We start from the raw sequence: 110,662 nt of genomic DNA, 5'->3' as shown, positions 1-110,662 counted from the left end.
TAAAATATGGCAACCTCGGCCCGCTCGTCGATAGACGACGCGACGGGACGAGTCGGCAGAAAACCCTGTAAGTGCATGAGTTCTCAATAGGTTTGAGGAGTTGCCATTCTGGTCCCCTATAAGTAACTGTCCAGTTAACAATATCAACACAAAATACTAATACATTATTAAATATTAAACAATATTTTACGTCAGAAAAGGTAAAAATAAAATTATACAGACAATTTTGATTAATTTATTTTAAGATCACATATATGTATTTTTATAGGTCATTTTCATTCAACATTATTATCATATAACAAAATAATAAAGAGACATAAATGTTAAGATAATATTTACATATACAAGAAAAACTCAACTGTCAAAATCAAACCTAGTTTGATTATAAAACATTTTAATGATATGGGGTAGAAGAATGAATTTTAGAATGAGTGGGAGGGGGGTTAATCACTTCGACCTTACAGATCCATTGTGTCCCCCTTTCTTGAATCATAACTCATCATACAGTCCCAGGGCTTTGACAAAAGCCAGTATCTGGGACGGTTTTATAGAGGGTAGTTCTCCATCTCCAATATCAGTCGTACCAAAATTCATGGCACGAATGGTTGTCGTCTCGGCGCACTCAGTGATGAGGTGTACTGGTGTTTCCCCATCTTCCCCACAGAATCTGCATTCGCCGTTTCCTCTTAGTTTCAATCTACTGAGGTGTCCATTGAGGAGACAGTGTCCTGTTAAAAACCCCGTGACAATCCGAAGATTGTTCTTACTCAGACCCAGGAAGGTCTGTGATTTTTCTTGATCATAAGCCCTCAGAAACTTCTTCGAGTGTCTTAGACCATTACAAGATTTCCATTCCAGGTTGCGGATGGAATCTTCCAAGTTCTTGAGTTCCGCCTTGAGTTGGTTCCCACTTGGAAAGCAGAACGGTTCTGGTCCAGTTAGTGGAGTGTTCGCTCCTTTCCTAGCTAGATTATTTGCTTTTTCATTGCCTTCTATCCCTTGGTGAGCAGGCACCCAGTGTAGGAGGACTTTGTTTTCTTTGGCTAATTTATTCAGCTTCTCTATGCATTCTTTGACCAATTTCGAATTGATTGATACTGAGTTGATCGCCTTTAATGCTGCTTGACTATCAGATAAGATGGCTATTTCTTGTTTCCGATAGTTCCTATCTAAGATAAGTTGTACGCATCTCTCGATAGCGTAGATTTCTGCCTGTAGGATACTAGGGTAAGTGCCCATTGGTTCGGAGTAATTAGCTCTCGGCCCAAACACTCCGATCCCTGTTCCCGTATTGGTTTTGGAAGCATCAGTATACCAAGTTATGGTATGGTCTTTTAACTGCTGGGCAAGCGTTTCGCTCTTCCAATCCTTCTTATTGCTCAATACTACATTGACATGTTTGTCAAAGTTGTACGTTCTTGGCATATCGTCCATTGGGAGTTGCAGAAGTGGTATTTCCTTTTTGAGGGTGTTCCAAGCCCCTGATCTGACAATTCTCCCAGTACTAATTCCGTTAGTGACCATTCTAATCATTGTCGCATTGGCATATCTACCAATGACAATGTGCAGTGGTGTTAGATCTAGAATGACCTCCATTGCTGCTGTTGGACAGGTTCTCATGGCTCCTGTGATGCACACACATGCTAGTCTCTGGACTTTGCATAGGTTTAGCCTTGCCGTCCGTTGCTCAGTTTTGTGTACCAGGCAACTGCTCCATAAGTAATCATGGGTCTTACTATCATGGTATACATCCAGCGCAAAATGTTAGGGGAGCAGCCCCATCTATTTCCGGCCAGTCTTCTGCATATCATGAGAGCCTTTATGGCTTTGCTGGTAGTGTTCTTAATATGCCTGTTCCACAGGAGTTTACTGTCCAGGGTTATTCCCAGGTATTTAACTTCCTGTGTTGGCAGTATTTCCTTTCCATCTAGTTGGATTCTTTTCAAGTTTTTCAGACTTCGCCTTCTGGTGAATGGCACTATCGCGGTTTTGTCTGAGTTGATACTCAGCCCGACAGTCCTACACCATCTCTCAGTGATACGGAGTCCTCTTTGGATAATATCACACAAGGTGCCTTCATGTTTCCCCCGAGCGATCATGACTATGTCATCTGCATACCCAATGCAGTGTATTCCCGCTAGAGTTAATTCATCTAGTAGTTCATCCACCACCAAGCTCCACAGCAAAGGGGAGGTTACTCCACCTTGTGGAGTTCCTTGCGTTGTTTTAACAGCTACAGTTTTGGTGCCCATCTGAGCCTCTGCTGTTCGTGTTGACAGCATTTCCCAAAACCAGCGAATAATAGTTCTGTTCACCCCTCTTGTTTCTAGAGATCGCCTGACCACCTTATGTGGTATATTGTCAAACGCCCCCGCAATATCCAAGAAGGCACAAATTGCTGTTTCTTTGCTATCCAGACTTGTCTGTATTAGCTCCGTTAATTGGTACAGAGCAGTTTCTGTGGATCTGCCCGTTCTATATGCATGCTGACTATCATGCAGTGGTTTAACCTTTAGATGATTTTCTCCAATATGGTTGTCAACTACTTTCTCCAGCGTTTTTAGTATGAACGATGTGAGACAAATAGGCCTAAATGACTTGGGATTTGTCCAGTCAGTTTTGCCTATTTTGGGTATGAAGATTACTTTTGCTCTTCTCCATGTGGTTGGTATGGGGTAAAAAATATTACATATTTATTACAAATATGTCTGCTATTTAAATTCTATAACTGGCTAGACTAATCCTAACTGAAAGACATTTTACATTTGCAACTTGTCAAGATTTCCTCGTATGTCACAGATATCATGGAGGCATTAAAAAAATGAAACTAGGGAAAGCTGCTGACTTAAATGGAATATGTACAGCATCTTTAAAATACCTAGGACTCCAAACTATGCAATGACTTGAAAAGTTTTACAATACCCAGCAGACGGAAAAACTGCCGAGCTTGTTCAAGGCAAACGAAGATTGTTGCCATCCTGAAGCCCGGAAAGGACTGCGACTGCCCTGCGGACTTCAAACCGACAGCTCTTTTAAGTGTGTGCGATTATCTACCGTGTGTTGCACTGTCGACCCGAACATAGGAAATCCCATGTAAATTTTAAAAATGATTAAGAAGTTTTCCCTATTTTACTTTACAGAAAAATGTATTTGAAGCTTATTAAAGAACTCTTTGAAATGAAGGAAATTGTTCATTTTCAATCATTTATATACATTCGTTCTTGAGTTATGATTTAAAATAATCCGGTCTTGGTCCAGTGCCTTCTATTAAAAGATCAGCCCACGGGCGGACTTTTGTTTACTTCATCAGCTGTACATACTTAGATATTGGGTTAGATTCCGTTTCATATTTTGTCGGTTGATTTTTGGTTTTAACTCTTTGATTTTTGGTATTATTTATTATTGTAGTGCAAAAAACTAATTATTTTGGTGTTGAAGTGACATAAACTACTACCAGATATATGGTCACTCTCGGTTTCGCATAAAAAAATAGAAATTTTAAAAATTACACGTTGTGCAAGTGATTTAACCTAAAAGTGCCCATACATTTTTTACTTATCGTGATTTTTGTGTGTGTTTTTTAAGACTCTAACAATTCATCAATAAAGCTTAAGTGGAGTGTGTTATTGGTGCTATGCCTCATCTTTGTTGTGTTCCTGGTGGAAAGGATAGTTACTAAGGATAGTTATTATACTAGGCAGCCTAAAGTGTCCGGAAGAGCAAGAAAAGTGGGTACGAGTTATAAATCAAGAGAATTTTATTGAAAATATCTTTAATAAATTTAAAAATAATATTCTCCCATGATGGTATTAATGAAAACTGGACAATTATGTTTATTTTATTCATATTGTGGAATCTCCACTCCAAGTGTTGCTGGTTCAGCTTCGATAGATTCAAACACGTAAGTAGGTATTATGAACTAGGGAAAAATAAAGAATATGTGTATTAGAGATCATGAAAAAGATTATTATTATTTTGAGTTCAAATTTTAAAAAAGATTTTTGTAAAGACAAGACTGATACAGTTTAAAAGAAGAATGTGTTTTTGTTTGATAATATATAATGTATGTTAAGCATAACATATATTTGTTCGGTAATTTTTAATGAATAGTATTGATTATTTATAATACCAAATTAATATCAAATATTTAAGTGATGGCTGAATACAATATGAATAAAATAACAATAAAATTGGTATATTTGCATAATACAAAATTAAGTTTTAAGAATAAAGGTATTACTAAAAATACTAAGAAATTCATATTTCTTTGTTTTAATTGGTCTAATGTTATTTACATTTTACGTAAGAATTATACCGTATCATCGAAAAAAATCGGCGTCTAGTTGGCTTGGAAATGAACATCGATGACATTCCCTAAATAAATGTACACATAAAATAATTAACTAGAATTTTACAATCTTGGAAAATTTGATATTCTTGAACCTTGATTCTAAATATTCTAAATTTTTTGATTTTCTTGGAATTTAGGTTCGGGAAAAACGCTGATTGATTTTTCATTTGGTTTTTCATTATTTTTTATTTGGTTTAAAAAAAAAACAGGTTCGGCTAACATTATAGCCTCCATCAGTGTTGTGTCATATGAAAAAAATAGTGTCGAATATAATCCAAAAATTGCATATAAAATATTCACACCACGCACATAATGTTTACTGCGTACTCCATAGTCAATGTAGATAATTTTAGTGTTAAGAATAATAATTTTAAAAAATATGTGGTCATCTTTTGATAAGTTTATATTAGTTTATTAATTGCAGTAAACATTATGAGGTGTGAATTATATTGTATATGTAATTTTTTGGATTATATTCGACACTATTTTTCTCATATGACACAACACTGTGAAGGCTATAGTTAGCCGAAACGTTTTTTTTAAACCAAATAAAAATAATGAAAACCCAAATGAAAACTTAATCAGCGTTTTTCCCGAATCTAAAATCCCAAGAAAATCAAAAATCTTAGAATAATTTAACATATAAAATGCCAGCGATCTTCATTTCATAGCCATCGCTGACGCCTTTTTTTAGATAATATTGTATTATTTGTAAATATAATTTTTCGAACATTGATACTTGCAAAATATACATATAAATTTTGTGAATGCAAATAATAATACATCACTATTAGTAGATATTAAATGTTTTTGTTAAATTAGATCGATTTTCAAACCCCAAAATTTAAAATATATTTACATTTTACCCATTATCTTATGTACCTATACATTATTTGTACATTGTAAAACATTTGCTGCATTTGTATGGTTCATAGTTTATTTGCCAAAGTATTTATTACTATAAATAGGTATATATGTTGTAGTTATTAACTGTATATTATGTATATTTCATTTAAACTATATCATTTTTAAAATACAAACCAAAAATCTGAGGAATAATTATGTTTTCCATGTATTCTACATCATATTTATTAATCCGTTATATCTAACTAGCGTGACGTCATAAATCTCGCCCGTAGGCTGATCTTTTAATAGAAGGCACTGCTTGGTCAAACATAACAATCACAAGTTATGTCAAAATATGTCAAATCTATTATGATTTTCTTCTACAGGTCTGTCAACATTAATTAAACACTCTGCTTCAAAAGAAAATTTATTTATTAAATACTAAACAGTTCACAAAATTAAGTACTTGTTAATTATAAAAACGAGAAAATATGCCCTATGTTCTTCGCCCTCTTAAATAAAAAATAAAGGCGCATTCCCACGACTTGTCTACTTGGCAAGTATTTTTTATTGGCAATACAGGGTCTGGCGAGAATACGGCCTATAATAATTTAGAAAGTCTGTATAGATGCCCGAAGCACCATGTATATCCTGTATACTAATTACAAATGTTTGTCAAGTACACGAGTCGTGAGAATGCGCCGTAAGATGTATGCTCAGCTTGTCCGAGATAAAGATTGTCGTTTAGCGCAGCGGATAAAGAATACTGTACCGTAGTTCTGCGGGTGGTTCTGCTTTTAGTCGACAAAATGAGTGGTTGCCGGAGGCAGTGTTGCCATAACTACTGATTAATCCATAAATTTACTGATTTAGGGTACAGTACGTTAATAATACGGATTTTCTATCATTAAACAATTTAGTATATATATAAGAACGGCGTTAGAGTTGGCTTGGAAGTCAAGATTGCTGTTATTTCATATGTAAAATATTATGTAAATGCCAATAATCATCACTCCCAAGCCATCTAAACGACTTTTTCGACCCTACGAAATATTCAGTACCTATAAAAAAATATTTTTGTTGTTTATTCTATGTTTAACACACATAAATTTTCAATAGAGATGGGAAAAACCGATTAATTTCAATAATCGAGTACTCGAGTTTCAAGCGATTGCAATAATCGAGCGAAATATCGCTCATGTTTAAAAATATGGGGTTTCGACCGTCGCTTGTTATAAGTACTCTAACGCCAAGCAGTAAGCTGCGTGCGCAGGGCACATATTCTTCCGGTGATGAATGGCAAGTAGCAAGCGATTCGCTTGATTTAGTTTATTTCAAAGCATTGTCGATGTAGGTCGTAAAATGTTGTCCCTCAGATACGCAACGGATAACGTCGTATAAATTTGCTACCTGCAATGTATGTAGAAAATTCGCTCGGCTTTTTATCGAGTATGTCACATTAAAATCGGATTTCAATTTATTACATTCTAGGATCGCTTGTCGGTTATTTCAATAATCGACTACTATAGCGAATTTTCCCTTGAGTTATCCCATCACTAATTTTGAATACATAAATACGATTTTTCATCCAAAGATATTTTCGTCAAACGTATTACAGATATTACACATTTTAATATGGCGACACATAACTTTCGGTTCCACACCGCCTTCTATAAGCCTTCGCTGGCCGAATTAGAGAAAATAAGTGTTTTATGCGATGCTGGCAGAACGATTGGTGGCTCCACTGTACAGCACTTGAGATGTAAGGGGAAATCAAATCAGCCTTGTCACGAATTCGCCCATTAGGTTGCGTATCTTCTCAATTCTTTCAATCAATGGTTCAGGGTTCTCTCTCATCCTAAAGCAGTATATGTAATGGGAATATTCGCCATTTTACTCAGTCATAGAAACGTAGCTACGAAATATAATTTAAAACATTCCATCATTTATACCAATAGGCACTAGAATAGCCAAAAATAAAATAAAATTTCTTAATACAAATTTCCAATCGTCAGGAACTGCATAAGGTAATAAGACTTTTATAATATGATGCATTTCATGAGATGCGCAGACAAATATGTAAGTTGTTATTATTAAATTTAGTACTGGAAAGCCGGGGATTAACACTAGTACTCCATGAGTATTAGCGGCCAACCAGATGTGATACTGACTAAGAAATAGCTCCAGATGAATTTCTCCAAACCAAGCAAAAAAAGTGGAATACCTTGTTCTTAAAATTCCTGAAACATTTCTGAGAAATATAAAACTAACAAAAGGTATAAATGCAACATATAAATGGATTTCGTCGCATTCTAAATCACTGTCACATAGAAACGTAATAGTTGTATAAATTCCTAATCCTAAAAATGCTAATAACGTAAAACTAAGAGCCATTCGTTTCGAAAATAAATTTGAATGATTATTATCATCGATTATGTTGTATTTTTGACCTATTATTAGTAGAGCACTAAAAGCCATCCCATACATTGTTGAATATCGATCTAGTTTCCATCGGAACCACCATTCCCGTATATCATCGTTGGTTGTAACAAATAAAGCTTTCCAAGGTCGCATCACGAATATTTTTTCAAAAAAGACTTCGGACAAAAAGAATCGTAAGTATACTAAACAAGCAAATGAATTTCATCAGTAGATAAAAATAGTATTTTATGTTATTCTCACAATGGTGTGCTGTTATATAAGGTGGGAACGCCAAAAAACAGTATGTTATAAGATACCAAAAAGATAACAAAGGGCCGAAATAATAAAACTGATACGGCCGATTCATACAAAGGCATAAAGTAACTGTCATAAAATTTAATTTAAATAATGTTTTAAACAAACTTACAATACTAATGTCATTTCTATGCCATACATATGAAAAATATCCGTATCCTAATAAGAACAAGTAAGCAGATATTAATACTTTTATGCGTATTTTAATTACCAAAATCTGACTTGCTCCAATAACGTGATATACCAAAATTACTATTTGCATCCATCCTTTACATTCATTCAACTGATCTTTATGTAAAATTTTTGTCCGTTTACTATCCTCTGTGAAAAACAAACCCAAAACGGTAACATAACCAATAGGTAACCAAAAACTGAATTCTGAATAATATTTATTTTCTTTCATAAAAAAATTGGTTCTATCGCAGATAAAGAAATACGCCATTATTAATGAAAGTTTTGTTAAAGCATTAAAAACTGTGCTGTAATTGTTTATATTGGATGGTGGAGGATAAGAATCTGTATCAGGAAGCGGTTGATATTTCTGTGCTGTTTTATTTTTAATCCTTTGGAAAATGGCTTGAAGACCCATAAATACCGCTATGAGCACACTAAAATTACAAAGATATTATTTCCGTTCAAATATACACTCAGATGCCAAAAAAACGCAATGGATTTTGCTAAAAAAATCATGAAAATAGAGTTAAAAATACAATTTAAATTTGACGAAAAAAATGTTGTTTTTTTTGCATCTGAGTGTATTTAAAATACCTATACCATATAGATAAAATCGCAAACGTCACAATCTGTAATGTTGTACAAGTCTCCATTGAACTACAACATGTTCCATCATTAAAATTCATATAATCGTTACAATACATGTTTAGCAAAATTTGGGTAGTGTGCTTTAATGACTTCTCTGCTAAATATATACCATCAGGGCTTTCAAGTACCAATCCTTGACTAATTAAGCGTGCACTCCACCACAGATCAGCTTTTGAATAGGAAAGCACCTATAAATAGCAGTAATATGTAAAAGACATTTTACAATTAAATACCTTTAAAAGAGTAGACCGCTGCCTCCCCATATAAGCAACGAGGGGATATATGTCCCAGTATTGAAGAACAGAAAATCGAGAGACAATTAGTATTTAGTGTTTTTTCCATGTTTTTTCCTTAGATAAAGGTTTTAATATAAGCTTGTGTTTTAATCTTTGTGACTTTTAAAGATTACTATTTTAGATATTTATAATCTTTTTTATAATGCAACAATGCAAATTGTATTTTTTGTATGTAGTTTGATTTTGTATAAACTTTAAATATGTACATACTTTTATTTATATTTGTTTAATAAAAAATATGTGTTAAAATAAATAAATTACTTTTGTTTTCTTTTAAACCAGGACTGATGGTGAGTAATGATCATAAATACATGAGCAATTATTCTATAAATGTACAGTAAAAAATGAGTTTCTAATAGATATAGAAAAAATAAACATTGGAAAATAAATAAATCGAAGATATATGCCAATATTTGGTCAAAAAAGCTTTGCATAGACCGTGACATAATATTACATTCTTAAACTTAACTTATTTCAGAATATTTAACCAAAAGCTTCCACTTTTTGTTCAATATTTGAACGTCTTTAACCTCAATTTTCAATAAAATAAAACGTATGATTTGAAACTGACCAATCAAAGTGCTCTGTCATTCTGTCAAAAAGACAGTTCGAGTAAGCGCAGAAAGCTTCCTAAAACCAAAGGGGAGACTTTTGTGGGAAATGCATTGAAATTCAATATTGGGAGAAAAATTGTATACTCTTTTTATACGCATACGAAAATAATAAAGAAACCCATACTTCTATAGCTGCCTTGTTATACAAGTCTATTAAATTATTTGCAGCTGATGATTTGTCAGTAACTGATTTTTCTGTATTAATTGGACCTTGAAGCGCCCACAGGACCTTTGAATTCTTTTCAGTTAATTGACTTATGGGCTGAACTAATCTTGTGATGTTGCATTTGTACTGATCCAACATTGATATAGAATCATTTGATTTTAAAATAGACCACAATGCCGAACCAGCAACAATGACAGATGGTGGATTTTCTGACTCCTCCCAATTCCTAAAAACTGTCCCTTAACATTGATTTATAAGTGTCCAAAAATTTACCAACAGAAAAATATCCATCATATCCTTAGAAACAACGGGCGACCAGTAAAAATCTAATTTAAAATTTAAATTATTATCAACGTGTGATAAATTTTGATCGATAGGGTATTTGGTTGATTCTTCATGTTGGGCTAAATGTTTAGCTAATCCCAGATACAGCTGTCTGATTCTTTCATCACCAATAAAAACAAAGTGCGTTTGTAAGCCATAATAAGCAATGTACCTCAAGCATCTTCTAGTATCACTGAAAGTAAAACAAGTTATTGAGAGAATGAAGTTCATGAATAATAAGAACTTTAGGCCCACTGTCCACGAAAGCGTAGCTTCGTAGACGCTTCAAAATGCGCCGTGCAGCTTGTGTAGCCGGTGTAGCCTAGCGTACTAAACTCTCTCCACGAAGCATATGACAAGCTTACGTTTTCATCAATTTGTGACAATGTCGTTCAACGATGAAGACGTTAGTTTGATATAATACAGAACGACGATAGGCAACACCAGGGTACTAATCTGTACATTTTATTTCATTCGCCACCTCATTCCAAGCCCTTTCAGGTATACGTATCTTTTCTCTTCTGGCATATTCACCAAGATAATTATTATACAAATATGGATATTTTTCCACAATCTGCACAAATCTTGCAACCGTACTTGCCATTTTGATAAAAATAAACAAGTTACGGCAGTACGGCAGGCGTCATAGTAGTCTAAGAGGCAGCGCCGAAAAAACTCTCTGAATTTACCAAAGCCAGTTTTTAGAAAGTTGATTACAGTAGTTATGTACATTAAAAAAATTAGAACAGGAACCTCGAGGACGTGGTCCAAAGTTGTGAAGATAACTTAGATAATGCAACGAATTGACTAAGGCTAAAAATCGTTATACATATATACAGGGTGAGTTTCTTACGACGTTCTCTATGGGTATCTCGGAAACTACTGGAGATAGAGAGTCGGTTAAATGGGGAAAGAATTGCAGATTTTTGGGGTCATAAATATGCGCCTTTCAGATTTTTGAAAAAGTTCATGGCTTACTAGATATTTCGAAAAAAACAAATTTCGGATATTTTAAAAATTGTCCCTAATTCCATTATGATCTATTTTAGACAAAAAGTTTTCAGATAAAAGTTGTAGATAATCACATCCCTAATGAGCTTGTGTTCTCCGATTTTTTCCCAAGCCTGTCATTTTTGACATATGACACAAACATATGTTTCTTTAAATGGAAACCATAGTTGGCCATGACTTCACAAAAAGCGCCATTTTTTAAGCTTTTCTGCGATATAAGCTTTATCTGCATATATATAGCTAAAAAGAAGGCATATATATATATATATATATATATATATATATATATATATATATATATATATTTTTTTTTTTTTTTTTTTTTTTCGTGGGGAAAAATCTGCAAACCGAGACCGTAAGTGGTACTGTCGGGGTGGTTGAGGTACCTTACCGACTAAAAAACCTCCACAAACCGCTTTGAGTATCTCCCCAAGGAACTACCTTTCGGCATTACTTCTGGGGGAGGCAGTTTTATTGTGATGTTACAGGTAATTGAGCACTTCAGTCAAAGTTGGACACTAGCGAGTGTGGTAAGTACAAAGCAGTACTAGAGCAGTATGGTAAGTACACTCAAATTATTCTTCTTTTTTTTTACTTTCCAAACCTTTTGGCTTCGTTTTCCTTTGCAGATATCAGCGCCTCCATATATTCCCGGACTGCTTTCCAGTTCTCATTTGACTTAAGCATCGTTGGAACCAAGTTAGTGTAAGTTAGTTTCTCTGTATTTAGACTCTCCATTAATTTATTTCTTTCATAGGTCCACCTTTTGCATTCCAGGATTGTGTGCTCTGCTGTGTCGTTATCGTGGTCACCGTAGATGCATTTTGGACTATCGGTAAGTTTCATTTTATATAAGTAATTCTTGAAGCATCCGTGTCCTGATAAACATTGTGTCATAGCGTAGGTAACTTCTCCTGGCTCCGGTCTATCCAGTTTCTTATATGTGGTATAAGTTGTCTTGTCCACTGCGCTTTCCCGTCTACATTGTATTTCCATCTGTCGCTCCATGTGTTCAGTATTTTTTCCCGGTTATACTCTCGCTATCTATTCGGACACGCCTTTCTCTGCATCCTCTCTTGTATTAGAAGATCTATCGGTATCATGCAACTAATTACTTCTGCCGCATCTGCTGATATAGTGCGGTACCCTCGACATATTTGCAGCGCCAATCGCCTTTGAACTGCCCTCAACCATTCCCTATTCTTCTTCACTTCAACGGCCCTTCCCCAGACCTCGGAAGCATACAGAATGGTAGACGTCTGAACGGCGGCCAACGTTCTGCGCTTGGTTTCCCCCATAATGGACCAGTTCGGCATAAGTTTTGTTAGCAGTATACATTGCCTCTCTGCCTTCGCTGCAACCGTGCGTATGTGCTGAGTAAAGTTACCTCCAGCCTGAAACGTTACTCCAAGGTATTTTACTGTGCTTTTAAGCACAATGACTTTGTCCTTTACTAAAATGCCTCGGCCTGACAATTTGCGGCCTCCTACGAGTGCAACACATTCTGTTTTTTGAGGGGCAATTTCCAATCCTACCTCCTCCATCCAGGAACATACCTGGGACGTTGCCTGTTCTGCTATCGCAGTTATTTCCTCCGCGCTTCTAGTCCTAATAATTAAAGCAATGTCATCAGCGTAGGCCAGTACTTCAGTTCCATAGGGGAATTGAAGCCTGAGAAGTCCGTCATAGAGAATATTCCAGAGAAGCGGACCTAGTATGGATCCCTGGGGCACGCCTTTTGTCATTTCCATAGCGCAGTCTGCCACCAGAATCGATCGATCACTTAAATAACTCTTGATGCCTTCAATTAAATACTGGCTAACATTCCAATATGACGTGAGTTCATTTATTATTACTTTCTAGGATGCTGTGTTGAAAGCATTTTTAACATCTAATGTTATAAGCAGCATCACGTCCCTGTTTGTCAAGCTAATGTCCTTCAGATTTTTAATCATTTTTGTAACCTTACTAAGTGGATCTACTGTACTCATTCCTTTTCTAAAACCAAACTGTCTCTTATTCAAACCTCCTTTTTGTTCTATTTCTTCTTCCAATTTTGTCTTTAGGGTCATTTCCAGAAGTTTACCCATAGAATCCAATAAGCATATAGGTCGGTATGAAGATTTATCAGCTTCCTTTTTTGGCTTTTCCACAAGTACTAATTGTGCACATTTCCATATTTGTGGGAAGTTAGCAGCCTTGATGAGGTCATTAAAGAGGTTGGAGATAATTTTGGGTTGTTCCTCGGCCAAGATTTGGACAACCTCGACCGGTATGCCATCCGGTCCCGGTGCCTTGCCTCGTTTAAGATTTCGTGCTGAATTTTGTATGTCTTCATCAGTAATTAGGGGGAAGTGATCATAATGTACCTTGGTCCATTTAATACTCTCGCTTTTGGGAAACAACCTCTGCGCTTCTTGCAGCTGCGTCTTTTTATGAATCGCACGTCTGACCTTTATTTTCTTGGTTACGATCTTGTATGCCTGTCCCCAGATGTCCTCTTCCAAATTGTCTAACATGTCTCTCCATAACTGCTCTTTTGATTTTAGAATCTTCTTCTTAAGGGTACTGCGCGCTATACGGTACTCTGTTTCGGCTTCATTTGAATTCGTCTGGGATAATTCATTTCTGTGCGATCTGGTAAGAGTTCTTCTAGCTCTCAGACATTGTTTTCGGGCGTCCGCTATATCGCTATTCCACCAGTATGCTGGTTTTCTATTATATTTTGAAGATTGATTTTCTAAAGTTTCTCGACATACTTTTTGCAAACATTTAATGAGTTCCTCTCCTCCAACATTTTTATAGGTTGGTATGTTGTTTCTTATTGAAAGCTTTACCTTCTCCTCTTTGTCTAGCTTAAAATTCCAGCGCGTCTTCAGAATATCTCCTCTCTCCTTCCCATCATTAATCCCAAATTCGAACTTTATTGTTCGATGGTCGGAAAGATTTTCCTCAGTCAAAACGCGCCAATTTCTCATCAGTACCATTGCTCTTGTCGTACCAAAGGTAACATCAAGATGTGATCTGCTGTTTCTTCGCACAAAAGTTGGTTCATCTCCATTATTTGCGACTAACAGGTCATTTTGAGCCAGCCAATCTGCAACGAGCCGTCCTCTGGCGTCTTCTTTTGTAGATCCCCATAGAGGAGATTTAGAATTAAGATCGCCGACAACTATTGTTGGTTTACTTCTACACACGTATTTTTCTACATCTAATAAAACCTTATCTAAGTAACTTAATTCTACATTTGGTGACACGTAACACACAATAACAATACAGGTCTGAAACTCAACACACACAAAGTCATTCTCCGTTTGTATATTTATCACAGCAGTCCTATCACATATATTTCGGATTATCACAGCAGTGTTTAAGTTACGATCACAGATATACTCTTTTTCTCTGACTAGCGATTTATTTGGCTCAGTAATCAGGAGAACATCGCCGTCTATAGTGTCGCCCTACTTACCTATGTACCTACTACCGTCATGTGCCGCCCTACTTCGATTTACATTTAACTGGGCAAATTTTAGCAGAATTTTTAAGGTTGTTTTTGCTCTTTTCTAATATCCTCTACCATATATATCCTATACTATATATATATCGCCATATATACCTGCTGTATATATATCCTCTACTATATATATATATATATATATATATATATATATATATATATATATATATATATATATATATATTTATATATATATATATATATATATATATATATATATATATATATATATATATATATATATATATATATATATATATATATATATATATATATATATATATATATATATATATATATATATATATAACGGATCTAGAAAGACTGGACCGGAAAATTAGATCTCTACTTACAAAGCATGGCATACTACACCCAAACTCGGCCATAGAAAGGTTGTACTTACCTAGGGATGAAGGGGTCGAGGACTAATCAGTTTAGAGTCTGCTAGCCAGGAAGAAAGACAGAAATTAAGAAAAATATTTACTCACCAACAATGCACCTGTGTATAAAAGCATACGAGTCTTAGATAAAACTATACATCACTCAACCTGGCTAGCGACCAAGAACCGGAAGCTGTAAATCTTGCTGGACAGATGAAACAGCGCTGGCAGAGTAAAAAGAACTGCATGGCAGATTTTACGCCTCCTTACACCAAGAAGATGTGGATTTCAAGGCCTCAAATACCTACCTAACAGCTGGATACCTCTTCCCAGGAACCGAAGGCGCAATACTATCCATTCAAGACCAAGTAGTAAAACCCGAAGATATGCACGGTATATATTAAAACAACAAGTTGAAAACACAAATGTCGTTTGTGTAATATTAGTGAGGAGTCTGTACAGCACTTGTCTTCTGGATGCAGTAAAATAGCTGGGACCAGATACCTAGAAAGACATAATAACATGGGAAAAGTAGTGCACCAGTTGGTATGCCTGAATAAGGGCCTCCTTGACACATTTACCCCCACCACATGTACGTTCCAAAGCTGTATTAGAGAATAACACCACCAAGATATACTGGGACTTTACAGTAGAAACAGATATAGGAGTAGACATAATAAACCCGATATGGTAATATGGAATAAACCTGAAAAACCGCCATCATAATCGACTTCTCAGTACCGCAGGATTATAACGTGGCTAAAGCCTATGCAGATAAGATAAACAAGTACGCTGCACTTTCTCAGGAAATAAAAGCAATCTGGGAACTGCGGAAGGTGATTATAGTACCGTTAATAATAAGTGCCAATGGACTTGTGCACAAAATGACAAACCAACATATCAAAGAACTAAACCTCCTGAACAACACCATAATGTGGATGCAAAAGCAGTTGTGCTTGGTACCGTCGGAATTATTCGAAGAATTGTCTCACCTTTATTGACAATATTCGTCGTGCCCTTGGCTGGTTACAGCCCGGACATGGACTAGAACTACCACTAACAGTGTGAAAAAAAAAAAAAAAAATATATATATATATATATATATATATATATATATATATATATATATATTTAAGGAAAGATAAGAATTGGCTATAACTCAGTAATTTTTCGAAAACATATATAATATATATATATATATATATATATATATATATATATATATATATATATATATATATATATATATATATATATATATATATGTTTTAAATATATATATATATGGGGGAAAAGTTTATTAAGTTTGGATTATTGTGAGAACAGTTTAATAGGAAGTATTCTGTCTTTTTTTAGGTTATTAAATAACAGTTTAGTATACTGTAAATTATAAGTGGGAATTAGTTAACGAATTAGTCACAGCAATTGGCTATAACTCAGTGCAATTTTCGAAAAAACATATATAATATATATATATATATATATATATATATATATATATATATATATATATATATATATATATATATGTATATATATATATTTATATATATATATATATATATATATGTATATATATATATATATATATATATATATATACATATATATATGTATAGGTATTTATACTATATTATGGTATATATATATATATATATGTATATGTATATATATATATATATATATATATATATATATATAGTATATATATATATATATATATATGTATATATATATATATATATATATATATATATTTTATATGTTTTTTCGAAAAATTACTGAGTTATAGCCAATTCTTATCTTTCCTTGACTAATTTCACTTCGTTGGTATGGTATTCTTATTCTGTTATGATTTATAACTTATAAAAAGACAGAATATTTTATTAAACGGTTCTTTACAATAACTAAAACTTAATAAACTTTTCCCGTACCGCCTCTTCGAGTGCCTCTTTTAATTCATAAGTTCTTTTGTAAACCTTGTGGTTAACCATACCGCATAAAAAAATCTAAAATGGATAGGTCAGGTGATCGAGGAGGCCCATGCAATTGGTCCGCCTCTTCCTATCCCTGAGTTTGCATAATTACGATTACGAAAAGCTTAAAAAATTGCGCTTTTTATGAAGCCATGGTTTCCATTCAAAAAAAACATATGTTAGTTGCATATGTCAAAAATGACAGGCTTTAGAAAAAAACGGAGGATGTAATCTCATTATGGATGTGATTATCTATAACTTTTATCTGAAAACTTTATGTCTAAAATAGATTATAATGGAATTAGGGACAATTTTTGAAATAGCCAAAATTTGTTTTTTTCGGTTGTGAACTGCAATTCTTTCCCCATTTAACTGACTCTCTATCTCCAGTAGTTTTCGAGATACCCATAGAGAACATCGTAAGAAACTCACCCTGTATATTATACATAACTAATGGCAATGTTAGTCAGTCAGATGAATAGCGGAACAGTGCTAGTGAGTCGTCCCCAATATACGTAAAAAATATATACAGGTTGTTAACTGGACAGTTACCTATAGAGGAACAGAATGGCAACACTGCCTATTGAGAACGCATGCGCTTATAGGGTTTTCCGCCAACTCGTCCCGTCGCGTCGTCTATCGACCAGCGGGCCGATGTTGCCATATTTCAACCATAAAGCTCTTGCCGCGCGTAATAAACAAATTAACAACCTGGATTAATATTTATTAATATTTGATTTGGGGACATCATTTTATTGACGGACATCGATCAATGTCAAAATTAAAATTATTTTTATTATATAAATTAAATATAATTAATTTTTTTACGTATATTGGGGACGACTGACCAGCACTGTTCCGCTATTCAGCTGACTGACTAACATTGCCGTTATTTATGTATAATATATAATAATGTATAACGGTTTTCAGCCTTAGTAAATCCGTTGTATTACCTAAGTTATCTTCACAACTTTGACCACGTCCCAGAGGTCCCTGTTCTAATTTTCGCTTGACTGACCGCGGTATATGTATGTACATAACTACTGTAATCAACTGTCTAAAAACTGGCTTTGGTAAATTCAGAGCCTTTTTTCTTTGCTGGCTCTCTGTCTATAAGCTTGCATGCGAGCGTGACGCAGCATCTCCGTCGACAGAGGTTCGCAGTTTTGCATGGAAGCAGCATCTAAGCGCAGTCCAAACGTATAATGACGAAGACGTGTCTATAAAGCTACACCTCCGTGGACAGTGGGCCTTATGGTGCGTTCATGCTTCCGATCTTAACCCTAACACTAACATTAGTTCTAAGATCTAATCCCAAGAATATAAATGAACGTTAACGAACGCGAGCTTTCATGCTTCCAACGTATCGATCTTAACATTACCCTTAGTCCTAATGGGTCCTAAGAAATATGGGATATTTTATATTCTTAGTGCTAATGCTAATTCAAAATTCATTGGCTCACGCTCTACAAACTAGAGGTTTTAAGAATTTTCAGAGGAATTCTCGAAATATTTGACGAATGTCGAATTTAGCGGTTTAATAAATGTTAATAAATCATTTATTTTTTGGTTTAGGAAATCCATTTTATTTTTAAAATTCTAGTGTTACAGTTTTAGTTACCATACTCCTCCAAAACGGCTTAACCGACTTTGATGAAATTTTATATGTATATTCAGTAGGTCTGAGAATAGGTTGTTATCAATTTTTTATACCCCTAAGTGATAAAGGTGGTCCACCACAATTTTTTTTTAATTTTTTGGATATTTTTTTTATGATGTGGCATTAAAAAATACATACAACCCTAAATTTTCACCTTTCTACCATCAACCCCTATTTTTTAATAGCGATACTAATTCAATAATTTTCAACCTGTAAATAAAAATTACTGTTGTCCCATAAAAATATTGTCAAGAAAAATGGCGCATCCGCCAGAAATTAAAAATGTATTACTGGTTGCCTGCACAACCGCAACGTATCCGCCAGAAATTAAAAGACTTTTTCGGGCGCCATCTTTTAGTCAAGTCGAGAAGTAAGGGAATCAGACAATAGAATTGTCTGGTATGGGCAAGTGCTTACTAGAATATTCTTATAAGTAGGGCTGCACCGAGTAAAGAGTAGTTCGGTGCTCGGCTAGAATTTTAACCGAGTAATATGTACTCGGTGCTCGGCCTTACTCGGCCGAGTAAAGTATAGTAATAGAAACAATCCATTTATGCATGTCCAAAACAGATAGAAATGAGACTCAGAGTGGCAAATAATAAAATAAAAAGTTATTCATTCATAACTTTAATTAATGTATTTTAGCAAAGTAATAATAATAAGTATAAGTAATGACACAAACAGTGAAATAATAATTTAATACTTATAATCTAAAAGAAGTCAGCACTGTCACTCATTTTAATATAACTTTAAAGGGTATTATTAATTGTTTAAATTATTTTTGACTTTTAAATTAGTTACACATATAAGTTTTGCTTAAAACAAAATCAACGTCGCCACCGCACCTTAAAAGAATCAATTCAGCATCCAGCACATTAGAAATATCACTTTGCATGGGGAACCACAGAATAAAACAATATCTCCATAAGAAAAACAAACCAGGTCATTGGGTTGTAGTCGGGGAATCCCAGCCGCTAGGCAAAACAAACAAGATCATTGGTTTAAGGCCGGGGAATTCAGTGAATTTTAACTAGCTTTCTTTAATGTTAAATTATATATTTATATTATGTATAAAATATAATATTATGTTATGGTGTATAGTATAATTAGTATATATTGATAAAGGTCGTAAAACTGTTAAGACTACTCGGCAGCCGAGTACTAGGTACTCGGCCATTACCTTTAGCCGAGTACTCGGTACTCGGTCAAGTTAAAAAACAGGGCTCGTTACAACCCTACTTATAAGTATGAACGGCATTTCCATAAGCGTGTTCTTAAGGTTAAATTCTTAGGATTAATAATAAAGGTAAGGTTAGGACTAAAGCTACACGCACACTGGTGCGATCACAGCCGCGATCACGATCAGGGCAGCGGTAACATGAGCGATCATTCTAGCACACACCAACTTCACTGCCGTACCTATATGTAGTGCGCCGGCCTGTAGGTATACATAGGTACAAATTAAAAATGTGAGTTATGTATACCGAAAAAAAAACATTCTTAAATGTTCACCTACAAAATTTAAACTTAAACAATAAAAATGTACTATGCAATCCAATTTTGTCTCAAATTTTCTATTTTTAATTCTATTATTTTTGTAACTTGGATCGGAAAAATCATATAGAATTTTGTGTAGTTTTACAGCCTTAATTAGCTGCTCTGTTAACTCCATTTCTAAATTGCAACAAGAAAAAACACACAAAATAACGGAAAATTCCTATCAATTGGGTCGCGATCGCGCGATCAAACTCGACAAGTTGAATCTGATCGCCACCGCAGAATAGAACGCCGCCAGGCCGCTTCGTCTCCAAAACTAGATCGCGCCAATATGAAACGGCTCATATGGATTCTTTAGCAACTTTTGACCGCGGCCGCGTGGAGATCGTGATCGCGGCCGTGATCGCACCAGTGTGCGTGTAGCTTTACTCAAAGTATGAACCCACCATTAGAGTAAAATAATAGTTGTCAAATTATTATTTAACTCTAAAACGAGATTTATTATTTTAATATTTATTCAATAACTGTATACCTACATTGCTGTATACAAATGTAGCATGCAACCGTAAGGTTGCCATTGCTTATCTCCTTTATATCTCCCATCAGATAACAACCAGTGACATGAATTACTTCCTAGATTATAAAAATAAAACTAATTATTTTTAGTTCTAATCTCTACACCTAGAATAAAGGACACAGCTACAAATAACATTATAAAATATACAAATGTCTAAAAAATATACAAATGTCCAAACCAAACCAAACCGTAACCTCCAATCGTTACCATTTTTCCTCTCGGGTCTCGTGTGTCACGGCCTTCAATTTTTACTCTTATCGCGCGTAAAGAAGTTTCACTTCAAAAAAAACTTTATCAGCATTCATGAGACGCAGAGCAGATTTTAACAACGCAAAAATATGATGAAAGAACCAATTGCCCCTAAACAAAAATAAAAGAGGCTTTTTTAATACAATCTAATATAAATAAATGTATTGCTCAGACATCTGTAGAGGTTAGTAATATATGGCTATCGATGCTTTAATTTTAATTAACATAAGGTAAATAAACATTGCATAAGTAAAAATTACAAACAAATAAAAAATAATAATTTACAGAAGGTTTGAGGCTTTTTGGTTTTTCCTGATTAATCCTTTACTGCTGACATTACTTTCTGTAACATTAATATTGACATTAAGTCTCACAGACTCCGTTATACAAAATGCTTTTATTAAAGCAAACCTAGTTGTGGATTTTATGTTTTTAATGTAAAACTGCTGTTCTTTTTTCACTTTTTAGGGTATTGTTATATGACACCTTTTACGGAAACTCCCTAATACAAAGAAAATTAGAAATACATTTTTTTGGTAGCAAACAAACTCAAAATTCAATATGTCCCTTTGTACTTTCTAAAAATACAACAAAACAAAAACTAAATTGTAATATATTATATACAGCCTATTTGTGCACTGGAGTAAAAATATATAATTTTAATTAATATTTTCAAATTAGACAATAATTCTGACAACATTTCTTTGAATACTTCAATTGTTTTTATACAAAAGGAGTACATACGATAACTTTTTTCTCTATTTTGATGCATATACATTATGTCTAGCTTTTATTGCATGAGCTTCATCTTCTGTCTTCGACTGGTCCATGATCTTTTCTTCAGTTATCTTGTACAGTTTCTTGCTCACTATTGGTTAATTGGTTGCTATGCCCCATTGTACCATTACATATACACATTAATAAATAAATATATACAGTCACTACATATACACACATATGTCATCAAAATATCAACTCCACTAATTTTCCACTAATGCTGACATGAAGTCGATCAGACTAAGCAACGTCAATATTTCGAAACGTCAACTTTTCGGTAGAATAAAGCATAGTAAAAATCTGAAACGTACACCGAGTGCGAGTACCATGCAGCAGAAACAATTATTGTAGCGAGGGTAATCGTGTGCCAAAGTGGCCGTGGAGTCTCTCAGACTATGTCAGCAGTTAGAGTTAATATAAAAATGATAGTAAATAGTAATACAAATGTTTTATACCTATCTGGGCGAATAGTGTATTTTCTGGATAAAAAAGTATTATAACATAATATATACACAATACTTAAAATACCTATATAGATATGTATATAGGTAGATGATATCAACTTGAACTTACCATATTTCAAGTGTATAAGTACATGATATACAGAAAATCCCAATACTAATAGAAGAGCTACTTTTTTGGCGTTTCTGGAATTAATCTGGTGAATTAATTTCTCAACTCGCGATTCTTCCATTTTTAAAGGCCTTTCCTTACAGAAAAATGAAAGCGTAACACGCAAAACTCTTATTTATATATTCTTTTAATACTATTGAAATCGCAAAACACATACATTGAAATTATATTGAAATACATATAAAAATTTTAGATAAACATAAAATATTTCGAATGTTTGCCACCTTTTTGCCACAGAGATATAGAGTAGAGATCATATATATGATATACATGTGATATAGGTACATCATATAGAGATAGGAGAACCATAGGAGAACACAGTAGGAGAATGAGCTTGAAGGTGCGCAGAAATAAAGATCCTGAGACCGCCATCACCGCCATGCGCCATGATCATGCTTAGATCTATAGGGGGAAGTCAAAAAGTAATGATCATACTAGAGTGGTTAATGATATAAGATTAATTATATTAGCTGTAATACAGTTGCGGTTTATATCTATAAAATAAATAAATAAGTATTTTAGTATACTTATATCATAGGAATTTTGTATATAAAAGCTTACTATAAATATTTTAAGAAGTTTGTTTTAGTCATTATTTTCGTTTATTGAAAATAATGTTTTTAAAACATTCTTACTTCAAATAAATATCGGAAACTAAAGAAAAAATAGAAAGAAATGCAATCTCTAACATTATGAGAATTTTTCAAATTTATTGTGTTACAATATTTTTCAGAAAATAAAACAAAAACTGAATATCATAAACATTTATGTTCTAAACAAAATTTTACATATATGTTAATATATCACCAGATCACCACACATAATTATTGCACAGTTATATTTCAATATTCAACAATATATACAAATAATATCTGAATTAAATCTTGAAACATATTTATGTACCTAGTATCCTACTACGTGATTAAGTATATCATTTGTAATGACTATATTATAAGAATTTGAAATAATCAAAATATTATATACTCGAAAAAAAATACGAGAAATACATTTAATTTTTTAATGTATTTAATTTTTATAAATAATTATTAGGTTATACAAATAAGTATATAACATAAATATAACTTACAAGTGAAAACTAATGTTTGTATGAAGACCAGTATTCTTCCTGTTATTCTTGCAGTCTTTTACAGTACAAGACATGATTGATGATGACTATATAATAAAAATAAAATACTAAACAAAGAACAATCACTAATTAAAACACTAATTGGCTATACCAACTAAAACATTAACAAAAATTATTTTCTACACAAAAAAACACTAGAAACAGTTCAGAATAGTAGAAAGTTTATCACGATCATCATCATTTTCAATTTTTGAGCTTATTCAACCATTTCCAATTATGATGTAGCCTTCCTCACATATTTAGATTTAGATTTATTTTGTGGTCCATCTATTGTCCGTCCTTCTTGCCAGGGGTCTCGCCCATTGCCACTTGAGGGATTTGACTCTGTGGATGACATCTATTACCTGGGTCGTTGTGGTATCCACTCTATTCTTTTAGGGTCCCAGCATATTTCATTCTATTGAGTTTTGTGTGATGTGCAGTTTCCTTATGATGTCCGTTTTAAGTGTCCATGTTTAGCATGCATAGGTTATCAGGTTATCACTGGTAGACTACCAGTGGTAGTACACATTGGTTGAATGTTTTCTTCTTTAGATAAAGTGGCATTCCAGATTTGAATATGATTGAGTTTTTTCCATAAGTACTCCATGCCCTCCATGCCAACTTAATTCTTCTGTTGATTTCTGATAATAGAGATCCCGAGCTGTGTATTAGTTGTCCCAAATACATGTATTCTTCTACGATTTCCAGTGCTGTGTTATTTATTAGAATGGCTTTTCTGTCCACTAGTTCATTATACAGTACTTTACATTTTGCTAAGTTCATTTTGTAGCTTGTAGTTCTTTAGGGCTATTAGCCATAAGGACTAGTCATTAGCAAATCTTGATGGTTGAGATATTCTCCATCTATTTTTAATCCTTTGCTGGTCCAGTCCAGTTGACAGAAGATTTCTTCTAATGTTGCTGTAAACAGCTTTGGGGATATCGTGGTTCCCGGTTGTACTCCTTTACCACTTTACCAGTTGGGAACTCTGGGGTTGTTTTATAAATCTTTACTCTTGCTTTGGCTTCTTTGTATATATTGGCGAAAGTTTCTATATAAGGCCTTGCAATACCTTGTTTCGCTAGTCGCTAGGGCTTCTATTATTGCCTTAGGATATCGTATATCGGATCGAAAGCCTTCTCAAAGTCCATAAAGGCTATTGCTAGTGGAAGTTCGTATTCTTTTGTTCGGCTGATAGTTTCTTGTGTATGTATGTGATCAATCGGTGCTGAAGAATGCTGAAGAAAAGCTGTTTATATCAGTCTGTAAGTTAAAAAAAAAAAAAGGAAAAATTAGCCTCGCCACCATACTCGCCACATTAAACTTGAAAAAAAAAATAGCCACAGACAAGAAATATACTAAGATAGGAAAACAATAGAATAATAGGATGAAATGTCAGAACGGTCTGCTGTTATTACTTTTTGATTTCCCCTGTACGCCTAAACACTAACATGGCGCCCATGTAGGCATCAAGATTTTTGGATGCGCACTCGTCGAAGCTCATTCTCCTTATGTCTTATATCTCTGGTTTGCCACAGATGTTTGCGGGTATTAATTATATCCAAGTTATGTCTTATGGCACAGAATAGGGAGTTTTCGTTGCTTTAAACAAATTCAACGGTACGGTTAACGGATACGTAACCATAACCGCTATTTTGACAGATAAAAAAACAGTTTTCGGACTTTCGGTTCATCGGTTCGGAGCCGACATACGATACGACAACCGAAAACTGACAGCTGAGCACAGCCCGTAGCGTAGTGTTTTGATTTTTGGTTTTTGTATTGTTGTTTGATTTGAAAGTGCTTTATATGCCTTTATTGGGTATCGCTATATAGGATGGACAATTTAATTTTATTGGACTCTAGTGATGAATCGGATTTGGAGGATGCTATGCTGTTGGAAGGGTTTGAAAACAACATCGAATATCGAGCAGAACTTTATGGGGAGTTCAACCTAGAAATATTATCTGGAATTAGTTGAAGCACTAAGAATTCCCAACGAGTTTAACACAGATAAAATAAATAATCAAAACATAAACAAAATAGAATGAGGTTAGGTTAGATCTGTATTTTTCAATGTTGTGTTTCTACTGCGCTAGTGCGCATGCGTACCGCTATGTTAACGGCTTTGGCTAACGTCCGTAAAATATCGGCAGCTAGCGGTTACGATATACGATAATCGAAATTGAAATGTCAAAGTTGTCAATTAGCGTTAACCGGAATTGCAATTTGTAAGCAACGAAAACTCCCTAATATCTAGCTACGCTTGCGTAGCTAGATATTCTGTGCTTATGGTCAAAGCTTATGGTTATATCTGGTTTTGGAGGGCTTAAAAAAGGAGGTTTATCGGCAATGGAAAGGGCAATGGGCATATTTGAAATCTGTCAAATTCTGTCCCTACTTTTAAGGGTCCTCGGTTTGACAGTAAAGGCACTGCGATCGATACTGAGACTATGTTTTCTATTATTTATACGGTTTAAAGTTTGTTTTTGCTAAACTTATAGTTAATTTGTTGAATTTTTAGCAGTATAACAAGAGTGTTGCGAACAAAAACTATACAGTAGAAATAGCTCTGTACCTGGCTGTAGAAGTGGATATTTCAATGAAAAAAAAGGCCATATAGCCAGATATAGCCTCCATATATCTGGTTTATGGCTGCTAATTCAGGGTACAGTTTATTATTCTTTATTCAATGGGGTACAGGGCGGGTAAAAGGGTAATGTCATGGAGGATAAAGAAGGGGATGCGCTACAATACGCATTTCAGTTTTGGGCTGGTTTTGAGCAAAATTAAAACGGGACCTGGAGGCGGGGCAGTGTGTACATGGTGTGTACCAGGTGTGTACCATGTGTGTACTACCACAGTGTACTACTTAACAGGACTGTCAAAGAGCAAGTTTAATGTGTTCAGAGAATGTGTTTAATTGAGAAAAAAGAGAAAGTATAATTGAGAACGTAACGAAACGAACAGAACGGAAAAAATTCCGGTCAATATATAAAAGCATACAAATCAATCAAGGAGCGAACACTATAGCTTTTTTCGGGTTCTTGTTATTACCGATTCTGAACCGTCCTAGAACTCTGCAGCGCATGCGCAAATGAAATAATTACTTCATATTTCCTTCTGCGCATACGCATCACAGTTCTAGGACGGTTCAGAATCGGTAATAAGAAGAACCCGAACAAAGCTTATGCCGAACGGATTCCGTCAAATTATATTGTTTTTGCGACGCGTATCAAGTCTTCGAACTTAGTACTTACTAGTTGAAAAAATAATTTTATTTAATAAAAAATTTTAAATCTTCGTTAGATCGTCCAGTTGCCAAATATCTAAGAGTAGCAACGAGACGCTGTTCTGGCGAGATTGATTCTCGCATTTTTGTGTCTTTCTTTTTCAAATGTACTTCTACCATACTTAACAAATGTCTGAAAGTATCATTATCCATCCTTAAATAGTTACGAAAATCATATTTGGCTCATCTTGTTGAAGTTTTTTCAAGAGTAACATATGACCTAATTCATCTCTACGAGAAATCCATTTTTTCACCCACTTGCTTCGTTTTTTACTTTTTGTTTATTGGCGATAAATACATACGCCATGGCACAAACTATAGCGCGTCTTCTATGATCAGCTATGATTATTATTCATTTTTACAACTCACTGAGTACAAATATGCCGAATAAATCTAAGACCACTGGTTAAATCTTTCAGGACTTCCAAAAGATCGCCAGCCAGATCAAATCTGTTATAAAACGTCGAATTTTGTCTCATTAACAACACGATTTAATCAGGCAAATCTATTCGGGCAGCCAAATTCGAGCTCAAAAATGACGAGAGTTTTGGTATGTGCCGAGCCTAGTTCGCCGACACAATTCGGACGGATCAAATGGGTCCAACATGTTAATGTATTTAGCCCAGAGCCTATAGAGGCCGAGGTTCAACAAATTAGAGACAAGCTGAAATTTGGCATGGAGCTTCATTTTGTAGATCTTTAAACATCCTGAAACCCTAGCGATGAACCATTGAGCCCGTCACCCCAAAACCATCCCTACAAGGGGTAAAAATGGCCCTTTTTTTACTTTTTCTTCAATAACTTTAAAACTACGAATTTTAGGAGAAAAAATCACGAGTAAAAAATTGAAGAGAAGAAAATTTCCTACCACATAGAACATTTTTAGAATTTCAGTGGCGCAGGTGCGAATTCTTTAATTTAGGAGGATTGTTTTAATAACCCACCATTCTGTGTTTAACTTCAAATCAAAGCGTTTTTGAGATAAATCTCGAGACCAAAAAATTTATTAGGATACAAGTTCCTATAAAAACGATCTTTTTAATAAAGGTAATAAGTTACCAGTGGCCGAGATAATTTTTTTATATGTGCGTTTTTTACGTTTTAAGAACATTGAATAAGAAAAAATTGCTGTTTTACAAATAATTTCAAATGAAATAGGTATATTGAAGAATTTACACGTTTAATAACAAAATAAGAAAAACCTTAGCTCAAAAATAGGATAACTTATCTTAAGGATAGTCCTCATTCATTTCCACATGCCATAGAGCAGGTGAGTCCCATTCGCTTGCATGTACATGCTTTTTTACACCCTCCCGAAGAGCAATTGCAAAAATTTTTCTCTAAAACCCATGTATAGGAGTAATGGGCTGGTCTGAATGTATTGGATTCATCTCTCGACTTTTCATTTTCTAACCCCAATCTTGCGGTGGTAAATTGTTATTTAACCAAGCCTGTACCTGTAAGTTAAAAATGAGAATTTAGTTTAACATTTGAATGCAACATAAATTTAACTTACCTGATGAAAAACTCTAAGTCCATGATATTTCGCACTATTGGAGGTAGGTGGTAATGATGCCAACTTGAAGTTGGTATTAAGAGACTTCGCTTAGCTACGTACTGTTGATAAAGCATGTATCTGGCACTATCCAAACCTACTTTTTTTGTCGAGTTTTTAACATATGCTGCTATAAAAAACTGAGATGTAACTTCTTCTAACTTCTCCTTTGTAGCCTCGGGATTATAAAATTCTTTTAATAGCTCAAACAACTTTTTCTTCTGGACGGTGTTCACTAGATTAATCTTCCCTTTATTGAACACAGCAGACGTTGTGTCACAACCAGATATAGCGTGGACACTAAGAATCACATTCTTCAGATCCCCCAATTTTTGTTGTAAGGCTGATATGTCGATTATTTTATTTGGTTTTGACACCTTTCCCGGAGGAATCATAAACAGTCTCTTGTGGCAATAATGAATCAGTAACACTCTAATGTCCGTATCTTCGCTAACTACTGCTACGGTCCCTTCTGGTAAATTGTCACTTATTGCGACCGCTGTAGTTACAATAAGAGTATCGGCATCATCATCAGTCATCAGCGAATTTAACATTGGGCGCGTTCAGGGACGGTCAGCGGCTGAGTGGCTGAGTAAGCGGTTTCCCTAAACGGTCTCTTTTTACACGCAAAAACAGTCAGCCGCTGAGTAAAATACTCAGCGGTCGGTCAGCCGCTGTGTTCCCTGAATGCGCACATTGATTCCATTTTCCAACAATACTTTTCCGAGCGCACGAATGAAGTTGCTTTTGTTCGTGTTGTTTGACAAGAAATCTGCCTTTGGTATCAAAACAGATCTGAAAATATTGCAGGGTACAGGCTTGGTTAAATAACAATTTATCACCGCAAGATTGGGGTTGGAATCTGAAAAATCGAGAGATGAATCCAATACATTCAGACTAGCCCATTGCTCCTACATGGGTTTTAGAGAAAACATTTTGCAATTGCTCTTCGGGAGGTTGTAAAAAAGCATGTAAATGCAAGCGAATGGGACTCTCCTGCACTATGGCATGTGGTCAATGCAATGGCATTACATGTATGAACCCAACAAATGTGGAAACGAATGAGGATTATCCTTAAGATAAGTTATCCTATTTTTGAGCTAAGGTTTTTCTTATTTTGTTATTAAACGTGTAAATTCTTCAATATACCTATTTCATTTGAAATTATTTGTAAAACTGCCATTTTTCTGATTCAATGTTTTTAAAATGTAAAAAATGCACAATTAAAAAAATATCTCCGCCACTGGTAACTTATCTTTATTAAAAGATCGTTTTTATAAGAACTTGTATCCTAATAAATTTTTTGGTTTCGAGATTTATCTGAAAAATGCTTTCATTTGAAGTTAAACACAGAATGGTGGGTTATTAAAACCAATCCTCCTAAATTAAAGAATTTGCACCTGCGCCACTGAAACTCTAAAAATTTTGGTTCTTTACCTGTGTAGTAGGAAATTTTCTTCTCTTCAATTTTTCACTCTTGACTTTTTTTCTTAAAATTCGTAGTTTTAGAGTTATTGAAGAAAAAGTAAAAAAGGGCCATTTTTACCCCTTTTAGGGGTGGTTTTGGGGTGACGGGCTCAACGGTTCATCGCTGGGATTTCAGGATGTTTAAAGATCTACAAAATGAAGCTCCATGCAAAATTGCAGCTTGTCTCTAATTTGTTGAAGGTCACCCATGTAAAACGATGTATCGGCTCTGAGCTAATTGGGGGCTAATAAATTTCATTTAAATCGGACGATTTTTTGATTTGATCATTGATGAACTATGGGGTTTCATAGTGCACGAAACGTTGTCAAAATATGATGAAAAAAGATCTGCATTCCAAGTTTCAGGCTACTAGCGCGAGTTACTACGCTTCAAGATCGTGACCACTTTTCCTCTCGCGAACTCGTGTGTCACGGCCTTCGATTTTTACTCCTATTGCGCGTAAAGAGTTTTCACTTTAAAAAAGTGTTTATTTTTGTGAAGTGAAACTAAGTCCTCTAACAGACCAAGGAAGCACTTTTGTATAGAGGTAAATTGTGTCTAATAAACTTAATTTGGTTCCAAAAATATGTAATAATGTTATGTCCACGGAACATTGGGACACTCAAGGACCTGCATAACCTATATGGGATAAGGGACTGTATGTGCAGAGCATATATATATATATATATATATATATATATATATATATATATATATATATATATATATATATATATATATATATATATATATATATGTTATGTTGCAGAGATAGAAAGGGGATTAACTTTGGGGTTAAAAATAAGGGCAATAGGAATAGGCCTTATATAGGTTGCAGTATTTCCTGTACAGGACGGGTTCTTAATATTGAGACATAAAAGTTATAAAACTAACTACGTGAGAACTTACATACTAGATTAAAAATTAATAGAATACAGTTTTTAAATAATTTATTTATTACTAAACAACAAGACAACACATCTAGATAAAAACAAACAAATAACATTTAAAACAATTACATATTCATAATAATTTATATCCCAGGTGTCGAGATCAACACCGGGTAGCCCATATTTGGCAACAGGTGTCAGCCCAACACCGGTTTTAATCCGGCGGGCGTACCGGTTTTTGGAACAGTCCTAGTCGAGGACTCTTCAAAATACGAGAAGTTCGATAGCTGGATACTGAATTAAGCTGTGGTAAGCGTTAAAATTACCGTAAAAAAATACAAATAAATATTAAGATACCTTATAATTTATCTTAAGTTGTTCTTTATATGCTGTATGTATATATCATACGCTCCAAAAAAAAATGGCGTGGAAGTTAGCTTGCAAATGAAGATTGCTCGTAATTTATATGTTAAATTATAATACATGAATGTCATCGATCGTCATTTCCAAGCTAATTTTGTTATCTTCTATTTTATTTTTTTTATCATAGGGTATATGATGTAATATTAAAATTACGAGAATATTTTAATATAACATCACAGTACTTTCCAATGACATTAGAATAATATAATTTAATTATACATTCTTATTTATTATTAAGTTCCTTGATTTTTTTGTATCAAAATTTTTATTTATGGCACGCATTTAGTTTTTTTATTACACTCTTAATATTTACACACCTTGGTACACAACGTGTTAAGTGTATTTCTTTTCCATGATGATTTCCATGTATTACACTCATGCCTATTCCATTTAGAGAAATCCGTTTTCTAATTCAATGGAATTAGTATATTTGGTTTTGTTAACTTAATATGTATTATAACTTAAAATGTTACACTTCAGTTTTTGTTACATTTGCATCTGATCTATCCCAACCATGGTGTTCGTGATGGTCATGATGGTCATGGTGGTCTGGGGTCGGGAACCATTCTTGAATAATAACTGGTTTCCAAATTTCCTTCCAACCAGGAACCCAAATTTGTTTGTAATCCGGTATCCATATTTGTTTCCAAGCTTCCTTCCATTCCAGTTTTTTGTCAGGAATCCAGATTTGCTTCTTTTCAGTTCTCCATATTTGTTTCCAAGCCTCTTTCCAAACGAGTTTCTTATCAGAGACCCAAATTTGTTTCTTTTCCGTTCGCCATATTTGTTTCCATGCTTCCTTCCAAGCTAATTTCTTATCAGAGACCCAAATTTGTTTCTTTTCGGTTCTCCAAATTTGTTTCCAAGCTTCCTTCCATTCTAATTTCTTATCTTTAACCCATATTTGCTTTTTAGCTGGTTTCCAATACTTCTTCCATGCAGCTTTCCATACGATTTTCTTTTTCCAAATATCATGTGCAGTGTATTCACTTCCATCGTGATCTTTCCCTAAATAATGTTCACCATGAATTCCTTCTTTAACCCACACGGGGTACCAATATTTTTTCCATGCTGGTACTTGAATATCTTTCCATGCTGGAACGGAAATTTCTTTCCATACTGGTTTCCAAATTTTTTTCCAATCAGGAACTTGAATTTCCTTCCAAGCTGGAACTTGGATGTGTTTCCAAATTGGCTTCCAAATTTTCCTCCAATCAGGAACCTGAATTTCTTTCCATGCTGGAACTTGAATAGGTTTCCATATTGGTTTCCATATCTTTTTCCAGTCTGGAACTTGGATTTCTTTCCAAGCAGGTTTCTGGGTTGGTACCCAAATAGGTTTCCAATATTTTTTCCATTGAGGTTTCCATATCTTCTTTTGGGCTGGTTTCCATATCTTTTTCCAACCTTTTTTCCAAGTTACCTTCTTTTTCCAATATCCAGGATCGTGATGGTCATGATGGTCATGATGATCATGATGATCATGATGATCGTGATGATCGTGATGATCGTAGTGGTGGATATCATGGTGAACATCGTGGTGATCCTCAATGACATGTTGATGTTCAATGTCCGCAACGTGTTGACTTTCAACAACTCCACTTCCACCATATCCCGATGTGTCATCCCCTAGAACAATATTGTAGTTTAACTTTTTTAGACGTTATTCGTTTATAATAAGACATTTGCTAAACTTACTAAGGACTATAAATGTACAAGTTAGGGGTTATAGTGTAACAGATAATATTATCCAATGCAGACATACTTGCGAATCGGGTCAAATAATATCCTTACTAATATTATAAACGCGAAAGTTTATATCTCTGATTTATATGTATAGATATGTTTGTTACTTTTTCACGCAAACTGTTCAGTAGTTTGCGTGTTAAGTTGCGTTTGTGTTAGTTAGGGTTTTTAATGAATGAAACTTTACAATAATATAGCTTATACATCAGAATAACTACAAACTCAGTTTGTCGCGCACTCAGCAATGAGCTACTTACTTGACAGTCTTGACACTTATCGTTATATTTTGGACAATTAATACAATATCTTTATAAATTATAGCCTATGTGTCTATCTATCTATAAATCATAGGCTATAATTTATAAAGATATTGTATTAATTGTCCAAAATATAACGGTAAGTGTCAAGACTGTCAAGTAAGTAGCTCATTGCTGAGTGCGCGACAAACTGAGTTTGTAAGTATAGTTTTTCTGACGTCAATTTGAATAGATTGGGACTCTTAATTTTTGCACTGTCTTAGTCGGCACTTTTGTCGGCATCATCTGGACAAAGGAATTAAGATTCCCAGTACTTCCAATTGACTTATACGGAAATATTATACCCTATAAATTTTGATTACCTAGAGAGTGTCGAAATATATGTTTTTTACGGCATAAACGGCCGAATCTTTTTTTTACGTCAAATTGATTGAACAATTTGATTTTTGCACAGCTGTAGACCTGAGTATACGGTTTTAATTTCAACTGGATACTTCGATACCTCTACGACGCGTTCCCCAGATAATAAAGGGTCTTAACAGCCAGACTGACAACAAATAAGTGATATCCCATAAGAGCTCCGCTGCTCCGCTGCTCCGCTAAAAAGTGGTAAAATTACCGCAGTCTAGTTTGATATGGACATTTTAAAAATAAACTTATACAATATTAAAATGCAGTTTAAAAGATAACATGCGGTATTCGCAACAATTTGAAGCTGCCACGAAATTCTATAGATATTATTAGACTTATAAAGTAAACTGACCTATGTTTTGAATATTAAGTGTTTCGATGGAAACATGACTGGAAATATCGCCACCAAATGTGCCTCCACCAGAAGAACTAATTCCAGCGTCGTGCGGTTCTGTCAAGCCAACGGCAGGAACTGGATAGTCATATCCTACTCTCTTACCAATTATTCTAGAATGTATAATAATAATTTATTAAATATTTATAATGATTAGTATATTATTATTAAATTTTTGTCAAAGCCACACATATGGCATAATACCACTAATATCTGCTAAAACGTTAAAAATTTAGGAACACTTTAAATATAAAAATATACGTTTTGTTTAATTTTGCATCTCAAAAAGAAATAATACCTAGAGTCATACATTAAAAAAAATAGATATAGCATTATATTATTATGAACGTCAACGGTTTTTAATAGACGTATCTGTTGAAAAAAAACTAAAGTCTTCTTGAATAGTTTTATATAGATATTTTAAATAGAGTTTCTTTGTTCTTTGTGTTTTTTTTGCTTCCGACGACGGGAAGAGATATACTTCCAGAAACGAAAAGCATTTTTGTCCATTAGGCAAATTGGTTTGATTAGTAAAACACCGTCTGACAAGTGGATCTCCACTGGATTAATGCAGCGGTGTTTACAAGAAAATAACTATTTTATTTTGTAGATTTTCTTACAGTGCAAGTGACGAAATACCCAGAGCATTATAAATATTGTAATAGCCATAAAAATACCCTGTACAGCCTCTACACTATTTGCAAATAACTTGAAGTAGATCAAGGTCGAAGGTCGAGGAATATATTGAATTTCTTCGCTTAACTCTGCCTCGTCTCGGCTTATTTTCATTAACCGAGGAAACTCGACAGAACCTTCTTCACCATTCGACTTTGGCTTACTTTGACTTATTTCACGAGTAGTGTAGTTTAAGATAATGTAAGTTTTCCTTCACGGACTTATTCTGTTATACTTGGTCAGGAGAATATACATAGGTAACTATTAATAAAGTTAATTAAGTTTTTTGGGACACCAACAAAATAATTTTAGGATATGCACCTTTATAAACCATGCAACATTCTTAATCAACACTACAAAACTTTTTTTCCTATCTTTATTAACAACGATGAATTGGACTTTCTCGTACTAATGGGCCAACCTTTTCTATGAATAGGTAACTATAATATTATTAACGGTGTCATGTTAAAAATAAATCACAATAATCATACAAAAATTGTATATAATATACAGTTTAGTTTTTTTTATATGTAAATAATATATTATATATTATAAGAAGAAATTTTATTTATTTATTTTTACATATATTTTTTTTATTTTGATACGAAAAACAGATAATATATACTTAAGAGAACTTACTGAGCAGATGTCTTATTTTCTGTAGCTTCGCTCTGGTCTATGGCTTTTCCATATGTCCATGTACATTGCGTAGTTACCAGTAGTGTAACCTAAAACATTAATTAATATAAAGATTAATATAATAAGTCAATCTAATCATTTCAGTCACAAAAGTCAACATGTTTATTTTTTGTCAGTGATGTCAATGATGACGTATTGATAATTTATATTCCAAATATCGCGAGATCGGTTATTCGTAGCAATTTGTATGTGTATATTTTTTCACTCAGTAGGCAGGTGTGAACAGTTAAAAATTTAAAAAAATATGTAGATGTAGAAATGAAATTGTTGGAGAAAACAGATTTCATCCTAAATTACAGTTTACTACACAGTACAATAAGATTATTTTGCAACAACTTTGGTTAGATGGCGCTACATGATCTGAAATTAATATTTTTATTTATGACAGACATGAGGTCACGTGATGATGTAGTTGGTTAATTATTCAGTAGAGTAGTAAAAACATGGCGTTAAGTTGATGGCTTGTTGCCAATTTATTAATGTATTTTTCAAGTTAATCATTAAAGTTTAATAATAAAATCTTCGTGTTTTCATAATAATAACGACAGAAATGAAACTTCTACACCCTCTATCTCCGAAACGAAACATTTTAGGATATACATTTATACGAACTTCTTTACTTATTTTTATCTGTATCTTTTTGTCTTATCTGAGTATTCTGCCGAAGTTTCCCGAATACATTCGGACCACTCTGTATTAGAAACCTTTTAAAAATATTTATTTAGTTTAATTTTTTAAGCTCATCTTTCTTTATTAAATATTAATTAGGGTAATCGGTTATGTTAAATCAGTTATTTTATTACAGATTCTATCAATCCTGATTACAATTTTTATATTAAACTTCCACCGTTGCTTCCACTAATAAATTTTAATTAAGTAATATATTTTCGGTAACAAATTATTTAAATATTTTTTGATATAACAGTAGGTAATATGAATTCTCTAATCGTAATTCTTATTATAACAGCTAAACGGATAAGGAATATGACGAAATTTACAATACTAATGTTAGTTTCACTTTCATTCGCTGCAGAATTTGGTTAAGGGAGTGTTTCAAACAGAAATTGGAAAGTCACCTTGATTTTATCATGTGTTACAGTTGCGTAAGGAAGGGAAAATTATTTTTATACCCAAGGGTATAGTGACCACCTACCGGCGGGTAGGTAATTAACATTTGGGTATACCGGGTGCGTCTCAAAAGTGGCTCACCCCTATAACTTTTTTATTTTTTTAGATAAATAAACGAGATTTGGTATGTTAGTATATGACATAAATTAGGATTGATTGGTGTATTCAATTGTTTTTGGTCACTTCCTGTTTCACCGGAAATGACTACAACTTTTGATTTTTAATAAATGGCACCCTCGGTATTTTTTACTTTATTCGATAGAAAATGACATTCTGAATAGAATGACATATCATATGTCAACTTTTGACATTCTCAATTAATCAAAAATTGTATTTTAAAATTCAATCTAGAGTGCCATGGCTATGTTAAAAACACTAATTCTTCATCAAGGAGCCTTGGAAAAATAGATTTGATCGTCTAATTATTTTAGTGTCTTGTCCTGGCCAGTTAGAAAATGCTTAAATCGTATTTTTAATCATATCTCAATTTTTTCAAATGGAACGAGAGTGGCTCGTTAGCATATTTGGAAAAAACATTTTTTTACGAATAATTTGATACCACACACTTGGTATTTCAAGTCAAATTTTCGTTACGAACCGCAAGTTATAATTTCAAATAAGCCATATGCGAAAATGTCAAAAGTTGACATATGACATGTCATTCTATTCAGAGTGACATTGTCTATCGAATAAAGTAACAAAATACCGGGGGTGTCATTTAAAAATCAAAAGTTGTAGTCATTTCCGGTGAAACCGGAAGTGACCGAAAACAATTGAATACATCAATCAATCCTACTTTATGTCATATACTAACATACCAAATCTCGTTTTTTAACTAAAAAAATAAAAAAGTTATAGGGGTGAGTCACTTTTGAGACGCACGTATACCTGGCATATACCCAGAAGGCATGCGGTATACACCCATTGAGAAATATTGTAGATATATACCAAGCGGCAAACGGCACTTCCGAAAATACCGGAAGTTGACAGCAACTCTCTTGTTTTAAATGGGTACCCCTATTTTTTATTACATACTTAAATTCTCTGCGATATATTATGAATTTTAATATTAAACACTCTATGTATATCTAACATTAACCGTTTTTGAGAAAAAAATATTTAAAATTTGTGGACGATAAAAACTGCCTGTCGAAAAAAATTGTATAATCTAAACGTCAAATTTAGTTCCAAAATTTAAATTTTCGAATGTCATACAATATTGTCCGTAGCTGTCATGGAATTGAGCGATTAAAAATTATCATAATTCATTTTTTTTTCAAGAAATGAAAACCCACTTTTTTATTTCACTAGTAAAATGGTTTTTGAGCTCGTTACTTTTTGATTGTATATTATACATGTTCCTATACTTAAAATAAATGGTTTTTAAGTTATTTAAGATTTAGTTTTAAAGGGTATATTTTCATTGATTTTAACCAATCAAGTGATGTAAAACATTAATACTAAGGGCTGGCAACGGTTAGTCTTGGGTCGAGATTTCCGTATGTAAGAAGAGTACAATGCGTTTATAATGTACTGAACAAAGAGAGGACAGTAAACACGTTGCCAAACGTATGAAATAAACCGAGAAACTGTGCACATCGCTAAGAGACGTGGAAGGGGATATAGCAGATTTGTCGCAGTTGACCGGTAGACCCAATCAATACCTCTTACCTCTGTCTGTGCCTCTGTCAGTACTTAAAGTTCTAGGAAAAGGTGTACGTCATGCGTTCAGCTTCACGATTTAATTACGTCTCGTGATACTTGATTTGTTTATTTATTAACGAGTCGTTGTAATTTTCCCTATAGCTTGAATTTTTTTAAGTGCAAGCTAGAAACACTTGCATTTTTGGTAAAAATAAGTGGAATTGAGTGGGTGTTCGATAGTGGTCGCGCTATTAGAACTCTGAATTCAAAAATCGATATCTCGAAATCTATTAGAAATAATAGATTGTAGTTTTTTCACGAACTTTGTTAATATTTCTGCTGTATTTTCTTTGTAGACAGTATTTGAAAATCTTTATCAATAAAAAAATTACACGATTGCTGAAAATTGCTATGCTCTAAAAGTAAATGGATGGATTGTTTAAAATTTTTGAATGGAAAAAACAACCTTATCGAATTTTTCTTATGTAAACATATTGTAAAATATCGGATCTTGAAAATAAAAAAAGTTTCAATATCTAAAGTGGTTCTTGAGTTATGGCCTGTTATGTGTTAGAAAGTTGAGTTTTTAAATTATCGCGATTACTGCCGCTTTCTCATTATAAAAAAATGCCACCCTAACGATATCCTTATAATTCCATTTCAGATGCTCAGAAACATGTCTAATGATTTTATCTCGTTATCTCTTGAAAGAAAAGTCTTTTAAAAATAAGCGGTTTGCGATCGTGATTTTACTTTACTTGATTGCGTATCGGCAACGCCACAACAGCACACCGTCGCGCGTCGCGTCGGTCCGTCGCATTTCTCTCACTCCGACTTAATAAGATTCCTATGCGATTTACTTCCACACATGTAAATGCCGACCCAAAAGTAACAGTTGCCAGCACGGTATATCAGGCCATGTCATATAGTGACACATTGTTAAAAATTCAGTATGTCATCGATCGTCATTTCAAGCCAACTTTGGCGCTGTTTTCTTTCAATCATAGGATATATTTTATTATACGTGTACTTGTGAAACATTGATCACAAGTACCATTTGATCGAAAAAAAAACAACGTCAACGACCGCTATGAAATGAAGATCGCTGTCATTGTATATGGGGAATTTATTTACATCGATGTTCATTTCTAAGTCACCTGGACGCCGTTTTTTTTTCGATCATACGGTATATGCGAGCAGGGCCGTTCCCTGGCGAGCGTGCAGTGCGTGCACGCACGTAGGCGCAACATTTTGGGGGCGCAAAATCAAAGGGTCAATGAGTACTTTGTAACAAAAAACCGATACGCTTTCTTGCCAATAAACTAATACTTAAACCATCATAGGATAAAGTTTGCTTAGCGTCTTTTTTGCGTTGGCCTCACCAAATAAACAAGTCTAGGGCAATCTGTCGGCAACACATTGATCTCATCTATTTATTTTTCATTTTATTCATTTTATGGAAAGCACAGTTCATTAAAATGTTGTATCCTATCTTATAGGGCTTGTTTCTCTCTACAATTTCCTGTCTCACAATGTATTGTTTGTGTCGGGGAAGGGATCATAGTTTCATAGTTGTCGATTTTCGAAAGAAATCAGTACACGTGTATTATTTCCGAATTTTAGTTTATTGTTTTTATGTATTTCTTATAAAATGGGTCAGTTTTTTCCTTTAGGGTACTATTTTTGTTACTAAATATTTGTGGTTTTGTTTGCTTTATTTATTTAATAAATGTTTTTATACTTTAATTAGGATAGTCTTTTTTTACATTTCCAATTACATATTGCTCGTTTGTCGCAAAATATAAATTCTTTAAATTTTTGAGAATAAGATTAAAATATATAATTAATTTAAATATAAAAAGGGCGCACCAAAGAATGCTGCACGTAGGCGCCAGATACCCCAGGAACGGGCCTGTATGCGAGAGGTACCCTACGCTCTGTACAGAGTGTAGCACTGGAAGAAGAAACTACGGTATATTATTAATATCAATTATTAGATATTACCCCCCCTTGATTAGGGATGACCTCTTGATTATATATAAACAAGTACGAAAATACGAGATTTATTTTTATAAATACACTTTATAAAGTCTTAAACTCTTTTCTGACAGAAGGAAATAAATAGATAAATAGTCTGATTGTGGCGATACTTAATGTCAAAGGAATAAGCTACAAAAGATCCAGAAAATCATAATAAAAAAATAAAATAAAAAATTAAATTTACATATCAATATTCCTGTATATGCAATATATTTGATATTGATCCGTAAATGGGAGTAACATGTTAATGGCAAGTTCATTAAACGCCCAGTATAGCGACACTTTCTCTTTTCTACCTATGAACTTGAGCTTGAATCATCAAGTCAGACATAACATTACATATTAGCGTAAAATAAAACGTGAATGGAAAATTTTACATATATTTTTTGTTTATCAAAAGATCGATCTAACTAAATAACTATATAATACAATATCAATTTAGTTATGCAAACTTAGCAGTTTGCCACAATTGTGAGCTTTCAGTGGTGAAATATCATGTTTAGTTAGAGAAAGGCAGGAGATATTTAATAACATTAAGTATAATTAAAAAAAATAATGATTAAATTAATTTAATATTATACCGGGTGTTCCTCTAAGAATAGGTTTCGGTTGTGTCTTGGTATGTATTAGCCGTATAGTCTGCTGAAAAAAATTATTTATAACTAAAGAGGTCATGAGAAATTGCTGGATATTATTTTCAAGTTTGTAGAATGGCCACTAGAGGGCCCAACTGCTATGGCAAATAAGAAAATTAAATTTTAACAAAATTTTGCCTAGGTAAGGGGTACTATAAATAATAGCGTCATAATCTTAAGTAAATTTCTTTTTTTGTTTGAACAATTTTGTCGGATCTCACAAAATAAAGTGGTGGGGGAATATGATGTGTGATGAGATGTGTTTTTATTTAAATATTTTTAATAACTCCTAACTGGGTAATCGGAATCTAACAAACTGGGGCTCGTTTAAAAGTGTATTCCTTACTCTATGTTATATGTTATAAACAATAATAATGATATAATATAAGATTTAACAGTACACGCTAGGGGGTGCTGTCTTATAACAAATATTCCGCTATTTTTCAAAAAAATTAAACTCGATAGCATATGTAATTTTAGCTGATAGAAAAGAGGAATAAAAGCTAACAATTACAGCTAAAACCGCATATGTTGGTATTTTTTTCAAACTGGAAGATATTTAGCAAAAATATAATAAATAAGAAACAATAATAAGCCCTTAACTACCTTATTTTTATAATAGAAACGATTAATTTATTCTGATAACGATAATATACGAGAATATAATAATATACCAGATGTATTAATATGTAATAATTAGGATGCCAATGATAGTCATGGTAAACTTCGGAAAAGTTGCTTTTGAAGTATTTTGAAGTAACAGGTTAAACGTCTTAACATGTATTTCAGCAAAATATTTTAAACTACAGCATGGCTCAAAAAAGTGTAAATAGATCGGAATGGCTTATTTAATATGAAACACCTTGTATATTATTGCATTTTTAGCTTCCTTTCTGACCACTTTACATAATGCTAATATTATTAAATTTGTTTTGATTGTGTCAGAAGTATTAATAACTAAATAAATATATATTCATAATCATTTATTATATAACTTTAATTCTGAAAAAGAAATTTTTGGAAAAGTACGTTATTATATTAAGAAAGAAATTATATGCTAATATATATTTTTAAACCTAATCCCAATGCTAATAAAAAAATTCCTGCCCTGTCAAATTGCAAATCCAAATACAAACTCGAAACGGAAGTTGTTTCTATTTATTTTCTAACGAGCGCAATAATTTTTAACACATATGTTCTTATAAACATTTACAGTAAACAACTTTCTTTTTCAACTAGCTTTATTTATTAGGCGGTAAACAAGAAAAAACGGTAGGTAACTTTGTTTAATGATGGCGAAAAAAATTTCTATTTCTACCACCGATACAAACAACGCAAATTAGTTCTATGATTGAGTCATTTATATGATTTAGATGAAACAGTAAGTGTGGGTTTATATACATTCGTAATGTGTCGTTTGTCGTTCCGTCAATCCAATCTTATCTAAATATGAGCTGTAATTTTCATCAAATTGCATAAAATCAACGACGGACACTAATAATGTAATTATTATTTATTGATATATGATTATGTATTTTAATTCTTACTGTATTAATATAAGCTTATATCGTCTTGGTTACGCTAATCATAAATAGAATCATAACTCCCTTGAGACATTATTCACGAGAATTATGATACCATAATGCATAATTCCCTCTCCAACCTTTTATAGGTAACAATCATGAAATGCAATAAAGATTTTGAATAATAATATAAAATGAACATTATCTATAACTACTCTAATAATTTATTTATTAAAATAATTTTCTGTGCCAGCCACTGAAGGTATTTTTTAATATTCCTTTTGGTAAATGGATTTACTTTTAGATGGAAGTAATGCTTGTCGTGCTTCTTCAGCTTTTTCAATGTTTCCTCCATTTTAATGGAAATGTACCCAAACATGTGCCGAATGCGTGCGAAAGGCGTTTTCTTGTTAAAAAAGTGAACTCGATTGACAACAACCGTCATATTATATACAGGTCATTTGATACAATAGTAATCTAGCAACAAAGTATTCCTACCACCAGCGTAACAAAATATACCGGAAGATTAATAAATGCCATATTTGTGTCGTTTTAAAATGGGACAAAATATACTAAATTCAGTAAAATATAAAATTATCTATGTACCATTCGAATTATAAAGTGTTAATAACCTCGGGCAATTATTGTCCGTCGGGCCATAGGCCCTCGGGACAGAAATTTTGTCCTCGGTACTTAACACCCGTATAATTCCCTTGATACATAAATAACTATAACAATAATTTAAAAGTATAGTTTTAAATGGTGTACTATTTATACCGTATGATCGAAAAAAACGGCGTCCAGTTGGCTTGGAAATGACGATCGATGAGATTAGAGATGGCTATGAAATTAAGATCGCTGTCATTTTATATGTAAATTTATATGGAAAATGTCATCGATTGTCATTTCATAGCCATCGCTGACGGCGTTTTTATTCGATCATACGGTACCTACATATGAAATGACAACGATCTTCATTTCAAAGCCATTGCCGCATTCATCTGGCGCCGGTTTTTTCGATCATATTGTATTTCATGATCGAAATTTTTGTCTATGTTGGTGTTACAGTAAACAATAAAAGCAAAAATTCTATAGTCTCTTTGTAGAAAAAAGAATCTAAACTCAAACATATTCCCGCTAGGGTTAACTTCCGGTACTTCCGGAACTCAGCACTCAAATTCCCGGTGCTTTCGGGACTCAGTAACAATAATTAAAAAAATTATTTTTTGTTACGTACGAAAGTCTATTGATACATAAGTCTTCTAAATAAATAGTGATATGCTATTTTTTATTGTTCTTGCTTCTTTTCTTTCTGAAGTTGCTATAATGTTTATTAGCAATTATTTTTTGAAACTTAAATATCATATTTTTTAATTAGTATAATGTCGTTCAATGTATTATTTATACGACACGATAAAAAACGGCGTCAAAGACGGCTGCGGAATGACAATTGATGATAATTTTGTCGATCTCTAGCCGTCATTTACTGGACCCGCACTCTGCTTTATTTTTTAACTGCGTTTTTATTTTTTAAACATTCTGTACCATCCACATACGTAATTTTAATTTTTTCACATAAATAATTTTTGAAATAACTTGCACATACAGGGCGAGTCTTAAATAAATGCAAGTATTTTAGGGGTAGTATATTTCGACCCCAGAAACACATCTGTGAAGTTTTTTTCGCAGAAAAGACCCGGTGGTTCTCAAAATTTAACCGAAAAATCTTTTTTTCTTTATTTTTAATAAAGTACAAGAACTCGCGGTTATATGGACTTTTTTGAAAAACGGTAGTAACGAAAAGAAAATTATGTCGTTTCTTTTGTCGAGGTCTACTAGCCCTGAAAATATGTGCACTTATTTAAGACTCACCCTGAGAAAGATTAAAAAAAAATAGAACGTTCCCAGAAACACAAATCTATTTCCAAAAAAAATTCTAGAATTTTAAACTACACCATTTAAAAATCATTTTTACTCATTATAAGAAATACAACCTTCTTAAAACCAACTGACAGTAAGCGCCACTAAAAAATAGAGTACGGGCCAAATAAATAACTTCTAGGGCTTGACCTCGCTAAAATTATCATCGATTGTTATTCCTCAGCCGTCTTTGAAGCCGTTTTTTTCGATAGTATGGTACATACGTCTGTGTGGCATCACGTTAAAGCTTACGCACGATAGTGGTTAAGGGTTAAGTTTCGAACTTTTAAACTAATATCGAGGGTAGTATAAAAACACAAAAGCACTAACCACTAGGTACAGGTGGACAATCATGGTCTGGCAACCAATAACACCAATGAACGGGTGCTTTACGGCGAAGAAAAACTAAACACTAACCAATTATATGCCGACGGGTACTATATTATATAGGCTTCGAGAAACGAAAAGATGTTGGTGGTGTTTCCCATAGTGGAGGCTTTCACTTTCCCCGAATGATAGCTTCAAGAACAAGTGATGCAACTGAAGATTAAAACATAAGGTCGCGAAGAAAGTACGGATTTGCAAACGCTCTGATAATATTGCTACGGCCGTTTACGTTTACTGTTTTTATAAACATGCCTACATATAAGTCTATATAAAAGTTTCCTACAAACAAAAATTTCTTCCGATGCATATATTCCTTTTAATTATTGATTGACAATTGATTGTTAAAAAACAATAAACATTTAATTTTCAGGTTGATGAATATATTTTTCTAGCTACTAAAGTACTAAAGTAAAAAAGTACAAAAGTAGAATATTTTCATAATAAGCATGTTTACTGTAAACATCGAACTTCTAGAAAAAATAATTATTTAGAACCTATAACCAAATTTGAATAACAGTGCTTCACATATGTACAGGGTGCCCCGTTTTCGTGTGTTTTACAGGTTCTCTGGAGAGTAGAGGTACAAAGATGCGGTTTTTACATCACTTATGAAACTAGAGATTCTACACAATGACATACTCTATACCTATTTTCATAAACAAGGTAAAAAATCCATTATTTTACATTTTTACATAGGCGGTCGGTTTAAAATAGGCACTCAAAACAATTGAATAATTTATTTGACGTCAAATTTTGGTTATTGACTATTCCACGCTAGTTTCTGATATTATACCGTATGATCGAAAAAAAACGGCATCCAGTTGGCTTGGAAATGACGATCGATAACATTTCCCCATATAAAATGACAGCGATCGTCATTTCATAGCCATCGCTGACGCCGTTTTCTTTTCGATCTTATCGTATTAGTATTAATATTTATATTATATTAGTACTAATAACTACTCTGATTGACAGCGTGTTATATTAAAGTGCATACAATTATTTTATTTTTCAACAGATCTGTTCATATTATAAGGCATACCTTTAGGGCATAATGTAGAGTTCAGTGGCGGCTCGTGACCCTTGTGACTGGGTAGGCGACAAAATTTTAGTTGTGTCTATTTGCCCCCCCCCCCTAATTTACATAATACCCTAACCCAGTTTGTAAATATACTAAGGGTCGGCATTTCTAGTCTTGGGTGCCGGTTTTCATGTGTACGAAGAGTACGGTCAACACGCTTAGTAAAATAAGATGTACTGAATAAAGACAGAAGGCGAGTATTTTTCAAAGCGCATGGAATCTAGCGTCAGTTTAAAGCAAGTAATATGAATCTAGGTAGTGGTTTATATGTGATCTGTTAAACATATTTTTCGACTTTTTTTATTAACTTTATCGAATCGCTTCCCCATGTATAAATTTTTACCGCACGCCACTAATAACGACTCGCTCCTATACATGTAAACGCTGATCCAAAGGTTCGCTTGCCAGCAGGGTATGTTATCTCTGGGTTAAAAACATAGCTCAAGAATATTTAGGACAAAACCTTGGCAAAACTAAAGCAAAAATAACAGCATGATAACAGCGTTCAACTTAATGACATAATGATTAACATAATGTACAGTCGTAATGAGTCACTATGGAGTACATCAAAGAACTTTATTTTATTTTTATTTATTTACGCAAACTTAAAAATTGGTAGTATTGACAGAAAGAATAATTATGTTTTATATATTAAATTGATGATCGGTCGGTCTCTTAATAAAGAAAAGTTATTTATTATTGTATCAGTAAAATCATCAGATTGTTGAAGAGCTGTGAAAAGATCTTTTTAGAATGAAAGTAAGGCAAGTGACGATAAACGTTTATTTTTCATGGAATCTCTACTATAAATTTTAAAGCATTTCAAACATGAAAAATGTCTCTCAACCCAAGTACTTGTAAATGGTGTAGTAACAAACAAAAGAAACAATTTGAAAGTCTCTGGAAATGTAGTTCCAGGATTATTCTCCTTAAATTATTTTATAATCGAAATTATCATATCTATTATTAATACCTGCAATTTATTCATTAATTTATGTTAGTCAATAATATATTTTGTTTCTTAAATCACTATTAAATGCGTTGGAAATGTATCAATATAACAAGTTTGTTAAATCAGATGTTAAATGCGTTAAATTTTTTTGATAGGATTCTTTAAATTTCGGATCCGCAAGAGATAAATATTTAATCTTTAATTTTAATTTTATTTTATTTTGTCTCAATTATTAAAAATAATTGAGACTTACGAGTACCTATCTGCAAACCTTATTTCTAAATGTATAACAATGTTATCTAATATTTCATAAAATAAAATTCGCAAAGATATTTCTTATAGGCTTAGCCGCTTTTATTAACATATCGAATTGAAATAGCACACTGAGACTTTTCTGTAATATCTGTTGCATCGTCTTCTTGCCGAATAAAATAACGCGCTTTTTTATTTCGGATTCTTTTATTTCTGTGGCGTGTTCTGAAATACAACCGGTTATATCATTTTGAATAATCTCGGACAAGCCTAAAAATATTTCCAATTTGCTTTAAACGTTTTTTGAATTTTCATTAAAAGTATTAAATGCTACGATAATGAATCATATGAAATATTCTCTTAACGAAATGTGATATGTCCCCTTATGAAATATCGGGAATATCCCTTTAATTTCTAAGCCTACCGAGCCACGACTTCATGCGAAGGCGACCGGAGATTTCGCCTAAGCTCCGCCTTAATACGATACAACTCCGACTTCCGTCGCGTGGCTACCGCACGATGAGTTAGATAGAGACAGAAGACTGCCGTATGTCGTGCATCGACTCTGATAGTAGGCGATGCAGAAATCGCCGAACAAAGGCACTCCAATAACGCAACGGTCAAAATTATTTTGTTTTCTAACGCAGCGGCACAGTCAGCGTACGCCAGCGATAGTGAATATTTTAATAGACAAGACCACAAATATTAAAATAATATTGATTATTAAAACACACTTCCGTGTATTAACAGTATTTTTATGTATTGGCAACATAATAATACCCAGATAGCACATTTACGTTCTTTTCATATGCGAAGCAAGTGACTTTGGAGAACAACAATGTTCTATTCACATTCCTTTTTTTCATTGGGAACATATATGGCACATGAATAGCAGAGATTACGTTCCACCCTATTCAAGTGATATAGAAGTGCGTTTCACATTCCAAGATATATTCTATGAACGTGAATTATATATTCCAATTATATGATATTCATGTTTTTAATATTCTATATTTATGCTTTTCATATGTTTTTCATATTTTTTTATTATCTACAGAGGCAAAATAAAACACTAATTTACCACAATACACCAAAACACTTTACTTTTGCACAGGACGCGCGTTTCGCTAACCATGTTAGCATCATCAGCAGATGGTCAAAATTTAAGTTTTAATCATCTGCTGATGACGCTAAGATGATTAACCAAACAAGCGTCCAGTTCAAAAGTAAAGTGTTTTGGTATATTGTGGTAAATTAGTGTTTTAATTTGCTGTTGTAACACCAAAGATTCCAACCCTCAACTCTGTATCTACTGGGTGTCCTGTATAAGGATGCTCTGTATCAATATCCTATAAACTATAGATATAGATACAATTTTTTTCATATTTAGCAATTTTTATATCTCTTAAAATCTATAGGATACCTATACAGTACATTCATATCTGGAACACACTACAAACAATTTGCTGAAATTAAATAATTTGGTGTGTAATAATCAAAAATTAACTAATAAATAGAACGGTTAAAAATAATAGGTAAGAATAAAGACGAACTTGAGTAATATATGTTTATTAATTAAAAATATTTTAATATAACGATATACATCGATATTATCTTCTATGTCTATGTTTCTATATTCTCTTGTCTACCCTTCTGAAATAATATCAGCAGAATTATACTGTTCAAATAAATTTGCACAACTTACCTTGGTATTTTTTAATCTTTCTTTGTTTTTACAAGCCATATTTTAATTATATTGATAATTTCGGTTTCTTTTTGGACTCTTGAAATTGACCTTTCATGGAGTCTAAAATATATGTTATTACAGTCTTTGCAACACCAAATATCTTTAAGTTCAAATACCTAAAATTGCTTTTGGCCAATAACAATGATTTCAAACTTCTCTTCTGTTTGGCCCCATCCCAAGAATATTTTTGTGCAATTTCATTGCCCAGAACCTTATAAAGCATTTTCCTTGTACTTTGTGCTACTCCTGAATCACCAAGTCTAGATAATTCTCGAACCTAATAATTCTAAAAAATACCTTTCTCTTAAAAAATACACAATAAATGATTATAGAAGAGCCTACAGAAATACCTATATAAATACTATATTGTAAGAAATTTCAGCACTGGAACTACACTTATCAGAACAGAAATCTTCAATGATACTACCAGAGATACTACTACCACCTACTACTTTGATGATGTACAGAGGATAATAAAAAATCACTTTGGTCTGAATCCAGTTTAATGTACAATATTGAAGTCATATTTGCGTAACATTGACTTAATAAGATTTTGGCACCTTTTTTTTGGTTGAATTTTAAAATATTTTTTAGTATAACCTATTTTTTTTCGAGGTCTCATGGTTTTAAATTCACTCACCTTAAAATAGATACTGAAAACACAAACATAACAAGAACTATTTTACCGATTCTATCCTTAAAATAATTATTTGCATCACTTATCTTTACGTTATCTCAGTGTTTTAATTGTTAAAATAGTTTGGATGAAGCACGTTTACGTTTATAGGTGGTTTATAGGTTTATAGCATAAAGTAACTAAAATAAAAGAGTGTTTGAAAGGTTGTCTAACTTGGCCATAATGTTGCATAGTTCAGTTAGGGCTCCAAAGCGTCGCCACCTGCTACCTGTCACGTGTCATTACAAGAATGACAAGTGACATGACAGCAAATTATTTGTATTTTGCAATTGTTTACAATTTTGTTTTGAATTTTAGAATTTTGTTATTATTTTGTGTAGCATAAACTTTGTTTGTTTTGTGTTGTGCGTACAGAAATTATGGACGAAGTTTTATTTCCCGAGGAACGAGAGACCTTATATTTCTCTATGATTTGAACTTTATATTTTGTGCTGTGTTTTGCCATCATCATGTAATATTTTGTTCAGCCGATGATGTGATTTGAACACGATCCAGGAAAGGGTATCATGGAAAGCAAGTTCGATATGTAAAGACATTGCCCATCTCTGAACTCTGTGAACGTAAAACGAACTGACTATAAATTTGCGCCTTCATTTAATAGTGTTGAACATTTGCTACATCAACTGAACTTCAACTGCTGACTGCTGAGTTTATAAATCCAACTTAAAGGTGAATTAATTTTTGATGATATCTTATTTAAATCTTTATCTGTTATAATAGCATAGATTGCAAACCCTGCGATCTTATATGCTTTGTTAGTGGCGTTGTTAAATACGTTTTATAATACTATAGGTAAATCGAAGGGTAAATCGCTGGTGTATTTTGGTGGTGTACAAGATGTTGGCATTTTCGTGGCATTATTGGTATTAGTACTAAATTATTTGGCATTACCTTGGCATTAGTGTACAGAAATTCATCAGGAGTTTACCCCTCGAAGTTAATTCAGCATATATGTTTTATATTATCAAATTTAATTTAGCATTTAACTGTAAGCATTTGAAAAGTCTACAATAGTTTATACTTTTCAAATATTCCGTTTTTAAAAATAAACTTTCGTTATATTTTTGCAGTTTTAATTTCGTAATATTTTAAAAAATACATAAAATTTTATATTCATATTTAAACAGCCCGCCTTTTTTGTGGTAGGCAATGCAGATACCTATTTTACCGATAAGGTCTGTCATATTTCGATTAGTTCAGTTAGGGCTCAAGGGTGCGCTACAATCGATCCTCGTTAAACGTGTTGCCTACTTTTGACTATGGAAATGACAACTCTTTTATTTTATATTTCTCTATGGTTTATAGTTCACTTGTTGTTTTTTTATTAGGTTATGTTATGGATGTACGATTCGAATCGATTTCAGTCGAAGATCGATCTTTTTACCCAAAAAATCGATTAAAATCTATCGAGTTTTATCAAACTATCTTTTGGTATAATCGATCTTTTTATTTCATAATGGAAGATCGTTTTTATTTATACAGTTTTACAGGTTTATTTATTTGTTAGAATAAGAAACACTGTATTTTTGCTTGAATATTTGTTTACAGGGCATCTATATACACTAATATATAAAATCCCTAATTATTTAATACACAAAAATTTAATAGTAACTGATAGTAAGAAAATATACAAATATAATGTATTGTATTCATTTTTTCATTTCGAAATCATTTTTATTCTCCTGTATTTTTATTCAGATATTGATATGTTTAGAACGTGAATAGCAGATACTTAAAATTTATTGTAAACCATAATTTAAGAAGACATTCTAAGGTCATGCTGATAACATACCTTTAAATCACATTCGTAGTAGAATGTACTATTCATATGCCATACTTATTAAAAAAAGAATATACTTATAAGAACTTAGGAGGAATATTCTTAGAATGTAAATGTTCCTTTTGTGCTATCTGGGATAATAATAGCTCCCGTATATAGCGTTTAACGCCTTGGGAGTAGCAAGGTACAGCTTGCTATACTAGAGCGGTTCGGTATACAAGAATGTATACCGAACTGTATGTATTGGCAACATTAATAGTAAATAGTAAATAATTAATGTAATAAACCGCTTAAATTCTGCCAAAATTTTAGGGTAGGCGCCGCCTACCTTGCCTACCCTGACGAGCCGCCACTGGTAGAGTTCTACTTAAGCAGCCACAATCATTTCTCTCATGTTGTCAAAAATAGCTGGTCTGGGATACAGCCATTTATTGACACAGAAAATATCTAGGAACATCTTTGTTTGAGGGGTAGGCTATTTACTTCAGATGGTCTATACTTACTTTGCTATAAATACCGTAATTTTAAATCATACAAGGTGTTCAAAATTCTGCGTCAAACTTTCTAAAATAATTTTTCTTCGTATTCTTAAACCGAGATTTTTTATTAGATGGAGAATTAAAAAATGGCCATTTTTTGTGTTTAGATAGTTTAGAGATTAGTTCTGTTATCTGTGATTTAGAGTTAAAAACACAAAAAGGAAGAAAAAATATTTTATATTTTAGAAAGTTTGGCGTAGGATTTTGAACATCCTGTTTGATTTAAGATTACGATATTTATAGCAAAGTAAGTATACTCGTAGACCATTTAAAGTAAATACCTAATAGTTTTGATTTTAGGACAGTTCTTGTATTTTTAATAATTTTTTAAGAAATATATTTACTCATATCTTAGGATTATGTAAAGTGATCTGAAAGGCAGGCAAAAATGCAGTAATGTACAGGGTGTTCCATTTTAAAAAAATCATCCCGATCCACTCACACTCTTTTGAGCCACCCTGTAGAAGTTAAAATATTTTCCTGGAATACATCCTAATACATAGCATATAGGTCTGCACTTATACATAATTCCTAAGTTTTTTATTATAGGAGCTACAGATGCCCGACGCACTATATTACCGGACCCTGTATAATACGTGCAGTTCGAAACAGTGCAAAGTACTTGGCAAATATACCATTTTTGTAAGCAATAATAGAAAGCTTGGCGCACAGACGACGCGATAAGTGACAAATAATTGCACAAGTAAACCACTCACACAACATGGGAAATACATGCCAATAACAAATGTTTGCCAAGTTCACGAGTCGTTTGAGCTAAGGGCTTAAGTCTAGACCAGTCCAATCTCTTATATTTTTCAGCCACGAGTGCTTGCGTCTCCTAACTCCTTTTCTGCCTTCTATCTCCTGTTCGTTAATTAATTTCAGCAGCTTATCAGAGGGGTTAGCATATTAGCAATAATATATAGGAAGTCCCGCATCCCAAATTCAATAAATGTTCAAGGTATTATACTCGAAACTCCAAATGATATTGTCAATGAATTTGCATCATATTACGTCCCGCCATCGCCACCGTCACATCGAGCCGCCCACGCCGCGCCGGCAGCTGCCGGCCTCCACGATAAATATTTTTAAATGGCCAGCAGTGAACATATTCACACCTTAGAGTAAGATTCACACTACCCTTAACGTCGCCGGAGCCGTCCCGTCGTGGCAACGTCCATCTCCCATTTACTTCACATGTTATTATATGTCGAGACGGCGGCGGCGCGGCGGCTCGACGTGCCGGGACGTTATAGCACAGTTTAAAGAATATATAATATATATTTTATATTCTTTAAACTGTGGTTATAGTCTATAGTGAGAATCACGCCCTAAAAAGCATATTCTACAATACTTTTTATCGGCCCTCTCTAAAATAAATTCCGTCCTGGCTGTCACCATCGGAGAGTACCGTAAACAACAGACTTAAACAAATACACGGATTTAAATAGCGAAAATACGAAAAATGTTATATTATTTAAAAAATATTAGTAATTTTTATATATAAATGTTTCACCCCTCCCCTATTTTCACCCCTTAAGAACAGAATTTTCAAAAATCACAACTTAGTGCTTAATAACGTTATTTTAAAAACCTGTAAGTAAATATTCATGTTTCTAGACAAGATATTACATTTTTTTAACAAAATTGCCGAATTCTCCTTTAATGGATGTTTTCCGCCGAAATGACCGAATTCTCTCCTAGATGGATTTCCGAAAATCGCTTTTGAGTGCTTTATGGTTACGTAACTCAGCAAAACTTTGTACAAAATGTTATGCTTTTAGACCATCAGTTATTAACGAAAGTGTTATACAAATATTTATATTTAATTGTACCCCACCCTAGAGGATGAATTTCCAAAAGTCGCTTTATAGAGACCGAGAGCTGGCTACATAAAAAAACCTTATCATCTTTACATGGCTAATTTTTTGTGTGAAGTATCCTTTTGTGTAGCCATTGTGAAATAGTCATGTCTGCCAGCGCGATCTCGGGGCTTAAAGCGGGGGCGGCCAATCGAAAGGGTGAAATTTTGACACTAAAAATATTATAAGGTACACGAGTTATAATTGCGGAAATAGCTTTTATTTATTATTAAGAATCGTGTAAAATTGTTGACAGACATTTTTCTCGTGGCTGAAATGCCGGCAGACAACGCGAAAGAGGCATAGAATTTTGACAAAAGGAAATCATCGCATACATGCATGTCGGTTGGTGGAATGTCATGTTTATTGTTAATTAATTTAAAAAGCCGTATGCGAAAGGGCAGACAAAAATATCGTTAATGAAATAATAAAAAAATATATTTATGATATAATTGTATATTATATGATTTATCTATACTTAAATGGATGAGGCGGCGAGCGTTCCCTGAAAGCGCTAGAGTAATATCGCGCTTTTGATAACTGTCTGCAGCTGATTGAGCCACGATCTTTTTGTCTGCCCTTTTGCATACGGCTTTTAAAATAAATAAATATGACATTTCACCAATCGGCATGCAAAAATATAATTTTTTTCATTCTTCAAATTTAATTTTTTAATAATTTTTAAAATTTCATGCCTGTTTCGCGTTGTCTGTCGGCATTTTAGCGACTGAAAAAATGTCTGCCAACAATTTTCCACGTTTCTTAATAATAAGTAAAAGCAGCAGCGATAAGAAAGAGCCAGTAGTTACGTTTCATAGGTAAATAAACAGTCCGCTCCACCTTTTTGCCGTTTTCTTATTGAATTCAATAATTATTTTTCTGCTATTATATGTAATTGATGTGTGCTATACGTCGATACTAGTTTTGTACCTTTTGTTAACATTTTAATATGTTTTTTTTTCGTAATTAATTAGTATGATACCAAAGATGATACCATAAGGATGCCATCGTATACACCATAGGCGTAGTCAAAATATTTATCAAAAAATATAAATATCTCAACAAACAGCTAGGTTAAGAAAAATATGTGCTACGGCACTGTTTGGTGACATGGTGGATTATAATGAGTGTGACAGAATTAGACAGAATAATATAAATGACCGGTTGACAGACAGAGAGACAAAACAAAAAGCGGCATACAGTGTTGCCGGTTTTTTACGTTTGTAGGAAAATGTGTGTAGAAAAATATAGAGCTATTTTAAAAACTTTCATGTATACTACTGAAATGATGATAATATATCTAAACTAAATATAATCTATTACAGCTGTAGTAAAATGAGTAACTAATAGTGAAAGATAAAGTTCCAACTCTAAATATAACATTTTTCGTAAACGCCTACTTGTGCGGTTTGAAAGCAAAATCCGGCAATACCGCATAGAAGAAATGTGTCGACATTCTGTTTTTTTAAAAATAAAAAATAATTTTAAAAAGCACATTTTTTGAATAAAACGTTTACATGAATTTCTCTATCAATAAATTTCATCGACTTGGTTATCAAACCGTGTTCCCGTAGATTACTTAATACCTAAAAATTTTCTAAAAAAAAATTAACACTAAAACACAACAAAATATTATTAACTAAACAAAACTAGAAAACGTCATTTTTACTGCATCACAAGCAATTAAAAATTAATGCGTAACCAAGAGTCATAATTCAGGATTTATCTGGGGGTGCACAGCAGTACCGGGGGGGGTCCGGCACCCCTGTAGTTACGCCAATGTGTGTCGACCCAATTTTTATCTCTTTTTAATACATTTGATTTTCCATTAAGCTGTCTACATCACTGTCGTACACGTTAAAATCCAGACCGCACAATTTCGATGTCCAGATCGGTATATTCTGTGACTAGGTACTATTTTTATTTGAATTTGAAGCACATTGCAGTGTTGCCATGCCATTTTTTATTTACTGAAACTTTGGTTAAAAACAGTATGTCGGAAAAGAGATTATATTATTACAACCTGGAGTGAATTTAACTTTATTAATACTTAGCTTTATTTTTCTAAACATTAAGCATAACAGAATAATGCCCACTTGCACCGTTTGTATAAACTTTGTTTAAAAGCTAAACAGTCATTAACTATAATGAAATATTATATAGCTAATCACTGTTTAGCCTTTAAACAAAGTTTATACAAACGGTGCAAGTGGGCATAAATCCGTGAAAGAAAACACATTATTTCATATAGGGTTTTTTTACGACGTAGACAACTATCTCAGTTCCTCTAAATGCAACACCCTGTATGTTCTTTCTTTTAGATGCAGAATTAAAAAACGAAGTTTTTTTGTATTTATCATATTATGGCTCTTTCAATAGTAAAATATAAGGCAAAATATACACCATTAGGTAGCTTTAAAAGTTAGTTTCAAAATAAAACAATTCTCTCTGCTAAAAAACATTTCATTATTTACAAGTTCTTACATGAATATTATTTAACTAAACCTAACTTTTTCGCTTCTACTTCATAAATTAATAACCTCCACATTTTTACAACAAATACTTCTGCTTCCTCATCCAATACCTAAAAAAAATATATTTTAGAAGAAAGAAAAGCACAATAAATTCATCTACCATTTGTACATCCTCTAGAATCGTTTGAGGTAGTGAACCCGCTAATACTTTGTTACAAATGAAATCGACTAATGTAGGCTCTGGTTCACCAATATACTCAATAATCTTTTTGTTTATCCATGGTCGAATCTTCTTTTCCATTAGGTGATTATCTATTTGAGCCCAATCTAACTTATAAGTAAACAACGCCTCTTTTTCCGTTGGTATCCTTTCAATAAGAGTCTTAATGTGTTTCCGTTTTTCTTCCTGAGATTTCGACTCTTCAGCTTTCTTCTCGTTATTTTCTTTCTCTTTCCGAGACTTATCTTTTTTATCTTCATTATAATCTAGAAATACCAATTTTTAAATTTTATTTACAAACCAAAGTTATTTATATGCTATCATATGAAGCGGCTCAAGATTCGTTTAGCTAAAATCAGTTATGTAAGAAATATTAGTTTATTTAGAAGCATTTCCAAGGTCACGAAAATTTTTCTGGGGAGATGCGCAATTTTCGGTTTTTCAACTGCATTTCAAAAAATAAAAAAGACCTTCAGATTTGACCAATAATATAACTATTGAAATAAAGAGGCATATGAAGATGAGTGCATATGAAGAAATATCAATGCCATCTCAAAAATAGGGTTATTTAGTTTATATTAGGTTGCATAGTTTGCTATGACGAAGATAAAAAACAGGGCTTTAAATTAAATCCCCCTATATTAATTTATGTTAGCAAAAAACTAATATCCAATCCATCCTTGATGGAGAGAATTCTATCACCATTACTAAATTTAATTCGTTATAAAATAAGTACGTGTTGTAAGAAATCTGTTTTATCAGCAATTATTACCATGTACTGTTCTATAAACATACAATGAAATAAATACCTAAAGGAACTAATTTTCGTTTCTTCACCTGAATAGAAGTATCATCTTCATCTGGATTAAAGACATCTCGTAGATCTATTTTCTTCCTCTTAGAGTCACCTTGATGTCTATTCTAGAAATATTAAAATAATCATATAGATTTAATAATACATAATATAAGAACAGTTATTTTGATTTCTTGTTGTGGTGGGTATAATGGAGATAATTCCACTATAAGCTTGGTGTATTCTCCTATGGCGCTGTATACCGACTTATACCAGTACTCGAGCTTAAATAGCGATTACACGAAAAAATTGTCATATTATTTGAACATGATTAGAAGGTGCAGATCGAGAAAATTAAAAAAAATAATAAATAAAATGGTAAAACTTTTGATATCATCATAAAAATTTATTTTTCAAGCTAATAAAACTTTTTAGCAAGCATAGTTTTATGCACCGGTTTTGCTAGTGATTACATAATAATTACAATGGCATATAATTATAATTTTAGAAGTTTATAAAAAAAAATTAAACACTAGTTCATTTAAAAAAGTCTAGGCATTAAAATTAGATTTTATCCTCTATGTAGTATATGTATATGCCTATTTATTTTTTGATTATGTAATGGGCACTTTGTTTACTCACCTGTTTTGTCGAACTGCCTGATTCATTTTTTGCATAGAAATCTACAAAATGTTATTCCGGGATTGTTTTTCATGTTATTGAACCCAACAACCACGCAATTACGCCCTCGTGTTAACATATTTTCGGCAATTTTATTATCATTTGAAATTGTTACAACACAACGCGACGCCCATTCGTTATTTTTCACTTAATTTTTACTACCCGAAAAAAGTGTTAATAATTACGCAAACTCCATACCTGAGAAGTTTGTAGTTTCAATAACTGCACTAGTAAAAACCGAAATACTTAAATATTATGACCTTAATCCACAATCTCAATATTATTTCAATGCGATCAACATGAACAGTAATCGGAACAGCTTGAAATAAAGTAGCCGGACAGTTCTGATTTCTGCCTTACCGAGCGGTACTATCGGAATTTTAAAGCAATGTCAAAATGGTTGAAATACACCAAGCCTATAGGAATTTATAATAAACCTACCACAGACCATAAAGACGATTAATTTGTAATACTAACTAATAAAGCTAATATAACTAATAATATCCAGACAGTACTTTGAAATGAAAACTAGGAATGGTATTTTACCACATAAATAGAACAGTTAAGAAATATTTTTATAAAACTCAACTAGAATTTAGAATCCAGGTGTTCAATAGTTTTGATATTGATTATTTAATGAAAATATGGTTGAAAAATTCAAGCATATTTTCATGTTTTTTTATTTTTTTACATGGTAAGCAAATTTGAAAAAGTATAAATGGAATTAACCAAAATGCTTAATTTATACTACCTGTTGAGTAGGAGAATGTGAGCTATTAAATGCTATTGGCTTGGATAAAGTGATTTTCATCCCAGTTCCAGCTGATAAATTTTGAACAGGCTGCTCGGCCGTTGAAGAAAACGACTCTTTGGAATCCTCATCAGGAGGTTGGACTTCAGTCCACTGAAAAAAAATTACTATAAAATTCGGCTATATCTTTTAATATCTTACATTACAGTAAAATTTGACTAGGCTAATTACCAAACTGTGCATTTTATTAATCATACCTACTAGTATACATCTAAAACTAATTTTACCTGTGCTGATTCACTATTCTCATCATTTGACATGATCTCATCCTGTTCAATAGCTACTGGACTATAATGGTTGGTATCCATATCACTATCACTATCTATAGGTTCAGCCTCAACAGCAGCAAGTTCTTGAGCTGCCTGTGCAACAATATATCTATAAAATATAAGTAGGTTTACAAATATTTCAATATTTATTAACATATCTAGAAATAGTTTTATATTGGAAAATATATTTTCTATATTATAGTGTCACAGATAAAGTTCGCATCATATTTTTTGTTTGTGCTTTGATTTGGCAACTGAGTAAATTCTCTTAAGTCATTTTTAATCTAACTCAAAGCAAAAATTAACGCCCAAGTCAAATTTTACCTAAGCCAATAAATAAAAAAAAGTTCAAAATGATCCAGATTTTCTGTGACACTGATTCTATTGATTAATAAATCAAAATTAGTGCTGAAATACTTACTTTTCCCTTTCTTCTTTATGCCTTCTATCTCGTTCAATTTCCCTATGTCGCTCTCTTTCTCTAGCTTTCTGTCTTTCAAATTCTCTTTCCTTTTCTCGCTCTTTTTGTTTCCAATGTTCTAAATTGACATCGATTAATAATTTGGGTTTATATTGTTCCTCTCGTTCCTTTTTTGCCTAAAAAATGAATTAAAATAAAAACATTATATTTACATATCTTTATATTTCATTCTAAATTTGTGGTCTGTATTTTAATGAGTATATTATGTGACGATCCTGTATCTAAAGAATTACAAAAAACATGCGTATAAGCGATACCAAATAAATTTTTAGTTACTTAATCGAGGGCGCGATTACTAAATTCATTGGAATTATAATAATAATTTATTTCCAGAACAAAAATTACAAAATAATAATAATATATTGTAACTCCTAGAGAGATAAATAAATTATCTGTGTGTAGGGCTGGATGTACCGATACAATAATCAATAAACTACTAATACATAATAACAATAATTAATACTAACCTAACCTAGTGTGCCAAACATGACTACAAATGAATACAGCGTGTTGCTGTATTCACTTGTCATATGACTCATGAACCATAAAAAGCACAAAAAAAATTTCTATAACATAATAATTATCTTTCAAATCAAACATTAATTCTAAACCAATTTTTTATTTTAGTTTTAAGATTATGTTTTGACGCTGTTAGTGATTTTAACTCATTTGGTAACCTATTAAATAATTTTATTGCTGTATTATAATTATTTTTATTGCTTACTCTTTTAATCATTTTGGGCAACGGTATACTTTTGTTTCTTGTTATAGTTTCTGATTAAAAATATATTGATCAAAAATATATTGTTTTAAGACTATTGCAGTGATAAATTAAAGATTCTAAAGAAAAAAGTTGTTCTCAATTAAGTGGTAAGTTTGTTGTAAATAGAGTGTGTTTTTTACCTTAAACTTAACATTTTTGACAATAAGACCTTGTAGTCGAAAATTTAGAAACTACCGTATGATCGAAAAAAAACGGCGTCCAGTTGACTTGGAAATGACGATCGATGACATTTCCCATATAATTTTACATATAAAATGACAGCGATCTTCATTTCATAGCCATCGTTGACGCCGTTTTTATTCGATCATACGGTATATTTCAAATTATATTAAAATAATTACTTTTTCAAATACTTCATTTGGATCCTCATGTTCTTCAGAAAATATTCTTTTCCGCAGTTCTTCCATCTCTTCCTTTTCTTTTAATCGATCTTTTGTGTCTGATTCAGCTTCTTTCAATCTTTCTGCCACTCTTCGCTGTAATTCTCTTCCCCTATAAAGAAATCAAATATATTAAAATATGTATAGAGTCCCCTATTTTCGCTGATACAAAAGTAAACTGGTGCAACTTTTAGCAACCTCAAAAATCAATCAGAGTTATTGATATTTTTGACACATTTGTGCAATAATTCTAAACACAGAAACTAGCGTGAAATATTCAATAACCAAAATTTGACGTCTAATAAATTATTTCATTGTTTTGATTACTTAATTTAAACCGGCTGCCTATGTTATAAAGTTAAATAATGCATTTTTTTATCTTATTTATGAAAACAAGTATAGAGTATACTACATTTTTAGAAAGCTCGATAAGATATTCAAATTAAAAAGTTTCATCTATTATAAAAATATGATCTTACTTGTAGTATTTAACGTCATCACGCTCATCATCATAATCCTCTAGAAATTCCTTTAACCTTTTCGCATCCCGCTCGCGCTCCTCTTCTTTAAGTCGTTCCTTTTCTCTTTCTTTTTCGTATTCCTTAAACTTGCGCCTTTCCCTTGTTTCCCAGGCCCTATAATTAAAAAAATTAAGCTCAAATTACTCACACAGTCTTGTATTATTTTGATAACATAAATTAATCTAAAATTAACGTTCTTTAATATTTATGTTCCAATCTTTTAGCGTTAAACTTTGGCGTTAAAGTATACATATTGTTTGTTCAGCGACCGTTCAACGTCAGGTCATTTTATTGTCGAACTCTCTCTATCACTTAACAACCAGATGAAACAGATTGGTTACATTATTACGGCATTTCATAAATTACTACACGTTGTTTATAGTAATTGTCATTGGCATTTTATTTGTGGTTATAATTTTATTGACGGACATTGATCAGTGTCAAAATTAAAATTTGATTGGGCTGTCAAACAATTTTTAATTCTGACTATTTGATTTTAAAATTTAAATTCCATTTTTTAGTACTACAATGCGTTGGCGATTTGCGAAACTGAACAAGTTCTCATCGCAAAGTTTATTACTTATTTTACGCCAGAAACTGGTAAAACACTTTTGCCTGTCGAAGTAATTACAATGCAGAGTCTTATATTAACACAAATTAACTTTGTTTTTAAATAATATAGTGTTGCTGATGCTCTGAAAATAGGCATTTCTTTTACAGTTTAAGAGGTACGAGTATATTTAATTATTTTAGGCATATTGACCTAGAGTATCGAAGTGTATTTTATTGTATAGAATCTCAAGTTTTTTCATAAGTTTATTTTTAAAATAGGTATGACTTATCTGAAAAGTTGTATATGTGCCTAAAATTATAAATTGAAAGACAATCAAAATGAATAAAGGCCTAATACACCTACATGAATTGGATAAAAACGGAACTCAATTAATAATTTCAGAACATACAGTACGTCTGTCCGTTCTGTAGCTACGGGGTATCCGTGAGAGGGGAAACGATATTCTCTCAATGTTTTTCGTAAAAAATTAGACGACGCGTCCCATCAATAAAAATTCGACAAATTTGCAAGTGACCAATAAAATGAGTGGGCGGAGCGATTTAAGGTGACGTACTCGTCAAGTCGACATATAAAATATATTGCTGTTTATTTAAATGTTTTTGTCCGCATTCCTTTCATAGACACAGATCCAGAAGACGTACTGTACTTAAAATTTTCTAAATATGAAATGATCGCTGAATTTCTAAATGAGATTCAGAAAATTTAAAGTATGTAAAGTAAGTATGTAACAGTAAATAAATTTAAGTGTATAATTTAAAGCACGGATTATACAGATTATAAACTTATCGTCAAAAGCATTGTTTTTCGTGGTTCCAATTTTCGGTTTGGTTTCAATTTCTAAAATTGTGCACAGCGCCTGACCGGCCTTGTGACCGGCCCAGTTATTACGCTGTTTAAACGGGAGTTTATTTTTGCGCAAAAGAAAATTTACTCGTTTGCTCATCGCCATAAAAACAATTTTCGTACCCCGAATTAGGGACAAGATATTTATCTGTATACTTATAGGATACCTAATCTGTGTTTAAAGTATAAAATAATGAAAAAAATACCTTAGACGTTCTTGGTATGCAGCCTCCTTTTCTCTAGCTCTTCGTTCACATTTTTTCTTCTCCTTCATTTCTTCTTCGACTTCTTTCTCTCGAAGCAATTCTTTAGTACTTAGTTTCTCGGCCCTTTCCCTATCGCGATCCCTGTCACGCTCTCTGTCGCGTTCCCTTTCCCTTTCCCGTTCGCGTTCGCGTTCGCGTTCCCTTTCTTTTTCACGTTCTCGCTCTCGTTCCCTCTCTTTCTCTTTTTCCCGTTCCCTATCCTGCTCACGTGCTTTTTCATGAGTTCTGAAACATTGACAGTTTAAATAATTTAGACACAAATGGAAGTTATTTTTAATAAAGTGCCTGCATTCCAGTAGACTAAAAAAATAAACTAGTCAAAAAGTATAGGCTTGGTGCGTACTCCGCCAGTGCTGCCACCATCAGAGAATACCGTAAACAACCGTTTAAATAGCGAGTACACGAAAGATTTGTTATAGAATTGTACTAAAAGATTTAGGTTGGTTGGTATAATTTGTAAAAATTCTAAATTTCTAAAAAAATTATATTGTTAGGTCTACCTTGTATTATAATACCTATATTATTCAAGCCAACGATACTTTTTAGATGAGAGGCTTTTAGATGATTTGGGCTGAGATTGGATGAGTACAGCAAGGCAAACCCTGTGATATCGAAAACAGGAAATAACCATCTTATCCGATCAGCAGCACTAATAGTGATCAACTCAGTAACCATAAATTCGAAGTTGGCCAAAGAATGCCTAGAGAAGCCAAACAAATTAGGTGGTCAAAGAATGCTCAGAAAAGCTGAACAAATTAGCCAAAGGAAATAAAGTCCTCCTGCTCTGGATGCCCGCTCATCAAGGGACAGAAGGCAATGGACAAGCAAACGTTCCAGCTAGTTTCATCAGCAAGAGGCGTTTATCAGCAAGATGAAATAAGTGCCACATCTGCAAGTTGATCTGTGGTTTTACGCATCGGTTTTGCTAGTGGGGACATAACTGAGGTCTCTGGACTGTAACAAATGTTTTGAAGGTACATAATTATAAGTTTAGATGTTCATAAAAAATTTAAGCACTAACTAATTTGAAACCATCACAACATGACGCGTTTCCCAGTTTGAGATTTTTTCACTTAATTTTTACTACCCGAAACAGCGTTACATCATACACACTTCGTACCTGAGAATTTCAGTTTCCATAATGAGACTATTAAAAACTAAAAAACTTAAATATACGACAAAACCACGATTTTAATATTAATTCAATGCGATCAACATGAACGGTAATCGAGGCTGCGTGAAATACACAGCCTGAAAGTTCTGATTTCTGCCGTACCGAGCGCCGCTGTCTAAATTTTAAATCAGTTGATACGCACCAAGCCTACAGATATATGTAAAGGAAAAGGCAAGAAAAGTTTCATACAGTTTTCTCTTTGAGAGATTATTTTTAATATACCTTGACCTGGAACGTTTGCGTCTTTTATCATCTTTTTCTTTACGCTTTGGACTGGGTGAATGAGAATTAGAGCGGTCCTTCTCGCGAGTCTTTTCCCTTTCTTCCTTCTTTTTTCTTACTTCTTTTTCTTCTTCCTGTTTCTGCAAAAAGAAAAAAAAATAAAATAAGAAAGCTCTATAAAAAATGAAAAGCTAAAATAATGCTCAGAAATATGACTTCAACACTAAAGAGTTGTTATAAGCCAACAGTACTTTGTTGGAATTACGTTAAAAATGCCAACATAATGCAGGCAATTCCATCTCTATATTTATCAATGCAGATGATAGTTAAGAATCCAGAATTGTTCACTTACAGGCCAGAACTATATTATTAGAAAAGAGGTATATACAGGGTGGCCCATTAGTGCGAGTAAGTCGAATATCGTCGTCGTCGTCCAAGAAATGAAAAAAAGGTTTATACAGGTGTTGCATAGTTTACAAAGGGGTATATCCTAAAATATTTTGTTGTATACAGGGTGTTCCCCCAAATTAGATGAATTCAAAAAACTGCTGATATTTTAATGATTTCATTTGATTTGTAGAGCATAATCAATAACAAATCTAACTTAGTGTTTTATCTTGTTCATCTCAGTGCTTAAAAAATATATTACTTACTTTCATAATTTCCCTAAATTTCCCAATTTCTCTTGTTATTAAATCACGCTTTTCCTCTTCAACTTCAGCATCAGCAAGAACTTTATTCCAGGTATGCATAATCTCTCCTATACCAAACATGATTTAAAATATATTAGTGTTTCAAAAAAATCGACTATTTGTGTTCGTATTTATATAGTGAAAATATTGGAAATGACGAAAAAAAACGGAATCGGAAATTTACATTTTCCATTTGATTAACATGGGATTTTTTCGCAACTCTGGAATTTTTGACCTTTGGAAGACACCTCTGAGATCTTTTCATTCTCTATAAGTTATCAATAACAGTTTTTGATGTTTTGTACAGGTTGTAAGTTGTCAGGTTAAAAATCTAAGATTCACATAATATAATTTTAAGCAATAAAATTAGGAGTATTTGCAAATAACTTACAAGCTGTACAAAATATCAAAAACGTTTATAGAGATAACTTATAGAGAATGAAAAACTCTACAAAAAGGACCCTATAAAGTTTTCCAATTAAGTTTGCTTTTAATTAACATCAAAATATTGAAAAAATGTTAAAATTTATCATGAACCCCCCTCGAATAACTTTGGAATCAATATATAAAAAAATTATAAGATACCTTTTTTGTAGACCGTTCAATTCTCTACAAGAATATGTTTCGATAAAATAACCTGAAAACTCGTTAAAGAGAAAAAATTCCAAAGTTAAAAAAAAAACTTGAAAATAGAAATTTCCGATGCGGCACTTCTTAATATTAATATTAAGAGCTCAAACTATCACAGTATTTTTTTCGTCATTTCCAAAAACATTTTCGATATAATTAAGAAAAATAATAGGCAATTTATTTTTAAATAGCCTAATTCATAAGAATGAAAATAAATTACCTTCTTTTTTGTATTCGAAACTATTCATCTCATCCTGATAATCCGCCAAAATTTGTTTTATCCTCTCCCTAACCAAAACATCGAGTTGTTGAGTTTCTTCATCCAACTCTTCTTCTTCAGGTTCGTCTTGCAATGGAGATGACCTTTGTCTTTTCCGTCTCTCAGCTTAAATCAGTGAATATTAAAATGCAATAAATCATCAAAATAAAAATTATAAAACTTATAAGCTGTGGCAAAAACTTACAGTTGTTGGGATCTCTTGTGACATAATTAGATTACTTTACCTCAATTTTGCACCTGTGAAATTTACAAAACTATTCATATCCCTATAGTTCGATAGGTGACTGACTATTCACCAAATTTGCCTCTCATTGCCTAGTCTGTTTTAATATTCTTACCTTTATATTCATCTAAAACGGCTTGTGTTTTTGCATCTACTTTTGCAACTAATCGTTTGTCACCAACCATTAAATCATGTAATAATCTGACTGCTCGTAGACCCGCATCAGGTCCTGCAAGTTCACAGAAACCGAAAGCTTTAACTTTTTTCCAACTTATGACTTGACCACAAGCGGCTAATATTTGCCTAATCATAGCATCTGGAGCCTTTTCCGTAATGTTTCCTAAAATTTATTACACTTGGTTATTTCATCAGTAATAGCTATTTTGTTATGCTTATCTTCTACCTATCTGTCTATACAGGGTTGCTCATTATTGCGAGGAAGTTCAATATCGTCGTCGTCGAACGCTATTTTTATTTCCAGCACAATGCGGTGTTGCCATTGTATTTCATATCTCTTAAAACTTTGGTTTAAAACACTATATCCAAAAAGTGGTTAAAAAATAGAGGGAATTTACCTTTTATTAATACTTAGCTATATTTTCCTAAACACCAAGGATAACAGAATAAACCAGGGAAGGGGGGGGGGGATTTACATTACCTTGATACAGGACAATTTTTATGGCGTCGTCAATATCGCAATATTTAAAATGCTATATCACTTTTTTTTAATTGCAATACCTTATATGCTATTTTTCTTCTAGATGCAGAATAGAAAAATAAACATTTCTTTATGTAAATGTTTAACAGTTTTCTCAAATATTCACGGTATCATATTACACATATGGCTCTTTCAACACTAAATTGTTATCAAAGCCCCGTAATAAATAATCTTTGTCTAGTATTTTACCATTGGAAACCTCATAAGTAATATAAACAGCAAATATCTGCAAAATTATTAAAAATTTAGGAACACTTTAAATACCAAAAATGTTCGTTTCTTAATTCTACATTCAATATAGCAGAGAGATAGCATTTTAAATATTGCAATTTTGACGCCACAAAAAATACCCTGTATAGGATAATGTAAATTTTGCTACAGGGATTTATTCTGTTATCCTTGGTGTTTAGAAAAATATAGCTAATTAATAATAAAGCTAAATTCACAGATATAGATACACTAATTTTTGAGATATAGTGTTGTAACCAAAGTTTCAATAAAGAAGTAATAGAACTACAACACCGCATAATGCATCTAATGGAAATAGTGTACTATATGCAGAATTTTATGCTAAATCCAATTATTTACAAAAAATGGAGGAGGGGGTGCAATTTAAAAAAAAAACTTCATAAATTTTTTTTTAGGAACAACAATTTTTTAACAAAATATTTTTAGAATATGTATCATTATAAACCATGCTATATCTGTATAAAACTTTCTCTTATCATTGTTAACAACGACGATATTAGACTTCCTCGCACTAATGGGCCACCCTGTATATAAAATTCAATGCTCATTGACACAGGTATCAATACACAGCCGAAACCGCTTGACATAGAAGCACGAAATTTGGCATATACATATGTTCAGTGATTGTACAGCACTAAGAAGGGATTTTTGTAAAAAGGGGTTGAAATTAGGTATGCAAGATTGCATAACAATTTATTAAAATGTGTTCTGGGACTATGACTTTTTTCACGGAGGCTCCTTGGTTGACGTAACTGAGCAAAAGGGCAATTTTTGGAAAAAGTGTTCGCTCTTCAAGGGGGCGCAGTGGCGCATCTAGTAATTGAGTCTGGGAGGGGTAGTGGAGATATTCAAAAAAGTACTATACTTGAATTAAATCTTTGCTTGAAGGTATTGTGACTGTGGAAAAAAATCTACTTGAATTTGTTTAAATTTTTTATTTTGATTGGAATTATTAACTTTTTTGTAACAATTTTATTTTATACCCCATTTTATCCTATTAACAAATTCCTTTCTGGGAGGGGTAATTACCACCATTACCCTATGTATATGCACCCCTGAGGGGGTGAAATGAGAGGTGAATGTTGTGTACAAAAAAAAAAAATAAAATGTCTTATAAGTATGACATGTTGCACAGAGGTTCCTTAAGTAGCACAATTGAAGAGTTAAAAGTGATTTTCAGAAATTCTCCTTGGAATTATGTATATATTTTTTTTTAAAATTAGTCCTAGGAGTGTGAAATTTTTTGCGGTTCCTTAAGTAACGAAAGTGAGCACTCAGAAGCAAATTTCGACATTCATTCAATAAAAGGGTGAAATAAGGGGTAAAAGTAAAAAAATATAATGACGGTACCATTTAAAAATCAAAAGTTGTAGTAATTTCTGGTTGAACAGGAAGTGACTGAAACTAATTGAATACATCATTCAATCCCGAATTGTCATATACTGACACACCAAATTTCGTTTTTTATCTGACAAATTAAAAAGTTATAGGGTTAAGCCACTTCTGAAAAACGCCTGGTATTTTGTAAACTATCTGCAAAGTATCCAAACTAGCAGCTATTTTCATAAACTGACATAAAATCCTTATTTTACCAGACTTTTGTAAATAGCTTGCAAACTCACAAGTTAGAATGTAAACTAACTGGTGGACGTCTGCTATTTTACAAGAATGGGCGGATTCCTTCAAAATAACAATTAACATATACAATAAATACTTACCAACAAATACTGTAACAGCTGGACCCTCCAATTTTTTCTGTTCATTTCTATTAGGATTTAGTTTTGGGAAACCTCTTATTTGTGTTGCTCCAGAAACTTGTATAGGCACCATTTGCTAAATTAAATATTATTTTAAAATAAAACAATAGATCATAAATCAACTTACGTGTTGAATTGGCATTACAGAGGGCATAAGAGGTGGCGGAGGGCCACTAATAGGCATGGCATACATTGATAAGCCTTGCATTATCGGAGGACGTCCAGGATAAGACATTTGTAAAATATGTTAATCAAATTTTAAAGCAACGCAATCTTTCGTACTAATTTTAAATATTAAAAAAATATATACAGTTGACACCTTTTGTTCATAAATGATTAAATATAAGTTAATATAATTTAGTAGAATATAAACAATTTAAACAAAATACACAATACGAAAGACATGACAAATTTTTAAAACCACCATTTTGTGTCCTTAACAATATATTAACTGGGGATAGCGTGGATACACTGTTGTTAGCTGCGATAAAATTTAGCAAGAAAATATTTATGTAATTATGATATATATTTCGTTAAATTAAATATAAACTGAAAACCTTTGGAATAGTTAACAGAATTATTTTTCAACGCTTTTCAAGCTATATTTTCATTATGACAATAACGACGTTTGACAATTATGACATAGAACACGCATCACAGGACAGGGTTGTGCCTCTTGCGCCTTAAAAAATTTCGATTGTGCATACGGCAACCCCAAGATTCTGCATATTCAGTTGAAAACGTGCATCTGTGGTAATTTAACTTGTAAAGTTCGAACAAAACCGAGGGTTGATGGTTGATTTTTCTACATGGAAAGCTGAGTAATACCGAAAGCTGTATGATGGCCATCTGAAGACAGATTGATAAAATCATGATAAAATCATACGAATAAAAAGATTTTATAATTCATTATATTCCATTGTAACCTCAAACCATTGATATTTGAAAGTTACATACACTACACTATCTACGTCAAGTGACTTTTTAAGTGTAACATGTAATTTTCTGAACCCTGCTAACCAGGGTTCGGAAAACTACATGTTACTTTTAAAAACTACATCAAGTACATTACATGTAGTTAATGTAGTTTATGTAGATGGTGTAGTTTATGTAACCTATGTATGTAACTTTCAAATATCAAAGGTTGGAGGTGAGGTTATAATAAGTTGAAGCTTTAGAAAACACATAATGTATTTAAGAAAACAGAAGAAATATGGTTTTAAATATAATATTCACATCATATTATTTAGACCCCTCATACAAAGAAAAATTATTTATAATATCAATACGTAGTTTATTAAACGTAGTTTTTATGTAGTTAATGAACGGGAAAAGACGTAGTTTTTGAAGAAAAACTACACGTAGTTAATCAGGTAAATAGGCAAGATTAGTCTGACGTCATTGCATTGAATAGGTTGGTAGCACCGTTGACGTTGAGACTTAGTTGACAGTTGATTGTTTCCAAACAAATAATTGTCCTGTGTATTTTTCCTATTACTTTATACTTTTTAACATTTATTTTATATTCTAGAAAATCTTGGCTTAAAATAGATGTACAATACTTGTGAGCAAGGCTTGTGAGTTTGTTCTTATTTTATATAACTATTTTACAATTTCAAAATTTATTATGTATAATCTATTAAACCAAAATATGAAACACTTTTATTTTACTTATTTTCAAGCCATAATATGATAGTTTTTTAAAAAAATTCTACTAATTAAAATTAAGCTATCAGTTTAAAACTTTTTCTTTTTTTGATATGGTTATGGGCTTTGTTCCAGAATGTAGACATTACTTTGAAAAGAAAACTTGTTCTTTTTTTCGTTTCCCAAAAGACCCAGTTCTTCTAAGGAAGTGGAGGTATACTGAAGTGGATTTCATTTGTGAGGTAGGCTTAATTAACATTAAAAAGTAATAACCCATGTTTAATTTTGAATGATCAAATTTTAACGTGGAGACAGGAATCCAAGTCCATCTTCTTTGATTTGTTCATGCCACTTTAGTAATTGGGACAAAAAAAAATATGTCAACGTTATTTGAACATAATGAAAACAAGCTAGTTTCGTTCCAATCTGCAGAGAAAAAGAAGAAAAGATGATAATAATAATTACTGTTCATTATTTTTTTCTTTATGTTTTTAGAAGTTAAAACTTTTACAGGGTACGTAGTGTCAGCAAATCTGTAAGTGATAGAACTCAAAGCCTAGTATATATCTATAACCTCTCTCAGACATTTGATGAAAATATACCTATGGTCTGTGAACAACTCAATTCTGAAAAACAACAACCGTCAACGAGTTTTTAATAAAATGCTTCTCCATATAATTCAATACCTCAGAATTTACTTCGTCAAGCCACAAAGATTTTCCAAGTCTGTGGTGCTCTGACAAATTTGCAAATGATTTGCAATTCCCGTTAATTTCTGAAGTAGAACACTTTATAAAATAGAGTAACTTATTTTAATGACAAACATTTTATTGTTTATACACAGGTATTGTATATAAAAGATTTGTTTACTACTTATTTTTTATATTCATTTTATGATTATGATCTTTGCTTTGTGTATATTATTTTTCTGTTATTTCCCTTCGATGAGAGCTTAACTTTATATTATATTTGTATGTATATCAAAAATTTTCTTAACAGAACAAATTTTTTTTGTTAGGTATTTAAATAAATTGAAAATTACACTTTACCAAATTTTTATTTTATAAATATATTACCTAGTTCTTCCTTGTGTAAATATGAATAATCAAACTGTTTGTCCCCCTCAGCCAACATGGTAGGTAAGTAGGTTTATAAGACTTCATAAATGAACAAGTTTAAGTGTTTTATATTAATATTATATTATCTACTACTTTAACATTATAATTATGTACTTCTAAATGCTACTAAAAATATGCCAAAAAACAATATAATCTTACAAGTATTATTATAGGTATACATTAATTACTTGTATGTTTTTTCCCCTAATAAAAATGGAATATAATGTTCCAAATAGGATTTGTGATTTTTTGAGGGGTATAAATCATTAATTTTTTTGACAGCAGGATCTTTCACTTGCTTGGGTTTAGTCCACATACATTCCTTGTCAGTAACAGAAGTATTATCCCGAGTAAAAAGAAGTAGTGCTGCAATATCAGCATATCTGACCTCTGGGGCAGCTACAACTTGCTGAGTTTATAGCCCAATTAGTATCAATATCAATCTAAAAAATAACATAAATTACATACACCTCAAATCTGTGTTAATTTTATGATGCTTTACCTTAACATTATATTGATGATCCCTCATGCTTGCATGAACTTTTCCTGTAACAAGATGAAGCTCAGTATCTGAAATTAAATTGGTAACATGACCAGATTCAACAGCATTTTCACCTCTGCTGATGAGCTTTTCTTCATCTTTAAAAAAGTTGACAATTTCGCTCAATTTAATTACATATTTTGCTGCCATGATGTAAATAAGCTTAAAATAAAAGCATACAAAAGTAAATAGGTAAATGCTCGAGTAAATAATATTTTCAAAACCATTTTTACATTTGATTTTACTAAACACTACTAAATATTAAAAAAAAGTGATGAAATAATGCCTTAAAATATAAAAAAAAACAATATGTCATAACCTCAGAAAGTTCAAAACAATTATTACCAAGTTGTTTTGAAAATACATACATCGGTTTTTCGATTGTGTTGTTTAAAAATTACAATTTTTTCGAAAAAAATCCACTTGGGTCACTAAAAAGCACTTTAAATATATAAAAATTAAAAAGAAAATCTCTCTTATGGAAAATTACAGGCAAATTTTAATTGTTTGGAATCAAGCATTGCTCTGAAGTTAGCTTTGCATGCCTGCCAATCTAAATGTGACGTCACGACTAATAGGCTATATTTCGTCCAGGGTTCGGAAGTAATTAATTAAGACGTAATTTACCTGATTAACTACGTGTATTAACCAGGGTTCGGAAAACTACATGTTACTTTTAAAAACTACATAAACTACATTACATGTAGTTAATGTAGTTTATGTAGAGGGTGTAGTTTATGTAACTTATGTATGTAACTTTCAAATGTCAAAGGTTTGAGGTGAGGTTATAATAAGTTGAAGCTTTAAAAACACATAATGTATTTAAGAAAACAGAAGAAATATGGCTTTAAATATAATATTAACATCATATTATCTCTATTACACCTCATACAAATGAAAATTATTCATAATATCAATACATAGTTTATTAACGTAGTTTTCATGTAGTTAATAAACGAGAAAAGACGTAGTTTTTGCAGAAAAACTACACGTAGTTAATCAGGTAAATTACGTCTTAATTAACTACTTCCGAACCCTGGTATTAACATTTAACTCCCGTTCATTAACTACATGAAAATTACGTTAATAAACTATGTATTGATATTATGAATAATTTTGCTTTGTATGAGGGGTCTAAATAATATGATGTGCGAATATTATATTTAAAGCCGTATTTCTTCTGTTTTCTTAAATACATTGTGTTTTCTAAAGCTTCTACTTATTACCTCACCTCAAACCTTTGATATTTGAAAGTTACATACATAGGTTACATAAACTACACCCTCTACATAAACTACATTAACTACATGTAATATGTAATGTAGTTTATGTAGTTTTTAAAAGTAACGTGTAGTTTTCCGAACCCTGATTTGGCCAAAGGTATGGCCTTAGATTAGGAATAAAAAGGCTTATCCATTATCTATGTAGTATCCATTATCCATAGATAACAGAACAGATAACAAAAAACAAAAACAAAGTTAATCCGAGTCTGTGATCCGAGTCCACCACGGGAGTCCACGGCATGTCCACGGAGTACGAGTCAAAGGAGTCTCAAAATGGTCCATGGTCCCAAATAAATAAACAAAATACCAAATACCTGTACAATACATACAAATACAAATACAATATATTCAAGAACTTAATCATCTATTTTAGGTAACAAATTGTGCAGAGCATATTCAAATAAAAGTAGAGAAATCAGGGAAAATACTTATTTGCCGTGTAAATATTTTTAATTTTATATATAATGTGTATGAACTGCAACAATTGATTAGGTTGACCATGTTTTTGTAAGTATAGCTTTTATTCTAGTTTCTAGATTCGGTTAAAACTAGAACTTTTTAAGAACCATCAATTAATTTGTATTCTCTTCAGTGTTTCCTCTACAAAAGCTACAATCCTTATGCATTTCACTGTGACTCAAATAAATGTTTGAGTTCTATTTAAAGATACATATTTCTATGCATGGCTGTCCCTGGTGGCTCTCTGCCTTGTTGCAGGGTTGCAATGATTTTCAAAAAAAAATACAGTTTAATTTTACAGGGCCATTTACATTTTATTCAGTAAAATATTAACAACATAAAAATTAATCCTCTTCTACATGGTTATGAAATGTTGTCTAAAAAATAACATTTTTAAAAATGTAATTAAACTATATTCAAGCTAATTTGTCAATATATACCTGTTGGTGCATCGGCGTTGGAAACAGGAAATTTCATGCATGAAACATTGCTATGAAACCAATCCCAAATAATTTTAACACTGATAATCTTTATCGTAATTACATATCAGCTACACAATTTCAGTAAAAAATCACCATGATAAAATATAAAATGCTACTGTGTGTGAAATAACTTAGGCAGTGTACCTTTTTGGTTAATTTCCTTGATAAACCAATTCCTACCAGGTCAGCAATACAAAAAGTTATTGCTGTTTGAAGTGAATTAACTGGTAGACAGTTAGCAAGTACAGTAGACAATCACAAGAGGACTGAAGACAATTATGATGATAGAGCTCTGGATAGTACTAAGAACTAAAAGAAAAATAAATGTAATTTAAATAATAAAATCATCAAAAAATGCCAGAAGGCGATGGAGAACACAGAAGTACACTGTATTTTTTAAATAGTACTTTTGCTGTCCCTTACTTAAGCTAATTCCCAAGTAATACCATTTCTTATCATCTTATTAAGTAAAATAATTGGTTTTATATTAGATTATGTGTTTAGAATAGGAAGGTATTTTTTTCAAAAATATTTGCTAAATATAAATGGTACATTAGTAAAACAAGGGTAAAACTAAAATAGGTTTAAAAGCAATAAAAAGCAAACGTATTTAATGTTAAATGGAATTTGTAGTGCTGTCTACGCTACTACATAATTATTATAGGACCTATGGTTAGTGTGCCTGAAATGAATTTTTGTAATTTAAAACTTATTCGAAATAGCCAAAAAAAATCCCAATGTTTAGGAAATACAATTTAAACGAAATATTATAAATACTTAAACAAATTTTCAGAACAAATTTTCGAAGACATTCAGATAAAGTTGTTAGAATTTATAAAATCACAAAGTCGTTAAGCACTAAGATATTGACCTTCTGTGTGATAAGCTCGGGTTAAGCAAAAGTATATTCTTGATTTTGAATTTTAACCTTGAAAGGGGAAGTTCTCTGATATCCTCATGAAGAACATTAAAAAAAGATAGGGTTTTCATAAAGGCTTTTGGAAATTCCGGACAAGTGAACTCAGAAATCCGGACAAATGAACTTTGAAATCCGGACGTCGTAAAAAAGAACTTATAAATTTATTTATGAACTTTTATAGGACGCAAAAAATAGCCCCGGAATCAACAAAATATATATAAACCAAAAAAACATTCACTTTCCAGGAGTGCACCAAAAGTGAAAAATTTGACCGCCAAAGTATAGAAATGGGTAGTTTTCGAACATGCGTTGGTTAAGTAGAGCTGTAGCATCAGAGACTAAAATAGTCAATAAAGTAACTGAGAAATAAATTGTTGTTGTGGTCAGGTTTCCCGGACGGTTTTCCAAATCCGGGCCGGTCCCCCACGGGCACTTTAAAAATCCGGACATGTCCGGGTAAATCCGGTCATATGGGTACCCTAAAAAAGGATCAGAAACCTCATTAACAGAATTAGTCATATTCTAACTTAAAGCTCTTGTTTTAAGAATACTCCGAGCATGGATTTATCTTACATGTCTTAAAATTATTTTCTAGCATACATAGAATATTTCTCATGAAGATGGTCATCTGTCAATGATTTTTTCATTACTTATTTTTCTTGCCAAGCAGTTAAAATATATTCAAGAAGGAGCCACTAAATAATCAGAATTAGAGTGAGATGGGTAAGCAGTGAAATATTTATACCTACACAGTGTCACAGACTTTTTTATTTATTGACTTAGGGAAAATTTGACTTCGGCGATAGTTTCTGCACAGGTTTCTGCTTTGGTTTAGATTAAAAATGGCTTAAGAAAATTTTTATCTTATACAGGATTGTTCACCACATACGACATATGAGACGAAGTAGTGTAGCTAAACGATTAGATTTTTACAAATTGTAAGATTTTGGTTCTTTGAAGGACTATTAGAGCTACAATTGAAAAATATTTTTACAAGATACAGAGTGTCCCAAATAAGTAAAAAATATTATAGTTGTATTTTTTTAAATGGAACTCCCTGTATATTATTCTATTTTTAGATTCTACGATTAAAATAAAGGTAAATTTGATTAAGGTTTATCATACTTAAACCTTACCGTTTTTGAAGTATTTTCAATTTTATGAAATTGCAGTAAAAATTTTAAGGCTTCATTTCTCCAAGGGTATCAAAGTTTTTAATACTAAATATTTACTGAAGATTATTTATTGATCAGATATTGTGTTGCAATAATAAAAAATTTACTACCTTGTACAGAGTGTCCAAAAATTTATATTAAATAATTACTGTCTTTAAACGGCAATAACTTCTTTAATTTAAATGGAACACTCTATATATTTTACGTGAATCAGATACACAATGTAATTGTCTATCAAATTTATTATACCATTTTTCACCCATCTTTTCAAGTTTTCGTAGAAAATGCATTTTCTTATAATTTAGACCTCATTTATCACTATACCCATGGAATATTGGCATTTTAGATTATTTTTAAAGATGTAACAAATTTTCAAAGAGTACAGATACTAATATTATCGGTATAGTTCGCTTATTTCATTAAAAAGTAAAAAAAAACTGTTTAAATATTTTTTGTTAAAGAGGATCAATTAATATGATCCCAGTATTCAAACTACATTAATTGATTGTTTACGTTGATTAATAATAATTGCTCCAAATACTAAAAAACTGAATTTCGTGTGTGTATTAGACTGTGTGGTAAAAAGTAACACCTGATAAATTTTATTTCATTTTTTGACGAATGCTTATTCATAAAAACAGAGACGTTCATTTTCATAACTTATTATTATATTGATTTCTGAGCCAAATCCACATTTATTTAGAATACTTTATTAATTAAAATAATTTAAAAGTATGTAATTAACTAATTTTTGGTCCTAAATAATGGTGGTATATTTAATTGGTATACTCTTTCACAAAGATTTAAATAGTTTTTTTTGTATACCAATGGGCTTGCAATATTTACCACCTAAACATTTTGTACATATATTATGTTGCGTTAAAAAAATCTGAAATGTCAATATTCCATGGGTATAGTGATAAATACGGTCTAAATTATAAGAAAATTCATTTTCTACGAAAACTTGAAGAGATAGGTAAAGAATGGTATAGTACAATTTAATAGACAATTAAATTGTGCATATGATTCGCGTAAAATATACAGGGTGTTCCATTTAAATTAAACAAGTTATTGCCGTTTAAAGCTAGTAATTATTTAATATACATTTTTGGGAACGCTCTGTATAAAGTAGTAAAATTTTTATTATTGCAACACAATATCTGATCAATAAATAATCTTCAGTAAATATTTAGTATTAAAAACTTTGATAGCCTTGGAGAAATGAAGCCTTAAAATTTTTACTGCAATTTCATAAAATTGAAAATATTTCAAAAACGGTAAGGTTTAAGTGTGATAAACCTTAATCAACTTTACCTTTATTTCAATCGTAGAATCCAAAAATAGAATAATATACAGGGTGTTCCGTTTCAAAAAATACAACTATAATATTTTTTACTTATTTGGGACACTCTGTATCTTGTAAAAATATTTTTAAATTGTAGCTCTAATAGTCCTTCAACGAACCCAAAACTTACAGTTTGTAAAAATCGTTTAGCTACAATACTCCGTGTCGTATGTGATGAACAACCTTGTATATCTGGGTGTCTGCAACAAAAATAAAATTGCTAAAAAACGGGTTTTCTGACGGAATTTCGAAAAACTTTATTTGAAAGAGTTGTTTCTTTTTTAATTTTATATAAGTGCACCAATTTTCAGCCATCTAAATTAAAAATAAAATTTTGTAATTTTTAACCAATAACAGCCGGTTCTCGCGGTCGAAGCAAAGTTAAATATTTTAGTTTTTTTAAGTTTTGTTAGTTAAATATTTACCTAGCGGTTATATATTCAGTAAAATTTATTTAATCTGTTAATAGTTTTTAAAGAAAAATAAATTTAGTTGTAAAAATTACACAAAAAGTCACGCAAAGTATGAATAACTTTCAAATAAAGTTTTTCGAAATTTAGCCAGGAACACCGTTTCTTAGCCATTTATTACTTTAAATGTCAAATCTGATAGATACCCGAGAGCAAGAGGCAAAATTAAAATCATTCAGAATCTTGAAATTAGTGGAATAAATTAGAGTGTTCTCAATTAGCATAGAAGTTTGTTCCTTTAACTTCAATGTAAGCATTCAGAACGTTAAAATTAGTGGTAGTACTTTTCAATTAGTAACAAAGTGGTTAGAAATAAAATGTTTATTGTTTTATAACCTAATTAGGCTTCCTTTTGGGCACAACTGACTACGGAAAGCTGTTACCAGGATATTCTATTATTGAAGCCACCAATTTATTCCACTAATTTCGAGGTTCTGAATGAAGCTTTAAACATCATTCGGAAACTTAAAATTAGTGGTTATAATTAGCATAGAAGTTTATTCCTCTAAATTCAATGTAAGCATTCAGAATGTTAAAATTAGTGGTAGTGATTCGGTGGCTTTATGGCAAAACTTGCTATGTCGAAATGTTAGTTTTTTTCTTGTTACATATAATATGGCAATAAGTTCTATGATCCATAAAAATCATCTGATTCCAATTGGCTTAAAAAGCCCAATGGAACCTTTTTAAGTCAAATGGAACCATATGATTATTATCGAATTCAAAATTTTGGCCATTATGGTTTTTTTGTGTTACAATAATATCGCAAGAAGATTTCCACATAGCGCACCTTTTGCCATAAAACCACCGAATTTTCAGTTCTTAGAAAAAGTTAACAAACTTTCAACTTTTTTCACTAATTTTTACACATTTAACCTTTTTCAGATCAATTGCAATTTGAAGTCATCCTTCTTTTATTATTAGCCGTAGTTGCTAGACTAGCATACATGATACACAAGATTACTACAGGGTCCAATTTATATGCACCTAAAAGGTCTGCTCCCTGTAAAACTGCTATATGCATTGGATCTGGAGGTCATACAACAGAAATGTTGAAACTTATAGAGAATATTTCTTTTCAACATTATAATCCTAGATATTATTTTATTTCAAGTAGTGACAAAACTAGTTTACGAAAAGTTACTGATTTTGAAAGTGATAAAAGTTTTGCCATAAATAAAGATTATTTTATATGCTATATACCTAGAAGTAGGGCTGTAAATCAGTCATATATATCATCGGTTTTTACAACTTTAATTTCAGTATTTTACTCTTTTCCACATTTTTTGAAAATTAGACCAGATATGCTTTTATGTAATGGCCCAGGAACTTGCATTCCTTTGTGTATTATAAGTTTTGTTTTAAAATGCTGTTTTATTTGTAATACCAGAATAATTTTTATCGAAAGCTTTTGTAGAACAAAATCGTTTTCTTTAACAGGAAAAATATTAATTTATATCGCTGATAATTTTTTAGTCCAGTGGCCGTATCTAAAAATAAAACTAAAGAGGTCTGAATATATTGGTCAGTTACTTTAATGCAATTTGCATATTCTGAGTATTTAAGAGAAATCTGTAGAAGTTAGAATAGAATAACGAGACATTTATTTATACCATTAAGGACATTGTTAATTTCTCATTATAACGAAATATGTAGTACCCAACACAAAAAATAAATTTATTGTTTACAAAGTCTCACCTGTTTACTTCAACCTACTCCATCAGTAGAGCAGCCGGGTCTTAAGGAAGCCAGATTTATTTACCTATTTGGGACCAATCTTTGAAGTAATTTCTTGGGAATCCATTAGACTTCTAAACGGCAGGGATTTATTTTGAAACTTATGTACAGATGGCAAATGTAGGGGACACTACAGGGTGTCCCTTTTTCGTAAGTCTTATGGGGATTCTCATTTAGGAGTAGAGATCCAAAGATGCGGTTTTCACATCACTATGCTACTTTTTTATGAAACTAAAGATGCTACACACAGAATGGTCCTAGAGTTCTTGTTTTCTGAAATACAGGGCGAGTTTGAAAATGTTGCATTTTTTGACTTCCTTCATATCTCGGATATCTGATATATATAATATATATGTTACAGACCACATGTATGAAAACAGACCGTAAGTATACGGTCTAGGCCGTATCTATGTGGGTTAATTTTTTTCCTTTTGTTTTTGTTCTTTAAATTTCCGTTTGTGGAAAAATAAGCTGCTTACACATATGGACTAAAATCTTCAGTCCTTTTATATATGGGCTAGTTCATTTGTATATGGTCTGTTTTACATATATGGTCTGGTAACATATATATAACTTATCGAAAAGCTGAAAACTGAATTTCGTTGAGTTTGTTACGTAGAATCCAGGGGCGTAGCTTATTTTTTTTTGCTGGGAGCTGTCATTTTCGAAATATTACCCTATGATATTCCCTAACTTATGTTTTTTAATGGGACACTCTATATTATACTTTTTAATTTAATTTGCGTTATGTGCTGTTTTAAGAGAGTATTGTTATTTTATTTAATTTAACCAGATCACGCTGTTAAACTAGACGCAAATTGAGTCGCGTGTATCGCGTGTGACATGACCCGGCGTGACCGGCACGAGGCGATGCGCCACACGCCCAACTACAGAGACGCGCGCTGGTCAGGACATGCGGGTCGCGCCGCGCTGCGCTCTCCCATTTATTTCTGTTGTTTACAAAAATTCGCGTCGCGCCAGGTCATGTCACACGCGATATACAAGACCCAATTTGCGCTTAGCCGTAATCAGAGTTGCTTATCCTTAATCAGGGTCGTGGCTTTCGAAGCGGAAGCGTCTCAAACTCCAAGCGAATCTCCCTCCACTCTACCTTCGTATGTAATTAATACTATCTATCACATCGACTCTGCGTCGCCCGCCAAACGACCCGTTCGTGGACCTACAATTACTTTTACGTAGGAAGTAGAGTTCGAGACGCTTTCGTTTCGAGTTTGAGACGACCCGTGTGTGTCTTATTGATTTTTTTGATACACTTTTAATAATAATGCTACACACAGAAACTGACGAGGAATAGTCAGTAACAAAAATATGACGTCGAATAAATTATTTGGTTGTTTTGATTACCTAATTTAAACCGGCCTCCTGTGTTTAAAAGTTAAATAATACATTTTTTTCCTTGTTTCTGAGAATAAGTAGTATATCATATTTTTAGAAAGCATACAGGACAAATAAAATGAAAAAATAATATACAGGGTGTCCCATTAAAAAAATCATAAGTTTGAGTCATATTTCAAGAATGACAGCTTGCAGCAAAAATCTAGTTATGCCACTGAATTCTACTTGAAAAACTCGATGGGATTCGATGGGTTTTCACCTTTTCGATAAGTTATAAAATAACCGAGATACGAAGGGGGTCGAAAAATTTAACATTTTCAATTTCGCCCTGTATTTCAAGAACTAAGAGGGCTAGCGGCTAGAACAAATTTGTGTGTAGTATCTTCAGCTTCATAAAAAATAGCCAGTGATGTGAAAACCGCATTTTTGTATGTCTACTCACACGAAAATGGAACACCCTGTACAGGGTGAGTCAAATTGGACCCCTTTAAAGGGAAACACCCTTTTCTATAGGAGATAGACGAAAACTAATATCTGTGTCTGAAGCTCAATTCTTATCAAAAACATGATGGTGAAAACCGCAATCGATATCTATTACCGTTACGGAGTTACGGGGTGTTTTTCAAAAATGTGCATTTTTAACAAATCGCTGTAACTTTTTTGCTATGGAAAATTTGGCATTTTTATGAAAGCATTTCCAAAGCATCTTTTTACGTAGAATTTAATGGTTTAAGTATATTTTTTTAAAATTAATAATCGAGTTAATAATTTAAGAATTATCAACAGAAGATTTGATTTTTTATATGGGACACCCTGTATATTTTTAATTAATTGAAAATAATTTAAAATTACCTTTCCCAAAATATATCATACCTGATGTTTTGCGCTATTCCTCTTCGAGATATAGATTTTTTTAAAATTCGCCCACTTTGAATAAGAAGGCTTTAAACGAAAATAATATTTGCAATGAGAGATGCAGAATTTTATAACAATTTAACCTATATTTAACAACACATTTAACCTATAGCAATAACAATAAAAATTAATAGTAAACGAAGACATGAGATTTTGCTACAGGCGACATGCCAACCGTCTTCTGTTATGGACAGACGGGATGACCGTTTTTGAACATTTCTCGCGGAATTCATTAACTCAGTAGGGGTGAAAGATACCCTCGCATAACCGCTAAGTACCTCCAATTATTGTCTAGATTATACGGGCAATTTAAACATAAGAACTTTTATTCTTCCGCAAAGATAAAAATCCATAGGCACCAAGTCCGACGGCCTCGATGGCCAACGGCTGGGATCTTGGTTAGCTATTCAATTATTCTCGAAATTGGCTGCAAAAATTTGCTGATAACTTCAGTGTTCTGAGGCGGTGCCTCGTCTTGTTGGAAAATATGTTTTCGAGTTCTATTAGGGGCAGATCATCAATAAGGGGTCCAAAGCCTACTAGTTAAAAGTGAAAGGTGAACTTTTAAAAATTCTGTATTCCGAAGGGAACTATAACAAAATATCAAGTGTGCTATACTTTTGGAAAGGCAATTTTAAGTTCTTCTCATTTAATTAAAAATGTACAGGGTGTCCCAAATAAAAAAATCAATTTTTCTGTTGATAACTCGCTTAAATTATTAATTAAAAAAAAATACACTTAAATCATCAAATTCTATGTAAAAATGTGTTTTGGAAATGTTTTCATAAAAATACAATATTTTCCATAGTAAAAAAGTTACAGCGATTTGTTAAAAATACACATTAAAAAATACACAACACCCCACCCCGTAACTCCGAAACGGTAACAGATATCGATATGCTGTTTTCACCATCATGTTTTTGATAAAAAATGAGTTCCAGACACCGATATTAGTTCTCGTCTATCTCCTATAGAAAAGGGTGTTTCCTTTTAAAAGCGTCGAATTTGACCCATCCTGTACATATATTTAAGTTTTGTCTAGTTAATTAGATTTACGTGGTTTTACTTTGCAGTACAATTTTTTTCCACACGTTAGTGGAAAATTCTTACTCGCCGTAGGTAATAATTAAAATTACGTATCGCGCATTATTAAACTTCCGAGAGCAACGTTACGCAAGCAATGTTTATCAGAAAATTCATATTTGATGCGCCTTGGCTTTCTCCACTCTGCAAGATTCCGATCAAGTGAACTTAAAGAAATTGCGCTTAAAGCTAGACGTACCGTTTCAATGACCTTTAATATAACGTGAACTCGGTATAAAACACAGGAAATAATCTAAAGACAGCTTAGAGTTTCTCCACTCTTTAAATATTAATTATTTTATTTTACTGCGACGTTTTTTTGTATTTATTATATCATAAAACATTAATGAGTTAAAACATTATATATAGTATAGGAGGCCGAAATCAACAAAATATCAAGACATAAGTTTTAATCGGCATTAAACTGCTTACACTATTTCGCCAACAAGAGAAAAAAAGTCAGTGGCGTACATGCTTTTTTTAGAAAAATATTCCAGAGATAACCTATATATATATATATATATATATATATATATATATATATATATATATATATATATATATATATATATATATATATATATATCCCTGGTGATTATGCTGACACTTTTATAGCTTTAAAATATATCGCATTTATAGCACAGATTAGGTATCCTATAAGTATACAGATAAAAATCTTGTCCCTAATTCGTGGTACGAAAATTGATTTTTAAGACGATGTGCAAACGAGTCAAATTTCCTGTGCGCAAAAATAAACTCGAGTAAAATAACAATAAACAGCGTAATAGAGAGATATCGCTAAACCGAATAGCGTGCATGGACGTTAATAAGGCCAGGTGTTATTTCCTTTACGTGAGGTGGTATTAACTCTCTTCATTTATAGTTATCGGATCGGAAAGAATTCTGATCGCGTCGCGTCCGCTATTTAAACTTAACCTAACTTGAATTTAAAACTTTGAAATTGTTTTGTTTACTAGGTATTTTAAAACTAAAGGGCTAAAGTGCTTATTTCCAGTGCTTTATTGTTCAACGTCTGCCAGTGGGTTTAGGGCAATAAGCAACAAATTCTCTTAGAAGGGCTAAGTCGTCATCTGCTGTAAACCTAAGACTCTTTATACGTTCTTTAGTATTGGAAGAGGTGGAATCCATATTTTAGGCCATATTTATTTAATTAAAACTAATCCCAGCTACTTAAATATCAAATTACCTAATAAAACTAAAGCAATAATTCAAAACAATTCAAACATAACCTAAAATAAAAGATCTCGCCGGCTGGCTCCGGTTGTCAAATGCCCGCACATGCCCATTTAAGCAATTTTTAAACGTTATCAGAGGTTATTTAGAAAGAGCGCTTGGTGTAATTGATTAAATATCAAATTACCTAATAAAACTAAAGTAATAATCACAGGTAATAATTAAAAACAATTCAAACATAACCTTCAAACAAACAAACAAAAAATAAATTCAAACGTAAAATAAAAAATTAATTATAAAATTTACGCGCACACTATACCTACACGGACCGGCACGGACCAGACCACTAGAATCTACCGGTGAAGGTGACCGTGTTATTTAATAGAGTAGAGCACACTAGACCAGCACCAGCACGTACCGCCACAAGCCACGACCGTCAAAACAGGTCGTGTCGGTCAGGGACAAATATGACCAGCAATATTTATGCCTGGTCGTGCTGGTCCGACCTAATGTGCGCACCGGCGAACCAGCACACCTCCACAAACATGCAAATCATAGAATAACTAACTGAAATGCAAATATTGAAGGGTTTGTCAGTATTTCGAGTACGCTAGCTGGCTCAAGTCGCATGATGTAGGTTAGATTTCGTTTATTTTTGTTCGAACCTTCAAATCGTTTTAAATATGAATGAAGAAAAGGTTATTTTACTGGTACAAAAGTATCCAGAGCTGTGGGATACGAGCCACGCATTTTATAGAGACCAAGAAAGAAAAGATGCAATATGGGAGGAGCTAGCAAAAAATAACTAATCAAATTTGATTTGTGACATTCGAAAATATTGGAAAAACTTTTCTTCGAATCTTTTTAATTCAGGAAACAAATGGTGAAATTCGCCATATTGCTTTCTCTTTTGATTTATAGGGTGAACCCAAAATCTTCTTTTTTTCTTAGCTTCCTCGTCTTTTTCACACAACATGGCTATAATAATAATTTCTTCCTCTGAACTACTCATTTTCAATACTTCTATGTTGCACGCTCTAGTAGTTGAGCCTTGACAACTGTACTTTTTTCGAAACTCTCGCTTATGTTGCTGGTCTGTGGCGGTAAAGTGTGCGACGTCATGCAGGATGCAGGTTTGTGCTGTGCTGGTCCGTACTGGTCCGTGTAGGTATAGTGTGCGCGATCTTTAAGGCGGAGATTGATTTAAGTCCAGCGCTAATGTAACGCTTGTTTGCTGCTCGCGACGAGCGTTTTGTTCGGAGTCGAAACGGGAAAATCTCGTTTCGAATGCTCGGCTCGCTGTGCTCCAGTATTTTTGAGCCTTTAAAAAATATCTGATGGATTGGGAGTGCTACGTTTATTAGCTACTTATTATATTTATTACATCGCCAATTAATAGAAGCACGTTAAACCACAACACAGTTAAAACCAGTGTATCTACTAGAAATGTGATTGGAATACGGACGTTCGCCTAACTTGTACTGACTTGTAATGTAAAGGTGCTTACTCACTAGAGCATTTTGCTCTGAACGAACCAAACGAACCGAGCGCGCAGAGCCGAATTCGGCAAGTGAATACGTGTTCGCGAGCAAAATTTCACCGAACCGAGCGCGCCAAACATTTTCGCCGGCTTGTCGGTACATGCATTTTGCCAAAGAATATTATAGTTCGTAGTAGAATTATCTTTGATTTTGCTCAAAGGGGATGCGTTGTTCAGTAGGTACGGAGGTTCGTTGCGTTCGTGTTCGTCCTATTCGGAGCATTCGCGGCTAAAAATTTTCATTGTTTTGATTTTTCTTTGCTCAAACGAAATGGAGTGGAATAGAGAAAAGTGCCTTCAGTTAATAGACATTTATGAACAATATCCAGTGCTTTGGAGAGAATCCAAAGGATGGATTATACTATAATAAAGTTAAGAAGTTTGATGCGTGGAGGCACATAGATGAGATCATGGGATGCTTCTGGAGAAGCAAAGAAAAAAATTGAAAGTCTTCTCGCAAGTTTCAGAAGGGAGAAGGCGAAAGGATAGAATCTATTGGAACGGGAAAAGGTACATTTACACAAATTATAACGAATATAACAATAAAGCTTGTTTTTTTAATGAAAAGATTTCGCAGATGTCACATGATTTCTATCTATGATCCATGATCTAATAGTATCCATATCTCTCAGTAGCCTTCCATTTTGACGGCATAAAAACAAACTTCTTGCTCATAATTTTCTTGATGTTTTCTTCTTTTCCCTATTGGTAATGTTTTATATAACGAAAAAAGCACCAGCAGCGATAATAGCATCTTCCGGGTCCATTAACACACTCGATGCAGAACGGTGACCTAGAGATTCAAAGCGCGAATAAAAATTAAATACAACTGAACGTGGGAACACAGCGAACGCAACAAGCACTCTGAACATCGCGATCTTTTCCTTATTGAGTTCGTTCGTGCGCGCTCGGCTGGCTTGGTTCGTTCGCACCAAAATGCCTCTAGTGAGTACGCACCTTAACAATCAAAAAGATTTGCTGGAAAACGATTGTCGAGTGGAGTACCGTTTTTGTTCGCGAGCCACTCGGTTCGCTGATTATTTTCCGGCATCGACTAGCGAATGCTCTTTTTACAAACTTTACAACGCTGGCTCGTGTAATTTTAAGGCCTACTAGCTCTATCCATAAAAGTGTAAACCATTTTTTAAAATACGTACAGGGTGTCCCATTTTCGTGTGTTTTATGGGGTTTCTCGTTTATGAGTAGAGATACAAAGATGAAGTTTTCAAATTACTGTACTAATTTTTTGTGACACTAAAAATTCTACACACAGATTTATCCTAGCACTCTTGCTTTCTGAAATACAGGGCGAATTTGAAAATTTTGCATTTTTTGATACCCATCGTATCTCGATTATCTTACAACTTATCGAAAAGGTGAAAACTAAGTTACATAGAATTTTTCACGTAAAAGCCGAGTGACAACTTTTTTTGCTGAGGGCTGTCGTTTTCGATATATCACTGAAACATTTGTGTTTTTAAATGGGACACCTGTATATTATTTTTTTATTCTATTTGATTTATAATGAGCTTACTATACTCTATATACCTATTTTCATAAATAAGGTAAAAAAATTGCAAAAATAAAAAATAATATACGGGGTATTCCATTTAAAAAAAACATAAGTTTGGGTAATTTTTCAAAAATGACAGCTCTCAGCGAAAATCTAATTACGGCGCTGAGTTACTTTGCCTTGTGTTGCAAAAACCAAAGGGGTAGGACAAATCTGTGTATAGCATCTTGAGTTACATAAAACAGTGACGTGAAAATTGAATCTTTGTATCTCTACTCATAAAGCACACACAGATGGGACACCCTATACCTGAAAAAAACCATGAAGGAAATGCATGGACGATCCGAGGTGCAGGTAACACGGACGAAGTCGCGGGAAAAAGCTAGTAATATAATGATAGTCGGAAGTAAACCATTGCAGCAAGATAATACTTTATTCCTAATATCTACCTAGTATCTCTTAATAGGAAAAAACTGTTTAAAGCTAAACCAAACAGTTTGTTTAATTAAGTAGTAGTGTTAAAACAAAAAATCTTAACAAGTACCCAACAAAAACTATGATTATTATCATTAAGTCAACTAATTGAAACAATTTCTCAAGACTAGTATCACGTAACCTTTCACAATACAGTAAGATTCTCTTGTACCGCTACCTTTATTGTTATATGAAGAGTGAAAGTGATGACCTACAATCATTCACCACCCACAGGAAAGGAGAAACATCTTCAACTTTTTGTACGCAAACTTTGACCTGGCTATTATATTACCAAATTAGATTCCTCTCTTGCTTGGTTACTTTCATTAAATCAGTGTGTTGCCATAGGCAGAAGAAGAAAAAACAATTCATATTACTAAAGAACCATTAAAATTTGTAAATGCTTTATTGTTTCTAATATTTGTCTAAAATATTATTAGAATATAGCATATCCCATCAAAAACATAAAATGCAAAAAAGTGCCAAGTCTCGCAACGCAATTCTTCCACTACAAAAAGTTGTGAGATTTCATGTAAAACCAAATTAGTTTCAGTTCAACAATAATGTTATAAATTGTTAGTATCAATATTAGACATCTTTATTTCTGTAATAATTATACCTAATGACTTGGCAATTGCACGATATGATATCGTACTAATTAAAACACATTATTTTTAACTGCACTGTTTAGATTTATTTAGTAATCGAAATGGTAGGTATAGTTTATTATTTTATAATTATGGTGCCGTGCAAATGTCAAGTTATCATTTTGGGGCACGGCAGTGCCTCCGCAAAGCCGACCACATGGTACCTGCCATAGAGGCGTGAATGAACTAGTTCCAATGAATTATTTAGGCTGCGGAACGAAAGGAACTAGTACCCGGTTTCTTAAAAGGCTATTTCCTTGCTGACGGATCGGCCGGCACGATCGTAGCCCGATGCTAGGCGGGAGTGGGGAGTGCCAGCTGTATGTTACCAGTTCTGGAACCGAGAGAAACTAGAGAAACTAATTAAAAGACTAGTTCAACGGGAATATATTGAGTCCTCAGTTCCGAGATATAATACAAAGCGATAACGATGGATCCGGCCTTGTCTATGTCTTTTTGTCCTTGTCTAAATTTTTAGTTTAGAAAGAGATAATAAAAATTGAAATAATTTAGATACAAATTACTTAAAAAATCATCAAAATCGGTCCACTAGAATACAATATATAAAACTTTAAAATAGTACATCAAAATTTTAAAGTGTCAGCTTTTCCCGCCGGTGAGTGTATGTAGGTACCTATCTGTAAGATGGGCTGGTCACGTATGCAGAATGCATGAAAACCGCATACCAAAATCTCTGCTTTACGGTGAACTTGTAGACGGTAAGAGGAGGCCGGGTGGACAACTGAAAAGGTACAAGGACATTTTCCACGATAACTTAAAGGGGATTAACATGCAGAATGAGTGGGAACAAGCAGCTCACAATAGAACTCAATGGGGAAGAATTGTAAACTCAGTTAACAACGACAACCAAAAAGTAAAGAGGCAACAAAGCAATGAGATTTTTGAATGTCCGGAGTGTGGTAGGCAGATAACATGACGTATCGAGCTTTCCAGTCACAGAAAAGCTCATGAAAGAAAACGCCTTGCGTGACCATCTTCTGATGTGTGTCGAATACTCGTCAGCGAGTAATGGCTGTATGTATGTATGTAGGTACCTATCAATTTGTACGGAACGAGTCCGACTCGCACTTGTCTTGTATTTTTTTATATTAAAAAATATTTATGTTATTATAAGTAATAATCTAGTAGTACTAACATAATAGTGTAGCTATATTTGAGCCTCGACTAGACGAATAGACGATTATGCAATGTGACCTCAAGGCATATACAGAAATGCATTGGAAAACCGGAAATTGCGTGATATATAGGAGCTACTACGCGAAAACCGCCTCGAGGAAGACATGTGTACCGTGTGTTTGTTTATTGTTGAAAATGAAAACCCTTTCACTGGAGTCATTGGTACTCGTATAATCCAACAAAGCATGCATACTTAAGTGGTATTCTGATTTGCTCAATAACCTTAGAGTCAATTTTACAATACACACAATCCATATCCATATACAGGGTCGCAAATATGTATGGGAACGGTTATAAGGTAAAATATACAAGGTACCGCAAAAATTTAAATACAAAAGTTATAGGATTTTTAAATGTCTATTAGCTAGTAATAAATTTAAGTATACAGGGTCGGTCCTAAAGTTGTGGCACATCAAAATTAATTTTTTTAATGCCAACCCCCTGTATATTCCTGCAATCAATTTCTTTCTAGAAATATACATTTTGTTATATGTTCAAGAAATAGTATATTAGTTCACGTGTTAGCACACCTAAGATTTTCCTTTGTTTACGTAATTATCGAAACTGCTTATCTATGCACGTGATTTGACTATAAATAGTAAATTATTTAATCTTTAACCTTATATATTGGATAGAAATAGCGGTAATGAATTGACAACACCTACAGAATAATACCAATGAATATTATAACACTTTTCTTTTGTAATACGTATGCTAATTCATATAAATTCCACGTTTAAATTGGTTTTAGGATTAATTTTATAGTTATTAACCAATATTTGTAACAGAAGCATTTAGACACGTACTGGGATTTGTAAAATAGAAATTATAGTATTGTCAAGGACCGTGGTGACATCTTAATTGATAATAGAAATTACTGGAAATAAAAATAATGTTACAGTTGTATTTGTATGACTGTATCAGTCCTAAAAACTTTTAAGAGAAAGAGTATTAAACCTCAAGACTCAACCTTTTAACATAGGCTGTGATGTCCGAGGGTGATATGTCACCTAGGCGTGATAGGTCTAGCATGGTTTTGCGACACACTTCAAACCTGATCCTGCTCCCAGCGGGGCAGGTATACATGACGTGCTTCATGGCTTCATGGTTTCATCATTTTACATACAGAGTCGTTATTCGTTATTTGGCGTCTTCCACCAGTCCCATCCTCTGAAGGTGTGATCTAACCCTGGACTGGCCCATGTATAGGTACTGTTCTGCGTTTGGATGGCCCTGTCAAGATTTTCATGTCTAGTCTTTAATAACTCTTCCTGTGGGAATTCATTTTTTATATTTAGAGTCTTCAATAACTGTTCTGGCCTATTTGGAAAATGTACAGAAAATAAATACTTTACAGCTTGTAGACTCTTTCCTCCCTACTTATATTATGTACCACAGAAAAGTCCTTTGATTTTTAGGACTTGACAACCATATTTTCATGTTTTTTTTTTAATTTCTCTGAAACGGTATGGAAATTTGGATAAACATAAACGGGATTAACCAGAATGTAGAATGAAGAATGGATTTTCGTGAAAATGTCATAAAAATCATAAAAAAGTTTTTCCGTCTGTAAAGACAATCCGGGGACTGTAGTCGTTGTGTAGTTGACTTAAAGTCTATTTATAATACCGTATGATCGAACAAAAAACGGCGTCCAAATGGCTGGAAAAGACGATCGATGACATTTCCCATATACATTTACATATAACTCTCGCTCTATACTATATAAACTCGCACTTGCCCGGTTTTTTGTAATTTACATGGGCTTTTCTATGTTCAACAAACAAAAACATCTATCCAACAAAAAAAAAACATCTACTTGTAACTATTTTGGGGTCACTAAAACAAAACAAGATTAATATTAAATCGCTTTAAGATATCACTTCCTTAGATTTATCGTAGGATTTTATTAAGAACCTACCGTTTTGCGTAACCAATTACATAAAATATATTACCCGTCTAATATGCGCCCAATATTAAATACCAATATCTATCACCACCAGGATATGGCCTTCTGTCAGACTATTGAACGTGTTATTATTATTTTCACTTTTCATTAACCGGTCATGATCACATGCTCTTGTAATAAAGCTAGTATAGAAAGTGAAAATTTTACAGCGAGATACCGAAAAAAATCCGGTATTTTAGCCTTAAACTGAAGTGTAATTTTATCTCAATTAAAAAAAAAACGGACAAGTGCGATTCGGACTCGCCCACCGAGAGTTTCGTAGGTACATATTGTAAATATTTCAGGAATCGAGTCTCGGCAATTTTTCCGAGCTTTTCCCGAAATTCAATTTCCAAAACTTATATATAATTGCTTATAGGAAATTGTGTTTATACTAACAGTTTATACTTAAATTATATTTAGATAACCTAATCAAAGTTGTTTTTTTTAAATCGAAAACTATACATCATAAAAATAATTAAAAATTTGTTAAAGCTCTTTCATACGAAACCCTACATGACAAGGTTACGGTTAACTTTGTACCGCCGCCGCCGCCGCGCCGTTCTTTGTATAGAGACTATAGAGATAGAGACTCTGTTTTTTGCGATTTAATTAAAAATATACGGCTTTCAGGCTTTTCCCTTTTGTACAAATTAGTTAAAGTTTATAAAAATCTACAAAAAATTTAATCACTCATACAATTATTATGACCGCTCGTACCGTTGCTAGCCTAATGTTTTGATTCCCTTGAGAGTGTCGAGACCCTAAGTCGAGACCTCAGTATACAGGGTAGCGACAATTTAATTTCGAGTTGCGTTATTAGAAGTTTGACAAACGCCTATGAAGAAAACACCTGTATCTTGATTAGTTTCGGATTTATGCTAAGAAAAAGAAAAAAAACAACGTATGTTGCAATATATCCAATAGTTCTGAAGATATTGTCATTTAAAAAAAATGTATGTGCACTATGTGCGCATATTTGAAGTGAAATTTCTTCTTACTTCCGTCTGTCTGCCTGTCTGTCTGTCCGTCTGAGCACTCTATTCAGGTATCCACGTGCCTAGTTTGGTTCCAATCGACCCATAATTAAGAAAAATCCTGATGATTCCGTCCATTTAGAGGCATCGGACCCACACTTTTTTTCAATATCAGATCGTTAGCCCCACCCTGATGAAGATGTAAACGAAACGTCGTATCCAACTTTGCCAGGGTGGGACCGTGTGCACCGTCGCTCACATAGTCTACCCACCAAATTTGGTCGGAATCGGACATGTAGAATGTTTAGGAGGGGAGTTAATCACCGCGACCTTACAGATCTATTGTGTGTTCCCCTTTCTTGAGTTATAACGGGTTATAACTCATCATACAGTCTCAAGGCTTTAACAAAAGTCAGTATCTGAGACGGCTCCACAGAGGCCAGCTCTCCATCCTCGACATCAGCCGTACCAAAGTTCATGCCACGAATGGTCGTCGTCTCAGCGCATTCAGAGATAAGGTGTTCTGGTGTTTCCCCATCTTCCCCATAGAATCTGCATTCGCCGTTGTTTCTCAGCTTCAGTCTACTGAGGTGTTCGTTGGGGAGACTGTGTCCTGTTAGAAACCCCGTTACAATCCGAAGATTGTTTTTACTTAAATCAAGGAAAACTTTTGATTTTTCTCGGTCGTAAGTTCTGAGGAACTTTTTCGAGTGTCTTAGACCGTTGGAGGATACCAATTCCAAGTTACGGATGGAGTCTTCTAGATTCTTCAGCTCCGCTGTCAGTTGGTTCCCGTTTGGAAAACAGAACGGTTCTGGTCTAATTAGTGAAGTGTTTGCTCCTTTCCTAGCTAGATCATTTGCTTTTTCATTGCCTTTTATCCCTTGGTGAGCAGGCACCCAGAGTAGGAGGACTTTATTTTGTTTGCCTAATTTGTTGAGCTTCTCTAGGCATTCTTTGACCAACTTCGAATTGATGTAGATAAATTGTACACATCTTTCGATAGCGTAAATTTCTGCCTGAAGGATACTGGGGTAGGTCCCCATTGGTTCGGAGTATTTAGTTTTCGGCTCAAATACCCCTATCCCTGTCCCTGCTTTGGTTTTGGAAGCATTAGTATACCACGTTATGGTATGGTCTTTTATATGCTGAGTAAGCGTTTCTTCCTTCCCAATCCTTTTTATTACTCAATACTACAGTGAGGTGTGTTTCTCAAAGTTGTAAATTCTTGGTATGTCATCCACTGGGAGTTGAAGAAGTGGAATTTTCTTTTTGAGGGTGTTCCAAGCCTCTGATCTGAAAATTCTCCCAGTACTGTTACCGTCAATGACCATTCTAATCATTGTCGCATTGGCATAACTACCGATGACAATATGCAGTGGTGTTAGGTCTAAAATGATCTCCATTGCTGCTGTTGGACATGTTCTCATGGCATCTGTGATGCAGATGCATGCCAGTCTCTGTACTTTGCACAGGTTTTGCCTTGCTGTACGTTGCTCTAGTTTTGTATACCAAGCAACTGCTCCATAGGTAATCATGTGTCTTACTATCATGGTATACATCCAGCGCAGAATCTTAGCCTATTTGACTACCTTATCTACCTTAGCACCTATTTCCCGCCAGTTTTCTGCATATCATGAGAGCCTTTGTGGCTTTGCTGGTAATGTTCTTAATATGCCTGTTCCAGAGAAGTTTACTATCCAGGGTTATTCCCAGATATTTCACTTCCTGTGATGGCAGTATTTCCTTTCCATCTAGATGGATTCTTTTCAAGTTTTTCAAACTTCGCTTTCTGAATGGCACTACCGCAGTTTTATCTGAGTTGGTACTCAGCCCGACAGTCCTGCACCATCTCTCAGCGATGCTGAGTCCTCTTTGGATAATATCACACAGGGATCGGACATCAATTTTTAACGTTTCTTACGTCAAAACTAACTGTTACTAATAACAACTGAAAATAGTGAAGGTTCTAAAATGTACCTACCTACTTAACTAAACGTATACGTAAAAAATTTAATAATTTAATTTAATTTTAAATTCATATTATGTGACCTACAAATGGCAAAATCACGGTGACAATAGATACCTAATTTGGCAGCGCACAGTAACGCAATAATTTTCATCAATCCGGCCGAGTGTATCCTCACAAGACGTACTTCGCAGTCATGAAAGATCTCTCTAAAGTGCTTTACATGCTGCCAACAATCTGCCGAATTTTGTGCCAAATGACGGTTATCGATTCTGTTAAAATTTTATAACAAAACCATAAATTACTACGTTATTTTCCGAAAATTCCGTGTAGTAATTGAATCTCGCTTTCTTTCCTATAAAAATATTTTGTACCTCATAAAAATATTTTTGTAGGCAGCGTTATTCGGGTCACTACGTGGTTGCTTCACTGTGATTTACAGCATAAACTGTATATGCACCGTCTGCACGGTACAAAATCGGTTAAATTTTATAAAAAACATATTTTTGTGTTTATTCAGTTATTCTGAAAATTAACCGTTTTATTTTATGTGGTTTTAGTCTCATTTGTATCTACAATAAATTAATCATATAGGTAATAAGGGAATCGGCAATCGGTAATACAAGAGAACTTATATTAGCATTAAAAAATAGGTACTTAAATTGAATTTTAGGCATCCTGACTTGACGGTAACGGTAATTATTTTTATTGTCATAAAAACGACTTAAGTTACGTTATATTAATTTAAGTCTCTACGACTTTTTAGTCTTTTTGAAACTGACTTGTTGCAGCTCAGCTTTAAAAGCGATCAGCATTTAAAGGGATCAACTCAGTAACCATCAATTCGAAGTTGGTCAAAGAATACCTAGAGAAGCTGAGCAAATTAGGCAAAGAAAATAAAATCCTCCTACTCTGGGTGCCAGACCACCAAACGATAGAAGGTAGTGAAAAAGGATAGAAGGTAATGACGAACAACCTAGCTAGAAAAAGACGGAACAGTCCATTAACTGGACCAGAGCCGTTCTGCTTCCCAAGTGGAAACCAAATTGAAGCGGAACTCAAGAAGCTGGAATAGGAATCTTCACCTTCAACGGTCTAAGACATTCGAAGAAATTTCTTCAACTTACGACCGAGAAAAATCAAAGATTTTCCTTGATTTAAGTAAAAACAATCTTGGCATTTAAGTAGGAACAACATTGGCTTTTTAGCAAGAAACTGTCTCCTCATTGATTATCTTAGTAGATTGAAGCTAAGAAACAACGGCGAATAGAGATTATGTGGAGAAATATCATAACACCTCATCACTGAGTGCACCGAGACGACAACCCCTCATGTCATAAACTTTAGTACGACATATATCGAAGATGAAGAACTAACTACTGTTAAATCGTCTCAGATAAGGGCTGTTGTCAGGTGATTAACTTTCCCCCTCCCATACAATCTTCAATCATTTACAACTTTATAAAACTTGTAGAAGAAAGTAAGATATGTACTCATGTAACGCTTCACTAATGTATAATATTTGTATTATTCTCATTTCTATTAAACTCGGCCAATGTCTTAAATCATTAACACATAACAGGCATTATAAAAAATTATTATGCCATGAGGATACATGTTATATAAATCTTTGTGTAACAGTTTTATTAACCTTATATTATGCCTGGTAATCGTTTTTATTTCATACGTTTAAGTGCCTAAGGTTATTCTGTTTGCTTAACTATATTTTCTTTAAATTAATATGACTTATTATGTTGTATCAAATTAGACAAACAGTTCCGTAAAATCGAAAAAAGACGGCTGGGGATTGACAATCGATGATAATTTCAGCGTGGTCAATCTCTAGATGTCACTCACTAAAAACTATTGACATAAGATTAAAAAGGGATAGAGCGTTTCCAGACACACCAATCTACACACACCGGAAAAATCTCGGGATATAATTTTATTAAAGTTAAAAATAAATGTTTTGATAAAACAACCTTACCTACAAATAATATATATTTGTAGGCCGATTCTTTCTACTTCGATTGAAACGAAGTAGTCACACTAGTTATTTCTAAATTTGGGATATTTGCAGAAGTGTTTGTGCATTTTTTGTCAAATGTATAAAAAGCACCTAGCATTAATTGTTCGAATTTAACCTGTATTGGCTATGTTTTTATGATAACTGGCCAGAATTCATTCAAAGAACTCTGTTTAGTATTAAACGACATTATGGAGCGTAGACATCTTAACAGAGACGAAATGCTAAGGGCCATGGGTATGCTCGAAGCTGGAATGTGCCAAATCGACGTAGCTGGAGCATTAAATACAACGCAAAGTGTAATATCGCGATTAAGTGCACGCTACCGTGAAAGTGGTGATGTTGCTGAAAGGCACACAGGGCGACATCGCATTACTACCCCTCAGCAAGATCAATTTTTACAATTTAATGCTCGACGCCGACCGACTCTTACAGCACCAGAGCTTAGTTTAATTCTCCAGGAAACACATAATGTAACCGTTAGTCCTGACACTGTTCGCAATAGATTAAGAGAGGTCAACTTAAGAAGCAGACGCCCCTGGAGAGCTCAACCCTTAACGAGAGGAAATGGAGAGGTACGATATTTTTGTGGGCTCAAGATCATGTTCAGTGGTCGAATGTGGGCTCAAGATCATGTTCAGATGGTCGAACAATAGGCCAATGTTCTCTTCACGGATGAGTCACGCTTTGGAATTCATCCGGATTCGGGAAGGCTTAGGGTATGGAGAGAACCGGGAAATCTTATTCGGTTGGATCATGTTCAGGAAGTGCACCCTTATCAAGTTGGAACAGTTATGGTCTGGGGAGGAGTCCAGTTAAGCCGAAAAACCGATCTCGTTTTTCTTGAAAGGTTTCGAACAGGAAATACATATCGTGATTTAATTCTTGAGTCTGTCGTGTTTCCATAAGTCAATGATTTTGGGAGAAACTTCGTTCTCATGCATGACAATGCACGGCCTCATACAGCCAGAGTGGTAAGTGAGTTTATCAATGCTCATCAATTAAACATCTTACCCTGGCCGGCACAATCTCCTGACCTCAACCCCATCGAGCACGTATGGGACGCGGTTCAAAGAAGAATTTTGAGAATGGGTATGCCTCGTGAAACTCGTAGGGATCTGGTTCGGGCCGTGAATGCAGCGTGGCAGGCTGTACCTCAAGAAGAGATTGACAACCTGATCAGGAGCATGGAGAGACGATGTAGGGCTGTAATGAATAGTAGAGGAGGCCATACCCTTTATTTAGTAAAAATGGTTTTATCTTTTTTTTTAATTCACAGTTTAGAATAAAAAAAAATGTGTGTATTTTTTTGAGTTCAATAAAAATCAAGGTAAATTTGAAAAATTCGGTAAATTTCGCATTTTTTTTTCCAATACGTCCTGTAAACTATTTGTTTATTTTCATTTTATTATATCAGAAATGCAAATAATAAAATTACTGACGATGGCTGGATAAAATTGTAGGGATATTCCCTAGACTTTTCCGGTATGTGTATTTTCCTTGAATTTAACTCTCTTCTTAACGCCAATTGACAGTAAGTGCCATTAAAAAATAAAGAAGAGCACGGGCCAAGTAATGACGTCTAGGGTTTGACCTCTGTAAAATTTTTATCAGTTGTCATTCGCCAGCCGTTTTTGACGCCGTTTTTTTCGATGGTATTGTACTAATTTAATTGATTCAGTTTTGAAAATCTACCGGATATTAAATACCTAATAGTTATACAGGGTGAGTCTTAAATAAGTGTAAATATTTTCATGGATGGTATATTTTGATCCCAGGAACACGTCCATGAGATTTTTGCAAAAACAGATGTTGAAAATCGTGCATTTTCTTTTAAATTTTCATGTATATTTTTGAAACATTTTTAGAACTGCTTGTTCGCCGTAAATTTTTCCAAGGCGCTAAAAGGGATGCAAATACAGAAAAAATCCGGTGACTCAAATTTCTTTAAAGCTAAAGCAGTTTTTTTGTTGAATATTTTTTTAAGTTGAATAAAATCATTAATCAATTTAACTTAATTATAAAAAAATCGTTCATGTATCTGTCAAAAAATTTATTAAAACTTATTAGGTAAGTTAAACACCATACAAAAGATCGGCCCCAATTAATTATTACCTAAAATATTTACACTCTCACTCTGCAACTTAGAACCGCGAGTATTTTTAAGTAATTTTAAAACTTTCCTTCAATTCCTCTTAGAATTTGACCTTTAAACAAATCACTGCGCGATGAGATTATGAAATAACGTTTTGAAGGCTTCAAAATATATTTATATAACATATTTAAAATGAGAACACAATACATTTACATTTTATTTTTATACCACTCTGTTGTATTGCCAACCTGTACATAGGAAATCCCATGTGAATTTTAAAAATAATGAATGAGTTTTCCCCATGCAGAAAAAAATATTTGAAACTTTTTGAGAAACTCATCAAATGAAGCAAATTGTTTATTTTCAATAGCTTCTAAGAATTTCTTTTGGAGTTATAAAAGATAATAAAATACTAAATTTATTTGAAAAAAGAATCCGGTTGTGATTGAAATAACCCTCAACTGGCGATGGCGTGGTGAATTTTTGTAACGCTTATGGCGTGCTGGGGTCCGACGTACCCCAATTTTGTTTTTCAGTTTAAAATACATGATGAAGAGATTTTATAAAAAGCTTGTTATTTTAACACCGTTTACAATATATTCAAAATTCTGAACAAACAATTTAATTAATTTTCAACAAATTAATAAGAACGGACACAAAACTAAATTAAAACGCATTTTTTAGGAACTTTTGACAACAGAAATATAACTTGGCTTATTCTTCTATGGGTTTCTTACCCATAGAAATTAAAAACATATATATTTTATGATTTTACCGTATTATTAAAAGTACAAACAACTTAAATGTGAAGCTAAAATAATAAACATAAAGAATTTTCAACAAAACTGCAAACCTTGAAGGTACATAACTTTTTCAAATAATACAGTTCGTGCTAATATAGGATCTGCATTTGCCGCACATGGATCGTGCACATTTGATTCATGAGATTTTGTCATTTCGTCATTGACATATGGTTGCCATATACCAGATCTCTTTCTTTTCTGGTATTGATTATTCAATTTTCTCTCTTCTATAAGTAAGAGATTCAGAATCGCAGTTATGGTTACTCTTCGGAGAAAAATCAATGTCTCGATGGTCTTCATCTCACTTAAGCCTCTTTAAGTTCATCAAACCACTCAATTAATGCTTCCTCAAAATTAGCGCCCCAGTGAGGCACACTTTTTAGACTACCCACCATCCAAATAATGTAACATTCTTGGCGTGGTGGTGCCACACAGAACCCAATGAAACTTTATCCCCCGCTTGATAAAATCAAGTGCGCCTTTAACAGGTGCATATTGGTACTCTAACTTAAAGGTAAGTGGCGCGGCGAGGCCTTGTTCTTAAACGTCAACATTTTACAGAGTATAGTACAGTAGATCTGCTGGATCTGTGTCTATGAAAGGAATGCGGACAAAAAACATTTAAATAAACAGCAATATATTTTATACGTCGACTTGACGAGTACGTCACCGCAAATCGCTCCGCCCACTCATTTTGTGGCCACTTGCAAATTTGTCGAATTTTTATTGATGGGACGCGTCGTCTAATTTTTTTACGAAAAACATCGAGAGAATATCGTTTCCCCTCTTACGGATACCGCGTAGCTACAGAACGGACAGACGTACTGTAAATTGTGCTTGGGTCCGCTGGATCTCACCACGCCAGTTGAGGGATAACAAACATGCCACCCAAATGCCACCTTCAAATTCAAAGGCAACTTGACGTTACTGTTGCCAAAAATAGTTTAAAAAAAATCATTTGCCATATTGACTTTTTCTGTGCCAATAGTTATTTGTGTAACTAGTGCAAAAAACATATTTGTTGCACGACGCGTGAGTTTTGATACAACTTTGATCGACTTCGTCTCGAGCTGCAATCATGCTGAGCTGGTTTCATTTAGTTTCTATTGAAGCATCTTTCAAGTGTTAATAACATAGGGCAGATATTGATTGTAATTAACACCCTTATAATTCCCTTTATACATAAATAACTATACAAAATCTTTATCGTACATTCAGTAAACTAAAAAAATCAATTTATCATTTAATTTATTAATTCCTATTTAACATTTAAAAAGGTATATTAGGCAAATCATTTAACAAATTTATGCAAAAATATGTATATTTTGTCTTAAAACTCATTTAGATCGTATTTATTTACCTATTCAAATATTTTATGCTTTGTTTGTATTGTTAATGTGAAAATGAATAGCATGAATAGTAAATATGTGACTATTAAGCTGCAATAACTGACAATAACTCATGATCTATCTTGCTAGAGAATATAATATATAGTTTCGAGACCGACAAACACGCAAACTATTATTATTTTCGGTTCTTCACTTCAAAATAATCTCTAAATACGTGGTGCGTAAAAATAAACAAGTCAAATATCCGTACAAAATTAAGTTTTAAGAAATAAACTAATTTAAGCAGCTATATCGCACTTCAGATTCTTGGGATGCGAGCAATGGGGATGCTTATATGGCAAAGATAATAACTACATGAAAAAAATTCACTGTTGAAGAATCGCAAAAACTTTTAGAAAGGTGTTTGTTTTTTATTATATTTATATATTAAAACGTGTTTATAGGCGAAATTAAGTAATAGTTGCAAGAGAAAGTTTTAATGATAATAAAATTAAACGAAATTGATATTTAGGCCAAGAAGCCTTAATAAGTCGAAGCTTATGTGTCCCACTTTTAATGGGGAGGAGTTTTATATTGTTCAATTTAATTAATTATATAACTACTTTTCCTTTATGCATTAGAAGATTTTTAAATCTGACAAAAGGGGGATTATACTATTGCCTATACAATTCTCTCTAATCACTGAAGTATCCATGTCACTATATGGAATTTGCTATGTTTCTCACAAAGAATTATTTCTTAGTTATTTTATTTTTTTTTATTCGGAACACATAAAGTCCAAAAATTAGTGTCCACGCTGTACACATTTAAATATAAATAATAATGTTAGTATATGACATAAATTAAGATTGATTGGCGTATTCAATTCTTTTCCTGCTTCACCGGAAATTACTAAAACTTATGATTTTTAAATGGCACACTCTGAATAGAATGACATATCATATGTCAACTTTTGACATTTTTGCATATGGTTTGTTTGAAATTATAACTTGCGCTTTGTAACGAAAATTTGACTCGAAGTACCAAGTGTGTGGTATCAAATTACTCCTAAAAATATCTTTGTCCAAATATACTAATGATCCACACTAGTTCCATTTGAAAAATTGAGATATGATTAAAAATACGATTTTTTAACCGGCCAGGACAAGACACTAAAAACATTAGACGATCAAATCTATTTTTCCAAGGCTCCTTCATTAAGAATTATTAGTGTTTTTAACATAGCCATGGCAGTCTAGATTGAAATTTAAAATACGATTTTTTATTACACGAGAATGTCAAAAGTTGACCTATGATATATATTTTATTCAGAATGTCATTTTCTATCGAATAAAGTAAAAAAATACAGAGGGTGCCATTTAAAAATCAAAAGTTGTAGTCATTACCAGTGAAACAGGAAGTGGTCAAAAACAATTGAATACGTCAATCATTCCTAATTTATGTCATATACTAACCTACCAAATCTAGTGAGTCTACCAAGTTATAGTGAGTCACTTTTGAGACGCACGACCCGGTATAAACAGCTCTTTTAGACTTATTTCAAAAATGGTATGAAGAAAATATGTTTCTTTTATCAAGAAATACCAGAAAAATGCATCTCTCAATTTCATAAATTAATTGTACTTATAGGGTGGCCAAATATTCCGTGCACATAACTACCACATATTTTTATAATCTAAATAATAATAAATAATAATAATTTGCTGCAATCAGAAATAAAATATGAACGAAAAAAAAATCGGCGTCAGCGATGGCTATGAAATGAAGATAGCTGTCATTTCATAGCCATCGCTGATGCCGTTTTTTTTATCATATTATAATTGATTAAATATGTGAGATACGTTCAAGTATAAGAGAGTACAAATGGAGGAAGTGCCACCACAGGTAAGACCAAGTGATATTGAAAATCATCTTTTTACCTCTACATATCAAGCGTGAAATCCTGTAAAACACACGAAAATGGGGACACCCTTTACATATACAGGGTGAGCCTTAGATAAATGCAAATATATTCAGGGATGGTAGATCTCGATAAAAGAAACATATTTTCTCTTTACCTTTTTTTCAAATAAGTCCAAAATAGCCGAATTGCTTTACTTTGAAAATAAAAAAAATATTTTTTGTTAAAAAGGTCAATGGCTTTAAGGTCAAATTCTAAGAGGAAGAGTATTTCTTTCTTGTAAATTTATGTTGCCATATTATCAAAACACTATGTTTTTTAACTAAAAATTACAAAAAAAATTTTGTTTTTCAAATTATTCCAAATTTTCAAAAAAAAAATCGCGAAAAAATAATCTGTGAGATACATTCAAGCACAAGAGTACAAATGGAGGAAGTGCCACTACAGGTAAGACCAAGCGATAAAGAGTTAGAAGAAAGTGATCATCATTGTGCGTTCTCCGTCGGCACAAGGTAGGCTTTTAGGGGGGCGAGACGATGCCATACACCAAATAATACCCAGTATAAAGCTCGTTCAATTTGACAAAATTTCTCAGTAAATCGACAGCGTTTACACGACTTCCCCTCAATCTGGGGTTGACATTTGTCAAAATGCAGTGGCTATCACTATTGGTTAGTGTTGATTTTTTGTGGTAGTTTAGTGTTTCAGTGGTCCCACATTTATTATTATTCTTCAAGATATGGTTAAAACTATAGAATTAATTATACGGTAACAACTACTATTACAGCGATTTTTTAATTGCACAAAAGGAATTATAAAAGTTCACATTAATAGCTGATACACGTAAAGGGTATATTTTTTTATATAAACGGAGGAAATATAACTATTTATTAAAAAGAAACGTTTCAACATAGTTTAAAAAACATTTTGATGTAATAAATAGAAATACATTATCGTATGTAGATAAATAGCAGGTTTATTATATCATTTACTTCCGTATACAGGGTATTTCAAAAAACATGAGCCATTTCCTGTGGGGAGATTCCGCACGTAATAATAAGATTAATATTTTATATCAACATAGGTCCGATTATGCTTTGTTTCGTAGCTAGAGGTGGTTAAAGTCTTAATTATTTTATCGACTTATTATAATTTTTTTCCAGGTGATTTGCATATGGGTGAAGACGTGCATATAAGTCATCACTGGAAAATTTTTCTAAAAAAAACATGTGCGCCAGTGACTTTTTTTCTGTTTAGTAAAATTGTGTAGGCTGTTTAAAACCGATTAAAAGTTGTATCTTAATATAAACATAATTTTATTAATTACCAATTAATTAAATTAATAAATTATTTATTTCATCTAATTTATTATTAAATTTTATTAAAATTTATGTCACAGACGTTTAGTGTTACTTACAGCAAATTAAAGAAAAATAATGATAATTAAGACAATTAAAAAATATCTATTTATTTAACTTTAAAAATCTATCTATAATTTTATAGCATTACCTTAATAGCATAACTTTTAGCTACAAAATTTCGTGGCTAAAACAACTTGGAAGAAATTATAATAAATCGAGAAAAAAAATTAAGACATGACTTTAATCACTTGTAGCTACGAAACAAAACAGAATCGGATCTATGTTGATATAAAATATAAATCTTATTTTTACGTGAGGAATCTTCCCACGAGAGATGACACCTGTTTTTTGACCAACACCAACACCCTGTATAAAAATTAATCCAAGCCCATTCTATTTCAAATTTAAACAAACATTATTATACACCATTGACAGAAAATAGATACAATACTGATAAGTGATAAGCAAAAGTAGTATTAAAAAAAGTTTTCTGATTAACTTGAGTACTAGAACCTATGTATATGTCTTCTTTTGTCTTTCCAGACTTTTGTAGTAATATTTTTGGGGGTGGTATATTTTGATCCCAGGTACACGCCCATGACATTTTTTTCGCAAAAAAAGATGTTGAAAATTGTGCATTTCCTTTTAAGTTTTCCTGTATATTTTAAAAAAAATTTAGAACTGCCTGTTCACGGCAAATTTTCCTACGGTAAAATTTATTTTTCTCTGATATTACCATGGCTACGGTACTAAAAGATGCAGATATGGAAAAAATCCGGTGGCTCTCAAATTTTTTCAAATATGTTTCCTTTATCGAGATCTACCGACTCTGAAAACATTTGCGCTTATTTAAGACGCACCTTTATGTTTTTTAAATCATTTTTATTGATATACTTGAAGAGTTTATTGATAAAGTTAAACTCGAGGAAATGTAAGTTGATCTATACGTATACAGGGTGTTCCAATATGCCATGGACATAAAATTACGACATATTTTTGAAATGAAAATAAGTTTTTTGGACATAATTTGCCTCTATACAAAAGTCCTTCGAATGTCTGTTAGAGGGCATCGTTTTTAATATCGTAACATCGTAATATTAAGAACCGACACCTATCCTGATGTGAATGAGATTTGTTATGCATATATGTTTTGCTAAGCGCTTTTACATTGCATTTTCACAACAAAAAACAAGCAGTTTACAATTATAAATTAAAATATGATATACAGTACGTCTGTCCGTTCTGTAGCTACGGGGTATCCGTGACAGGGGAAACGATATTCTCTCGATGTTTTTCGTAAAAAATTAGATGACGCGTCCCATCAATAAAAATTCGATAAATTTGCAAGTAGCCAATAAAATGAGTGGGCGGAGCGATTTGCGGTGACGTACTCGTCAAGTCGACGTATAAAATATATTGCTGTCTATTTAAATGTTTTTTGTCCGCATTCCTTTCATAGACACAGATCCAGCAGACGTGCTGTAATAAATGTTTTGGTGTTTCTCAAAAGTGGCTCACCCCCTATAACTTTTTTATTTTTTCAGATAAAAAACAAGATTTGGTTTATGACATAAATTAGGATTGATTGACGTATTCAATTGTTTTCGGTCACTTCCTGTTTGACCGGAAATTACTGCAACTTTTGATTTTTAAATGGTATCCTCAGTATTTTTTTACTTTATTCGATAGGAAATGACACTCTGAATAGAATAACATATCATATGTCAATTTATGACATTCTCGCTTAAAAAAATCGTATTTTAAATTTCAGTCTAGAGTGTCATGGCTGTGTTATAAACATTAATGTTTAATCAAGGAGCCTTGGATTTGATTGTCTAAAGTTTTTCGTGTCTTGTCCCGGCCGGTTGAAAGATGTCGAAATCGTATTTTTAATCATCAATCTTTTTCAACAATTTTTTCAACTGGAACGAGGATGGCTCATTTGGAAAAAGCATTTTTTTACGAATAATTTGGTGCCACACATTTGATATTTCGAGTCAAATTGTCGTTACATTTATTACCATGGTACTCTAAATTGAAATTTAAAATGCTAGGTATTTTTTTAATTAAATTATGTTAAAAGTTGACATGTGTGAAAGATATGTCATTCTATTCAGAGTGTCATTTATTAACGAATAAAGTAAAAAAATAATGAGGGTGCCATTTAGAAATCAAAAGTTGCAGTAATTTCCGGTGAAAAAGGAAGTGACCGAAAACAATTGAATACGTCAATCAATCCTAATTTATGTCATATACTAACATACTAAATGTCGTTTTTTTTTCCTGAAAAAATAAAAAAAGTTATAGGGGCGATCTAGGTTTTGAGACGCATCCGGTAGGTGCTTCAATAGAAACTAAATGAAGGGTCCAGGGAAAAACATCATAAGCGCCATTTTACTAATTTTACAGGAGAGTACTGAACGGCCCCAGTTGTCAAGTTTTTTTTCGTGTATATATATTTTTACTATAGGCATATTATAGAACAACTTATTGCCCTGCAGATTTTATACATTTTGTAGGGACCTGTTCATCAGTACAACAGATCAGTACGACATAAACCTAGCACCTAGTCCCGTAATGCAATTCTTCCAATACAAAGAGTTGTGAGATCTCAGATCTCATGTAAAACCAAGTCAGTTTATTTTATTTAGTTTCTATTGAAGCACCTATTCAATAGTTTTGTTATAAATTGTTAGTATCAATATTAGACATCTTTATTTCTGTAATAATTAATGACTTGGTAATTGGCCCTGTATGCTATTATGCTATTCTACTAATACTTTATACTTAAATGCAATATTTAGGATTAAATTTAAAATAACTTTAGTGTGTGTGTGTTTATATTTAATATAATTCAGACAATTAGAATCGTTCTATCCTTTTTTAATCTTTCTAGTAATGTTAAGTTTTATGCCAATTTTTGATAACTAATGACGTCTAGAGATTGTCCTCGTCAAAATTATCATCGATTGTCATTCACCAGCCGTCTGGGACACGGTTTTTTTTCGATCATACGGTAGTTGGCATAAGAAAACATTGCTTACCTAAGGAAACTGAAAAGGATAGGTTCGTTTTCGTTAGCGTGAGTTCGCGAACACCTTTTGCGTCACCGAAATGTTTTCACTTTTCTTCGGCGATCACATAGAAAAAAAACGCGCAAGAATAAGCATCGGCGCCCATTACGCTTTTCTTAATAAAAAAAGAAAAGGTGTATCAGTTATGTAACTACAAATAAGGCGAATCATGTTCATCTCGTAGCAAGTAGTAATTATCTAGTACACAGGGTGTTCCATTTTCGTGTCTTTTATGGAGTTAAAATATGTAATTTTTTGATATTTTTTTTAGTTTTTATTTAAAAAATATAGTTTGTTGATAATATGGCAACATAGGTAGTAAATTAAATTTACAAGAAAAAAAATTCAGAAAGATTCAGTAGTTCTCAAAATGTTAGCAAAAAATAACTTTTTTGGAAATTTTCAAAGTAAAATATCTCGGTTATTTTAGATTTATTTAAAAAGCGGTAAAGTGAAAATATGATCTCTGGTATCGAGATCTACCAGCCCTGAGAATATTTGCACTTATTTAAGACTCACCCTGTATAAAGAAAATCGTTATCATGACAAATAGTCAAACTTAATACGGATTAATTAGACTTTACTTGTTAAATTTCTAAAATTGTCATGGTAACAAAATTCTTGAAGTGAAACTATAATAATAGAGTTATTAATGTTTAAATAGGTCTACTTAAAAAAGCGGATGGTTAGGTGATCCCAATTTTATTGTCTTTTGATTTAAAAAAGTATACATAGAGTTCAATTTAAAATAACAAAGATTTGGTCAATTTTATAACAACCGATTTATATATTTTGTAATACCGATCCTACAGATTTGCTATATGCCCTATTATCGACCGCTGAAACTATGACAACAATTAACACGATTTTCCTATAAAAATACTACAGTTAATCGACGCTCATTGGCCGTACCTACTAAGTACCGATAGCCGTCGGTACCTTACAGATACCGATGATAGTCGATGCCGTGTATAGAATAGCGTACCTGAATTGGTACTATCAATTCCTCAAAAATAATTTTTGTTTTAGGTGGTCGGATGCTGTTTAGCAGTTCCAACTCGATCTAGCCCTGTTAGTCTCTCGCGAAATAAACGGTCCTTCCATCACGAACCTGAAGGGTACTGGAGCAAAAAATTAACATGGAAAACCGAATGGGTTAAAGTATGGAAAATTGAGAAAAAACTAGAATGGAAACCTGACTGGAAAAAAATTCAGGTGCCGATCTGGAAAGAAGTACAAGTTCCAGTTTGGAAAGAGATTCAAGTACCAGATTGGAAAACCATCAATAAACCAGTGTGGATTGAAAAAAAAGTTCCTGCTTGGAAAGAAATTCAAGTTCCGGACTGGATAGAAAAACAAGTTCCAGCTTGGAAGGAAATTCAAGTTCCAGACTGGAAAGAAATTCAAGTTCCTGACTGGAAAGAGATTCAAGTTCCCGACTGGAAAGAAATCCAAGTTCCAGCATGGAAGCAAATTTGGAAACCGATCTGGGTAGAAATTCAAGTTCCCGCTTGGAAAGAAATTCAAGTACCCGAATGGAAGAAAAATTTTGTACCTGAATGGGTGAAGGAGGGCATACATGGAGAGCACTATTTGGGCAAAGACGAGCACGGAGCTGAATACACGGCTCACGATTTATGGAAGAAAAAACTTATATGGAAACCCGTATGGAAGAAAGTATGGAGAACCGAGAAAAAGCAAATATGGGTGCCGCAAAAGAAAATGGAATGGAAATCGGAGTGGGTGAAGGTATGGAAAACAGAAAAAAAGCAAATTTGGAGAACTGAGAAAAAACAAATCTGGAGAACTGAGAAGAAACAGATCTGGAGAACAGAGAAAAAACAAATATGGATTCCCAAAAAAGTCCAAATTTGGAGAACCGAAAAGAAACAAATTTGGGTTCCGAAAAAAGAACTTATATGGAAACAAGAAAAGGTACAAATATGGAGAACAGAAAAAGTGAAAAAATGGGTGACTGAGAAGAAAGAAGCGTGGATCGATAAATGGAAAAAAATATGGGTACCAGTTTGGAAATCTATTGAAGTTCCAGCATGGAAAAAAGTCTCGAAGCCTGTTTGGGAGAAGGTGTGGGTAAAAGTTCATCACCACCATGGCTGGGATTAACAGGGAATCATCTCAATAGTTAGAGTCAAGTGGTGTAAAAATGAGTCATTTTTCAAAACTTTTAGCTTTTTTCTTAGTTACAATAACCATTAAAAAACAAAAGTATTTCTTCTATAAAAGGCGTTTGGTGGCAACCAAACTATTGCAAAAGTACAAATATACAAAAATAACCCTTAAAAAGTCAGCATGCAGAAAAGAATGTCTCATATAACCCATAAAAAGTCTAAAAATGAGACATGCTGGGTTAAATATGAGACAGTCACAAAATGCACGTTTAAGCTCAGTTCATGCACTTGCGAAATGCGATTTACGAATTGCGAAATGCGTTCTTTTTGCCTTGCAATTGGCCGCTTTCAAGGTCTTTCAATTCGCAAGTGCATGAACTAGGCTTAAAGGCCCTGTTATTTTTTATATTATGTGCTGAAGAAAAGATGAAATTTGAAGGATAGAAATTAGACATGGTAATTTATTTTTTTATTAGTAGAACTGAAATAAAAAAAAATCTAAACTAATAAAGAATACCTACATATAATTCAAATCAAAATACACTAAAATTACACCGTCGCAAAACATTTATAAACTGAAAAAATTGTAGAACAATTATATTAAATTAAAAATGAAGGATCAAAATATTAATAGTATCACCTTAAAGAGTGGAACAAAAAATTAGAGATATACCAATTAACGAACTGAGTATTTCTCAAAATTTATTGAAAAAGCAAACATCTCCGCAGTTTTAGAACTCCTGCCTTGCAAATTTGATGGTGCTAATTTTAAAACAATGTTTTCCTTTAAAACTTTATTTATCTCAGTAATTTTGATCAAAGCTTTGGTAGCGTGTACTAAGGTTACATCTCCGCTGCTGACTAAATTTGCAGCCTTTTTAAGATGTCTTTCTATATATTTCTTTGGTTTCTTTACATTCTTTTGTAAAGAAACAAGTTTTTTGAGTTGTGACTAAAATTTAACAATCTACATCCTAGTAATACCGTATGATCAAAAAAAAAACGGCTTTCAGCTGGCTTGGAAATGGACATCGATGACATTCCCCATATACTACATTTTTGTCATTATTACACCTGTGTGTGTCTGAAATTTACCTTTCCAAAAAAATAGCTTCTCATACCAACATGACTTAATTTTAAAAAAATTAAAAAAATGTAACTCACCCGACAAGAGTTTGGTAGTCAGTTTCAAACGACTTAAACCTCAAAACGAGACAATATATTGATTAATCAAGATTAAACAAATTATAGGGATGATCTGTTAACAATTATTGTTAAATGTTTCGAACAAGAAAACTGACTGAATATAAGTTTTCAGTCATTTTATTTGAATATG

The 110,662-nt window shown here is 32.9% G+C and overlaps 6 protein-coding genes and 1 long non-coding RNA gene across 10 annotated transcripts; 2 read left to right on the top strand and 5 right to left on the bottom strand.

The window, feature by feature from the left end:
- Positions 1–7,126: 7,126 nt before the first annotated feature.
- LOC115887360 (N-acetylneuraminate 9-O-acetyltransferase) lies at positions 7,127–22,672 on the bottom strand. The gene is given in 7 exon segments (XM_030906780.1): positions 7,127–7,808; positions 7,810–8,541; positions 8,708–8,943; positions 9,790–10,057; positions 10,109–10,348; positions 20,733–20,829; positions 22,373–22,672. Coding segments are annotated over 7 exon segments (2,376 nt in total). The 5' UTR covers positions 22,494–22,672.
- A 5,622-nt stretch (positions 22,673–28,294) lies between these two features.
- LOC115887293 lies at positions 28,295–28,947 on the bottom strand. The gene is made up of 2 exons (XM_030906684.1): positions 28,370–28,947; positions 28,295–28,310 (listed from the first exon to the last, which is right to left on the bottom strand). The coding sequence occupies exons 1-2, from the start codon at positions 28,945–28,947 to the stop codon at positions 28,295–28,297; spliced, it is 594 nt and encodes a 197-aa protein (XP_030762544.1).
- A 2,354-nt stretch (positions 28,948–31,301) lies between these two features.
- On the bottom strand, positions 31,302–44,685 carry LOC115887361. The gene is made up of 4 exons (XM_030906781.1): positions 44,592–44,685; positions 35,312–35,400; positions 33,956–34,110; positions 31,302–32,818 (listed from the first exon to the last, which is right to left on the bottom strand). The coding sequence occupies exons 1-4, from the start codon at positions 44,613–44,615 to the stop codon at positions 31,659–31,661; spliced, it is 1,428 nt and encodes a 475-aa protein (XP_030762641.1). The 5' UTR covers positions 44,616–44,685; the 3' UTR covers positions 31,302–31,658.
- A 4,027-nt stretch (positions 44,686–48,712) lies between these two features.
- On the bottom strand, positions 48,713–49,113 carry LOC115887364. Its single transcript, XR_004051059.1, has 3 exons — positions 49,031–49,113; positions 48,797–48,966; positions 48,713–48,740 (listed from the first exon to the last, which is right to left on the bottom strand). It is a non-coding gene; the product is annotated as an uncharacterized LOC115887364 (long non-coding RNA).
- A 6,887-nt stretch (positions 49,114–56,000) lies between these two features.
- On the bottom strand, positions 56,001–69,227 carry LOC115887358 (RNA-binding protein 25-like). Of its 2 annotated transcripts, none has more exons than XM_030906777.1 (15): positions 68,728–69,227; positions 68,562–68,676; positions 65,992–66,216; positions 65,594–65,758; positions 64,705–64,811; positions 64,052–64,191; positions 62,596–62,880; positions 60,931–61,086; positions 60,413–60,563; positions 59,228–59,403; positions 58,765–58,915; positions 58,478–58,630; positions 57,062–57,173; positions 56,193–56,518; positions 56,001–56,142 (listed from the first exon to the last, which is right to left on the bottom strand). In XM_030906777.1, exons 1-15 carry the CDS (start codon positions 68,833–68,835, stop codon positions 56,050–56,052), a joined length of 2,463 nt encoding a protein of 820 aa, XP_030762637.1. In that variant the 5' UTR covers positions 68,836–69,227; the 3' UTR covers positions 56,001–56,049. The 2 variants fall into 2 exon arrangements, 1 of the variants encoding a protein (XP_030762637.1); XR_004051056.1 differs by having other exon boundaries at positions 56,008–56,142; positions 57,090–57,173.
- Positions 69,228–73,315: 4,088 nt separating this feature from the next.
- On the top strand, positions 73,316–79,733 carry LOC115887356 (UDP-N-acetylglucosamine transferase subunit ALG14 homolog). 3 transcript variants are annotated; one of them, XM_030906774.1, is made up of 4 exons: positions 73,331–73,505; positions 73,563–73,696; positions 75,645–75,772; positions 78,925–79,733. In XM_030906774.1, exons 3-4 carry the CDS (start codon positions 75,769–75,771, stop codon positions 79,575–79,577), a joined length of 657 nt encoding a protein of 218 aa, XP_030762634.1. In that variant the 5' UTR covers positions 73,331–73,505; positions 73,563–73,696; positions 75,645–75,768; the 3' UTR covers positions 79,578–79,733. The 3 variants fall into 3 exon arrangements, with proteins under 3 accessions (XP_030762636.1, XP_030762635.1, XP_030762634.1); XM_030906776.1 differs by lacking the exon at positions 75,645–75,772 and having other exon boundaries at positions 73,316–73,505; XM_030906775.1 differs by lacking the exon at positions 73,563–73,696 and having other exon boundaries at positions 73,330–73,562.
- Positions 79,734–103,350: 23,617 nt separating this feature from the next.
- Positions 103,351–109,910, top strand: LOC115887355 (golgin subfamily A member 6-like protein 22). Its single transcript, XM_030906773.1, has 2 exons — positions 103,351–103,433; positions 108,227–109,910. The coding sequence occupies exons 1-2, from the start codon at positions 103,413–103,415 to the stop codon at positions 109,319–109,321; spliced, it is 1,116 nt and encodes a 371-aa protein (XP_030762633.1). The 5' UTR covers positions 103,351–103,412; the 3' UTR covers positions 109,322–109,910.
- The last annotated feature ends 752 nt before the right edge of the window (positions 109,911–110,662 follow it).

Source organism: Sitophilus oryzae, unplaced genomic scaffold, assembly GCF_002938485.1.
Source record: "Sitophilus oryzae breed Bouriz unplaced genomic scaffold, Soryzae_2.0 scaffold_562_pilon_pilon, whole genome shotgun sequence".
NCBI classification, from domain to species: domain Eukaryota; kingdom Metazoa; phylum Arthropoda; class Insecta; order Coleoptera; family Curculionidae; genus Sitophilus; species Sitophilus oryzae.
The sequence above is the reverse complement of the archived record's forward strand: the minus strand, read 5'-3'. Positions and strand labels throughout refer to the sequence as shown.

Coding starts and splice junctions, on each gene's coding strand:
- LOC115887293 (XM_030906684.1), bottom strand. CDS start 28,947: ATGACTGATGATGATGCCGATACTCTTATTGTAACTACAGCGGTCGCA.
- LOC115887361 (XM_030906781.1), bottom strand. CDS start 44,615: ATGATTGTCCACCTGTACCTAGTG. Junction 34,111..35,311: donor GAAAATAAGACATCTGCTCA/GTAAGTTCTCTT, acceptor TATACATTCTAG/AATAATTGGTAAGAGAGTAG. Junction 32,819..33,955: donor ACTTAATATTCAAAACATAG/GTCAGTTTACTT, acceptor ATATTGTTCTAG/GGGATGACACATCGGGATAT.
- LOC115887358 (XM_030906777.1), bottom strand. CDS start 68,835: ATGTCTTATCCTGGACGTCCTCCGATAATGCAAGGCTTATCAATGTAT. Junction 65,759..65,991: donor CGTTTTAGATGAATATAAAG/GTAAGAATATTA, acceptor CACTGATTTAAG/CTGAGAGACGGAAAAGACAA. Junction 58,631..58,764: donor AGAATAGTGAATCAGCACAG/GTAAAATTAGTT, acceptor ATTTTTTTTCAG/TGGACTGAAGTCCAACCTCC.
- LOC115887355 (XM_030906773.1), top strand. CDS start 103,413: ATGCAGTGGCTATCACTATTG. Junction 103,434..108,226: donor TGCAGTGGCTATCACTATTG/GTTAGTGTTGAT, acceptor TTTTTGTTTTAG/GTGGTCGGATGCTGTTTAGC.